This window comes from Rhinichthys klamathensis, unplaced genomic scaffold, assembly GCF_029890125.1.
Source record: "Rhinichthys klamathensis goyatoka isolate OS25496 unplaced genomic scaffold, OSU_Roscu_1.1 h1tg000184l_1, whole genome shotgun sequence".
Taxonomy (NCBI): Eukaryota; Metazoa; Chordata; class Actinopteri; order Cypriniformes; family Leuciscidae; genus Rhinichthys; species Rhinichthys klamathensis.
The window spans coordinates 1,052,350-1,196,528 of NW_026606712.1; the positions used below are offsets into that span (position 1 = coordinate 1,052,350).

Consider the following 144,179-nt stretch of genomic DNA (forward strand, 5'->3'; position numbering starts at 1 on the left):
GATAACTATAACACCCAAGTCCGCATCCTTCTTTTTTAATGACTCGAATTTGAGCGGCCTTGAAACTGCCCTCCAAAAATTCTTCGCTTGTTTTTGATCATCGAAGTCTTGAAGGAAGGGGAGCTTGAAACAGTTCAACCTCCTTGTTCCATAATTGGTTTTATAGAGCTGGCGAGGAGCCAACGTGTTTACATGGAGTTGATTGACACATCTGTAGACCAATCATATGCTTCGCCGTAGAACGTGTCGGGTGAGATTCGCGGAGGCGGAGCTTGTTAAACAATGCTTGTTTCATTGCAGAAGAGTTTACCGAGAGCTACAGTGGTTTGAACGCAGGGCCTTCCCCCCCGTATGTGCTTTCGCTCTGCGTATATACGGATGGTTTGTAAATGGAGTCAAAGAAATTTTCCAACACACGTCTCACGGATTTTGCGAAGAAACTGGATTTTATAAACTGAGTCGCCATTTCAAGTAAGATGTCGCCAGCCTTATCTCCGCACATGATCCGTCACACAGTAACATGATGTTTATGAAGCAAAATCGGAGACACTTTTAAAAAGAATGAGCTGCTTTCGCCATGAAAAGGCGGGGAGTTTGACTAACACGCTTTAGTAGTGCTTTATCTGCAACGCATTAAACCGTGTGTGTGTTCGAGTGATTAACGTTTGGGCGTAAAAGTTTCGTTGCTGGAAATGAAAACGGGAAAGTTTGAAACGTGGCTGTCGATCGGCTTGGTGTTGCCATCACGAAGCATGGCTGTAACGTTATAACATACGCGTATTTTAACTTTGATTCGTCGTGATTTTCATTCGTGTTTGTTTTCGTACCGATTACTTAACCTTGGCATTTGCAGCAACGTTCTAGCTACTAAAAGTTGCCGCGTGAAAAGGTCAGTCGAATACGGCGTTATTACAATTCCTGAAATAATAAACACTACAACTTCATAACGTAATGCGTTAAATCATATTAGGAAAGGAAGTGGAACCGCTCAAATTATATTTTAGTAGCTAACGTTACCATCTGTTTGAAGTTAATAACGCCTAAAATTACGATGAAGCTGCAGTGACAATGTTCTGCAGGGTATTACATGATTCAAACTGTTTGTATCTGCATTTAAATCTAGCTATTAGTTTTCTGGGATACTTGTTACCGTCATAATTTATATATATAACAGACTTATGTGCATTATGCCGTAGCAGCCCATTTGCAGTGGACGAACCTAGTTTGTTTTCATACAAACCTTTCGCAGAGGTAAAAAGAAAACAGTCCGTAAAAAGGTAGCCTACAACAAGCAAACAAGAAAATAAGTGTTTTATAATCATTAACATGTTTAGTTTACCTAAATGGACACCAACTAGACATTCGTAAATGGTGGTTGTAACATACGTCCCTTTTCTCGAAATATTTTGTTTTTGCTATTTCGTGAACGTCGCGCGTTGAAGCGCATACACGGACTGTTTTTGACCGTTAATAGCCAACGAAGACTATGTTTGTAATGCGTTTGAATGAGCCTCTATAGGTCACTTATTGCGCGTATAACCGGTCAAGTCCCCACCAAAAGGCTGGATTTTCGCCCAACATACTGCCTGCATGCAAATTACGCGAGGCATTGCCGTCTGTTGATCCTAAAACAGACTTTTCGAGAGTGATTTTGAACGTTTTTTGATGTCTGTTTGCAGCCTCACCACTCGCACTCGAGAAGATTACTCTCTTTTTCCAATGATCTAGTTGAGATTAAAACTGCGTCATTATGACAGCACTGCTTGTGTTCATCTCCATGTAATTTTGGATTCAGTTCGGTCGTGATCCGCAGCTATCAAGACTATTTTCTTCTGTTTTGTTTTTGTAGGTCGGCAGAATGCCGGATAAGGACACTGATTTCCCTGGGAATCTAGGGACATTATAGCCATTAAGACTGGCTCATTCGGATTACCCCGATCGGACTGTTTCTTTGATCAAGTTGGGTCATTGTGGATGATGGATGGCCGAGACTTCGGACCCCCCAGATCTGTTCACGTACCGCCGCCCCACATCTCGGGGCTGCCCATGGAGTCACACCGACTCGGCGCGGCCGCTGCGGCCGGCAGAATACCACCGTCTCCCGGTCATCTGGGCGCGGGCCACCCGGCGGCTCTACACACTGGGAAATATCTCTCATCGGCCATGAACCTACATTCTCACCACAGTAAGTTCAGTTTTAATTTTCCTCCTGTCAGTAAACAACATTCTATTTGTTTTTAAAGTGAAAACTATAACGTCGCTTTCTAACTTTTCTAGCGTCTTACAATTTGCTGTGCTGTTTATATCTTCGCATTTTTATATCGCTTGATAAGACTTTACGGAAATATGGGAATGAATAAATACTGTTTAATAGTGTTAATTATGTAATGCATCCTTTTACGTTTATGCGGAGGGTAGTGTATGTGCGCTAACACTTGTGTAATATACGTACAATAATGAATATATTCACAAAGCAATACTCGCGTTCGGCTACAGATAAGCACTCTCATTAGCGTTCAGCTGTCGTTATAAACATTTATGCGAACAGTTGTTTTTAAAAACAGTAGACTAGCAGCGTTTGAATCACCCGTGTAATAATTCTTCTCTGTTCGCTCGCAAACAACATAAAAAAATGCTAAAACCACGGAGAGTAATGCATTTGGTCATAACTTCAAATTCAGCTGTTTGAGTAAAGCACGAGCCGAGGTGTGTTTTGGGCAAAAGACCTAACGTTTTAACTAGCATCTATTGAAAATCGACAGTATAGATTTATGACTGAAATTGCCCCATTTGTTTTCCATCACTCCCCCTCCACTGGTTGGGGCAAACACTACAATTATTGCTCTTCTCGAGTGAACTATTGCCTTCCCTGTCACTCATTTAAGGCGCAGTGTCTGACCATTGTGTTTAAAAATGCTCTTTGAAGTCCACCCTGCATATTAAAAGAAAATTATGTTTGCTGAGATGGATTTTGTACTGCAAGTTATATAAAGATCTTACGCAGAATTGAAAGAATGCATAAAGCTGGATTTACTGTTGTAACATGTTGATAATGTTGTATAGTCATATGGGATTTAGTCATGATATTTGTTGTAGTTTTTTATTAGGGGAAACAGAGATCTTTATGTTGTGGACAATAGACATTATAAGATGCCTAAAGAGTAACACATTATTTTTTAAGTTAAAAATGTCATACCTAATGACCCTTTTCAGGCAAAATGCACTAATTTGTAGTGCATATAGACATAATTTACTGAGTTTAATTGGATGGTGAGGAGAACAGTGTGTTGTAATGTCCCTTCAAGGATGAAAAAAAGCTTTATTGTGAGGATTTTGAGTTCAGAGAAAGAACTCATACTATGTATTTCTGCATAGATTTGTGTTTCTGTTATTGTCTCTGAGTTGTTGTGAAATGGTGGCTTCTGTCATGTGCACTAATTGAAATGAATGTTACAGCTTATTGCCAAAATAATTCAGTAGCTATTGTTGTTTATTGTTATAGTTGTTAAATTCTAAATTATTTGTAGGTCTTCATTAAACAAAGAACAGCGTTAATGATGCTACATAGAATAGCTGCCTTGTGCCCTGGAGCTGGACCCAATGCAAATTACTTGTAACAAATATAGAAGAAACCTCAATCTACATCAAAGGCTGTCACAAATGACGACAATGCTGGGATTGTTTGGTGAAGAAGAAAAAAAAATCAGTGATGTTTCAGTTTTAAAATTAAAAAAGGTGTTCTGTGTTGTATCACTGTTTCAGACTTTCTTTTCCTTTTACCCCTTCCACTAGAAGATGTTACACTCTGCAGATGTCAAAGAACCTTTAGATCTCTTAAGAAAGGAGATTTCATTTTGTTTAGGATTGTGTAGTAGATGTCGACAGTTTACCCATCCATATTTCCCATCTACCTGAGAGAGCTTTGTATTAGTTTTAGTCACCCTCACCTTAACCTTCGACTATCATGACATTTTTGCATGTTATTGGATGCATTATACTGATAAGATTTAGGTAGTGAGTGTAATAAATTATATCACTGCATCTGACAGCACCTTACCATTGGATGATTAACTTTCAGAGATGATGGTTTTTATTATTATTGCCTTGAGCTTTGAATCATCTATTTTTTTTTTAAAAAGAATAAAAAAACAACAATTTTGTTGCATTGTACAAATCCGTATCTAACTTTATCCCGCAATCTCTTACAGTAATCATTAGAAACAAGACCTTTAAAGCGCATGTGGAGCTCTTTGCTCACTATATGCGCATGTTTATTTTTTTGATCTTGCCAATTAAGTTGTAATAAAAAATAAAAATAAAACTGTTTGTGGCACTAATCTACCACACAATGTCTGAAGTAATTCTTCTGTATAAAAAAAAGCATAATTCTGACAACATCATTATATAAGAGCATTTATTTTAAAACGTACCTCTTCCAAGTGGACATTACACTGACTTCTTACTCATTGAGATGTTTGTTTGTATTTAATGACCCGCCCGCTCGACCCCCCCCCCCCCCCCCCCCCCCCCCCCATAAATAGTCGTCTTGCGTAGTTGTAATAAGTGTCGGATACATCATGTGTTTATAGAATGACTCAGTTTCCTGGGAACTGTCTGAACATTCCATTCTTTCCAATAATAACTGTTCAATAGCCAAATTTCCTCTGTTTGAAAGAGAAAACAGATTTCAGTCTCTTGTTCTGCCGTTCACCAGATTCTATGGAATATGTTGTTTACGTGACTAGATGCATTAGTTACTGAACAGGATAGATGGAAGAGTTAAGAGCAGTATGTAAGCATGCTATAACTCAAATTTGTTCAATGTTCAGTATAGTGCGCAGCGTTGGGAAGTGAGGTTTTTAAATTATATTTTCAAGCACTTTATACACGGACATGTTGTGAAGTTGTAAAGGAAGGCTGCTTTTGAACCCCAGTCTCAGTGCCAGGTTACGAGGAGAGGGTGGCTTCTGGTTTGTTGGATTTAAACCAAGTCGCATAGTGGGACTTGAGGCGGCATGTGAGCAAAACTTCATGCCTGAAAATTCATGTGGAATATATGAAAATATGTAATTTGAGTTTTGAATGTACATGTGAGGTGGAAAGAAAGCAATCTCTTTTTGTGCCATATGTGTGCTTCCCAACAGATTCAGAAGTATACGGGTTTTAACCCAGCCGTTTGTAATGCTGCATTACTTACAACTGCTCTGCTGTTTGATTCTGTAAAACTAGAATTGCCCACTGTTCAGAAGAAAGAATAATGCAGTAGTTCTGGAGAGGATAGAACCGTGTAAATTGGTAATTTAGTTTGTTATATTGTTTGTCTCTTACACGAGGAAAGTAGCTAAAGCTAAATTAAATGTAAGTGTCGCTCTGTTTTTAGAAAGGGGTGGTTGAACCTTTTGGAGTTTTTGCACCAGCTTGTGAAGCAAACATGTACAACATTGAACACTCGTTCCAAAAATTTCACGCATGAATCCAAGTCACCAGATGGCTGTTATTCTTGGATTTCAAAGTGACAACATTCTGTCCCTTAACTTTAATGCTTTACATTGCTGTGATGGAAAGCTTTTTACTGAAATGTAGTTGCAGAGCATTTCTATTGGAAATGCTTTTTTTCCCTCCACAGATTTTATCTGTAATATGTCCTAATAGCAACCAATTCTTTGTCCCAATCTGAAGAGGCCTTATGCATTATGAAATGTAAATCATCATAATGTTAATAGAACTAGTTATTTTCTTTCCCTTTTTTAGATGTATTAAAATGGGAAAATGTTATTTAATGGACATTTATTTTCCTGAGCAGAAGCATGTTTTCCTTTTTGAGTACCGGTAATGTACACTTTAGATTCTAAGAACGTTGCACATTTATCTACTCGTTTGATTTGCTTCTAAAGATCAATTGATTCAAATATGTTTTGAACACCTCTTGATATTTACAGTGCTGCAATTTAAAAGCAATCCATAAACACTGCAGAAATGATATGAATCATCACCCAAAGGGCCGTGTTTTTGGTCGTCTAGTAGGAATGCCAGCAGATGTTGAGAGCTTAAAGTGATGGTTTGAGAAACATGAATCCTGGAGCATTTTATAGGTATGTAACCTGGCCATCTGCTGGTCTTCACATTTAACAAGGAACATCACACTGAAAGAGGAATGTAGCAAAGCATTATGCATAGCACTATATGAGTCCCCTTTATTTTATATATGATACAATTTATATGACAGTGTAATTAATGCAATTGAAGGTCATTTGCATGGGCACGTTGGAACTAGGTGGATTTACTCACCTTCATGATAACAGTAGTTTAGGATTCGATTTACCATTAACATGGTTTTTCTGGAAGGAGAGCAAGCTTAAATTGTGTAATAGTCAATTTCTGGGCAATGACTGACATGTTCAGAGATTGTTAAAGTATGTTATTCTACCTGAAGATTTTCTGGGTTTCTAAACTTCAGAGAATGATTCACTAAGTTCGTTTTGACTTGCATTTTCTGGTTGATGGTTTTTTTCCTTTCTCATTGTCTTGGGAGTCAGTAGTCGTCTATTATTCAGATTAAACGATCATCCATTAATTTTCCTTGTCTTATATTAGTAATGCTAGCTTTAGCAATTGTAATAGTCTTGCTAATAGGGGGATGTTAATGTTTGTTCGACGTGCTGAACATGAAATGTATTGCTTGAAACTTGCCTTTCTAATCCACAAAGCACTCGTTTAACAGGATTCCCATGAAACTTTGAATTACTAAAGCATCATGGGAAAATGCAAATCTTTGCTTGATATGCCTTTGAAGTGCGCTGCCTTTTGGAATGTACGATTGATCGATTTTCTAATGCCGCATCAGAGGATCCCGGAGTTGCAGCCCTACTGGTGGTTTATGGGCTGTTTTTAATAGAGGACCCTGGTGTTTGGCCTCAAGATAGGAATGACTGCCTCCACATGGTTCACTCCCCTCTAGATTTTGGGGTTGGTTTTATTGATTCCATTTGAGCACCCTCTTTTTGCAAAAACCCCAAATGGCAACTCGGTTTTCTGTGAAATGTTCTATTTTTGAAGAGCTATCTTGGCACTTTCCTGTCGTTACACTTGCTTGCGGGTATCCAGAGCTGAGAATGAATGTTCCTGTTGTGTTACTTTTATTATTTCAGCCTTTTCTGTTTAATAAGCTATACATTATACCGTCGTTTTGATGACTTCACCAGAAATGGCTGCGCTGCCTTAATCAGGAAGGGAACAAACCCTTATTTATACTCTGAGGGTGCTTTTAGGGGGGAAAACCACTTGTAAAAATGGCCTTTGCCATCCAGGTGTTATCCTTTCCTGCTCTGTATGCCGAGGTTTCAAGGTTACAGGAACCTTCCTATGAAGTGCTGAGAGGGGGAAGGAGCTGAACCAGTGATTTGTTGCTGTTTATTTAGCAATAGGATGCGGCGAGAGCCGAATTAATGTGTGACCGTCCTCGGTGCTGTCTGGTTCTATCACTGCAGTGGAACTTACTCTGTGGTTTGCCTGCAGCGTGGGCCGGGAGCGGGCCGTATGAGACCTGTCCTTCATTGTGATCTGCTGTGACAGGCGAGGAGCTCGGCTGAAAGACTGAATGGTAAAATGCAGGAGTCCAACCCCCTCTTGTCCTGAGTGGTGTGGAAGGAGAGAAGGGACTGATGGAAAGAGAGCAAGGGGGAAGGATGCGTGTAAACGTCCTGCAGCCTTGACTTTCCTCTGAATTAAACATAAAGTGTTTAGTGTCCTGCTGCGTAGACCCCATTTGCTCATCCTACATGGGTTATGCGCTGCGCACATTTAAAATGCCCCGGCTGTTAGACATGCTCACATGAACGTGTTTTATGAGGAGTGCTGAGGGTCTCACTGGAGGGTGTTTGCCGCTTTATTTTTCTGTTTTAAGTGTCTGGATGATTCTGAATTTTCTTTCTTTCTTTCTCATTATTTGAACTCTTCTCCCTGAGTGTTTGATCTTTAGTCTTTCTTCATAATGCTGCCCGAAAAACCCCCGGGAAGTGGCAGGAACTAATGCAGAATTTCCTTTAGTGGGAAATGGAACATCCTTGCCAGAAGTGGCAGTGGAAAACATGTTATTAAAATGTGATTTGACTGTGTGATTGGAAGGGTGATTTAGGGGGATTTCATACTTGGGGGCACGTTTGCAGGGTCCGAATCTGAGTGTGTTTGTTCCAGGCTCACCCCGCAGCGTTGGGCTGGTTTCACACTCACTCGATTCTATCGAACCCCGGAGCATTTGCATTCATCTTACGTCATCACAAACATGATTATAGGACGCGGGTTAATATATATATATATATATTTTTTATTTATTAATTTGGTGCTGTTATGCGCAGCAGAGGGAATGACACTTGCATCTAGTGTATGTGTGTTGCAAGAAGGAGGCTTTCTGCTGCTTGCAAACGGACTCTTTTGAGGAGACGGCAGATTGCGAGCCTTTCATTTGCCTCTCGGATTGCATTCATGCGATAACACTGCACACTCATTCTCGCTCGTATCCCAGGTAAATCATCAGCCATTGTCATTCCCTACATGTGTTTTGTTGAACTAATGAAGTTGTCATCGTCTAAATCGCATGTGCATGTTATTTTACTTCCTGAACAAGTGCGCACCCATGTCCGAGTTGCTTTCACATTCACGCGAATCGCACCACAGTTCCGGTGTATCCGAAATCCTAGAGGTAGTCTCGGGTTCAGTACCCCGATGCGCTCCCGGGTCCGTATGACAGCTTTCGCATTACCAAATTGTTCCCTAAATCAAGTATGTTGCAGAACCTCATGGCCTAGAAAAAGCACGTACCATGTCTGTTTAGTTTGGATTTCTTTGCTAAAGGACAAAGCAGAAATAGCTTGCGGATTTATTCCATATTTATGTTTTCTCACTCACATTAATAATTGGGATTTTATATTATAATATAATATTTCACATTTATTATTATTGTTAGGGTTATATTATATTTATAGTTTTTTATTTCTTAATTTTTTGCGCAGGTTTGATTTTCAAACCTTTGCCCCAATGAATGCTTTGCTGGAAGTTCTTTTGTAAATTGGTATCTAAAAATGATTTTATAGGCTGATAATGACATTTTACAGTACATTGAGTCACTAGCAGTAATAATTAGTGTTCTCATTTGAAGTTGCTGAGGCTGCATGTGCACACATGTCTGAAGGATGGGCCAAAGGGCAGTGAGGGTGGTGTCGAGACCGGTCTGCATGAGGATTTGGGCAGTGTGTGTCGGGGGAAGGGCCATACAGGGGTAGCAGTGACCTGACCTGGGATTAGGCCGTGCCTCTGAAAAGCTAACAAAGGATGTGAAATGAAAGCCAGCACTACAGCCCTGCTCTCATATCACTGACTCCAGTTACAGTGCCTGGAAATAAGTGCTGAAGACGCTTGTACTATTTTAGCTTGCCCTGCAGCTATGGCAAAAATTTACCAAATGCATACTGTTGTATTCATTTTAGTTTAATTTACATTCATTATTTGGTACTTTGTTCTTTAAATGTGCAGTTTCGGGTTATGTAACTACTTTTACATTGAGTAATCTTGATAAAGCAATCCATTTATTAGTGTTATTTATTAGTTACTAGGCTTCTGATCAGCTGTGAAGTTTAAGAAGGAAAAAAGAAAATTACATCTAAATTGGATTAGAACTTCTTGAATGTTTTCCTGTTACTTACTGTAAATGGTCATTTTTGTTTGTTCAAATAAATTTTTTTTTTTTTAATTCGTTTATTTGTTTTTTAAATGGTTTAAATTTTAAATGTGATCATCTCATGAAGAAACTTGCTATTTTGCCTTTTCTATTTATTTTTATTAACTATGATTAATAATAATGGTGAATAAAAATAATTCTTCACAGTACCCTTTGTTTACTTGGGGTTTTTTCTCCTCAGGCATGTGCCATCATGTGCTAATTTGTCTGAGGAAAGATGAAAGGGTCAGGTGAAATCACAGCTCCCTGTGTAATATCTGGAATGGTGGGATCTTGGATTGGATACAAAGCCTTAATTTCCATGTCATTGAAGATGTACCATGTTGTTCTTGTGTAATGAAAAGGTGATGAGCAGCTTTTCTTCAGTGCAGATATTAATGTTAGAAGGGCAGTGCGTCACATCGCACAGCTGTTTGAAGTAGATATGATGAGAAAGCTGTCGCATATAGGCCGACTACAGAGCTCCCTCTGTGTTTGTTTCATGCTGCGTTTTTTTTTTCATGTTTCATTGTGGGCAAGTAATTGCAAAGAATTTCATCGCATGCGCACATCGTTCATTGGCCACAAGGTCACGGCTCTGTTCGCTGACAGTACCTTAAAAAGACACGCTGTGAACAAATGCTACTTTTGTAACTTTAACAGCATTCTGTCTTGAAAGGAAGGATTGAATGCTGGTGGTCATAAATGTGCTTGACCTTTCTATTGCTGGCTCATGTTTCTTCCTCTCCTGGTAACCAATCAGGCGTTGGGTGGAGCTCAAAGGCAAATCCTCTGACAGCAATAGAACACTTCTTTTAAATTTATTTTTTTAGATTATTTACTTGGAGTCTTTGTATTTCAAGTCAGCTTAAATGTAGTAAAGAAAAGTACCTTTTGCCCTGAATCATATTTACTTCCCATGTGCTTTGACTAGGCCTGTCACGATTATGAAATTTGGCTGATGATTAATTGTCTAAAAAATAAATGCCGATTAATTGTCTGTTTTAGGGCTTTGTCATACATTTTTTTGTGTGCTTCATTCATTAAATAATTGTGATGAATTTAATGCTTTGTAAGTTATAATTTTTCTGTGTAAGATTAGTTAACACCTTTAAATATTAAATGTATTAAATAGCTATGACCAATTTTTTTTTATTAAACTTGAGTGTATAAATCAGAAGCCATAAATGGTTATAAAATTCAAACTAAAATGTTTTAACTTCACCCCACTCATGTGTACATTAAATAATGATGTACAGGCCTACTGGCCTGACGGAAGGTTTTAAAGCTTCTCTGCTTTATTTAATTAAATAAAAATGTTCAACTTTGGCGTCAGACGTGAATTTGTGTCAAACGCGTGAATGCACCAAATACAAATATTTGCGCATAACGCGCCAGACGCTTAAAGGGATAGTTCACTTTGAAATAAATTTTTGGAATGTTTTAGCTTACCTCAAGGGCATCCAAGATGTAGGTGTCTTTGTTTCCGCAGTAGTTTCAATTTTGATATTTTTAGGTCAAACCTTTCTTGTCTGTCAGTCATATAATGCAGGCCTATGGTCACCACCTCAAAGAGCATGCACAGAGAAGTCCAAATTAAACTTGATTTAATGACTCGTAAATGTAAGTACACATTGATGGCCTAAGACACGAAACGAGCGGTTTGTGTGAGAAAACGAACAGTATTTATATTGTTTGTACCTCTTGTAACCACAGGCACGTCCAACTGATCTGAGGGCGCGGGCGCTTAGGTCTGTGCGTTACAAGAGGTAAAAACGATATAAATACTGTTCGTTTTCTCACACAAACTGCTCGTTTCGTGTCTTAGGCCATCAATGTGTACTTACATTTACGAGTCATTACATCATGTTTAATTTGGACTTCTCTGTGCATGCTCTTTGAGGTGGTGACCATAGACCTGCATTATATGACTGACAGACAAGAACGGTATCAAAAATTAATTTCAAAGTGAACTATCCCTTTAATTCGCGTGAGGTGAAAACGCCTCATTTGTGCCGCAGAACCGGTAGACGCACGTAAACGCGTCTTTACGCTGACATCATTCGCGCCAGACGCTCTATTCACGTTTGGTGTGAACGCACCATCAGATATACTGAAATATGTCCACACCGCAGACATGTTGCTTCAGACAAGCATGTACAGGTCACGGTGTCTGTTTGCGTCATCACAACATTTTGGCCGTATTGTTTAGGTAAGTCTTTCTGCCGAAAATTTGTTGTTGACCTTGAGCACTGATAACTCACAAATATTAGCTTATTGAAATAACCAGTTTCCCTCATTTACATTTAAACCAGTAACCATGACAACGCCAGTAAACCGTGTTTACATAACTTTATTAATAAATCAGGCCATGACCCGGTGTGACGACAAAACAATTATTTGCGTATCTTGAGTATTTCATTTGTTATGTTGGTTGTGATGTTAAATAAAGCTTGCAAGATGTCAGCAGGAAACTTACAGCTCATATATTATCCTCTCATGCAGTTACAGATGCAGTGTTGTGAACCACTTCTACTTTTGCTGCACGAGATGACAGGACATTTTTATAATTTTCTGGGTCATGAAAGAGTCTGCGTTTGTGATATATTTCCTTCTTCCTTTCCTGCAAAACGCTTGCTCTGTGTGGATGTGTTTAAATCTGCACTAAGGATGCGTTCCTGTCACATTTCACACACATGCGCACTTCAATAAGCCGACAGAAAGCAGGTTAATGCGTTTACATTCCACGCGAAATCGGAGTAAGAGGCAAAAAAACTACCTGTGTCGACCAGTTTATGCTTAACCCGTTTATGACCCTACTCCGATAAAAGAAAACGGGTTTCTGCGTTTACATGACCACATTGGCTTATTACGCATAATCATATCTTTTTAAATGAACTGACAAAAAACTATCGGCTACAAGTTTTAGGGCTGGATGATATGATGATAGCCTATATATAATATTGATATGAGTGATCACCCGGATTTAGACCTAACTATATTGTATTTATATAAAGCGTTCACAGGCAAATTTGCTTCACATATTTCCCCGGCGTCAAAATCATATAAATTTCAGGAAACACGATGGCTGCATGTCAATATCCATGGATCACTGGATCTTTGGTAAGTTGAAAGGAACACTTATATTGAGTCCAACTATTGTTTGTTTTACTCTCGTTTCCGCAGTTTCCCCTATTAAATCCAGTCACGCAGCAGCTCTTCTGCCACTCAGTCCGGCTGAGGGGTCGTGTTCCCGCGGGAAAGTGACGTCAATGCATACCCTCTATACTTATAATACTACTATATACACTGATAGTGCGCAGAGCTGCACAAGTGCACATTTAAAAGTTCACGATACAAAGTGAAGAAATGTCGAGCGCATAAATCCAACAGATGTCCAACAGTTTATTGTTCATTTGTTTCTTCACAGTTTTAAATTCCAGTTATTGTGCGTTTGATGCCAATTCATAGTCCTTGTGCTGTGTGAGTCGTTAAGAAACGGCAATAAACTCCAACTAAAGTAATTTTATGCAAACCACAGATCTTTATCTACAGAACAAGCATTATAACGTGAATGTATCATATTGGAGAGAGTTTTACCGTGCATCCTGTCGTAACCGGACGAGTCGCGTGCTAAATGCTGAACAGAGAATGATTGACAACCGCAGAGGATGTAAATATAATATACTTCTGTCGCTCACATTAAGCAATGGAATGGCTTCAGATTACTTTGAATATATTGCTGGAAAACTTAATTAGTGCTTGTCTATTTCTTTTGGTCCATGGCGCAATAATCGTGGTTGTCTGAAACAATCGCGTTTACATCAAATAATCGCGATCAGACGGTTATTTAATTATCGCGACAGGCCAAGCTTTGACTACAGTACATATTTTTCTGCTCAAACTAAAGGTCAAACTCTGCATGCAAAACTAAACATTCACTATTGTATACAACAAAGGGCCATGTATAATCCTTGCCATTTTCTAGGATGAATTGCTGCCCAGACACATTGTTTAACACCGTTGTAGGCTCGGTTGTTGAATAGGCAGTGACGCCTAAACTTGACGCTTCGAAGCTAGTTTATTAGACAAAGATTACCTCAGTATGTTGGATTTACCACTATAGGCAGCAATTATATTGTCACTCTTATCTTGTCAAAACATCTGAACAAAAATTTCAGTTTGAGCCCTGCAGTGCAAGTGAGATGCGGGAATTCAGTGTATTATATAAGATGCAGGTTGACTTGTTAGAACTGGTACAGTTTGACATGTTTTTGTTTTTTTGCAGGTGATGCATTGAGCTGAGATAGAATCCCAAATTACTCGTTTTCCATTGGGCCATAAAAATACACCAAACTTAGTGGATAGGAATGCTTCCAAATATAACTCTTCAAAACATCTTAAATGTATACTTTTCCCAAGTGAATGTTGCATTGCTCAACAAGGATGGTGTTTAATTCTTAATAGTAGGCTAGTTGTAAAAGTTGAACAGCTGTTTTCCACCATAATTATTGGCTACCAGTAGGGTTAGTTAAAAGGAACAGGCATGTAAACTTTTTTTTTTTATATATATATAACAACAAAACTAATAGGGAACTTTTTTTGATTTCTGTTATATATTTGGGTATCAAATAAATAATTCCCTGACCATGTTTTAAAAAGCCACATGGAAGATGATATAAGACATTAGGGTGTAGTGTGTATAAAAAAAAAGTAATTTCAGGTCCCACTAGTGTCTGCTCTTGGTCAACAAAAAGATGTTTACATTTTTTTTGCACCTGAGGAAACGTCTTCATAGTTCCTAAAACTAATGGTGGAAGTACCCGCTTTTTGCCGTGTCCGCAGTGCAGGAACCGGGAACTAAATTAGCTCCAACTTCAGAGTAGTGTCTAACTCGGCAATAGGAGCTACCAGTGACTTGTAAGTGTAAGCTGATTGGCCGAATGCACGTGAAACACCACCACCTGCCATTTAAAAAAAGAAGCATGTACACACAGTTTATAGCCTATATATTTACTCTACGAACATGGAAAACTGTGTTTGATGGACCTCTCAACCTTTACACTAAGGAGAAAATCCAACGTGACTTCCAAGGTGACCATGATTATTTCTGCTCAGCTAGCAACATTGGGCATCAAACACATGGCAAACGCTAATACTTTTTCAAATACGGTTTACTTTCTTTGTATAACAGTTCTGTCTAATAACGTATTAGACAGGACTGGTAAACAGATCGTAAACTAATGAAGACGGAGAATGGGAGCGCTATGTGCTCAGGCTCTGGCATTCTCGGTGCCGTTAAAAATACATGTCAGCCGCGCCGTCAAAATAAGTCACAACAACGAACACAGTTTACGTCACTTCAGAGTTCCTACTGCTGGTGTGAATGCAACCAGGAAAATGGCTCTAGGGGAACCACTCTGGTGGCTAGTTCCTATAACTAAGTTCCTATAACTACCCGGTGCGAAAGTCCCTAATTGTTGCAATGTTGGACTAATCATTGCATGTTATTGTACTTTAAGTAATTTTTTTATATATATATATATATATATATATATATATATATATATATATATATATAAAGTTGTGTCTGCACATTTAAAGTTGGCATGACATGGAAATTGAGACCAACTTCAGTATTTTAATGAATTTGAGTGAAACTGCTTATCAAACTACAAAAGAAATCCACGTGTAAATGCGTTGGTTCAATTTAGATTTTATGACTATGAAAAAAGTTATTTAGGGAAGAAATTATTTTAACTTAAATGCACTTCACCATAAAACATTTTTATTGTGTATATTCACAACGTATATTCATTCATGAAACATTCGTAAATATACGAGTAAATATGAGAGTGATTTGCGCGTAAAGAGACCTTCCCGAAAACTCGTCTCCTGATTCACAAATACTTCGTAAACGTCAGATGTGATAGTGAAATGTGTGTATATGTTAATGAATTTTAATCAGTCGTAAATGGGATGCGCGTGCACGCTCATTCTCAATTACCATAAATCCCGCCCATTAAATCTGACTGACAACTATATATGGGCATCATATTATGACACCAAACGAAGGATTTTAACATATCTTCTCAAAAGCGAATGAAAGAAAAATTTCTCAGATGCAGAAATCGAAGTTTTATTATCAGAAGGTCATTCAAAACACCACATTTTATTTTCAAGCGTAGACATAGTGGCGTATCAGGTCCTAGAAAAAGGAAGCTTGCAGCATATTACAGATGCAGTTAATGGAGTTTCATCTGTTAATCAAACAGTCCCAGAAGTAAAAAGAAAAACCGTATGTAATTACTATATATAACACAATTACTATATATTTTTCAAAATGCTGTGTAAATATGTACCCGATTAAGGTTAATTAAAATGCAGCCTTAGTTATTAATGAGCAAAACGTTCGGATGTTAAACTCACTATTTACGCGTGGCTGGGAGCAGGTGTAGATTTTTTTCGTACCAACTAACATTTGTAAAATACGAACATTTTAATGAATCGGAAAATTTACGCCAGAACCACTTTACACTAGCCTGGGAAAACCCAGACAACTTCCGGCAAATTTAGATTTGCTCTGAAAGTTAGTCTGGCAAAGAGCTCATTCAAGCCCATTTCCAATCCGTCGAAATCGAGGAACCAATCAGAAACGGTGGGTCGGGCTTTACACGATGACGACAGCGCTGGGATTTTGAAGCAGATTTTAGCCTACATTACAAAGATGGATGCCGCCGTCGAACATCACTCGTTCGAATCAGCTATCGCGTCTGTTTTAAGCGATTTGAACGTTTCCTTTTTGTTAAAAACCGAGCAAAGAACAACACTCGGAGATGTTTCTGCCGCTCTGCATACGTCATCTCCATCGCTCTGATTGGTTTTAGGTCTATCCGCGACGTCCGTTGGTGACGCCCCTCTGGAAATGATTTGTCTCTGACGCTTTGCCAGACCATAACTCAGTTACAACTGAGAATGGTCTGGTTTTAACCAGGCTAACTTTACACACGATTTACACAAAAATTAGTTCTGCTCGTGTTTCATGAATGAGACCCAATGTGTTTTGCCTTCTTGTGTAATTCCGTCATGGTTTTTGCTTTAAATGACACTAAATCCAGTTTCCCCTTGATGTGTGAATTGGTTGACTGAGCATGCTTTGTCTACAGCCTTGCAATGTCTATCATAATGTCATCTTTTGTCGTGTGGGAGTGCTCTTTATGTTTTTCAGAGCAGGTGGTGGGCTTTGAAGGACCAGTTAAGAGTGGCTCTGAGTATTTTAACGGCCCCGTTTTCTTTGCGTCAGTTTAAGGCCTTATTCTAATTAGTGTCTCTCTTTTCTCTAATTTACAACACTTCTTTCTGAATTGTTTTTAAGGGTCTGGCTTTAATTATAAGGGGTGTTGGTTGGGGAATTGCGAAAGCTCACTGCAAGGCCTGTTGGGTTGCAGTTAAGTTGAGCAACATGAGCAATTAGGAAATTCCTGTGTCCTATTCAGCTGGTCTTCTGACAGTGGCCATTTCGTTTGGAGGAGGAAAATAGTTCTTCTAAAAAACTAAGGAACTGAACTTTTTTTGACCTACTGAACCCCTTGTGTTTTTCTTCATGCATCCTAAATGACGACTGAGCGCTATAAAGCTGAATGATTGGAAACAATTAACGTGCCCTGCAAACTCTGGGGTTCAGAGGGATTTTATGGCATTGGGAAATGTTTGCTGATGGGATATGAATATTTCAGAGATAATGTGAAACAACTGACTTTGTAAATTCCCATTGAGACCTTCTTGGACGTACTTCTAGGTAAACGATCTTGTGGCACTGATCAGGGCAACAGTTTTATGGTTGCTGTTGTGTTGTGGTTTTCCCACTGCGCCCGGAAACTACACACAGAAATGATGCTGGCTTTGAGGGTTTAGTTATATTTATTTGACAGGAGCTGCTGCTGCTTATGTTACAGGCTGTGGCACAGGCATAACTGTGATTCCTTTTGAATGGAGCTTTCACCCTACATAAACTTAAAGGATACTTGTACTCAGTCAAAACTCAATTTGGACGAATGTATACTTTCCATGATCAAAAATCTGGACAAACTTGTGGTTCAGTCAATCCAGCCTCACCCAGCAGTGAAGTACACAGCCATAGACAAACATTGACAGTAAAATGGACCATACTGAACTGCTTTAGGATGTGACTTGGATAGGGTGGACAGACAGACAGGGGATAGCAGATAGCAGACATGCATAGTTACAGGACAGTCATGTCAGCATACGAGGGTTAGATAGGTGAAGTGTTGATTTTTCTTCAGAAAAAAATTAGTTTCGGAAAAATGGTAAAATACTACACTGTAAATCCTAATAGGTTAGCAAAACTCAAAAAAAAATTGGGGTAAAAATTTTGCTCTTAACTTGAAATATTTGAGTAAGCTAGCTCATGCATTTCACTTTAAATTATCATGTTCTCAACTTAAATATTTTTAGTAGAGGAAACGTAACTAGCTAATTCAGCAAATGCTGACTTGCTAATGCAACACAATGCTTTGACTAGCATTAGCATATCATTGCAATTTCTGAATGAGTAAAGCAATATAAAACACTTAACATACCTGTTCTCAAACCATGCTCATGCTCCACTCGTCACCATGATGGTAAAACCCCTACTACACAAAACCCAACATTACAGAAACTCTTCTAAATTAGCATAGCAAAACATTAAACACTACTAAATATCCCACTTAACATTAATATTGCATACTAAATATCCCACTTAACATTAATATTGCACACAAAAAACGTATGACACTTTATTTGATCATTTTTACTCTCCCTTGCAAGTGCCTTGGCAAAGAATGCTGGGAACTAGAAATCCCAGGCCAGATATTTTAGACTTTTTGTACTTTTTGAAAGAGTTCAGGCAAGTCCGTTTTCTGTTTTGATGTCAGTACACACATTTACAAAACAAAGCCAATGCAGTTGGTTTGTTGAGGTGGGAATTGAATAACTTGATTTACCTGCTCAGAGCATTGAACTGAACACCTTAGGGATAAGGCTGAATGCCTCCATGACTGCCCCATATCAATGCCTGACATTAATGTTATTGAGCTGAATGGAGCCAAATCCCATTCCAACATCTAGTGCAAAATAGCCATAAATAAAATCACAATGCATTTTTGCATGCCTATATTCTTTTTATTATGCATATTTTGAGAATATACTTAGAAACTACTTTTTATGCATGTCTTATGATGGTTACTTTTTATTTTGTTACATTTCCTTTTTTTTAATTGTTATTTTTATGACCCTGCATGTTATTGGTCAGTATGTTTTGCCACATTATATGCAAATCTGTTATGCATATTTAATAGTCTACTAAGCATCTATTTGGAGACTTGTTGTTATCCTTTTTCTATTGGATCAATAATAAATGTGCCTGGAATTTCTTATATGAAATTCAGTCTTTGAGACATTGAATAGCCTGATGTATTTTGTTAACATTCTACTGTAGTGCAAACCGACTTACAGTTATTACAGTTATCCAGTTACAGTTATTAGTATTCAGCTTATTTTTGGAAATAAATATGAATCGTTCTAAAACAAATAAGTCAGACTGAATCATGACTTGATTTCAGATTTCCCTAACTTTAATATCAATGCTTATTATTTTATATAAGATGTTTGATGAACAAGTATCTTCATACTTTTGAAAATCCTCAAAGGAGTGTTGGCGTTGACCCTAAAGGTTCTTTATTCAAACCACATAAGGAGTGAATTGTAAACTGGACAGTTGCTGAGTTACCCAGTAACCATTGCACTCTCGATGAGAGTATGACCCTGTAGTAAAAATGTACCGCTCTTTGCTTTGGATTAGAAGTGTCTCCTAAATGACTCCTCTCTCATTCTTTGGATTATAGGACTGGACTGAAATGGGTAAAAAAAAAACAAAAAAAACATGACTTGTCACGTGACCAATGCCATAGTCCAGATCTTCTGTTTGAATAAATAAAGCAGTGCCCTTGCTGTGTGTTTGAAGAAAAGGCTTAAGAGCACCCCTGGCCCGGCCAATAGACCCAGAATCACAAGCCCAGTGGTGTGCAATCCTGCATTTAGAAAAACTTTTTGGAATAACTTTTTTCTTTCTTTCTTCTCAAAGCAATGTGGTTTTGCAAATGCATTAGGTTATAGTGTTTGTCTTGCATACTGCACTATATCCTTCCACATCTCCTCCTCCTCTACTATCTCCTCTCCTCCATTTGCACCCCATCCAGAGGTCTAATCTGTCCTGTGGTTAATGTTTAGATGCAGTCCAAAGGGTTCACATCTGCTGTTAGCGATGCGCAATACAATGGCCCAACGGTTCATCAGCAGAGCAAGACTGCTTCCCTCCTAGGTTAATCGCATGCTAACCTCTTCCACAAAAGGCTCATGTTGCCGTTGATGCCTTGTTGTTCCTCCTCCTCTTGTCATGCTAATGCACTATTTACACATGCAAAAAATGGACCCATTGTGCCAAGGTGTCTGCGGCACAGGAGGAAGTGCTGTGTGTATGTGTATCTGTGAAAGTGTGTCCGAGTCCATCTCTGGTTTGAGTAATAAGTGTGAAGTGCCCCTCCCACGCTGGATTGAGGAAAGGCATGTGGGAACGGAGAGTGGTTGAATTGAATTGGGGGAAGGGCTCATTAATTTCCACTGCCATCCGTTTATACATCATGCTTGAATAGTTTGGCATATGGGTTTAATTCATTGATTTAAAGGGATAGTTCACCCAAAAATGAAAATTGTCATCATTTGCTCTCCCTCATGCAAACCAATCTTCGAAACACAAATTAAAATATTTTAAATTTAACCTCCGTTGATAGTCCAGGTAACCAAAATTTAAAAGATTTAAAAAATAAAAAAAAGTAGCCTATTGCGAAGAGATATAATCGCTTTATATGATGAACAGATTTAATTTATGCTTTTATTTATTTACTGTTTTGAAAATATCTGTTTTGTGTTTTGAATATTAACCTCATGACATGAGGATGAGTAAATGATGGTAGTTTTCATTTTTGGGTGAACTATCCCTTTAAATTCAAGCAATATCCCTACTAGGGGGAAACTTTAACAATTCCTGTGGAATTTTAGTGACTCGTCCAGAGCCGTTATGGACTTGAACAGCATTTATAAACATTTCTGCAGATCTCAGTGGGGAAAACCGCATGTCCTATCGCTGTTGTTTTTATCTATTTGACTTTAAAAGCTCCAGGAAGGCAGCGGGCCGAATACCATATGCGTTTCTGAGTCGTCTCCCGGTCCAATGTCAAAGCTGGCAAAAAGAAAACACACTTTAGACATTCCCCCTTTTGAAGCTGCACATCTGGTGGCTATTGTAATGACAGTTAACATAACATTTAGGATGAGTAATAATTATTCATAACATTTGTTTACAAGCAAAAGCAATTCGTGTTTGTGTTTTTTCTCGGTAAACATTCTTCTTTTGAAGGGAATTAAAAGGCTGTCCGGCAGTCGGAACAGGTTTGTGACTGTGGTTCCTGAATTTCAAAAGAAAACCGCAGAGCTTCACAGACTAATCATTCCACTTTTGCCAAGGCTATTCTCCTGAGTGGAATGTCATCATATCAAATGACAGCGCTTGCTTTTTTTTTATGGCCTCATTTTATGCTGTCACTTCATAAGCAAACGTTTGATCCTCTCTTTTGCAGGTGATGCCTTCCCAGGTGCCTCGAGCCCATTCCTTAGCGGATACGTCAGCGCCTCAAGCGCTCACGGGTCGTCAGATCCGGCCTTCCGAGCTCCCAACCAAGCCAGCCTGCAAATGCCCAACTGTGGGCCTCTCACCCTCATGAAGGTAAGATCACTGCATGTTTTTGTGCCGCAAAAGGAAGGTAGAAACGTCAAGGCATGTCACTGCTTAAAGCGAAGCGGGACCTGCATTTGCGCACGGCAGCTTCAGCGTATTGGGTTTAAACGATTAGGTTTGTTGGCAGATTAGTGAACTCAGGACAAAGGCTGTAGTCAGAGGTCTGGGTGACAGGCAGGGCCGGGTGGATGGGCTAATGGAAAAAACACACCCTCTGTGATACAACCCACAGGGACTAGCCGGCTTTATATTTAAGTTAATGGAAATTTTCTTGGTATTGGGAGTATAAGCATGTGGTGTGGACTGTGCTTAAGCAGATAAAGGTCCAGTATTCTTTTTGATAAGTGAGTGTGTAGCTGATTAAGGCTGTCGGCTGGTGATGTGTAATATGCAGTCATGTCTGAGATGGATCTCTCTCTCTCTCTCTCTCTCTCTCTCTCTCTCTCTCTCTCTCTCTCTCTCTCTCTCTCTCTCTCTCTCTCTCTCTCTCTCTCTCTCTCTCTCTCTCTCTCTCTCTCTCTCTCTCTCTCTCTCTCTCTCTCTCGCGCGCGCGCGCTATCTCTCTCTCTCTCTCTCTCGCTCTGTGTCAATAAACTAGATTTGTGTGAATTGTGTGCAACGACTGTAGAAAAGACAATAAAAAATCAATTTCATCCCTGCAGTCCTAATGTAGAATAGTCCACATCTGACAGCCACTCTGCTGTAACCAATTCCTTTCTTGAAATAGCTGGTGTCAGTCAATAGTCAATATCCAAGAGCTTTGACAGAGCTTAAGACCGATATTAGTGCTGCTGTCCTTTGTATAACAGTACTATGTATATTATAGCATTATGTAACTAAGATTTCTAGCAGCTTATAAGGTCTCAAAAATAAGATTTAAAAATGTATTTATTTTCCTGTGATGCTGAATTTTTTGCAGCCATTACTCCAGTCTTCACTCACATGATCCATCAGAAATAATTCTAATATGCTTTTGCTGCTCAAGAAACATTTATTAGGTGTTCAAGCACGAAGTGCTGAAAACCTATTGTAATTGTAAGGATTTTTAGGTGTTCAAGCACGAAGTGCTGAAAACCTATTGTAATTGTAAGGATTTTTATTATTATTATTATTATTATTATTATTCTTCTGCCGTAAAACGCATCGTGCAGACCAAACCGTAAGTGCTAGAGACTTGAAACTTTGTCAGATGGTAGTACAAAAATCGAGGAGAGCTTATCAAATTATGAGCCCGATTGGCCCATAGGTGGCGCTATAGCAACCAATTGCGCAAAACTGCTCATAACTCCTAGACCGTAAATCGTAGACTCAAGTGTCTTATATCATTGGAAAGCTGGACTCCTGACTTAAAAAACGTATATCTCCGATTTCATTTCCGTCATGATAGATTTTCCGCCATTTTGAATTTTGTCAAAAAACGACTTTTGCGAACTAGTCCCTGATTTTTTGCCCGATCGGAACCAAACCAGTGCACAAATGTTCTGTGGAGTCTGAATATAAATTATAATCGTAAAAAAGTTGAAATTTCGATTTCCGGTCGCTAGGGGGCGCAAAAAGAACGTTGTGGGAGGAGCCTATTTTACTAAAACGACTATAACTCCAGAAGTAAATTAGGTAGGTTCACCAAACTTGGTACAGTTGTGCATGAGTTCAATGTGAGGTCACAGTAAAAAAATCGCGACGATCGAACACTAGGTGGCGCTATAACATGAAAAAAACATATAAAGGACTGACCGTTAGTCCGATTGACTTGAAAATTGGTATGCAGTGTCTTGGTCCAAGGCCCCATGTATGTCTATGAGGACATTGGCGTATCTCAAAAAACATGGCCGCCATTGACCAATGAAGTTTGAGCCCCTATGAGACGAGGTTAACGGAGGCCAATCGGAACGAAACTCGATGGGCATGTTCGACTCATGGCCCAAGAGGTCTGTAAGAGTTTTGAAAGAAATCGGCCACTAGTTGGCGCTAACGAGTTTTACGGCTCTGTAATCACGTGGTGTTGCACACATCCCCCCAAAATGCATATCATTTTATAGATATCCTCATGGTGAACAACTTTGCCTCTAGAACCATTGCTGTCAATCAAATCGTTCATTAAATATTCACGAATATGTTAAAAACCTACTTTTGCGAACTAGTCCCTGGTTTTTTGCCCGATCAAAACCAGACCAGTCTAGGACAATTCTCTGGACTCTCTAGATCAATAATTATCAAAAAAAAGTTGAACTTTGCCCTTTGGTTCACTGTAACAGGGTCATTTAGAAAAGGGGCGTGTCAAAATACACTCAAAAGCCTATAAATCATAAATGAAAACTCAGAACTTGACAAAAATTGATGAGCATATGTGTCATACCATGGTGAGGAAGCATGCAAAGTTTCATGGAGATCGGACCATAGGTGGCGCTATAACTGTTAAAAAGCTTTAAAACCATATATTTCCTATGGTAAATTGCCTGTATTGGCTGTAAATGGTCTTTTCCATCTATGATCGTAAAATTTTCATATCTTAATGTTTAAAACCAGTGCAGTACAATTATCTGGACTCTCTAGATCAATAATTATCAGAAAAGGTGTAATTTCTTCATTTGAATGGCTGTAATAGTGTAAATTGGATGGCTATAACATTTTGGATGGCTATAACAGCCAATAAGTGGTATTTTACTGCCCCCTGCTGTCATTTCATCATACTACTCCCTAAAATTGTTATATATAATTGAAATTTAGACTTTATTAAATCATTATTTTAACATTTACAATCACATTTTGTCCAAATTCATCTATTGCTCTGTACTCTCTAGAACAATAATTATCAGAAAATGTATAACTTGTAATGTATAACATTTGGATGACTATAATAGGGTCACTTCAATATGTAGCCTTGACCGAAAGCCAATATCTTTTCAATGAATGCTCATAGCTTCTTAAAAAAAGGTCAAGCATGGCTAACAGCCAATAAGTGATATTTTACTGCCCCCTGCTGTCATTTTCATCATACTACTCCCTAATATTGTTATAGTTCATATTTAGACTTTCTAAAATCATTATTTTAACATTTACTATCACATTTTGTAAAAATGCATCTATTGGAGTATTATGGACTGCATTTATTTATTTTATTTATTACTCTTTACAATTGTGTCACAGGAAGGCTGAAAACGAAAGTTTTTATTTATACAACTGTTTATAGTCTGTAATACCACTGTTGTCCAATAGATGGAGCAGCAGTATTATACAAATGCTGAAGGAGTATTGTTCATTCTTAGTTAATGCTAACTAATGTAGTTAACATTAACTAAGAATGAACAATACTCCTTCAGCATTTGTTAATCTTTGTTAATGTTAATTTCAACATTTACAAATACTTTATTTAAATCTTGTTAACATTAGTTAATGCACTGTGAACTAACATGAACTAACAATGAACAGCTGGATTTGTATTAACTAACGTTAACAAAGATGAACAAAAACAGTAACAAATGTATTGCTCATGGTTAGTTAATGTTAATTAATACATTAATGTTTAATAAATTAACCTTATTGTAAAGTGTTACCGACATTTTTAATCTTTTTTTTAATCAGCTTTCAGCATTGGCTAACAAACAAATGCTTAAAGCTATTTTTTTATTAAAAAAATACCAAAGTGGTATTTTACTGCCCCTTGCTGTCATTTCATCATACTACTCCCTAATATTGTTTTATAATTCATATTTAAAATTTCTAAAATCATTATTTCAACATTTACAATCACATTTTGTCCAAATTCATCTATTGGAGTATTATGGACTGCATTTATTTATTTTATTTATTACTATTTACAATTGTGTCACAGGAAGGCTGAAAACGAAAGTATAACGTTGGGCCACGCCCCCCAAGGACAAATTCACTCATAACTCGAAAACAGAAAGTCGCTGCACGCTCAAATTTTGATGGTAAGGTTCTCTCGGGGTTCTTTATCCAAATCTATCGTCGCGGGGCTCGGGAACGCCCCCAATCTTTAGATAATTTTTTCATTATCTCGTTCCCGAGATATAAGTGAAAACCAAATTTCCATTCATTTATTTCAACTGTATATAGTCTGTAATACCACTGTTATCCAATAGATGGAGCAGCAGCATTATACAAATGCTGAAGGAGTATTGTTCATTCTTAGTTAATGTTAACTAATGTAGTTAACATTAACTAAGAATGAACAATACTCCTTCAGCATTTGTTAATCTTTGTTAATGTTAATTTCAACATTTACAAATACTTTATTAAAATCTTGTTAACATTAGTTAATGCACTGTGAACTAACCTGAACCAAAGAGTATAGAAGAACAAGAGGCGAAACTCCGATGCTTTTCTGGTAACAGCCACTAGGTGGCGCGGCCGCCATTTTGGGGTGAAAATTCCAACTGGAGTTACTGGGCAACAGCACAGATAACAGTTTTTTAGGTAGTTTTTCTTGCATTTTTATGCAACTTTACACATTTACTACTATTATTAGTTACCAACTCCACTAGGCCTGAAATATATTTTGTACGTTTTAATCCCCTGGATCGTGCTACAAACATGATGATCTTAACATGATGCATTGGTGTGTCCGTTATCTGTGTTTTTTTGTTTACATAGGCTTGCTTTAACGGTCATTAATATAAAATAGTACTGCAAAAAAAACAGTTTACTGTAAAGCTATTCTATTGCTGTTATATATTTATTGTCCAACATTTACATTTTAGTACAATTACATTTATTTGCTGAATTCATTTATTTCATTGAACTTATTTTTGTATGTAAGGTTATGTGTACCTCCTGGGAAACGGTCTAACGTTATAACTTTATGAACTTACATCACTTTATTCTTCTTACCTGTCACACTTAATGTAGAGATTAATATAATTAATTAAATCCTTGAACTTCCCTGTCTCAAGTTATGTGGGGGGAAAGCCTAGTAGCAACTTCTTTTTAACGGATATAACGTTAACTGTTGTGAATTAAAATAATCACCTAATTATTTCAACCTAAAAATGACCTCTGCACTGGACTAAATATATTTATAATATATGACTGCCGAGTCGCTTTCACCCCAAAATGGCGGACGCGTAGGGCTGCTGCTGGGCACTGGTGTTGCAATGGAACGTTCTATTGGCTTTCACTTCTTGTCAATATACGTTCTTTGCCTGAACTAACAATGAACAGCTGGATTTGTATTAACTAACGTTAACACTAGAAGTGCCAGAATTCCATAACTACTAGAACTGCCACAAGCGGTCATTTTGACCGTTAGATTGCAAACTCTATATCTTTAATGATAAATACCCAATTGAGAGATTAATGCATTTGTTGTATTAGGATATCTTTTAAAAACAAAACAACACCAAACTGTACATTTTAAAAAGTTTAATTATACATTTATAAATAATAATATCAGTAGCCCGTAATTATCGCATAGGGCCTATTCACAACAGAGCTATATTTCCATATCCCTTCAACATAACTCAGAACAAGATAATAACAACTAAAAGTATCTTATTTAGATATTCTTTTGACAGTGAGAGAGACAATGTCACGGTTTATGAATTCGCTGTCTCCTTTCTCGTCTTGTTGTGTGTGTGTGTGCGTGGTCGCTGATCAATGCAGCTGATCAGCACGTGCGCTCTGATCAAGGCGCCAGCTGCAACTGATCAGCGATTCGACCCTTTTCAGTGTTACTGTTCTCGCCTAGTCTTTGGGTGTTTCTCAAAACCAAGAATGCAAAGAACGGACTTGTGTTCTTGGGGAGAACGCTCTTGCTAGTTGTTCTTGGAAGAATGAACTCACAAGCTAACGAGCACACAGAACGCTGCTGACAGTTTGAGACAATGTGTTCTTGCTGGTATTGCGCAATAATACCCCCGCACAGACACCGTCTGCAGTACCCAAACATAACGAGAATTATTGACGATAACAGGCTGCAATGGTCTCTTGGCTGTGGGGAAAAACGAGTCTGTGAGCAAACTGGCCGGTTGGCTCGATAGCTAACGTTACACCCGCAGGCGCTTATGGAGATTCTCACTTCCGAAAACGTTTGAGCACATTTTCGATTAGCCATACATTTTCGTAAAAATGCCAATATTTGAAATCTACACAGTTGATTTCTCGCATCAAATGTTCTCAGAAGTGAATTTAGTGATGAAATAGTGTACGTAATTGTAGAAAAACGAAATACTGTATTGACCTGCCTCTCCTTCCTCGAATGCCGAATTGAATGCTGGGATATTTCTGCCGACAAGTTCACACAAGTTACCAACCGATGCATCCTTGGTAAAATGGGCGTGTCAAGAACACATCCGGGATTTTTAACTGTTCTTGCCAAAATGCAAACTTGTGTATTGGGACAGTACTTGGGCCACAAAAGATGACGTTTCACAAGAACACAAGGACACAAGTACAGACAAGAACACAGATTGAGAAAGGCCCTTTGTCAGATCGTTGTGGATTTTTCCTGCGTGTTTGTTCCCTGCCTGTATACGTTTTCCGTGTGTCATCCCGTGTTCAGCACTCCTGGTTCAGCACTCACTCCAGCGTCCCTGTGCTGCCAAGGGCTTCATACCGGACATTTGCACACCTTAACTCTCCCAGCATCTGACCAGCTCTCAATAAACATATCTGTCATTTTGCAATTGAATCTTCTGATTTTTTCCTAATAGACAAAGGTCAACCGCGAGAAATGTAACAAAAGAATACCGCGAAATTCAGTGCGGTCAATATGACCGTCTATGGCCGAAATAGGTAAATATGTTCATTTGTTTGTTTGCCTTATGTGTAATTTATATTAAAAACATTTTAAATGAAAATACAGACACTTTTAGGAAAAGTCAGGTACCAGCAGGATTTTTTTTTTTTTCAACAAAGTTATTGCAGATATAAAATTCAAAACGGTCAAAATGACCGTCGTGGCCATTCTAGTGTTAACAAAGATGAACAAAAACAGTAACAAATGTATTGCTCATGGTTAGTTCATGTTAATTAATACATTAACTAATGTTTAATAAATTAACCTTATTGTAAAGTGTTACCGACATTTTTAATCTTTTTTATCAGCTTTCAGCATTGGCTAACAAACAAACGCTTAAAGCAATTTTTTTATTAGTTTTAATATAGTTTTATATTATTACATCACAAAGAAATATGTGAAATGCATGCTTATACACCATTAAAAGAGATTTTCACAATAACATATCCCATGTGTGTGTGTGTGTGTGTGTGTGTGTAAGCATATGTCTACATATGAATGCAAAAGCACTTGTGAAAACACTTTATTAATAAGTACAGTGGCCAGCAGAGGGCAGTAGAAGACCACTTATTGTCTCACTCTCATTTTGACACACTTGATTTTCAACAGTAAATCACAGCACTAAAGCAAACCAGTTTTTCCATGTTAACTATTATAACACAATCATTTTTTGTCAGAGTTTATCACTTCATTTTTATTGGCCCTTCACATCAATGCAGCAATGTGGTAAATCATGGTAAATCACGATAGAAACATGGTAAATCATAGTAAAAAATACTATTACATGGTGGATCATGGCAAATCATGCTAGCAATGTGATGAATCATGGTAAATCATGCTACAATCCTGGTAAATAATTCTAGAATGTGGTATATCATGGTAAATCCTCCTATAACATGGTAAATGATGGTAAACTGTGGTAAATCATGCTAGATTCATGGTAAATCATACTGGAACATGGTAGATCATGAAAAATCACACAAAATTTGGTATATCATGGTAAATCATGCTAAAACATGGTCTATTCCATCTATGATGTCAATGGTTAAATGTTTGCTACATAAAACTTAATGTCTTTTGATGCTTTTGTGCTTAACGGCCTTAAAGGCCTTAACTGCTTGAACACCGCTAAATGCTGCTAGCAGCTTTAATTAGGTGTTCAAGCACGAAGTGCTGAAAACCTATTGTATTTGTACTGATTTTTATTATTATTATTATTATTATTATTATTATTATTCTTCTGCCGTAAAACGCATCGTGCAGAACAAACCGTAAGTGCTGGAGCTCTGAAACTTTGTCAGATGGTAGTACAAAAATCGAGGAGAGCCTCAGAAAGTATGACCCCGATTGGCCTATAGGTGGCGCTACAGCAATCAATTGCGCGAAACTGCTCATAACTCCTAAACCGTATGTCGTAGACTCAAGTGTCTTATATCATTGGAAAGCTGGAGGCCTGAAGAACAAAACGTATATCTCCGATTTCATTTCCGGTATGCAAATTTTTCCGCCATTTTGAATTTTGTCAAAAACCTACTTTTGCGAACTAGTCCCTGGTTTTTTGCCCGATCAAAACCAGACAAATGCATACATGTTCTCTGGAGTCTGAATATCAATATTCATTGAAAAAAAGTTGAATTTTCGATTCACGGTCGCTAGGGGGAGTAAAATGATCGTTGTGGGAGGAGCCTATTTTACTAAAATGGCTATAACTCGAGAAAGAAATGAGATATCTTCACCAAACTTGGAACACATGTGTATGAGTTCAATCTGAGGTCACAGTAAAAAAATTGCGTCGACCTAACACTAGGTGGCGCTATAACACACAAAAAACCTAAATGGGGCTATGACAACCTGACCGTTAGTCCGATTGACTTGAAAATTGGTATGCAGTGTCTTGGTCCAAGGTGCCATGTATGTGTATGAGGAAATTGGCGTAACTAAAAAAACATGGCCGCCATCGGCCAATGAATTTGAGCACCTATTAGACGAGGTTAACGGAGGCCAATCGGAACGAAACTCGATGGGCATGTTCGACTCATGGCCAAAGAGGTCTGTAAGAGTTTTGAAAGAAATTGGCCACTAGTTGGCGCTAACGAGTTTTACGGCTCTGTAATCACGTGGTGTTGCACACATCCCCAAAATATGCATATCATTTGATACATCTCCTCAGGTTGAACAACTTTGCCTCTAGAACCATTGCTGTCAATCAAATCGTTCATTAAATATTCACGAATATGTTAAAAACCTACTTTTGCGAACTAGTCCCTGGATTTTCGCCCGATCGGAACCAGACCAGTCTAGGACAATTCTCTGGACTCTCTAGATCAATAATCATTGAAAAAAAGTTGAACTTTTGCATTTTTCGTATGGCTATAACAGGGTCATTTAGAAAAGGGGTGTGTCAAATACACACAAAAGCCTATAAATCATAAATAAAAACTCAGTACTAAACAAAAATTGGTGAGCATATGTGTCATAACATGGTGAAGAAGCATGCACAGTTTCATGGAGATCGGACCATAGTTGGCGCTAAAACTGTCAAAAAGCTTTAAAACCATACATTTCCTATGGTAAATTGCCTGTATTGGCTGTAAATGCTGATCTCTTAAATGAATGCTCAGATCTTCTTTAAAAACGGTCAAGAACATGTGTAATATCACTCTGTACGGCATTGAAAAATTTCAGACAAATCAGACAAAATTTGCCTCTATAATTAATTGTCACAGGAAGCCTCAAAACGAAAGTAAAACATTGGGCCACGCCCCCCAAGTACAAATTCACTCATAACTCGAAAACGGAAAGTCTCTGCGCGCTCAAATTTTGATGGTAAGGTCCTCTCGGGGATCTTGATCCAAATCTATCGTCGCGGGGCTCGGGAGCGCCCCCCCCCCCCCGCGGATCGCTAATCTGTGAGAACCCCAACTTGAAACGGCTGTAACTCTTGATCCACACCATCTAGATCCTTGTGGAAGAGCTTGTTGGAAAGGGCTCGTCCTCATCTAGCTTCGATTTGAGTTTGGTGCGATTTGGCCTGGGCATTCCCGAGATATAAGCCCACAAAGATATGCATTTAAACGGACATTACTCCCGCCCCCAATCACCCATCAACACCGGAATGGTCTTGTTCAAGAGGGCTCCTCTAACCCTATCTAAGTTCTGAGTTTCAGATTTTTTCACTTTCTCGTTCCCGAGATATAAGTAAAAAAAAAAAAACGAATTTCCTGTCATTCATTTCAACCGTTTATGTAGGCTGTAAAACCGCTGTTGTCCACTAGAGGGAGCAACAGCATTAGATATTTTTAATCTTTTTTAACCAGTTTTCAGCAATGGCTAACAAACAAATGCTTATAATATAATATTAAATAATGATTTATTAGAAAGTTTAATATTTTTACATCACAAATAAATATCTGAAATGCTTAAGGACCACAAAAAGAGATTTTCACAATATCATAACCCACAATTGTGTGTGTGTGTGTGTTTGTGTGTGTGTGTAAGCATGCATAATGGTATTCACATTGAAAGACTGGTTTGCTTTAGTGCACAATACTGATTAAACCAAGTAGTTCAAAATAAAAGTGGTACTATAGCAATAAGTGGTCTTCTACTACCCTCTGCTGGACATTATACTTATTAATAGTCTTTTCACATGTGCTTTTGCATTCATATATTCAGACACTAAAAAATAACCTTATGTGACAATTACTATAATAACACAATCATATTTTGTCTTTCAATTCACTTTACTGTTCTGAAACTTCACATAATTGCTAACAACGTGGTAAATCATAGTAAATCATGCTACAATCCTGCTGAATCATTCTAGAATGTGGTATATCATGATAAATTATTGTGTAACATTCGGTCACAACAAGGTAACATCAAGGTAAACTAAGACAAACCATGGTAAACTGAATATTGTAGTGCATTGAGAAATATGAATCCTGAAGGACAATTGCAGTAAACATTTCTTTTTTCCATCACATAGTTCAAATATCTGTATCTACAACAGAATGTGTGTGTGTAGTCCTAGGTTTCTGAATAAATGCTGAATAATCTGATTAATAGCTTGCAAAGACATTAAATGCTTATAGACCATTAAAATATATTTATATAATGACTTTGTGTGTGTGTGTGTGTGTGTGTGTGTGTGTGTGTGTGTGTGTGTGTGATCAAATGTCTACATATGAGTGCAAAAGCACCTGTGAAAACACTTTATTAATAAGTAGAATGGCCAGCAGAGGGCAGTAGAAGACCACTTATTGGCTCACTCTCATTTTGACACACTTGATTTTCAACAGTAAATCAAAGCACTAAAGCAAACCAGTTTTTCCATGTTAACTATTATAACACAATCATTTTTTGTCAGAGTGTATCACTTCATTTTTATTGGCCCTTCACATCAATGCAGCAATGTGGTAAATCATGGTAAATCACGATAGAAACATGGTAAATCATAGTAAAAACTACTATTACATGGTGGATCATGGCAAATCATGCTAGCAATGTGATGAATCATGGTAAATCATGCTACAATCCTGGTAAATCATTCTAGAATGTGGTATATCATGGTAAATCATCCTATAACATGGTAAATCATGGTAAACTGTGGTAAATCATGCTAGATTCATGGTAAATCATACTGGAACATTGTAGATCATGAAAAATCACACTAAATTTGGTATATCATGGTAAATCATGCTAAAACATGGTCTATTCCATCTATGATGTCAATGTTTAAATGCTTGCTACATAAAACTTAATGTCTTTTGATGTTTTTGTGCTTAACGGCCTTAAAGGCCTTAACTGCTTGAACACCGCTAAATGCTGCTAGCAGCTTTAATTATTATTATTTTTCTTCTGCCGTAAAACGCATCGTGCAGCCCAAACCGTAAGGGCTGGAGCCTTGAAACTTTGCCAGATGGTAGTACAAAAATCGAGGAGAGGTTATCAAAGTATGAGCCCGATTGGCCCATAGGTGGCGCTACAGCAATCAATTGCGCGTAACTGCTCATAACTCCTAAACCGTAAGGCGTAGACTCAAGTGTCTTATATCATTGGAAAGCTGGACTCTTGACTTAAAAAACGTATATCTCCGATTTCATTTCCGGTATGCAAATTTTTCCGCCATTTTGAATTTTGTCAAAAACCTACTTTTGCGAACTAGTCCCTGGTTTTTCGCCCGATCGGAACCAAACCAGTGCAGAAATGTTCTCTGGAGTCTGAATATCAATAATTATCAAAAAAAAGTTGAAATTTTGATTTGCGGTTGCTAGGGGGCGCAAAATGAACGTTGTGGGAGGAGCCTATTTTACTAAAATGGCTATAACTCCAGAAGTAAATTAGGTAGGTTCACCAAACTTGGTACACGTGTGCATGACTTCAATCTGAGGTCACACTAAAACAATCGCGACGATCGAACACTAGGTGGCGCTATAACATGAAAAAAACATATAAAGGACTGACCGTTAGTCCGATTGACTTGAAAATTGGTATGCAGTGTCTTGGTCCAAGGCCCCATGTATGTCTATGAGGACATTGGCGTATCTCAAAAAACATGGCCGCCATCGACCAATGAAGTTTGAGCCCCTATGAGACGAGGTTAACGGAGGCCAATCGGAACGAAACTCGATGGGCATGTTCGACTCATGGCCTAAGAGGTCTGTAAGAGTTTTGAAAGAAATCGGCCACTAGTTGGCGCTAACGAGTTTTACGGCTCTGTAATCACGTGGTGTTGCACACATCCCCCCAAAATGTATATCATTTGATAGATCTCCTCATGGTGAACAACTTTGCCTCTAGAACCATTGCTGTCAATCAAATCGTTCATTAAATATTCACGAATATGTTAAAAACCTACTTTTGCGAACTAGTCCCTGGTTTTTCGCCCGATCAAAACCAGACCAGTCTAGGACAATTCTCTGGACTCTCTAGATCAATAATTATCAAAAAAAAGTTGAACTTTGCCCTTTGGTTCACTGTAACAGGGTCATTTAGAAAACGGGCGTGTCAAAATACACTCAAAAGCCTATAAATCATAAATGAAAACTCAGAACTTGACAAAAATTGATGAGCATATGTGTCATACCATGTTGAGGAAGCATGCAAAGTTTCATGGAGATCGGACCATAGGTGGCGCTATAACTGTTAAAAAGCTTTAAAACCATATATTTCCTATGGTAAATTGCCTGTATTGGCTGTAAATTGTCTTTTCCATCTATGATCGTATACTTTTCATATCATAATGTTTAAAACCAGTGCAGTACAATTCTCTGGACTCTCTAGATCAATAATGATCAGAAAAGGTATAACTTCTTAATTTGGATGGCTATAATAGGGTCACTTCAATATGTAGCCTTGACCAAATGTCCCCAAAAACCTATATCTCTTCAATGAATGCTCAGATCTTCTTAAAAAAAGGTCAGGACATATCACTCTAAACAAGCTTGACCAATTTTAGACAGATCGGACAAAATTTGCCTCTATAACAGTTAAAAAGGTGAAAATGATATGAATATAGTGGCATATTAAGCCAATAAGTGGTGTTTTACTGCCCCCTGCTGTTTAAAATAGTAATTTTGTCATAATGCTGACTATCATTGTTCTATAATTCATTTTTAGAATTAACATAATCACTATTTTAACATTTACAATCACATTTAGTCCAAATTCATTGTCACATTGACAAATGTGAACCCTGAATGAGACAGTTTAATCTACAATAGAATGTGTGTGTGTGTGTAGTCCCATGTTTCTGAATAAATTCTGAATAATCTGATTAATAGCTTGCAAAGACATTAAATGCTTATAGACCATTAAAATATATTTTCATAATGACTTTGTGTGTGTGTGTGTGTGTGTGTGTGTGTGTGTGTGTGTGAGCAAATGTCTACATATGAGTGCAAAAGCACCTGTGAAAACACTTTATTAATAAGTAGAATGGCCAGCAGAGGGCAGTAGAAGACCACTTATTGGCTCACTCTCATTTTGACACTTGATTTTCAACAGTAAATCAAAGCACTAAAGCAAACCAGTTTTTCCATGTTAACTATTATAACACAATCCTTTTTTGTCAGAGTTTATCACTTCATTTTTATTGGCACTTCACATCAATGCAGCAATGTGGTAAATCATGGTAAATCACGATAGAAACATGGTAAATCATAGTAAAAAATACTATTACATGGTGTATCATGGCAAATCATGCTAGCAATGTGATGAATCATGGTAAATCATGCTACAATCCTGGTAAATCATTCTAGAATGTGGTATATCATGGTAAATCATCCTATAACATGGTAAATCATGGTAAACTGTGGTAAATCATGCTAGATTCATGGTAAATCATACTGGAACATGGTAGATCATGAAAAATCACACTAAATTTGGTATATCATGGTAAATCATGCTAAAACATGGTCTATTCCATCTATGATGTCAATGGTTAAATGCTTGCTAAATACAACTTAATGTCTTTTGATGCTTTTGTGCTTAACGGCCTTAAAGGCCTTAACTGCTTGAACACCGCTAAATGCTGCTTGCAGCTTTAATTATTATTAATATTATTATTATTATTATCAAACAGTTGTGCTGCTTAATATATTTGTTGAAACTGATGCATTGTTCTTTTTCAGGATTCTTTAAAGAATAGAAAGTTCAAAAGAACAGCATTATTTGGAAATTGAAATCTTTTATTATCCATAGAAGCTGGAATGGTGTTAAGAAAGGAAAGAAAAAAAAATCTTTTGTAACATTAAATGTCTTTACTATCACTTTTGATCAAGAATGCATCCTTGCCGAATAAAAGTATTCATTTCTTTAAAAAAAAAGTGGCAGTGTAAATTTTTAAAACCATTAAATTTAGGTTTATAAATGCCAATAAAATCTGGAACTATACAAGTATAATGCAACTCTGTGGCACCGATGGCGTATGATGATTAATGTTTTTTTCCCAATCCATTTTTCCCAATGCTTCTAAGGCTATCACAAATCATTTTTGCTGTTTTAATAAAACCTCATCTATACCTATTGTCTCCATCCAAGTTAAAAAAGTACACTAAAAACAATATCTTATCTTAAACAATATCTTAAAAACATAAATAATAAAGCAGCATGGTAGTTTGTGCATGCCTGACTGAATGAATAAATCAACTTTTATTTATTCATTCATCCACCACAAGTAAAGTTTTATGCACATTTGGGAATTTATTCATATCTAGCTTCTATCCAGCATTTTCTGAAATTCACACAAAAAGATGTGGATGAAAACCTGGCTTATATTAGCTAGCTAGATAGCTTTACCTCATATATAATATTATGAAATATTATTTCAGTTTGCACAAGACCTGAATGTGATCAACCACTGTAAGCTTTGGTGTCAATGGAGTAATAGGTCAACAGGGACAATGACTGTTACGTCAGCTGGCTTAAAAGTCAACCATACTGGTTGAGCCTTGAAGACTTTTGAGATTCTGTTATTTTTGCCCTGCTGTTGCATTACACATTTCCTTCATATTCTCTCTTCCTCATCTTGGTGTATAAAGTCAAGACCTTATCTGTGCTGTATCTTCAAACTTGCATGTTCAAACAAGATGATTCATTCGGCACTGAAGCCGTTCCAGCCCCTGCCATTTTGAGAAGATGGAGATTTCAGCTTTCAAAATGGTTCACGTGTATGCCAAACAATCGAAAGAAAAGCAACGCTAGCTCTGTAAAAGGGCGTGGGCGGATTATTAACAAGGTTTGTTGAAGGGCCTTGTACCCATAGGCCTTTGTTTCAAGTCCCCGCAGAGAAAGTACAGATGAATTGTCTAAAACCTCGGCACAGATCATAGCAAGCCTGCTTCGCTCTGCCTGTGTAGAAATGCGATGAATAGCTGACATTGAAGTGTACTCTGTCTCTACAGCCTGTGAAAATATTTGAACATGCCTGTTTATTCTGAAGGGTGCACCTGGCTCTTATTAACTGAAGGAAGTCGAAGTAGCAGCTGTGGAATTTGGCTATTTTTGCATGAAATGTGTGAAACAATCAAGCACGCCGCACTCGCCCCACTGTGGATTGCAGATACTCCATAATCAGAGGGAAAAACCACTGCCTTGCTGTCAGTTTATCTTTAAAGTTCAATTAATAAACATGAATTGCAGCGAACTGTGAAATGTTAGTTTGTTTGACGTGGGGCTTGTATATGCGCTGGGTCTTTGCGCGATAACCCCTTGAGCGGTGGTTAACTTTAAAATACACAATCTCTCTATACGCTGAGATTTGAGGATGAGGCGTTCCGCAACAAGGGGTGCCTTGTGTGGATCAGGCGAGCGCAGATGACGGTTTGAACCAGTTTATATTAGGCAAGAATCAGTATCCCTGGAATGTGTCCTCCCTGGTCTTAATTCACAGGCCGCTGTGGCTTCGCAGCTGTACTTTTTCTTTTTCTTTTTCTTTTTTTTGTGCGAGCATGTGTCTGTGGCTGTTATCTGCAGCGGTTTGTAATCAGATGCGTGGCCCTTGAGGTCTGCTCACCTTTGGACTGTGCAGGAGATGATGGTGGCTGCAGGGCGGCGCTCTGTGATTGATAGAGCGTCCATGCCTGCTGCTCCTGTCACACGTTGGGCTCGGCTCAGAAAGGAATGCCCCTTTTTGACTATGATGATGGATTTGCGGGCGCAGGTAGCGCTTTGATGTTCTGCTGTGCTTCCTGTGGCGTCCCTGGGGTCCAGATGACGGTTTTGAATGCTGATGTGTTTGTGAAATTGGAGATGTATAATAAATATAATAAAAAGAGGGAGAGTGTAGGCAGATGTATGTTGACAGAAATTCTGGTAGGTGCCTCTTTCTGGTGCACATAAATGGGTTTGTTGAAATTGGTGCTGCTTCTTCTGACCTTTTGCAGCCCCTCTGTGTCTAAATACAGGTCTTGAACCACATCTCTCCTTCAAAGCCTTTTCTATGACTTTTATATAGTCTGAACCTCAGGGAACAGTTTTTCTTTTTTATGTCAGGAAGGGTATGTCGTAGCATCTTTGCTTTTGAATGTTAATGACCTGCTTTTTTGACTCTTCCATTCTGAGCTAAATTCCCCTCTCCACAAGTAGCCCATTTACACGTAACCTTCCACTGTCCTTCGTCATAGATCCCTAAAGAATGAGCTAGGTTAAATGGTTCCTGTGCTCCAGATACACACACACACACACCTTTCCCCTTTACAGTCACACTAAACCAAATGTTATGGGAAAATGGCATTTTCTCTTTCTGGTTTTCATTTCATTTCATTTATTTATTTTAAGTATTTTTAGGATGTTCTCTTATCTACATTAAATAACTGTGGAAAATCTGGAAATATTATGAACTTTTAAAGTTGACTGGAAACGTCATGGAAATTAATAATCTTAAATTCAAAATTCATGCATGGAAAAAACAAACATTATTATTATAGTTTGCGCTACTTGCGTTTAAATTGGCTTGATATTGCGGTTTTGAACTGCTTGGGTAGATTGCTGTAAACATAGTCTTTGTCCAAATGTTTATTAGAGAGAGGAAAAAAAACTATATAAAAAAATAAAAATAAAAAATATGTTCCATTTATTAAAAAACTGCAGTCAGCAGACCTTGCATACAAATGGATATTCTGTCCAGCCACCCATATAAAATGATTCTGAATGATTCTTTCCAGTAATCATGAACACATGGAAATGGCACTGAGAACTCATTGGTCAACATGTGGGGAACCCTGTATCTAGCTTCCTGGCTTGTCAGGATGTTTCTCTGCATTAGGCACGTTGTGTTGCAGAACTGTAGGACATGGCAGTGGCAATCAAAACTATTTAATTAGTCTGCAGATATCATGTAGGTTGAGAGTTTCTCTCGATTTCACATGAGAGAAACTGAGATTAGATGTGCTGTACATTTGAGAGCGCTCCTGCCTCCACCACACCCCTCTCAAGGCATGCAGAAAAACACAGAAATAAATGTGGCACTGCAGTTCTAGCCCTGTTGCTAAGAGTAGGATGCCTTCAATCATCTCTCGGTATGGTGTGGGAATGCAATCAGTGGCATAGCACTACTCGGTTACCTGAGATGTACTAAATAAAGTGACAGCCTTTGAACCACCGCTCTTCTTACTTGTAGTGCCATAAAGAATCACAGTGTGTACTTTAAAACAAGGTTGTATTTTTAGACGTTTTGTTTTTGGACTGTCGATAACACTTAATGTTCTCATGTTACCGTTATCACTAATTACAAAGACTTTGCTTTGACTGCGAGGCTGTGATTGTAGATAAGTGTTGAGTAACCCTGGTGTTTTGTGCAATGTTTGTCTCCGACTCCCAATTAAAATAAAAAATGAATGCAGTTTTTCCATGTGAATGTAGTTTATTTAGACAGAAGAATGTCTTTGCCACTCATGTAATGCATAAATAAACATCTCAACCACTGGCATTTTGGCAAACATGTGACTAGATAATATTACCACACTAGCTTTGTGGGCTGACTCAGCCCTTTATTTAGGATGCTGTTGACACTACTTGTTTTAAGCAGCACTGTCTGGTCTATCTGAGGAATTTAATCAATGGTATATGAGATCCACAGTTAGACCACGTAGAGGCTGAAGACACTTCTTCCTTTTTTTGAGGTTTTGAGACCGGTTCCATGTGCACCCAATAAACCTTGCTTTAGAGCTCTGGTAACACTCAGTGAAATGGTGCCGACCTTTGACCCTGCCCCTCCAGGACCCTGTATCTGCTATCGCTCTCTAAACATTGCGTCGGAGAACTGACTTTTCCAGGCCATTGCAAGTCAATCCATAATGGTTGATGTGACATGATTTAAATGGCATTGACGGTAAGAACTAATCTATTACACCCAAGACACTCCTGCTGTTGTTCATAAACCGAACTTGTCAATATTGTAACACAGAGGAGACAATTCTTGGCATTCAAATTTGAATGAACAAACACTTTGCGATGCATGGACAGCTGTGTTGTAAATATTCTCCCTTAATCTGTTTATTTGGACATTATTCCTAACCCTCTGCTTTCTGGTCGTCTTCAGTTGCATTAATTTGTTGTGAAATCATAAAAAGTGTTTCAGCAGCCATGTGCCCCTTTAGCTTGGCCATTATAATGGCTGCTTAACCTTTCTCCAGCAAAGCCTCTCTGATTGTGTTGCAATTTTGCCAAAGAGATGGGAGAAGTGCACATTCTGGCTTCAATTTGCTCAATTCATTTGCAGCAGAAGCCGCTCGTCTCGTTTCAGCAGTTCGCATTTAGTGCAAACACATTGTTTACTTTGCGTGGTTACTCATTTGTTCTTATGAGTCATTCCAGCACCACCTGACCTCTTGCCAATGCGCCACGCCTACATGACGTAGCTGCTAGTGTTCTAAGTAATTGCGTACTTTAAGACACAGCCGTCTGAAAACAAACATTTCATTTGCCTGTCCTCATGCAGAGTCTCTCTCGGATCAGCATGCACCGCGGGCCAGGGTGGTACATGCCTGCCAAGCCACTCCGTAAAAGCAGCAACATGTCTCGAATGCACCTTGGGTCTAGGTGGTTTTAAATGCAAGCATACCCCACCCACAAAGTCTCACAATGGAGGTTCTAAATGAAGGATTTGATCCACCCCCATTTGAATGTGTCTTTTACAGCTAGGAATGATGAATGCACTTACATGATCCTTTACTTCAGAGGATAATGCTGTAAATATTTCGTCCTCCCCTTTCAATGTCAAGCATTTCTATCTTTAGAGGGCTGTTTGTTCTTAGCTCTGACAACCCTTTTGTCTTTCATTAAATCTTTTTTTTTTTTAAGGAGGGATAATGTTATGTGTCAGCACTATTTGTGTGTGCCTTTGTGCTTTTGTTTATGGCTGTTTGTAGTGTTTGTGGTTATAAATGTGCATTTGTGCCCTTGGTGAAATCTTAGATGGAATTCATGACTTTGCATGTGTGAATGGCCACTCCATGGTTACCAGATGTCAGATGTGAGAAATATTTCTCTCCCTTTGCTTTGGGTGGTGGTAATAAGTCAATTTTATGATTGGATTGAGGTGAGCTGTTGCTATGGCTATGAAGCAGATTCATGAACTGATAAGATAATAAATCGTCAAAACCATGTGTTTGTAACTGTGCATAATTTATTGACACAGGAAAAAATTTGTTCAGCTGGAGAAAGGTCTTGTGGACCGATGTACGGTCAATGACTCAAGTGCCACTGTCATAAACTATTTTCAAAGGTTATTGTACTATCGTTCCTTCTGCCTGATGATGGCCAAATAGAGATGCTACATTAAATACTAGAAGCAGAACTGACGGTGTGGGCCACTGTCTTATTCTCTTGAATAGTAAAACCCTGACATGGCCATACTTTCTTTTCTAGGTTTTTCACACTTGCCAAGCAGTTTGTACCCCAGCCCTTACATTCCCTTGGGCCACCTTGAGCATCCACAGCTCAGCCAACATGCACTCTTTGACTCCCAAAAAGGTCTGTATACGCCTGTAAAATCATGTTTAACCATTATCTCTGTGATTTATGGGTGTGTGTGACTATCATCTTAACATTTATGCCTAATGTGTGTGTGTGTGTGTGTATATATATATATATATATATATATATATATATATATATATATATATATATATATATATATATATATATATATATATATATATATATATATATATATATATATATATATGAATCTCTCTAAACTGTTTTTATCCAGACATCAATAGCTTCTTGATCATTATAGGTGTTATCTATCATTTAGTTGTTGTTGGTAGTTTGAGTTGAGAAATACACATTTCAGAATTATCACTAATCTGTGTGTGCATTTTGCTTTAGAACCAAGCAAGTTGACTCATTAAACCATTTGTTTATTATATCGCATATCGCAATCGCAATATTGACCTCATTAATCGCAATTTTGACATTTTCCCCAAATCGTGCAGCCCTAAATATTACCAAGTAAAACGTTAGACTTTATTCTGCCTCAGAGCTGAGGGAAAAGGGCAGCACTTTGTTTTTGTTAGCATTCACCAACTAGTGCATGAACTTTTCAAGTCCTTTTGATTTCTGTTCTGCTGTACTCGCAGATAGTGCCTTGTTTAGAGTCTTTTAAAAAGTTAGTTTATATTTATAGTTAGTTTATCTTTTTATATACCGGTACTTTCTGCAGTTTAGGGCCTTTGAGCAGTCTTATCTTTTACACCAGATGTCCTTAGCTTTGTCGGGCTCACTCTTTTTACTCGTTCTTATTCTTTCAGAGGGGTTTTACCTGCCAGGTTCAGTGCACTCCCAGTCTGCACTGGCCAGGAGCCCAGTGGCTCACATGCCCTGCTCCTTCTCCAGGGAAAAGGAGGCCCTACCTCCTCACAAAAGCTCTAAAGACTCGAGCAGAGATCTGGGAAAAGAGAAGCCCTGTAAGAGTGTCCTAGGCCACTCCCTCCCAAGGAAGGACCGAGAAAGGCCAAAAGAGGAGTCACGGCCCCACAGTGTGGTGGACCTCACCTTGGATGTCATGGCAGAAGATGAGCGCAGAGCAGGCAACTCAGAAAGGTCTACAAAGACTACGGAGCACGCTCGGCCTTTCTTTCACCAGCACTCTCCTGCTCTGAGCACCACGGACACTAAGCCTAAACAATCTCACCAGAGTTTACTTGGCAACTGCGGGACAAGTAGTGGCATGCCAGCCAGACACCTGAGTACGGAACAGGACAGGAGGGACAGAGACCGGGATGACGAAACCAGCCGGCCAGGGGGCCACCTTTCCACTGACAAGCAGAAAAGATGCGATTCAGTTGCTACATCATCTGGTACGCTGCATGTGTCGTATGCCAGTCCCTCTTCCCTGCAGCCGAACCCGTCCCATCTCCCGCCCAGGCTGGTGTCCTCTGGCACCTACCCTCCCCCTCACCACATGCCGCCCAACATGTACCCGCTCTACTCTACAGCGAAAGAGCCAGGAAAAGAACAGAGAGTGATAGCTCCTACTTATGTGCCTTCTGTCGAGGTTTACGATGAGCGAAAAGGGCCAATTCAAATTGCCTCCCAAGCTCGAGATAATAAAAATGACAAGAGCAGGGAGAGGGACTTGCACAGATCAGCCCTGCAGGTGGGGAATGAGAGAACACATATGGACCATGGTCGGTCCTCCATTAGGAGTGAGTCGCCCCCTCATGGGGATGTCAAGAGAGACATTTTACGAGAGGAAGGCTCGATAATTAGGTCAAACGGTTTGGCCATGAAAAAGCCCTTGCATTTAGAAATGTGCACAAATAAATCTGGAAACAGCCCAGATGCCAGAGACTTAACCAACACTACATCAAAACACATGATCAAAACAGGACTTGAAACTGAATCCCGCAGCCAAGAGCGGGATAGGGTTCAAAGGTCTGCCCATCCGTTCTCTGGAATGGAAAGTACACTTCACTCGGAGCAGCATCCGTTGAAGGGCTTGGGTTCTGCTGAGCCCAAATGGAAGCCTTTCGAGATGGGCAATTATGCTACCAGTCACATCGCCACATTGGCGGCCCAACACACACATGGCACCCGAGGTGAGGAAGAGGCCAAGCGAATGTACCTAGATACTACTGTCTTGCACAGACCGGTAGGCAGCGGCAGAAGTCCTGAGGGCCAAAGGGAGGTTTCAGCCATGCAGAGCCTCATAAAGTACAGTGGCAACTTTTCCAACGAGTCTGGCTCCAGGCACGGATCCGATAGCCATAGTCCATTTGGAGGACTGGGCAGCATGAAGCTGCAGGCTGGTTATCCCGGAGTGTCTAGAGTTCAGCACCTTCCACCCCAGCAGCCTGGAAAGCAGTTGAAGAAGGAGCCTGAGAGACCAGAGAGTGCTAAATCCTTTGGCAGAGACGGAAGCTCTTCTCAGGGTGAAGCAGAGGTTCGTCATCCCCCCGTGGGCATAGCGGTGGCTGTTGCCCGTCAGAGGGACAACAGCAGCAAGCACAGCTCTGTATCAGACAGGGACAGGCCAATTGGAGGAGCCATCAAAGGTGCGTTGCCTCATATCTTTGCATACACTGTTCTTAAAGGGTTAGTTCACCAAAGAATTAAAATTCATTTAAATTCACCCCCATGTTTTTCTAAATCTGTACAACTGGCTTTCTTCTGTGGAACACAAAAGGATATATTTAGCAAAATCCCATGTCATTTTCTGTCCATACAATGAAAGTCAGTGGTATACATTCACGCCTTTAATGGAATTGAAGAACAACAGTCTTATTTTCCGTTGTTATAGCCCATTTACATTGGCCTGCTCAGCTGCAAGGTTTCTCCCACTTTTGTTTTTGTTTCTTAAACAGCATGAGCTTTGCTATTGCTTTGGCCCACGGTGTTTCCTGTTAGTCTAGGGAGTGTGTTAAACCTTTCACTAAGACACCGCATGCCTGACTGCTTATAAACATAATTTACAGAGCTCTACTAAAGGTGGCAAACAAGCAGCACATTCTAATATGACTTTAGTTTTGTTGCTTAGCAATCGAATCAGCTTCAGAAAGGGGCAGAAAGAGAGGTGGGGAGAAAGGCATTAATTTATGTCCTCTTGTGTGCAAGGAAATTGCTGTAATAACATTAGTCTACACACTCTGAGTTTGAATTTACATTTAAAACAAGTGTTAGGGACAGAGCTTTGCTTGACTAATTTGCCCTCTTTTTGATGCAAACGGATAGCATGTCCGACAGGCTTTTGGTAGCCTTGGAAACAGACTGAAACCTTTTCCCTGGAGCATGACAGAGATCTGTGTGCACTTTCGTCCCCCTCCTCTGTTTAAAAGAACACAATCTCTTCTCAGCCACTGTCAGTACTGAAAGGTTCAATACACTCCTAACTAAATCCCGCTCGGATACGTTCTACGCGTTTATCTTTTACAGGGCTGTGTTGTTGAGGTATTTTGAACACAAACTTCAAAGGCTCTTTTAGTTTAGTACGGTATGTGAAATACTGCTTGTTTTGTCTGATGATTCTCCAAATGGCTGCTACTCTATGAAGAGCAATTTGAACCATGGATGACGCCACAGTGGTGTTGAAACATTGATAAGTGATTGATGGGCCTCAGTGGGTTCTTGTAAATGTGATATGTTACTCTGCATAGGTTCTCAGTGTTTTTTTTGTTGTTTTTTTCTCTACACAGTCTGTCTGTAATCTCATAGATGTGTAAGACACTGAATATGACTGGTGCTGAGTGTTAGGACTGATAAAAACCCTTAGAGTTTGGGCTATTTATGGAGAAGTGTACTTATAAAGAGAAAACGGTAACATTAAGTCTTGCCAGACTGGCAGACACTACTAATGTTTGACTTTGTTTTTAGGCTAAGAAAGGTCGTAAATGTGTAAATTGGGATTAAACTAATCTGAAATGGTGTAAAATTAGATATCATTGGCAAACACTATGAAGTTAGTTCATTTATTAAAAACTGTTATCAACATCTGCAATTAGTGTAATGTCCTAACCTTGCAGGCCCAATCCACACAGTGGAAGAACAAGGAGATGAAAGGACGCGCCACCGTGACGAGCGCCTACTGTCGGGACGTGTGGAGCGTGAGCAGGAGAAAGTATTAAGGTAAGGTGAGAGTTTATAACCGCTGATGTAAAGCACCCTGAGGTAGAAGTCTACACGGTGCACCCGAGGACCCGGGTCTGGGTCTATATTTTAAATATTCAGCCGGCTCGGGTCCCAATCTATTACTTTGGGTCCCGGGTCTGTTTAACATTGTGTGTAATACCAGAGTCGATCGGACTCTGAGAACACCCGGCCGTGATCCGAGTCAGTCAGCACTGCTTGTGTGTTTTTTGTAACTTCCAACTTGTAAAATTAGGATATAAAGAAAAGTGTGAGCTGGGAAATAAGGTTAAAAAACACACAAATTGCGCTAAAAAGCTCTTCAGGTTGCTCCAGGCAGCTAACACGCGTATGTGCAGACTCAAGCGTCATGTTTCTATGACAACCAGAGCTTCTGCAGTGACTCAATGACTTTACCAATTGACGATTGGCTCTTTTACTCAAAAGCCGGGACGTATTCCGCCAAGCCACGCTTTACACTTTCTCCCATTTTTATGATAATTTGAATGAACCGTCTTGTTTAATCTTAAAGTTTTGTTGGTCATACTCGGCGCAGAGAGCACAGAGATGATAGCAAATAAATAATGCTAAGCAATCGTTATTATAATTCAAAACAAGTTATTATGCGAGTTTAGAGACAACGGCTACTAATATTAGGTAAGACAAAAAGTTTTCTTTTTCGCAACTGGTTTATTGACTTGTTAATAGCAATTTAGTGTGGAATATGTGACAGTCGGGTCTGTGCCTTCCCACCGGGTTAGGGTCCAGCTTTCAAATAATAGACGGGTCCAGGTCGGTTCCGGGTAGTATATTTATGGCATTTCTTGGATCTGCACGGGTCCGGGTCCAGCTTTTGAAATAATAGACTGGTCCGGGTCGGTTCCGTGTAGCAATTCCGTAACGAATTTTTGGACCCGTGTAGACCACTACCCTGAGCACCTTGAGTGCATGTTGAAGCGAGCTCTCAGAAAAGGACGAAGCATCATTCTAGCTGCTAATTAAATCCTATTTTTCATAGGAGCATTGAAAAACCTGCCCTTAGATTATATTTATGAACTTTCGTCGTCTTTGTGAACTTATTTCTTAGATTAACTTTGCCAAACTCTTACATTTGTAATTTTATAATGGTTTTTCACATTGAGGTTTGTCATTTTTGTGGTAAGCCAGATATAAGAAAAATTATATAATTTTATAATTGGTCCATAAAAAGTGTGTATACTTTCATATATATTTATACACACACACACACACACACACACACACATTGATATATTGGTCGATTTCATATATACCATTATTTTTCCCGATATTTACGCATTTATCCATAATCGGGTATCGGTTTTGTAATATCGAATTTACCGATAAATGCCACCATCTTGTGGGCCATTGCAGCATGGCCTCTGAGGGGAGACGATACAACAACTGCGTGCACAGGTAAAGTGTACTTAATTGCTTTGCTGTAATTAATAAACTTTATCAAACACAACAGCCATTATTGGACAAATTAGGTGTGTTAGTTTATGCAGCTTGGCTCTAAGAAATAGAGAACTCGTGGAGTCACGAAATCCATCAAGTCCTGTCCCAATAAAGACGTAACTTTACATGAATTAAATAAAACGGCCATGAATGAGTGCATGTTGGAAGTAAAAGCACTGAATTTAATTCTCTTTCTCTCTCTATGCTCATCATTAGTCTCGTAAAATCGCATTTATATTGCTGTTCACTCGCTGGGTTGATGCTCAAGAATGCTCAAGCATGGCCACCACATGAAACTTTGAACAAGATTCACTTGTTTAAAATACCCTAAATTATATTAACATTTACTACTGTATATTACCATTAATTCGCTAATAAACATCTAAATAAATACAGCTCTGTTAAAATTATTTATTATCTCCACGAGTGATCGCAGTTTGAATATAGTTCTGTGTAAATGCATAGGAAAACACCGCTTTGTCAGCTGGCATTTTATAATCTAGACTGACAAAAACATTATTAATAATTAATTCTGATATAACATACCAGTTGAGAAATGCAATAATGTATACGCTGTTTTGTTTGTTACAATGTATTATTCCAGCGAATATTTAGTAAATTAATATTATCCCGCTAATTATTCTTCACTCTTTATTCTTTCTACAAAGTTGACGTGACTCCCATCTCATTTATGTTCTCCATTTGTAAACATTAGACTTTCTACATTTATTTTGCCTATTGTTAATATTAGTGTTGCTGATGATGATATTGTAAAATGAAGATAAAAATTTAACATGAAAGACTGTTTTTAAGATGACTGAGAAGAAGAAAAACGGATTTGCTTCACTCAGTCATTGACATGGGTGGCAGTTTGCAAAGAATACCGAATGAAAATAACACAAAATAATTTGTATGTGCTTTATTTATTTTACCTGTTTGTTTACCTCATCAAAGCTTTTATTTTTAAACAGACATTTTAGTAACTGCACTTTTTTTTTCTTTGCACACTTTTAGACCCCTCTATTTATTGGCGTTTAAATAAGAGTTGTTTTGTATGCAAGGAGGTAGTGATTGTTATGAATAAAATGGTTTAAGTTCAGTGGTGTTGTAATCATTGCGTCAAAAACAGAAGTATACCAGGAAATAAATATCGGTTCTGCATATTGGTTATCGGGTATATATATATATATATGTGTGTGTGTGTATATATGTGTATATATATATATATATATATATATATATATTAGGGCTGCACGATTTGGGAAAATGTCATATTGCGATTATTGAGGTCAATATTGCGAATGCGATTGCGATATAATAAACAAATGGTTTCATGAGTCAACTTGTTTGGTTCTAAAGCAAAATGCACACACAGATTAGTGATAAGTCAAAATGTGTATTTCTCAACTCAAACTAGCAACATATATATATATATACATATAAACTTTTGACCACAACTGATACATATACATTATATATACACATATTTTATATATATATATATATATAAAATATGTGTATATATAATGTATATGTATCAGTTGTGGTCAAAAGTTTAGATGCACCTTGCAGAATTTGAAAAATGTTAATAATGAAATATTTGAACATAAGTTTTTTTTTTTTACATAAAAGACGTTTACATATAGTCCACAAAACAAAATAATAGCGCAATTTTTATAAACGACCAAGTTCAAAAGTTTTCACACGCTTGATTCTTAATACTGTGTATCGTTACCTAAAGAATCCACAACTTGTTTTGTTTTCTGATTGTTGTTAATGAGTCCCTTGTTTTTCCTGGGCAGTGGTTGGTGGTTTGGGGCCAGATATTGTATAGTTTTCAGGCATAAGAGAGCCGCTATCAATATGCGGGGTATTTAAATAGTTTTGAATGCGTGCTCACTTTTCACTTTCATTTTCGAATTCGCAATCACACGTACTCTGTGTATAGGGAGCGGCGATACTGATTGCACATTTTACAAGATAAGATATTTTTCAGTGACGATCAGGATCTGTTGTGCACCAAATCCTCAGCCATCTTCCTGTCAGTCATCTCTCCTTACACTCGTCATGTGATAAGTGAAATCTTACTCCTGCTGCACTGTACTGCGCCTCCGTCTGCTCTGCTCCATACAGCCCGAGCTGCACTTTCAGTTTATAATTGTAGCGTTTGTTGTACAACTGAACTAAATGGGGTTTTTTTTCAGTGGCATTGGTAGCGTCCACATTGCTAGCTGTCATTATAAGCCTAAATCGACTGCCATATCATCCAGCACGAGATTAATAAAAATGACTGAGGGCACCTTTTAGAGTCCCAGCATTAAAATATGGGCATTTTCCACTACTTTCACACTCCAATGCAGGTATATTACCCTGTGTGCTTTTTTGTTACACGTAGGGTGTCAACTGTGTTGGTTCAGGGGTTGTTTTGACTGTCGAACTCTGATGGAAAATGGAACAGGACGTTTTTAGTTTTCTCCAAAAAAAGTACAGCATTAAGCTAAAAAAAATGCACCTTTTGCACCTTGATGTTGTGTGGAAGCTAGTGATAGGGGCAGCTAATGCATAAATGTCCTGTTAAGATAACTCCTTAAAGTCACTTAAGTACAAATCAGTGATCGTTCAGTGTGTGGATCTTTAAAGATACTCTTTCTGCTTCCTAGTTTAAAATCTCAGCAGACATTTAGCGACAATCCTGAAGTGTATGTGCCAAAAAAGATGTTATCTTTGTTCAGGTAACTCTAAAAAGATGTTACAAGCCTGGATGAAAGTCTGCTAATTAAGGCACCCTTTTATTAATATCATTCACCTTGTAGTAAGGACTAAGCATATACATCCAGTGTGAAAGGATTCTTGTTTCTTTGATTCCACACACTGGCTAAACGGAGCAACATTTTACTTTCATTGGTCACACTCTCAGCATGGTTTTCTTTAGAGCGGACAAATTTATGGCAACAGTTCTCGGCAAATATGAGCCTATTTTCAAAGTGTGGCTCTCATTTCGAGGACTAGAAAAAGTCAGTCTTCCCCACTGGGGAAATTGGTGCTTATAAAAGTGACTGGTTCTCTCAGCAGGATTCCGCCCTCAGTGCCTGTCCTTAAGTGTAAGGCAGAATAGAAGTCATAGACTGGGGAATTTGTGTCACAGTTGGGGCTAAATGGCCACCAGTCCTACTTTTGGCCTTAAATAAGCATGAATTTTGCAATGTGAAAGCATCTATTTCATACATTTTTCTGGTCGTCAAATGTGGGCACCTGGATATTGGGCACTTAGCAGACTTTTAAAGATATAGTTAAGCCAAAAGTTAAAATGATTTACCCACCCTCATATTGTTCCAAACCAGGTTTTTTTTTTTTTTTGGAAGATTTTTAAGTTGTTCTTTGTTGGGACCAACAACTAACCAAATTCTAAATATTTTGTAATTGTGTTTTTCGGTCAGGTAGCATTACTAACATAACATTAAGGTTCGAAGGTTTCCTTTTTTTCCTTTTTTTTTTTTTTCCTTTTTTTTTTTTAAATGTTGGAGAATATTTTTACAATATATTCAATTCAATTCAAATTTATTTGTATAGCGCTTTTCACAATACATATTGTTTCAAAGCAGCTTTACAGAAAGTGCATTTCAGAAATGTACATAGAAAAATACAGTTAATCATCATGTATTAATTTAGGGTATAACATATCGCCGGCGTTGAGTCGTCTCTTCACAGGCGTCGAGTCGTCTCATCGCAGGTGTTGGGGCATCTGAAGTCTCCGTGAGAGGCTGGAGACAAACTGGAGCTGACGAACGCTATTTACCTCGGGACTAGCGTCCCGAGATAACAGCAGAAAAGCAGATGGGAAATAATTAGCGTAGCTGCTGTTCATAATATTAATGCATTCGATCTGATTCAACAGTGGTATAAAAGGTAAGCATTATGTGAATGCTTGGCTGAAGAGGTGCGACTTTAATCTAGTTTTGAACTGGGAGAGCGAGTCTGAGCAACGAACAGTATCAGGAAGGCTATTCCAGAGTTTAGGAGCTAAATGTGAGAACGCCCTCCCTCCTTTAGTGGATTTAGATATCCTAGGAATGACCAGAAGCCTCGAATTTAGGGATCTTAAAGAACGCGATGGATTGTAGGGCGAAAGAAGATCCATTAAATACACAGGAGCTAAACCATTTAGGGCTTTATAGGTCAGTAGTAGGGGTGTAAGAAAAAATCGATACACTTGAGTATCGCGATATTTTATTTTGCAATACTGTATCGATTTTCAAAAACGCAATATCGATTTTTTTTTTAGTTTACGTGCAAAAATATTCATACTATTGCCGTGGTTCGCGTTTATGTTGTGTTTAAATCCCTACCACTAGATGGCTAGAATGAGACGCACCACTAGTGTCCTCGCCTACAGTGTCTATGATTTTGATTAATATGCGCGAGGGAGAGAGAGCAAGACAGCGCGCGTGTTGTTTGAAGACGTGAGAGTGCGCGCGCGCGGCCGGGGCGCTCTCTCTCTCTCTCTCTCTCTCTCTCTCTCTCTCTCTCTCTCTCTCTCTCTCTCTCTCTCTCTCTGCTCGTTTGCGTCCTGTCAAGTGCAGCAGTCTTTCTATTCTACATCACTCACCGATAAAAAAAGGCTTTGGCGGGACACAAATTTGTTTTGGCAGCCGCTAAAAAGCGGACGATTTGACGGGTTTTAAAAGATTAAATACAACCCGAAACTAAAAAACAGACCCCGCCTCTATTTGAGACTGGCCTTTATTTACCCAAACCTGTCGCCACTCGCCACATCAGGCGTGTAAAAGAGACCGGCGTCTAAATGGGACTCGCTATTATTTGAAGTTTTACGGTATGTGTTGGATGTACCCTGTATGAATAATAGTGCAAGCATTTTTTTAATGACAGATTGCCCCTCAGATTGCACCTTATGTGTTATGCATTAGCCTAGATGTCACAGTAAGGGGCTATGTATTTTCTTTAACTGACTATTTATATATTTGTTCCTCAATGTTTCCTTTAGGAATTGGGGATATTCAAATTAATTAACCAATCATTAATACCATTGATCAGCCCTACCTAACGTGGATGTTTTTTCCACTAAGAAACAAACATTGTTATGTTATTTTGATTTATACTGTGAAGCTTTGATACAATTGTGAAAAGCGCTATATAAATATACTTGACTTGACTTGAATTGTGTTTGTGTTTTTGCAACACAAAACGTGTTGGATGTACCCTGTGTACTAGGAATAGTGCAAGCATTTATTTATTTTTATTGACATAGACAGATGTCTTTTCTTTTTTCAGATTGCACACGTGTGTATGTTATGTATTGTGACAGGGGCTATGTATTTTCTTTTATTAAGGCCTACTTGAGCATATACAAATTTGCTCACTAAGAACCTGTGAACCACAATCCCAAACTGGCAGTTTGATTTTCTGTGTACTGAATTGTTTATCTAAAGTAAACTTGTTTGAATTTTATGCACATCATGTCTTTTTTTTTAAATAATACTTTCTAAAATTGTAGTCCTACTTTAAAAAAATCGCAATATATCGCCTTATGCACAGTATCGAAATATATCGCAATATATTGAATCGTGACCCATGTATCGCGATACGTATCGTATCGCCAGATTCTTGCCAATACACAGCCCTAGTCAGTAGTAATACTTTGTAATTGATACGGAACTTAATAGGTAACCAGTGTAGAGATGATAAAATTGGTGTTATATGATCATATTTTCTTGACCTAGTAAGAACTCTAGCAGCAGCATTTTGCACTAACTGTAGCTTGTTTATTGAGGATGCAGGACAACCAGCTAATAAAGCATTACAGTAATCTAGTCTCGAGGTCATGAATGCATGAACTAACTTTTCTGCATCAGAAACAGATAGCATGTTACGTAGCTTAGCTATGTTTCTAAGGTGGAAAAAGGCAGTTCTTGTAACATATGAAATATGATTTTCGAAAGACAAGTTGCGCTCTAGTATAACACCCAGGTCTTTTACTGTAGTGGATAAAGTAACAGGACTTCCTTCTAAAATAAAGTTGTATTGTAAGAGATTTTGTGGGTAGTTTTTTGGACCAATAAGTAATACCTCAGTTTTATCTGGATTTAATAGTAGGAAATTACACGTCATCCAGCATTTTATATCTTTAAGACACTCTGTCAATTTTGTTGAGTTAGTGTTTTCATCTGGTCGTGATGAAATATATAATTGAGTGTCATCAGCATAACAGTGGAAATTAATTCCATGTTTTCTTATAATATTACCAAGTGGCAGCATATATATTGAGAATAGCAGAGGGCCTAACACCGATCCTTGCGGCACTCCATAGTCTACTGACGTTATCTTCGATTTTTCCCCATTTAAACAGACAAAATGGTAACGGTCTGATAAGTACGATCTGAACCAGCTTAATGCCTGTCCCTGAACACCAGTGTAGTTTTGTAGTCGATCCAAGAGTATTTTATGATCGATAGTGTCAAACGCAGCGCTAAGATCGAGTAGAACTAGTATTGAGATACAGCCTTGGTCAGAAGCTAAAAGTAAATCATTTGAAATTTTAACTAGCGCAGTTTCTGTGCTATGATTGCGGTCTGAATCCTGACTGAAATTTTTCATATATCTCATTTTCTTGCAGGAAAGAGCACAATTGAGCGGACACAGTTTTTTCTAGTATTTTAGACATAAATGGAAGATTTGAAATGGGTCTGTAATTTGCTAAGTTATTTGGATCTAATTGCGGTTTCTTAATAAGAGGTTTTATTACTGCCAGCTTGAATATTTTTGGAACATGACCTAAAAATAAAGACGAGTTAATAATATTGAGAAGAGGCTCTTCCACTACAGGTAACACTTCTTTCAGTAGTTTAGTGGGTATTGGATCTAATAAACAGGTTGTTGGTTTAGATGCAATGATACATTTATTTAGCTCTTCCTGTCCTATAGTTGTAAAGCGGTGTAGTTGTTCTTGAGGGGCCATAATTGAGGCTGAATCATAAGACACCATAGAGGATTGTACATTTACAATTGTGTTTCGGATGCTTTCTATTTTCTCATTGAAGTAATTCATAAAATCATTACAGCTATACTGTAACGGAATATTTTGCTCTGGTGATGTCTGTTTATTTGTTAGTCTAGCCACGGTGTTAAATAAAAACCTTGGATTATTTTGGTTATTTTCTATTAGTTTGCGGAGATGCTCAGCCCTGGCTGCTTTTAGAGCTTTTTTATAACGTGACATACTGTCTTTCCACGTGATTCTAATGACCTCTAAATTAGTTTGTTTCCATTTACGCTCTAAGTTACGAGTTTCTCTCTTGATAGCATGCGTAGCACTGTTGTACCATGGTGCTTCAGTTTTCTCTCTAACCTTTTTTAATCTAATTGGTGCAACAATATCTAATGTACTAGAGAAAATGGTGCTCAAACTGCTAGTCATTTTCTCTAGTTCATCTGCTTGTTTGGGTTCACTTAGCAGCTGAGATAGATCAGGTAAGCTATTTGAGAATCTATCTATAGTGGTCGGAAGGATTGTTCTGCCTGGTCTATAACGTGGCGCAACATGACAAATTTCAGCAGTGCGTAGTATAAAAGTTACCATGTAATGATCAGTGAGATCGTCACTTTGCGGTATAATATCTATATCGGTTGGATTGGTTCCGTATGATATAATTAAATCTAGTGTATGATTTAGACGATGAGTGGGACCACTGACGTTTTGCTTGACCCCAAAGGAGTTTAATAAATCTGTAAACGCAGTCCCTAACGCATCGTTTGTGTTATCTACGTGTATGTTAAAATCTCCAACAATTATTGCTTTATCGGCATTGACCATTAGATCTGAGAGAAAGTCTGCAAACTCTTTTAGGAATTCAGCATAGTGCCCTGGAGGTCTATATACAGTAGCCAAGGCTAGAGATAATAGGGATTTCTTTCTTACTTCTAAGAGCGTAACATTTAGCACAAGTACTTCAAACGAATTAAACCTGTGACCTGTTTTCTGAGTAACATTAAGAATATCTCTATAGATTGTTGCAACTCCGCCGCCACGACCGATCAGACAGGGCTCATGTTTATAACAGTATCCTGGCGGGGTAGACTCATTTAGACCGAAATACTCATTTGGTTTAAGCCAGGTTTCAGTAAGGCAAAGTACATCGAAGCTATTATCTGTGACCATTTCATTTACAATAACCGCCTTAGGTGTGAGCGATCTAATGTTTAGAAGACCTAGTTTTAGAAATTGTTTTTGTTCACTGATATTTAGATTTTCTGGTTTAATTACAATAAGATTTTTCCTAGATCCTACACTAGATTTATTGTTTGGCCTCACTAGACGAGGAATAGACACAGTTTCTATATAATGTTCTACACTACTTATATCAATTAAGTTGGGACAGCAAAGACTGTGATTTGAACTTTGACTTACTAGTCAGATGGAGTGTAACGCCTTGGAGATGTTGTCCGACAGAACAGCGGCTCCGATTCTGCTGGGGTGCAGGCCATCAGCACGGTAGAGCCTAGGTCGCTCCCAGAACAGATTCCAATTATTTACAAAGAGCAGTTTCTGTTCATTACACAATGACATTAACCATTCATTTAGTGCAAATAATCTACTGAACCTTTCCTGTCCTTGTCGGTACGTGGGAAGTGGTCCAGACACGATGATCGTTGCCTCAGCCGCTGTGCTGCGTACCGTCTCGATCAGGCTCCTGTAGTCCTTCTTCAGAACCTCCGTCTGCCGCAGCCTGATGTCGTTCGTTCCCACGTGCAGCACCACAGCTCCGACGCGCTCTTCACCGTTCAGGATCTCGGGAACCTGTGCGGCGACATCAAGAACACGAGCACCAGGAAAGCAGTGAGTGCGCACCTTACCCTTACCTGAGGTAGCACGGACATGACGGACCATGGAAGTGCCGATGATCACGGCGTCGTCGCGTTCCGACTCGCGAAGAGGGGAGAAGCGGTTCCGGGTGGAGATCTCGAAGACCGGGAGGGGCGGAGAGGTTCTTGCTCTGGTCCTGGCTCGTGTCTTCCGCTGTGGGATCACCCAGGGTCCATGGTGTTGTGTAGGTGCCGGAGTGAATGAAGCCAGAGATGATCGCGTCCTCCTGGGCAGAGAAACGCACGGAGTAGACGAAGTCGGAGTCAAAAAGTTACTAACCACTGACTTGTGAGCATCAGCGCGTGACGTTTCAAGCGCTGATCGCCGATCCCGCAGCTCGGCTTGCCTCTCTAGCAGACCACGGATCTGTTTCTCCACCGATTCCAGCTCCAATCGTACCGAAATCAGCTCGAATGTGTCCTCACCTGCACTCAGAGGTAACGTTAGACACACATCCGATATGTTCGCCATTATAACAGATGAACAGTAAATTAGTAGTGAAACTACCAATATCACTACTAATTTAGGACTGGAATGCTGGATATAACCTGTATCCTTTCAGTTAAACGGGTGTAAAATCAGACGGTCAATAGGCGCGAGGCCACGCGTGAAATGCTAGCGGGCTGAAAGGCTAGTAGCCGAGATTCGCAAAGTTGGATCTAAGCAGCGATATCAAAGCAATCCGATTGTTTTTTATAGGGAATAGTATCGAGGATAAGTTCACACGATGTAAAAATAGAAAGTGCTTGTTTATAAATGAGTGGTAAAGAAGAAAATCAAGGATTAATGAATCAATTCGACGGAGCTACAAACAGAAACATAGACCGCATGTGCATGTCTAATATTAGAAAATGGACTTTTGGCTAATATAAGAATATTTTATTAAAAATATAAGCATATTTTTTGTCAAGTGTTTAAGGAATACACAGCAAAGCTTTGCCCAAAAAATGCATGTTTTCCTTTTTCTTTTTTTTTAAAGCAAAGGTAGCATTTTTTTAATTACAGAAATTTTTATGGAGATTAAGACTTTAACTGCAATTAGGAAATGCAAACTAACTGACATTGCCATAGATTGGTTAATCACTAATAAGTAAGTCTCTTCATTCACAGAGAGAATAAAGAGTTGGCAGACTACACTCAGATGCATCCACCTATGGTGTCTGCTAGTGGACTGAACCCCAACCTGATGGTGACTGGTGGACCGACTCTGGCTGGTGCGGGCCGCTGGCCTGCTGACCCCGCCTCCCACCTGGCCTCCCACCCGTGGCTGCCCCGACCAGGAGCCCCCTCCATGTGGTTGTCTGGCTCTCCTTATGGTACCCACATTTTTTTACTATGGCTGTAGTGTAAGAATTATGTCATGTTACAACAAGCAATTGTTGCAATTGATCAAGGGTCATGCAGTCTGGAATGCTGCAGAACTGGGTTGTGAATGGGATTTGGACACCAAATTATTTCCTCGAGGCAGTCTGTTGACCCTGCCAGACGGCCCAAGCATTTTGTCTAGGCTGAGTGTTTTAGTCATTCTTAGAAACAATCAGTCTCACTCCACAACTTCCATCCAAGAATAACAGCAAACAGCACTGTCAGTTCAGTTCTCTGACGTTCGAGTTTCTGTCTAGACTTTACTTTAAAAACAAAAATGTCCCATAAGAAAATAGCTGTACTTAAAGTTCTGTGCATCTTGGCAGGAATTCAACTAGGTCTGTGCTCCATGCACAGGGGTGAGATTATGCTGGGAATCTAGTTTCTCTTGGGGATTAACTCTTGAATGTTCACAAAGCTGCCAGAATGCAAGTGCAAATGGACCATCAACTACAAATATGGTGAACCCAACCATTTCTTGTCCCTCTGTTGTTGAACAGGACTGGGTCCCCCTTCCCTTCATCAGACGCTGCCTCCAGGATATCCTTCTGCCTTGACAGGTTCCATCCCCCCACCTTACCAGTTTGCCCGAGATCCACAGACCGGACAGGTGGTTGTTATTCAGACAGAGCATCTGCCACACTATGGTAGGCCCCGTATATTCACCACAATTTCTGTATTCATATTTGACCATTTTTCCATTCACGCATGAATGCGATGTGCATTTATAAAAGTGAGTGGTAGTGATATTCCTGACGTGTAGCAGAATAAATATACTTGATTCGTGATGCTCAAATATTCCTCTTGTTCTTTAAAAGCTGAGATGTTAGAGCGAGGCCCCCCGCTGTGGTCGGCCATGTACCCGCCGGCAGGAAGCTCTCTGCAGCATGCCCATCAGCTCCAGCTCCTCTCCCACCAGCAGCTCCTGCGGCAACAGGAGCTTTACATGATCCAGCATCAGACCGCACAGGTCATGGAACTGCAGAGGAACGCACAGTTAGTGGTATGAGATTCTTTCTGTCAATGTCATTATATTCGTGGGAAGACACTCCTGTATTTTCCATTTTGTAGTCCTTAAGGTCTATTTGCACCAACTCTGAATGTTCAGCATGGAAAACAGGCATAAAACCAAATGCATAAATTAAGCCTTCCAATCAAGTTCAAAATATTGTACTTTGGTCTTTATTATTTTTTTATGTGCAAAATCTAGGTTTCTGGGTTTTTATCTTATTTTTATGCATCTATTTTTATCATTTTTTATAACTGATGCCATACCAATTTTATCTATTTTGATTTGCAGTACTTTTTGAACAAACTTGTAATTTAGTATAGCTTTTCTTTAAAGGGGGAGGGGGAGGGGGTGGGGGGTTAAATTCAGATTTTTAAATTTTTTATTTATTTTTCTGGTGCAGGAGAGATTAAATGCAAGTCACTCTAGGACCGATTTGGATGATAAACCAGACAAGAGAGGAACTGAAGGGGCCAAATCCAGTCTCTCGGGCATCCCCACTCAAGCCCTGCACTCACGCAAGCCTCCCCCACGCTCTCCAACCCCCTCCACCTCGTATAGAAAAGCCCTGACGCCGCTGCCCGTCCCACCGTTGCCTTCACCTGTCACTGCACTGAAGTCTGAGGAGAGACCCAAAGTGGAGAAGTCCCTCTCTCAACAGCCCTACTCCCATCCATCATCTCCTGTCCCTCATTCAGTCAGCCCTGTTTCGGCATCGCCTCTTCCTACATCCCCCATCCAGACCAAAGAGGAATCTGTGGAAGTGCCTGAGAAAGAAACACTCAGTCTACTGAAGCAAACTTCTACTCCGTTCCCATCTATGTACCATGGTAAGTGGAAGGTCAGCTTTCCCAAGTGAAATGTCCAGGATTGAGCCTGCTTAATTTGTCAAAATTGCAACAACTATGAATTTGCATGATCATATGGAGTAATTATTGTTTATTTGCATATTGCACAATAAATGAGAAGGAAACTAATCAATTTGAAAGGAAACTGGTTAAATAATGCAAGGCCATTAATCTCCATATTGCTATTTTTAAGGAAATATGTTTGGGAGGGGACTGAGAATACTCTCAGGACAGCAATCAAATGCAGCGCGCTATTCTTCATGTCAGAATGTGCAGGGTAGTGCAGTCTTAATGAGTAGTCTGCAAATATCTCCACATATGGGATTACCAGCTGTCTCTTCACTGGAATAGAGACTTCTTATGACAGCAGCCCTTTTGTACCCGTATCCCCTGGCGGTTTCCCTTTAAAAATGTTCAATGCTCAGGATAAATAGATTTTCTGCTCATGGTGCATTCTGAATGTATGAGTATGCACGAGCGTGTTGGCCTATGTGTATATAAGGGCTTTTGGGATGCTTGTGCTGGGGCCATTTGGTTCATGAAAGTTTCATAAAGCCCCTGTGCCGAAGAACATGTGGGGTTATTAATCACTTTGTCACTCTGTCGCAGGGAACTAAAGCCTTTCTAGTGTTTGCATAAGCACTCCTAGCCCCTCAAATTGTTCTCTCTTCTGTTTCTTCAGCAGAAATTCCTCCTGGCTACCCATACCAATCGATAACAGCACCGTTCGGCAGCCATTACCCCTACCTCCTCCAGCCAGCCGCTGCCGCAGACGCTGACGGCCTGGCACCAGATGTGCCATTGCCGGCTGAGACATCCGAGCACTTGGCGACCACCGCAGATGTCAAACCCCAGCACTTGTGTTCTCCAGTGGTAGTGGAGTCACTTCAGGCATCCAGAGAGAAAGAGTCAATGGATGAGGGCAGCGCTGTGTTAAAAAAAGAGCCAAACCTGGAAGACAACAAAGACGTCCTGAGCCAGGACAGGCTGAGGCTTGCACCCATCACCACCCAAGACCCTAGAACCCCCCCAGAGGACGAGGCCCGCCCTAGAGCCACAGCCACACCATTGCCAGAGGATGAACAAGACCTGGGAGATGGGGAGGCTGTCAAAATCGAAGCTGCCACCTCAAGCCATCCAGGGCTGTATGAGGCAGATGCTGAAAGAAGAACCAGAGTAGAAACTGCCGAGGACTCGATTGGTCTGGTAGACCAAGTTTACAAATCTTCATCAAGTTACACTGACACACACCTTGTGGCTTGTGACATCCAGCCAGCAAAACCCTCCGATCTCTCTGATAGTTTGAACCCAGTAGACCTCAGAGATCCTGTCCCTGACACTCCACACCTGGAATCCAATCTTTTCCTGCCTAACAGCAGCCCTCCTCACCTTCAGCCCTCTTCCATACCGGTGGCCATCCTGCCTGGAGATCCCATGGCAGGCATGTTCGCCCTGGTCACGGCCAGCGAGCTTCTGCCGGCCGGAGCAGTGTCCATCCTGGCAGATGCGTGCTGCTCTAGGTCTGAGCTCTGCAAGGGCGTCAGTCCCCTAGAGTCCACTGCTCTGGAAGGCATGGCCCTGCTTAGCCAGATGGCAGAGCTGGAGATGCAGAAGCAACCCAGAGATGACACACAGGGTGAGTCTCATTTCAGAGAGAGGAACGGTAATCTGAAGGATGTGGGACCTGATGTAGCCTGCTCTAACAGTTCAAATGGAAGTGGTGCTTAGGGAGGAAGGTTTGCTGCTCACTGTAGTGTGCTGTAAAGTAAAATGTGCTGAAACAAGCTCAGGAATTGTTTCAGCTCTAGTAAATTCAGTTCAACTCTAGTAAATTCAGTTTAAATATTGTTTAATAGTGTGCCAGTGCTGCTTGTTCATCTATGAATCTTTTAGAGTAAATACGTTTGTTTAAAGTATAAATAAATGCATCTATCTGGTATTTTGGATGTATCTGTATGTCAAATGCGTTAATGCACTCTGACACAAGAAACACCCATATACTGATGTATTGGAGAATGCGGGGCTGTCCCATGCTCCCTAGAGGTAATTAATGTTGGTATCGATCGTGTGTTTGTGTGTGCAGCTGTAATACTCTGTGGACTGGAGAGTCTGCTGGAAGCTGGCAGGCAGGTTCTCCTGGAGGCCATCGAGTGTCAGCCTCAGATTATCATCCGCCTCCCCCGAGAGCTCAACCCTAATAAGAAATACAGCTGGAGACAGAAGAAAGATGAACCTGTATGCTTGCCTTTTTATGACTTCTTTTCATCTCCCTCTTTAAACCTGTGCTCAAGAAGTTAAGATTTCTGTTATCACTTTCATTTGCTTTTTCTGTTATCAGAATAGTAATTCTAGGATGTTTGTAGTTTTAATATAAGGAGTGCAAGCTTTTAGCTAATAATACTTAAAGGGTAACTAAACCCCTGGTCAGAGCCTGACTCCACCCACTGGCAATATTTGAAAAATGCTGGAAAAGTGGGCAGAGCCCAGCGGAGATAGAGGGGATGAACTGAGACCGCAGTGAGGGATTGATTGACAGCTGCTGTCAAACTCGCTAAAATGGAGACCGACTGGAGTGACGCAAGTAGCTTTGCAACAGAGCGGTCATTTGAAGTATTTTCTTCACCACCTTCATCTGATTTTTCTGCCTTTTAAGAGGGCCAAATCTGAGGTGTGTGGTCATATTTTGGCTTTTACAAAAGTCCTGAGGGAAACTTAATCGATGATGGTCACCCTGTCTGCAGAACATGCACAAAAAAGTCGCTGCAATACACTTCAAAATGTTGTTTTGAGTTGAAATATTTTATCTCACTCACTTGAAATAAACGTGAAGCTTCCACGAAGAAAAGTTCGCATTAATGTTTTAAATCTTACCTGTTTATAAATCCATTTTGTACAGCGTACAAAACAATCGTCCAGACAGGATGATCACAACAATATTATCAAACTCTGTAAACAATAAATTAACTCTGATTTTATTTTCAATACAATCAAAAACGGAGACGCAAGACGGCAAATTGTATTTAAATGAAACGAGAGAGCGCGTCCGTTGTGATGCATGGATTTGCACTGTGTTTATAATGCGTTGCTATTGACGACGGTCAGAAGGAAATGCCACAGAATAGAATCTTGCCTTAAAAAGTGCATAGAGCTGCTTATTTTATTTGTTGTTTGTTGATTTTCAAATATAAAACTATCCTGATCGTTTTCAATACTCGTAATTCCAACTCCTGACTCGCTACAGTAGTTTTGACGGAACCAGATGCTTTTATACCAGGGGCTGCCAAGGGCGTGGTGAGCTCGCACCAAGGGCGTGACAGAGGTCCGTCATAGAGTACCCTACGTCAGAGAGTACCCCTACTGCAGGAGCTTTCCGTTTAACCTGAAGAGGGCAGCACTCATACGTCTTTACACCATATATTTGAAAATTAAAACACTTTATACCCAAATGTCAAAAAATGTACTCGAATCAAAGAACAGCATTTATGAAGCTCCATTCTTACAGATCATTAACTAAAAAAAGTTGTTTCAGTGTTTAGTTACCCTTTAAGATTTCCAGCCTCTTTACACTCAGATGCATGTGCACTTGATTTCAGCCAGATGTCCATAGCCAGTGTTAACAGCTGCTGAGAGATCTGTAGAAGTTAAACCACAGATGCTAATCTTGCTCTGTCTCTTAGATGTTCTCCAAATCCTCTTTGGAGGGAATGGACACTGTAGAAGTGGACTACCGTGTGAGACTTGCTGAGCTGCAGCAGCGCTACAAAGACAAGCAACGAGATCTTGTCAAACTGCAGAGACGGAGAGACAAAGAGTGAGTCTCTCAATCAACATTAAATCCCTTAACATAACTTTATTAAGACCAGTAATGCCAATCTACCTCACTTAATCCTACTAACAATCAAACAACCTGCAATTTATGATCCCTGTGTGATTCACAGGGAGAAATGTCAGCAGCAACAACAACAACAGCAGCAGCAACAACAACAGATCCAGCAGCAAGAGAGGAACAGAAGTTTAGCCCGCAGGGGCCCGGGGCGTCCCCGAAAGAGAAAACATGCCCTGTGCGCATTGTCTCCACCCCTCAGCAAGCTGGATTCGAAGTGTGCAAAGTGAGTGTGTAGCTCAGGCACCGATAAGGCCCAGCTGTGCTCACCACAGCCTGCCCTGCAGCTGAACGCTCTGTTGTTTTGCAGGTTGGGCAGAAGCGTGCTGTACTCGGAGGACTCTGAGAGTGGGGAGGTGCTGAGGAAGCGCTTTCGGGCCTCTAACAGAGATGAGGAGGAGGAGGAAGATAGCAGTGCGCTGAGATTGAAGAAGAAAAAAAAGAGCTGGGGCGAGCAGGAGGCATCTTCAAGCTACTCTCATGAGGTCTGTCTATTATACTGCAGTTGAACAAAAGCCCCTAAATATCTGAAAATGTGAGTTTTTGTTAAACAAACATGTTCCAGTCAGAGTCATGGTGCAGTGGTAAGTGCACATGCTCCAAACACGTTGAACCCACATCACTCGTATGTGCAGCACAGATCAAGTCTTGCTTGCAGTGTGTCTGATCCCATTCCTGCTCTTTCATTTCAGTTCCCTGTCCTATTTGTTTAATAATATACATTCAGTGCTTTTATCTCTTTGAACAGGCACCTAAAATGGTCGTAAAGAAGAGCAGAGTGAGCGAGCAGGAGCAGTTGGCATCCAAACTCGACAAGGCCTTGTCTCTCACTAAGCTCAGCAAACTCAGCAAGTCCTCTTGTAAGTTCATAGAGGGTTCCTCAGGGAAGTCCAGGGCTAGCTCTGGAAGCAGAGTCCCCATGCTCACCGATTTAGACATGAGAGTCAAGATGGGAAAATCCAGCCTGTCAAAAGATCTCAGCATCTTTCACAAGTCTTCCAAAGGAGGTAAAAGCAAAATGGCTGCCAAAACGAAGCCTTCAGATCCATGCCTTAAGGGAAAAGGCCAGCGGAAAGCACCTTATTCTCCAATGAGGTCAGAAATTAGCAGCTATTCTAACAGTAAGTCACGTTTTTTTTTTTTTTAAGAAAAAAAAATTGTTGTTGTGACATTAGCCGCGTTTCCATTACCCTTCAAATTGCGCAAATTGAAACTGTGAATTGAAAATGCGCTCAATGGAAACACGTCAATTTCGCAAAAACTCCCATTTATCGCGCAAAAGTTTTTACACTCGCATGAGGTGTTTTTTCAGGCAATTAGAAAAATTTTTTTTAAAAAATAAATGAATGCTTTGATAACACACCTACGTCTTTCCATTAATAATAATAATGTCTAGTGCGGTGGCTGTGATTATATATAAACCTACCAACGTCCGTTGCCATGATTTTTGGAATGACTTATCGCGAGAGGAAAAAATTACGTTTTAGTCGCATAACATCGGTTAATGAAAACGCCGTCATTCCGCAATAGTTTTTTATCGCTATTTAGAAAAAAATTGCAAAGGTTGTGCAAATCTGTAATGGAAACGTGCCTAGTGACAGTATTTATCACAATATAGGAATTTTTGTTTTGTAAAAATAACAAAAAGCTGTCGTGATATCTATGTCTACTTTTTCTTAATGTTTTGAATGAAGTCTCATGCTTGACAGGGCTGCATTTATTTGATCAAAAATATGGTAAAAATATTTAATATTTTAATATATTTAAAACTTTCCTTTATTCCTGTAATAGTAAAGCTGAATTTGATCACATGATCCTTCAGAAATCAGTCTAATATGCTGATTTGCTGCTCAAGAGCTTATTGTTATTGATGTTAAAAACAGTTGCGTTGCTTAACATTTTTGTGGAAAAGGTCGTACATTTTTTTTCAGGATTTTCTGATGAATAGAAAGTTCAAAAGAACAACATTTATTTGAAATGGAATTTTTTTTGTAACATTTATGTCTTTTATTGTCACTTTTTTGCTTTTTATTGTTCTGTTTAATTAAAGGGTTAGTTCACATCGGAGTTATATTTAAAGCTCTTTAAAGCTTTATAATGGGAGTAAAAAGTAACTTTAAAGCTCTTTAATGTGTCCTTGCAGAATAAGTATTAATTAAAAATAAAATAAAAATCTTACTGACCCCAAACTTTGGATTTGTATTGCAGTGTAGTGCATCATGGATTGAAGTATAATTGTTTTTAGTTCATCATGCTTTTGGTCCTCCATCCTGAGTTAAGTGTTTTGTGATTTGTGCCAGACACGGATTCAGAAGAGGAAGATTCCCTGAAGGATGGCTGGCCTCCCAGCTCCTTGTTGGGGAGAACAGCGTCACGTCCACAGCTCCCCGGCCTGTGCAGCACTCCAACCAAGAAAAAGCGCTCATCGTCCAAGAGAGCCTCTTCATCTTTGTCTTCATCACTCAAGTCCAAGCAGGCGGCCAAAGAGAGGAAACATAAGCACTTTGCTTTATTGCTACAGGAGGCAGGAGTCAGCTCCTCTGAGGACTCATTTGACCAAGGTTAATAAAGCATACCTCACTATGCACAAAATCGAGATGGCAGCTGCTCGGTTTTAGCTTTTTTATTTTTGGTCTGTCTTGTATTTTTAGCCATGACTATCGGTCATGGTGACATTTTTCATTGCATCAGAATTTGCTACCTCACATCCTGTATATAATTTAATCGGCTCTTGTTAGAGTCCCTTTTAAATGGTTACTTTTATAGGAATGTCTTGCCATTGTGCATTAAATGTGTGTGGCTGTGTGGAAAGTGTTCTTTATTGTATTGCAGTTTGGTACCCAAGCTTTATTAAACATGCTGATTTCATTTTTACTGAAAGTAAAGAAACGCAGTGTTCTCTGTCTCTTTCGCTACATCTCCTGCTGTAGAGTGTTAGATTGCAACGCTCCACACTCCTGATTTCCTCTGTTGTTCAAATATCCCTTTCATCAGTGAAGAGCTGTCACAAGGAGATCCCTGCATAAATTCAGCACTCCTGAGCAGTGCTGATGAGATTCATTAGGCCAAATGACTTTGAGAAGCATAACTAACTTGTTAGGTTCTCCCAAGAGATCAGATTTTTAACAGATGAGAAAACGCTGAAATGATATTAGACGGATGTTGGATAATGTTTATCTGCATTTACAATATTGTATACATTATCATTTTGATTGGTGCCGTAAACCAATGTGAAACTAGTGGCAGTAGAGCGTACTGCCATTATAACCAAGTTTAGTCAATAAATCAACATGCACAAAACCAGAATTTGTAGAACTTTAAAGCATAAATCTTGTTCCAGTTCCAGCAATGTTTTTTCACTATGACGAGTGAACAGGCAATGCATTGTGGGATATTTGAAAAATAGGGAGATCCCTGATTTACTAAAAAAGAAAAATGAATAACCTAGATTCTCCAGACTGCTCGCTCTCTCCCTGCAGCTGCTTGGCCACCCCTCCACCTCTGACCCCTTCTCCTACCCATGATGCTTTTGAATGTCTATCGGTCTGTGCATTTGCTTGTCCTGCCGCAACAAAATAAGAAGCAAAGGGCTTGGCTGGGAGTAGGGCAGCCAGCTGTTCAGCGTGAGGTCACTATCCATGTCACCTGAGCCTTGAGCATTGTTCTGTAAGTAGGCCACCATCCTCTTTTGCTGTGACTTCTCCATCATTTTTACTAATTTGTGCTTACACTGTTACAGAACCAAAACGCAAACAAAAAAGACCGGATAACATATTAAGGTGTTGAAAATGCCTTTTTAACATGCTCACCTCCTGTTACATGACCTCAAGCCATGGTTATGTTTGTATTTGGTGGGGAACGTTTTATTTTTTTATATAAAGTTCAGGATGATCTTCTCCCTCTCCTAATTTTCCTTCTTGGCCATATTAATATTATTTTGAGGTATGAGGTATAACTGAGTTATGTTTCTCGTTGATGTTGAAACCAGTTATTTTGTTAGTTTCAATATATAAGATTTAATTATTAATTTGATTTATTTTTTCTTAATGAAGACAGTCTATTCGTTTTTTTATTATTTACTGCTAAGGAAGTAAGAGGATTGAATTGAAAGAGAAGAACATAACCATGGCTGAAGTGGTTGATGGTCTGAGTTGCGTCCAGGCCAGACTGAGTCTCAGGAGCCATGGAGGACTGTCCTCACAGAGCCTGCTTTGTTGTTCTTCAGCTTCTTCCTGTACACATCCTTTGCTTGCTGTCAGTCCATGTAATACATGCTTCAGGTCTTAACGCTGTGGCATCTATAAAGTTATGTTCACAACATAACCAATCAAAGTCCTTGTCTGCTACACAGTCCTTGTCTTTAACAAACTCACCTCTGGCTTCGGCTACTCACAACTGCACTCAAACATCTGTTTCCATGTCTGTTTCCATCACCAAACTTGTTCCTCACCCTCCAGAGAATGGGAGAAAATGGGGTGTCGCTTAAAGTGGGTACCTACTGTCTTATAACTAGTCCTTGAGAGGTTTTTTTCTTTTTCTTTTTTTCTTTATCAGTTTAGACAAGCTCCGAGCTGAAGAGACTTTTAATAATTGATGACTTTCTTAGTCAGGGATTCTGCCAGCAACCTTAACTTTCTGCAGTGCTTGTGGCTTATTCTATTCCCTTTTTTCCTTCAGTGATTCAGCTCATTCAGCACATTGGGCAAGGCCACTTTACTGGCTTCTCTTATTTGGTTTGGGCTTTTGCATTCCCTGCCCCTCTCAATTTGGAGCGAGCCAGCAGCCATGCTGATTTTAAATCCTGCCCTAAAGCTCTGAAGGTTTGAAAGCTACGCTTGCGAGATCCTGCCTACCCAGCTTAGTATTTGCTGCCCGCATGAAACCAGGCTTTGTCCCCCACCAGTAATCTTATGTAGCAGTGGGTGGGCTGCAGTATTTGAGCAGGAACACATTAATCTAGAGAAAGTCTGCTTCTGCAGTGCTAGATTACAGTGGATACGTAAAAGTGAGAAAACACTACAGCTGGTAGAATGATTCATTAGGGCTAATCTAGAATTCATCGCTATGCAGATTGAATTCTATGGGTTTATTGTTCTACAGAGATAACTAGTAGGGAAATGGTCTTTAGATGTTGGGTATTTTTTTATTTAATTGCATGGGATTGAGGCTTTAATTTTAACAGGATATGGTTGAAAGTGGTAGTTCACCCAAAAATGAAATGATGTAATCATTTACTCACCCTCATGTCGTTCCAAACCTGTATGACTTTTTCTTCTGCAGAACTTCTGCAGATGATTTGACGTTTTGTCTATGCATTGAAATTCAGTGGGGTCTTAACATCAAATGGACCCCGTTGACTTTCATTGAAGAAAGTAAGGCAGAAGTCAGTCAGTCATGCAGGTTCGGAATGACATGAGGGTGAGTAGATGACAGAATTTTCATTTTTGGGCGAACTATTGCTAATTCTGGGCTCTTCAACTCCAGTTCTGGAAGGCCAGTGCCCTGCAGACATAAGAAACAATCCCAATTTAACCCTCCTGTCTGTACACTCTTTAAAATAAAGGCTCTTTATTGGCATCTGTGGTTCCATGTAGAAACCTTAACATCCATGGAACCTCCACTGCACAAAAGGTTCTTTATATTATTCAAATGTTCTTCGCACTAAGAAAAACAAATGGTTCTTTAAAAAACTGTTCACTGAAAGGTTCTTTGGTGATCTCAAAAGGGTTCCTCTGTGGCAACACTACGAAAATACCTTTATTTTAAGAGTGTCATTTAGTTGTCAAGTAGTTCTGTACGCCTTTATTAGTTTGTTTGGGTATGTTTGGTTGGGGTTAAACCTTAACTCAATAGGACACTGGTCCTCCAAGATTGGAGTTGAAGAGCCCTGCTTTAAGTAATGGGTCGTGTCACAGGCTTCATTTTCATTCATTTCTGAACCTTATATATTTTTTGTCAAACATTCTAAATGATTTGTCTTCCCATTGTTAACAGAGTATTTCACCGAGCGGGATGATTATGAGGATGATGATGACGAGGATGAAGATGGGTATGATTATGAGCTTGATGAAAGCGACGGCCTGTGTTCGTCATCTGTAGAAGAGAGTGGGCTGGGTCTTCTGGCCCGCTTTGCCGCCAGCGCTATCCCGAGCCCCATTGTCACCAATCCGCTCTCCATCGTCCAACTGGAGGCTAAACAGAAAGCCAAGAAGAAAGAGGAACGGCAGAGTCTACTGGGTAAGGAAGTGCTCTTCCTGAATGGATTGCATCTTTTTTTACACTATTAGACTCCTCTGTTATCTCTCTGTGACATCAGCTGCTTTTCCAAGTCCGCTGGGACTTAAATTCCCAGGTGACAAGGTGATGCATTGTTATTGGCTGTCTTTTGTTGAGCTGTGTCGTGCATGTGCATCGGCGAGTGAGGGAATTGAAAGGTGCTGGTAGATGAAAACACATTGTGCTTGGAGCATTCACTCAGTAGGGGTGTTATTCAATATAGACACCCATCAGTTGAGCCCCACCTTGAGAATGGAGTGTCATTATCCCCTAGCCGCATTTGTGTGTGTGTTTGCTGCGCCGCTTGCACTCACTGAGAATGTGATGCTGACAGGCCTTGCTTTGATGAGGTTGGGCTGTGATCCTGAGCGGGTACCCAGCAGCGCACACGACAGGCCTGCCAGCGGAGACCAACATCCCCCTTCATTAACTATTAAGGCCCTGCAACAATGTTCGGACTTAATTCTGCTCCCACATCTGGCCCTGTTTATTTCTTACATGTGCACATTATATTGTCATTCTTTGTTGGGAAATGAGTTGACCACATGTAGATGGTTTAAATTATAGCAGATGGCCTAGTATTTACATTACTGTTGTAATGTATTTCATGTTTTTGAAATGTTTTTCATAAAAGACACTTTGCGTTTGTGCAAGTGCATTCCGTTTGCATGCCTTATTAATAACCGAAGGTTGTATCTTCTGAATTGTAGGTACAGAGTTTGAGTTTACAGATTCGGAGAGCGATGTTAAAATGAGAAAGAAGTTTCCGTCACTGTTGCACGGCAAGCGGTCGGCTCCTGAGCTCCCTCTCTTGCCGCCCGCGAGCGTCAGGCATGACGACTCCAGCCCCAGCAAGCGTGGACGCAAACCGAAGAAACCCAAGTCTCCGCGGGAGTTCAGTTTCGAACTTACCGCCGACGGGAGCGAAGACGAACAGTGGACACGGCGGAGGAGTGAACGCATCTTCCTCCATGATGCTGCCCAAGCCACCCCCATCTCCCCATCTGGCAAAACTCCTCTTCCACTCACTCCCAAACCTGCCCGTGGCCCCAAAGCGTCTCCGCAAAGCCCCAAAGAGCTGACCAAAGCCAAGGAGGTGAAAGACCCCAACAAGGTAAGCCCTTGTTTTATTGATGTAGATTGAGTCCTCTGTGCCAGCCCCAATGAAACAGTGAGGGCGCTTGATACCAGCTGGTGTCCTGCTACATTTGTCGGACAAGAAAGCCTCCCGCTGTGAGTGTCATGTTGTTGGACACAAAAGGATGGCTGCCGCTTGCCAGGCTACAATTACCAGCCATCACCGTTCCTCCCTTCGAATCCTCTATTGTTTTTTTTATAGTGTTCAATACATGACTGCCTATTAATGTTTACTTGTCTATCCAATGTTGTTGAATGGCTGTAATGTCTGGGAGAACTGAGCCTGATTGTGTCATGCATTTGTATGAGGCTTTTCACTCTTGTCCATGCTGAGGGTTTGGCTTTGTATCTGGTGTGAATGTTTCAGAAGAAGAGGATTAAGGAGACCCCCTTGTGTCTGCCCCCACCCCAGCTCTCCAGCACACCCTCGGAAAGTGCCGGAGCTCTGCCTGTCAGCCCAGGCCGCAAGAGCAAGGTGAAGGCCAAATCCAGAGAGGTAACTATTGCCTAACTCAGCTGACATTGCAGTGCTAATTAGTGATAAATTGGCCAATATTTTACAATATTATGGCTGATGAACAGAAATGATATTTACCCTTTGAGCAAATTCCAAGATCTATCAACATCCATCAACTGGGATAGTACATTTTTTTTAAATTATTTATTAAATATCATTAATAAAAAGCAAGTGTTCAATTAATTTTATTTAAGCTCATAAAATAATATTTTGTAGCAAGTATAGTATTATAGAAATACTGTGCCTAAATTGATACAAAAATATTATATTAACCCTCAAAAGTTTGGGGCCAGTAAGAGTTTTTTTTTTTTTTTTTTTTTCTATTCAGCAAAGATGCATTAAATGGATCAAAAGTGACTGTAAAGGTATTAATGTTATAATTTATTTAAAATAGAAATATTTTGATGGATGCTTTTATTTTAAACTTTCTATTCAAAGAATCCTGGGAAAAAAATGATTGGTTTCCACAAAATGATAATATGATGATAGAATGATAATAATAATAATAAAATGTTTCTTGAGCAGCAAATCAGCATATAAGAATGATTTCTGAAGGATTCTGAATGACACTGAAGACCGGAGTAATGATGCTGAAAATTCAGCTTCACGAAATGCAACATCACAGCAATAGAACACAAGACAAAAGAATACAATTTATTATTAAAATATAAGTATTTTAAATTGTAAAAATATTTCACAATATTATTGTTTTCCTGTATTTTTGATCCAATTAAAGTGCCTTGGTGCGCATTAGAGACTTTCCAACAAAAAAATAAAATAATTCTGAGTCTGACCAACCCCAAACTTTTAAATATTAAATTTACTTACATTTTTAGCATGCCACGTAATAAATATTTGAAACAGACCTAGTGTTGAGCAGCCATTTTGTGCTACACTGTGACTCTAAGGAGAAACACCGAAACGGATTAGAATAATTTTACCTGGCAGGCTCAAGGCCTGTTGGGAGAAGCCTTGCATTTAAATGAGCTGTCCCTTCCTGCTCCCCTGTCCCATTCTGTATGGGCCTGCTCTCAGTACCCACCATGATGACCAAAGGGAGGGATGTGAGGGGGGGAAGGAGAGGGAGAGAGAAAAGGGGAGAGCGCAATAGAGCAGCAAGCGTAATTAGACTGCACACTCAGCGGGAAAGCATTGAAATTAACCAAACGACATCTCGCTCCATCCATTTCTCCGCCCCTTCTGCACAATTTATTTTTTCTTCTCAAGATAAATCTCCACTGCATTTTAAAACTCTCCACCGCTGCTGTTTTGTCATTGTATGTATAAATCATGTGTTATAATGCACAGTGCAGAAGCTCGGGAACTCCTCTGGGTATTTGCCCCATTTGAAATCAAGAAATCCTACATCTCGCGAGCCGAGCTTGTCAGTCATCTAAATAGGTTTTACTGAATCAATTCTCTAGTAAGCACATGGGTCTCATCTTTAGAACTGAACCAACAATGGCTCAGTGTTCAATATTTCATATTGTCACTGGAATTGGGGCAAAATGTGCTTGAATTTCCCCCAGCAGGCTCGAGGGAAGGGCGGTGCTGTCAGTAAACTGATGGAAAGTATGGCTGCTGATGAGGACTTTGAGCCCAACCAGGACAGCAGCTTCTCAGAGGATGAGAATCCCCCTGTGAGTGCTCAGCCCGAAAGACCCTGCACCCCCGGTGAGACTCTTTTCTCATTCCCTCTTGTCATCAAGGCCGTGGAGCTCTTTTCCTTCATTACCTCCCCATTTATAATTGCTGTTTAATGACTAAACCAGACTTCATTTTCTTGTCCATGCATGCAATTAAAAGTGAATGTCTTTTGAATGACGTGAGGGAGCGATCATTTCACAGCATATTTTATCTTAATCCAGCATTAAAAATCAGAAAATTGATTCGGCCTGATTGCATTCATACGGTAATGGGACGAGCTGAGAGGTATTGCACGCATTAGCTCTGTTTCAAAACCTTGTGAGCTGCTTGTTACCTACATTGACAGCATCGTAACCGTCATGAAACCTCATAAGTGACAGATTTTGAAGGTTCTGCGCAGAATTAGAATTTTTTTTAATGGGGGGGGGTGGACAGGGCATCTCTGCTTCCTTCCACTGTAGAAAGATGAAGCCAAAATATCCGGTCGTTGGCGATTTATGTAATTCGTAACCCAAGTCTTCACACTAGTGGAGCCACAGCATCAAGGTCCAGCCCACACTCGACTCAACGCAAGCACAGCTGTCAATCTTGACGTTGGACCCCTTTTTTATAGCATCAAATAACTAACTAAAACCATACTTTTTTGGAAAAACATACATCTGCGTGATAAGAACTACCTAAAATTACAGAAACGATCTTTGGACAAAAAAGTGTAATTGGATTTTTTTTGTTTGGCTTGCGTCCCATTCGATTACATGGAGAGGGCTGGGTTTATGACCTATACTGCAACCGTGTGTTCTGGTATTGCCTCCTTCGAGATTTCCTTTTTTACAAGTACATTTATAATTGACATTAATTTCATTCGCCATATTGGGATTTTTTTTTTTCACTGATCTGGTCGGATTAACTTCTCCACGATTAACACATGAAGTTGTCTTAGAATTTGGCTATAATTGGGTATCTTGGAAAGCAGCATAATTAAGCTAACCTGTGGGAACAGTTTTCACATTAAAATGCTGAATGCATAAGCAGCTCTGCTTTTTTCTCTAACATTTGCAGCTTTAAGGTGGCGATGAGAATTTTCATGTTATTTAGGAGCACAAGTTTCGACATGTCTCTTTCTAACACTGCTTATCTCCCTCTGTTCTGTTTTTCTTCAAGCCCCTCGGAACTGTGTCATTAACAAAGATGAACTGCAGGATGGATTACGGGTCCTCATCCCTATGGATGACAAACTCCTGTATGCCGGCCACGTCAGCACGGTTCACTCTCCTGACATGTAAGAGACCGCCAGCCGGAACTGTTTTCCTTCTCTTTATACCCTCTGCTGTGTCTTCAATAGGGCTGGGTATTGACACACATTTCACAATACGATTTTGATTCACAAGCTTTCGATTTGATATTTATTATTTTGGATGTATATCAGGTACAGTACATGGCAAATTGTCTCAAGGGAAAAAAAATCCCAACTAATGCTGTAAACTATACATGGGAGTCAGTTGGTACTACATTACTATAATATTAAAGGTTAAAATTAACTGATTTGTATCAAACACTTAATACACTCAAGGAAGTCTTTATAATAATAAAGTTATAATCCTAACTTTACAATTACATAATTGTATTTCTACTCCAATTCATGTTTGGAATATAAATATTAAATGGACTGTCAACTTGACGGATTTATTCAAACATGCATTAAATATTGAATAACATTAAAAAATGTAATGAATATATAAAGAATCAAAAAAATTATAATGAATATGTAATATAGTGCATATATTTAGCAAAATGCTCCTCTCAAATATTTTTTTTTCTAGCTGACTAACGGGTAATGGTCACTGAATATGGTTTTTCTGAGGCAAATGTGACTTGTTTACAAGCTGTTTTATTGACGTCTTTCCGCGGTTGAAACACTGATTGATACATGATGCATACCTTCAGATGTTCATTCATGTTTATTTGTTGCTGTAACTGGTATTTAAACGGAGGAGATGATCAGTTTGCGTGCGCTCCGCGCTGCCGCTTCTTTTAAACTAAGGCGCTACAGTGATCTGTCACACCACATTCAAGTCAAGTCACATTTATTTATATAGCGTTTTTTTTACAATACAGATTGTTTCAAAGCAGCTTTACAGAGATAACAGGAAAATAATGCAAAAAAGTTTGTTTCCAGAAGAAACTAGCGTCACAGTCCAGCTCAAGTAAGTTCAGTGATGTTTCATTTTTGTTTTAAAAAACATTATTAATTTAGTTCATTTATATATATATATATATTTATATAGCCGCTCTGGAGTAAACCGTGATGTCATCGTCCAGCTCAGTTCAGTTCTTGTATAATAGTGTCAATGCAGGCAGATCAATATTATTGTTGAATATTAAATTAAATGTTAAATTTAATGTCCCAACTAAGCAAGCCAAGCCAATGGCAACCAAGGTGGAAAAAGACTATAGTGGCAAGGAACCAACTCCATCAGGTGGCAGAATGGAGAAGAAAAAAAAACCTTTGGAGCCGTTCTCCTCTTGCCAATAAACGAACAGTGCATGATTATGATTCAGGCAGCATTACAGGTCAGAAGTCAGATTGGTTTGGAACAATCAGAATATTATCCAGTTCCATCTGGTTTAAGATCAGAGTCATCACACCGGGTTGGAGACGGGTTTGTTAAGGATCAGTGCTGATGGCTGTCGTGTCGATGAGGCCTTCACAGGGAGAGTCTAGTTGACACAATCTCTGCTGACACTTCAGGGATGCGTTGTGGTCGTGTCTAGGTGCAGGTCCTCCATCTGGTCTGGATACGGCCCGGATCCGGCTGACTACAATCATGCGTTATGGTCGTGTCTAGGCGCAGGTCCTCCATCTGGTCTGGATACGGCCTGGATCCAGCTGATTACAGTAAACCTCGGAATAAGCAGAAAGACTAACATTAGCGTAGATGCCATTCTTCTTATGATGTAACGAGTACATCGGGTGTTATAGGAAGTGTTCCCGGTTTCGGCTGACTAATGCAGCCTAGTAATAATCATTTAACTGATTGGAATCAGGGTGTCCGTGGGGTTTTAAAAAATATTAAAAGTTGATCAATCAATTTAGAGAAATTTAAGGCCCTTAAAAAGTATTCAGTCTTAAATGCCATTTTCCAAGGTATTCAATTTAGAGAAATTTAAGGCCCTTAAAAAGTATTCAGTCTTAAATGCCATTTTCCAAGGTATTCAATTTTCTATCATCTTTTCGTTATGAATATTTGTCCAAAGAGGTTGTATGCCAAAGTTTGCCTGAATTTAATTATTGCGAATAGTTGGATTCTGTGTAGTTTGTTTACGTAATCCCGCTAGATGTGACGTCATCTGTTACCGCGCTCACTGACTGCTTTGCTGCGTGATAGCGCAAATGTCCCTTTACACACGGTTGTTAAACAACATCATTGACTAACGGGGAAATGCAATATACACAACAAGCTTACGTTACATCTTAAGATTTTCTTTTAGTTGAAAACATTAAACAATATGTGTAATCAAAAAATGTAAAGAACAAAAGCATTTAAGCTCAAGCAGTGCAAACGGAAAAAACGCTAATAAAACAGACCGCGCCACTTATCGTACAGAACATGGGTATACACTCGAGTCATCATAATATTTATCTTGTTTATATTGCTTCACTTTCATGTTGAGAAAAACAATAATATCCACATGCTCGAGTAGAAAACGCGCTGCCGCTGACAGACGTTGCAGGGACACAGTGACAGATAACGAAGTTTCTAACAGCACTTTGCGTTTTCTGTTATTAAACCTGTCTGTCTTAATGAAACTTAAAAGAAGCATATGTTTCGAAATCATTTTGCTATCAGTTAAGTTATCATCTCGCTCACTCGGGTACAGCTGAGTTTACCTGCAGTCGTGAATGCAGTGATGAACAGCTGTCTTTCCTCATTCGACTGCTGTTTGGATTTCATGGGATTTCTCATTGTGGTGATGATATAACTCAGCATCATTAATTAATTTGATTAAAATTAATTCCATTTTGTAAGATCATTAAGTAAGATCATTTTCATCCAAGTAATTCCAAACTTTGCGAGGTGAGGCTGACAACGACATTATGTAATCAAATACAGTCAACACGCGACAAAGCGCCACCCAGTGCATTTAATTATAACTGTGAGTTAGTGCTTGGGATTTAGCATGGATTCACAGCATTTAAAGCAACACCAAGTAACTTTTCCTCTGTGGTCGCCCTACAGGTTGGAAGCGGAATTGTCCATTACCGCTGTCGTAAATAATTTAGCCTAATTTTCCCTCTTCAATAAGTTTTGTCAATTGTTTTGTTTATTGGTCTAATTCTGGTTTCTGGTTTCGCTTTCTAATAAACCTTGCATTGGGGTAGTCACTCAATTAATTATCTTGTGCTTCATTCCCACCCTTCTGAATTATGTTGCATTCATGAGTTATCGCAAACTAAGACTGTTTAGTTGTGCTATCTTACAATCAATATATATATGTAAGGTGTCGCCGATGTAACGGTTAAAACTTGAAGTGGCGATGAGGTCTTAAAATGTATGGAAGGGGTCTTAAAAAAGGTATTCAATTTAATTACATGATTCCTGTATATACCCTGTGAATAATAGGAATGTATAATTTTCTGTGTGTATGCCAGTTTAACGAGATGTGTTTTTAGTCTAGATTTAAACTGACAGAGTGTGTCTGCTTCCCGGACAATGTTAGGAAGACTGTTCCAGAGTTTAGGCGCTAAATAGGAAAAGGATCTACCGCCTGCAGTCGGTATAGATGTGAAGGACTATGCGTTAAGAGCTCGCTCAAGTACTGGGGATCTTAACCATTTAGTACTCTGCATATTTTAAAGTGTATACGATGTTTGATGGGGAGCCAATGCAGTGTTGACAGAACCGGGCTAATATGGTCATACTACCTGGTTCTAGTAAGAACTCGAGCTGCTGCGTTTTGGACCAACTGTAGTTTATTTTGCGTGCAAGGGAAACCACCCATAAGAGCATTACAATAATCTAGCCTTGAGGTCATGAACTAACTGTTCTGCATTTTTCATTGAAAGCATATATCGTAATTTAGATATATTTTTAAGATGGAAGAATGCGGTTTTACAGATGCTAGAAACTTGGCTTTCAAATGAAAGATGGGTATCAAAGAGCACACCCAGGTTCCTAACTGACAACGAAGACTTGACAGAGCAGCCATCACTTGTTAGAAAGTATTCTTGGTTAGTACGTGCGGAGGTTTTTGGTCCAATCATTAGAAACTTTTTTATAAACTAGAAAAAAAATTATATCAGCTATGCATTCTGTTAATTTCTTTAATTGGCAAGTTTCATCGGGGTGCGAAGAGATATAGAGCTGAGTATCATTGGCATAACAGTGAAAACCAATCCCATACTTCCAAACGATATCTCCCAAGGGTAGCATGTACAGAGTGAACAACAGCAGCGGTCCTAGTACTGAGCCTTGTGGTACCATACTGAACTTGTGATCGATAAGACATCTCTTCATTTACAGCTACAAACTGATAATGGTCAGATAAGTATGATTTAAACCATGATAATGCAATTCCACTAATGCCAACATAATTTTCGAGTCTATTTAAAAGAATGTTGTGATCAATAGTATCAAATGCAGCACTAAGATCAAGAAACACTAATAGAGAGATACAACCACGATCGGATGATAAGAGCAAATCATTTGTGACTCTAATGAGAGCTGTCTCAGTACTATGGTGAGGTCTAAATCCTGACTGGAAATCCTCGCAGATATCATTTCTTTCTAAAAAGGAACATAGTTGTGAGGATACTGCTTTTTCTAGTATCTTTGACAAAAAGGGTAGATTTGAGATCGGCCTGTAATTGACTAGTTATCTAGGATAACGTTGTGTTTTCTTAAGAGGTTTAATAATAGCCAGGTACATATCCTAGGGACAAAGATGAATTAATGATATCAAGAAGATGATCTATGACCTCTGGAAGCATTTCTTTCAGTTGCTTAGTAATAGGGGTCTAACATGCATGTTGTTGATTTAGATGATTTAACGAGTTTAGACAATTCATCCTCTCCTATAGCAACAAATGAATGGAATTTCTCCTCAGGGAGACTTCAATGCACTGCCTGATGCGATACTGTAGTAGATGGTTGCATAGTTATAATCTTCTCTCTAATATTTTCAATCTTGTAAGTAAACAAGTTCATAAAGTCATTACTGCTATGTTCTTTGAAAACTTCAGAAGTAGAAGCTTTATTTCTTGTTAATTTAGCCACTGTGTCAAATAAATACCTAGGGTTGTGTTTGTTTTCTTCTAAGAGAGTCGAATAAATAAACAGATCTAGCAGTTTTTAAGGCTTTTCTGTATGCAATCGTGCTCTCTATCGTGCTAGTTTTGTTTTCTTCCAGTTGCGCTCCATTTTTCTAGCTGATCTCTTAAGGGCCCGGGTGTGCTCGTTGTACCACAGCGTTGGACTATTTTCTTTAATCCTCTTTAAGTGCAAAGGAGCAACTGTCTAAAGTGCTGAAAAAGAGAGAGTCAAAAGTTTGTGTCGCAATATTGAGTTCTTCTCAATATTGAGTTCTTCTCAGCTATCTGGGAGGCTGAAGAGATGAAACTGATCAGGAATATTATTAAATAAAGCAATCTTTAGTGGCAGAAGTGATAATTCTTATACATATTTGTAACACCGAGTCGGCTTTGCAGCCTTGGCTAAATGGAGTATACACGAGACTAGATAATGATCTGAGATGTCATCACTCTGCTGCAGAATTTCAACGGCATTAACATTGATTCCATGTGACAATATTAGATCTAAAGTATGATTATGACAATGAGTGGGTCCTGACACGTGTTGTCTATCTCCAATAGAGTTCAGAAGACTAAACAGCACCAACACTGTTTATAATTTGAAAATGGACAGAATTTTAAATATGAGACTTTGTTTCATATCAAAAGTAACAATGCACAAAGCTTATTGCGATTTATTGGATGGGGGGGAGCACTACAATGTTCCGGTCATTCATCAACTGAAAACAGGATAGACTAATCGATATTTCGGATTTAAGAATCGGTATCAGTTCATAAAAACGAGAATCGAATCTAGAATTTTTTTTTTTTTAACCGAGCACTAGTCTTCCATATTGTTTGCCTAATTAAGAATCACTATAGGATGCAATAGCTTGGTTTTTGTAAAAATAATCAAATAAACAAAATTGGACAAACTCTGTCCATTAATGTTGTTTCTTGTGTTCAAATCATTTAAAAAGCGTGCATTTCATATTGGTAAAGCCAATGCTCATGTGCAGTCATAAGTGAACGTTTTAGGACATTGACTATTTCTATGAAAACCGGTGCTTCGTACGGCAGCTGCAGTGATTTAGTAATTTTACCAATTGGCGATTGGCTTTTATTTGGAAAGCCGGACTTATTCTGCCTTATTGCGTGTTGTGATTTCTCCCGTTTATAGTAACGAGTGAACCACCTTGGTTTATGAATAAGGTACTCTTCCGTAGACCCAATAAGTTAGTGTGAGGTGTTCATTTATATATAAAAAAAAAAAAAAACATGTTTAATTGACAAATCCATTGCAACATTCTCAATTCTGAACTCACAGTAAAGGTGTCCAGGTAAAATTTTCTAGCTTCCTAGCTGCCTAAATCTGTTTTGATGCAAAAGTAGCTGTTTTTTATTGTATGAAAATGCATTACAAAGACAAAAAACCTGTTTTCATTTAATTGCATCATTCTCAGTGCTTTATGGTTGTAGAGTTGTCTAGTTTTGCTCTGAATCAAATGTAATGTTTTGATTAATCTCCGAGCCGGTTGGTTTAGTTCAAGGCTTAGAACCAAGGTCGCTAAAAAAGTTGGCTGTCTTTAGTGCGCTCTATTTAACTGTAGCTCCCTGGCCATTTACAGATTATTTTTACCGAACAGTTTACTTGAGCCACTTATTGTTACAGCGAGTGAAATATTGCCAAGATTTTCCCAATGTAAGGTCCTGTTCAGAGTTCTCCATGGAAAAATTTGGAAGTGAAACATTTTGTTTTCGGTCAGGAAACAGAAGGGGTGTGAAGTGTCTTGAGGGAGGCGATGACAGAAATGGGCAGTTTTGTTTGGACTTTGTATGCTTTCTGTAGTCTCCCATGGCCTATTATCCACTTGGAAGAACAAGTTTTAGTCTATTGAAGGGTGAGAGAGTTCCTCTCAAAGTCATCCCTATAAAGGATAATCTAATTTAGTGAAAAATGTCAAACTGGTGCAGCATCTGGTAGGGGGATCTTTAATGAGAGGGGCTCTGTTGCATTTCTGCCCTCTGTGAAATTTTGTCCTCCATTTTAGTTTCATTAGAGCGGCGGCCCACGGTTGCTCAATGACTGTTTAGCATTCAGCACAGAATCACATCTTCCTCTTATCAGTCCGAGAGCGAGGAGCAGTCATCCTTCAAACTCCCATCACAGTCCTTCTCCCAAATTCCAGCGGTCTGAGAGCCAGAGGTCAGGCAGCATGCTCAAAATCTGGATGCTAGTTCCGGTTTAATGCTTAACGTGTATTCCTAAATTAAGGGAGCAGAAAGGTGGTGCTTTATCTGTTAATTTGCAGCACATTTGCGTGGCATAATGAGATATGTTTGTCATATTTTGGCAGTGGAATATCTCTCCCCTCAGTTGCTCGCTCTGCATGTGCCTCTTCTTGTACTAAAAATAGCCCGTTCCAGCCAAGGAAAGGAAGGTGCCTTTGTGCAGGACTGTGTTACCGCAGCTCTTCAAAGCGGGTAGTTCAGTGTGACGGTGAGAACTGGTTGCGAGAGGATTTAATATGACGAGAGCAGGCGTTAGTGCGGAGGGCTTGACTGCAACAGATCGCTTGTTGTCCACCCTGCCCTCTGGAAATGTAATTCTGTGACGGCTTGTGCTACAACAACACCTTTAACGCATCCAGAGATTGAAAATCCATGCTTGGGCACTCAAATGTTTACATGCCGCCACCGACGCCGCTGCTGTTTATATGCCTCGCCTGTCTTCATTAATTGAGCCTGTTGTGGAGAGCCTGGGCTTCTGCAGGCATGAACATACTTGCAGTCCATGAGAGCAGGCTGGTTAATTGTGCAGTCAATAACTCACACAGCCGGTGTCGAATTGGAACTGAAATCTAGGGTAAGGAAAAGTGTCTGTTCTCAGCCTGAGCCTCGGCTTTCATGAAGCCTGTGTGTTCTGCTCAGAAAAGTCCTTTGGCAAAGCCATTGTCACACTTTCCGACGTGAAGACCATGCTAATGGCACTGGCCCATTATTTATGGGTAATGGAAAACTAATTGAAGCTTTCACTCCATCCTTCGCTGGCTCGCCATTTTTTTTTTCTCTGTTGTGCCTTTAATTATGCTTTAGAGATGTGGTTCTATGTAAAGAGGGGAAAATGTTGGGGGGGGTTTCGCAACTAAACTTCCCTGTCTTACTGCTCCAATACTGATTTCTGAATGCCATCATGTCGTCTCAAAGCGAAATATAATATTGGAGAATTGCATTTTGTGCATCTAAACAACTACACTGCAAAAAAATATATATTTTTTACAAATTTAATTTTCCATTAAAAAAAAAAAATCTAAAAATCCTTTACTTGAGGTGCTAAATAACTTAGATATAAAATGTTGCTTTCTGAAAAAATATATATATTAAGTGAGTTAGTGCTTAAAACAAGAAAAATATCTGTCGCTGAGGTAAGAAAAATACACTTAATTTAAAAGGAAAACAGCTTTTGTGTTCTTTACCCCATACAATATATTTTTTTTTTTTTAAGCATAAAGTCTCTTCATTTGGATCAATTGTTCAGTAAACAAGACTTAATATCTTAAGTCAATTTGCATCTCAAGTAAATGTATCTCTTGATTTAAGAATGTTTATATATTTGTGCTGGAAATATATAATGTTGTACTCCTTTCTTTTGAGTGGTTTTCCCAATGATTTTTCATTTTAAACCTCCTCCAGCATTTCAACAGAACAGCATAAAAGGAAGTATTTATTTATAGGAAGTGATGTTTTGCAGAGTATATTTTAATGCAGAGTGTGTGAATCAATTACAGTTTCAAGATATTCAACAGCAAAATAAACCCACACGGGGGCGACTTGGAAAAGGCTACTTCCAAAATAAATCAATAGATGTGAAAAATGTACCAGAGCTGAAATTATTTTTATTATGTGAGAAGAAAGAGACTGTGGAGTAATAAAAGACACATGATACTAGCTATTTAGGAAATCAGTTGCTTTTTTGGATTTTTGTGGTCTTTATACCAAAATATGCAGAATGCAGAGTAACCAAGTATTTCCCAAAGGACATTTTTATTACAATGAAAAACTGTTACTCCATACTGACCTTTACTACCAAATACCTTCCCTTCCACTTAACAAACAAAAACAAATTTTAGGGTGACCCTTCCCATGTCCCAAGCCCACATCAGGCGAGCAATCCACAAACATGACAGATATTTAACCCTGCTCGGCCGGTCAATCTTTCTCCCCCCTGAGGCAGCTGGTGTGAATTTATCCCAGGCTTTGCAGACAGAACCAATCAGGTTTGGCCAGCAAAGTCCTCCCCCTCAGGCCAGATCCAGGAGGAAGTGATCTGGGGGAGGCTGTCCCACATCACCTCCCAGGTCCATGTCACAGTAATAAGGCTGCCACTCTGTGATGGACACCTCTGAAGCCTGGCTCTGGGTCCATGCTTGAACTGCTGGCACCCTCATGAATCCAAATGAAAAAAGGCCAAACATCCAACTGTTTTTTTTTTTTTTTGCGCAGAAGCCCTGTCTTGGACGTCACACATGTATGCACCCATGCTGATTTATAAGGCCCATGTACTCACATCCAATAAAAGAATGACCTGCACTATAAAGAGCCGGTCATTGTTGTTGCTCTCCTTCTCCTACAACCAATAAAACTTTGATAGCTTTTTTTTGTCTTTTTTTTTTTTTACAATATTGATACGTTTGCATGTTGGTTCACTTTGGCAGTAGAAACAATTTTTTTTCTTGAGCTCGAAGAGGGCGTTGCAAATTTTTTAAAGGTGAAACCTGCCAACTTCCAGAAATAATATTCCAGATCTGGAAGAGAGAAACCTATGTTTGGATTGTGCTCCACCTACACACTGGCTTAGCCTGGTCTGCCTCCTTTTATTCCTTTTTTCCATTTGCATCAGAGCCCATTTTGGCTCTCACATGTGATGTCAAGAAATAGTTTGACTTATCTTGCATATCCCCAGGGCTCTGACTTCTTGACAGTAAAGACAATAAAAACGCTGCAAAAGGATACATTTATCGGGCAAGGATTTTTATTTTATTTTTTAAAGGGTAAGCCCCTCCAAATTTTGTCCCTGAGGGTTGCGCTTGAATAAGGAGGGGAGAGTGATGGGGAGATGGAGAGAAAGCCAAGCTCAGTTCAAAGCTCAGTGTGTTTCTCAAGAGAGCTGTCTTCATGCTCTTGGGCTACTGTCTTTTGGTTTAGACCCCCTGCATCTCCCCTCTAATAGCCTACTACTATGTAATTTTAGACAAAACCATTATACTCTGGGTATAGACAGCTCCTTTCCACAGTTGACAAATTGACCCCATTTACTTTATTACACCTTTCATTATTGAATGATTAATACCAATATGTATTGTATGTTATACCAAAGAATGAAAACAATGGTATTCTTAATCTTTCATCACATTGTAATAACTTGCTCGACTTCCACTTCTTGCAGATATCAGCTAGGGATGTGCAGCCTATTAGTTCATGTTAACTGATAGCCGTATTGTCTGTTGTTGTTAATGCCGCCTTTCTAAAATATAATGTCGATATTTATGCCTTCGTATCATCCAGGTGGATGCTGCACATTGGTGGTGGTTGAAGAGATTCCCCCTTCTATGTAAAAGCGCTTTGAGTGCCGAGAAAAGCGCTATATAAATGTAATGAAGAATTATTATTATTATTTAATGTCAGCATTACATTTCATGTAATTTTTTTTTAAATTTGCCTGGTAAAATAACAGATTTCTCTCTGGTGACTTATGCTGGACCGATTATTTAGTCCTCTTAAACTAAATGACTATGGCCTGGTTTCACAGACAGGGCTTAGATTAAGCCAGGATTAGACCTTAGATCAATTAGGACATTTAAGTATCTTTTATAAACGTGCCTTAGAAAAAACATTACTGGTGTGCATCCTGAGACAAACCAATGGCATTGACATATTTTAAGAAATGTCAGTGCAAGTTGCTTTCAGTTAAAACGGCTCAAACGTGCATTTTAGTCTGAGACTATAGGCTTTACCCTTGTCTGTAAAACTAGCGGTACAAATTCACATTTAGATCTGCCTAAATCCAATCAACAACCAATGGATAGAACCAAGTCCCCGCCCCACATTTTTTCCCCTTTTTTAATTATTGCTCTCAGATGTACGTCACAATGTGGAAGAAAAGATCTTTCGCTACTTGCATTTAATGCCTGATAACATTCAATATAAAAATAATGGTGGCTGTGTTTCAGGAGGGGGGTATTGTGGGTTGCAAATTTCATTTTTATGTTAATATTATCCTGACATCAGGATGTGCAGTCCCTAGATTTTGGTTTTGGGCTCATGACTGTGTCCTGTCTTACAGATACAGCGTGGTGGTGGAGGGCGAGAGGGGGAACAGGCCACATATCTACTGCCTGGAGCAACTGCTACAGGAGGCGGTCAGTACGCCACACTGCCCTACACCGTTCGTTGACCCATATACACGTTACGGCTCACCACAACAGGCCTGTGTGTTTTATTTCGGGCACACTCCTCAGTTTCCTCTCTCTGCTAACAGGCCTGGGGCACGCTGTAATATAGAAGCTGTTTAGCACCTTCCCCTGCTATTAAGCTAAGGGCATGTTTTGCTCCAGTACCTCTGTCTGTTGGTTTAGGCACATGCTACCGCCTTTCCTTCCTAATGTACCGTTGGAAGCGGACCTCTGCCAAGAGCAACCTTAGCCATTACTGCCTCTAAGATGGATTATATACACAATATATATGTTTCCTCGCCAGAAAAGGATTCATTAGTTATTCATTCTAAAAGATAGATGACCGCGAATGCACACAGGTGTTGATTTAATAATCCTCTCTGATCCACACTTCCTTTGTTTTACAGATTATTGATGTGAAACCCCCCTCTGTCAGATACCTTCCCCAGGGGACCCGGATCGCAGCCTACTGGAGCCAGCAGTACCGTTGCCTCTACCCTGGCACGGTCGTCAGAGGTATAGCTTTCCTTTTCCGCTTAATTGAGCTCCTTTCACTGGCTATTACAGACTATTAACTAATGCGTTTTACTGCATCTATGTCTCTTGAATGGAAAAATATGCACAAATGTCCAATGTCCTCCGCACAGAGGTGCAGTAAGAGAACCTTTCAGGGTTGTTTCATTTCCTTTAATCTAAATCTTTTAGCCAAACCCATAAGCATTGCCAGATAAACCGAGCAGGGGAATGAAGGATGGTGTGGTTAGCTACATGCAGAGCTCTGCTCTATTATTATTTATTTTCCCTCCTGCTGAGGAAGGAGCGAGCTGGAGGCTTGTCAAGAAACTCTTAAAGGGAGGTCGCTGCTACTGCTTCTGTCAACCAATGAGAATGAAAAGGCCCTGTATGAATCCCCGCAGCCGAGGCTGCACCACTGAGAAATATGCGGTCACTCTTTTCGCGCAGCAGTATTTGCTGTTTCACTCAGTGGAAATAAAAATTGAGGTGATGCATGTTCTTTTGCATCAGTCGTCAACTCTGTTACGTGTCCACAGGGAGTCCAGACATGGAAGACGTGGACGATTTGATTACAGTGGAGTTTGACGATGGAGACACCGGCCGAATCCCTCTCTCTCATATTAGACTGCTGCCGGCGGACTACAAGATTCAGTGTGAGTATTCAGATAAGCAGGGAGTAAAAGCCAAGGCATGAAAGAGCACATGAAACGTTACCTGAATTTCCAAGTTATGTAAACAGCCCATATGTGCTCTGTTTGATTTGGAGTCCATGCAGCCTCTGATTTTTGTTTGGTTTTGCTCTTGAAGCTTGATGATGGATTCAGTAAAATGTTTTTCCACTAGTTGCCAGGGGGTTGCATATGATTGAGGATGAGACTGAGATTTTTGAAGGTTTGTGTATAGCATTTAAGAGTACTGGGTAAATATTAATGTGTGTATGTGTGTTTGACTGTGAAAATGTTTATGTATGATCATTATCAAAATATATGAGGCCGAAAAGCACATGGGAATGTTCCAAAAAAAAAAAAAATTTTGCTATTATTTTATCAATTGTCAAACAGAAATGTTCCAAAGTCTGTTATTAATATTTTCAACACGGTATTTATCTGAACAGGTGCGGAACCGTCCCCTGCCCTCCTCGTGGCCAGCACCAAACGGCGAGGAAGGAAGTGCAGTAAGGATGTACCTGATGGAAAAGAAATGCCACCCAAAAACACAGAGGAGTCTGCTCCAAAAAGTAGAGGCAGAGGAAGAAAACCCAAACCTAAGCCTGGTAATTTCCACTTCTTTTGAACCAAACATTTACCATCATTTACATTTTGGCTGGCATAGAAGAGACATATTTTTGTAAAAGTGGTTATTGCTTTGGTTCAGATTAAACATCAAGCAGTCATAAGTGGTGTTACTGAAATGAGAAATGCAGTAATCTTACAAAAGTGTACTGGATTGGTGGTTTCATAGATAATAAATCACATTATTTTTCTTGGAAAGAACTTACTGTCAGAACAGGAACAGCTTTTAGCCTCCCAGCATTTTTATAGAGGTAAGTGTGTTTTTGGTCTGGCATATTAAAACCTTCCCTCCTGTGCTGCTTTCCAGAGCCCGAAGTCGCTCCAAAGGAGCATGAAAAGCCTGACACACCAGCCCTGACGCAGGTCCCTGAGAGGCCCCTGTCCAGCCAGAAAAGCGGCCCACGGCCAGGTAGAAAAATGAAGCAAGTCGGCACAGCCAGCCCCTCCATTCCCGTATCTAATGAAAGCCAGAAGAAAACCGCAGGAATCAAGCCCCCAGCCAAAGTGCGTTCCCAGCCCTACTCGCAGCCACTCTATGGAAAAGTTCTGTCTGTGGATCTCTATAATGAGCCCTCCACTTCTCTGGTCTCCTTTATATCCAACAATGAGACTCTGAGTCCCGCAGGGAAAGGAAAGCCGGTCAAACGCTTGCGAAAGCCTGAAGAGGAGGCATCTGGGTTTGGTGTGAAAATGCAGCGCAAGCAACCTCAGACTGAGGTCCTTATCAAGCTGGACCATGAGGGAGTCATGTCACCCAAAACCAAAAAGACCAAAGCCCTGATGATGATGGAGGGCCAGAACCTCTCCAAAAGAGAGAATAAGTCTGTGTTGGGTGTCAGCTACACTACGATATCCACTGCTGACAAAGCACTGAAGGCTAAAAACAAGGCGGTTGAGGCAGAGCCGACTACTGCTGAGAGCGTGTCCACCTACAGCGTTCGTAAGCTGGGGAGCGGCAGCGAAGGTCTGATGAAGGTAAGCAACTCAGGGGAGAAGGACAAGAAGGAACTGGAGTGTCCCAACTGCAGTAGCAGTAGCAGCAGCAGTTCGGAGTCAGACGGAGAGGAGGAGCGAGGGACCTCACAGGACAAGAAGCCCAAACAAGACTCAACCAGCTCCAATAGCTCGCGGGCATCAAGTCCCACCTCTTCCAGCTCATCCACAAGCAGTTCCTCATCCTCGGCTGGATCCCACTCCTCCTCCTCATCGTCATCCTCCTCCACCACCAGCGATGAAGAATCCTCCTGTAGCTCAGATGAAGAACCGGCCGCTGGTTCTCAACCATCCCCTGCCACAGAACATGCACCACCTCAAGAGGAGGAAGACGAGAAGGCCAAGGTGAAAACAGGGCCTTCTGCCAGCGTCCAGAAGCTCCAGAAGCAGCAGGCATCTGCTACTCAGCAGCAGAAGCCCCAGAAAGAGCAGAAGGTCAAGCAGGGTGTCGGTCGCCCCAAAAGACGAGAGGGAGTCCACCTCCCAACAACTAAGGAGCTGGCAAAAAGACAGAGGCTACCCTCCGTCGAGAACAGACCCAAGATCTCCGCTTTTCTTCCTGCCAGACAGCTGTGGAAGTGGTTTGGAAAGCCTACTCAGGTGAGCCCATGGATTTTAGGTTTGAGTCTTTTTGAATATCCCACCAGTGTCATTTCTACCACATCTCAAATCATGTGTTGTGTTTAATAGCATTGTGTAAAGTCTAAAGTATACTTTAATTTTAACACAAATGTTAGCGTATGTGTACAGCCAAAAACATGCACTTTTAAAGTATACTTAGTTTGTTAGCGTGCACGTACACAGTACAGACACTGGACAAGGATGAAACTTTCTAGAGTCGAGTGCCCATTTCTCTTCAGAAATTATGACCAAGTTTGTTGTTGTTCTGTCTCCGCTGTTTCTTTTAAATTGGGAAACGACGAGTCAGGCCACCTAACCAATTAGTGAATTACCATAAAACTTCAAATAATAGCCCGGGCTTTTATTTTCCCAAATCGTCGAACTGCACCGGCTTGTATTTGAGACAGGCGTTTATATGAGACAGGCCTTTGTAATTTAGTGTTGAGATTTTGTTCATTGAGTCTAAGTAAGCCTAGAGTCTCTAATCTCTAAAAATCTCCAAATGTTCCACGCGAAACTGCGGTCTTCCGACCTTTTACTATCGTGTCAATTGATTTTGATTAATATGCGCGAGGGAGATAGAGCAAGACAGCGCTCGTGTTGTTTGACGACGTGAGAGTGCGCGCGCGCGGCCGGGGCGCTCTCTCTCTCTGCTCGTAATGCGTCATTCTGTTCTACATCACTCAGCGATCAAAATAGGCTTTGGTGGAACTAAAAACAACCCAAAACTAAAAAAACAGACCCGGCCTCTATTTGAGACCGGCCTTTATTTACCCAAACCTGTTGCCACACCAGGCGTGTAAAAGAGACAGCCGTTTTTTTGGGACTCGGCTATTATTTGTTAGTTTTACGGTAATAAAAACATTTCAAGGGACATATGAGAGCTGAACATACAGAGTATCTGTGGTTAGAAAAATGTAGATGTGCGTGTACTATGCTGGTGAAATTTATGGCATGCACACTGTACGCATATCCTAGCATATGCATAAAAAACAAATATAATTAGGGCTTAATGGAAATGACAATGATGGAAATTACATTTTGTATTTTTGGCATAAAATAGTCAACTCGTTTGTCTTGCCAAGGCTAATTTTAAAGCTAGCATTTTATGTATACTAAATACACATAATTAAATATTTCCACACTTTTTGCGTATTTTGACAATTTCAGCTTGGAAATGGAAATGATACATATTGAAAATATTATGTTCTAAATGTTATGTTCACCTTGATTTCTTATTTTCACATATCACATAGGTCATATTTTATCTCAAACATACTCCTCATTGAAGCCTTTCTCTCATTGGTAAACATGTAGGCTAATTTTTGGCAAATATTTTAGTTGTGTGTATGTTTGGTGTTGTGGAAAAAAAGAAATTAATTTTCTCCCAAAATATTAAAATGGTTACTGGTAATTTCACTATTTGTTTAGATTTGTCAAATTTTAATAATTAGATTTAGAAAATTGCCAATATAAATGATGGCCTGGTAAAAAGTTTCTTAGACGATTTTAATGTGACCTTCATATCATAAAAGGAAAATGTTGAAATCTGTTAGTTTTAATAAAAATCAACCCCTGAGGCATAAAAGTGCCCAAAGAAACATCTTTTTGCTTTTCCTTCAACTTCTGACAGAGGCGGGGAATGAAAGGGAAGGCAAAGAAGCTTTTTTACAAAGCCATAATGCGTGGGAAGGAAATGATCCGTATTGGAGACTGTGCTGTGTTCCTGTCTGCTGGACGACCCAACCTCCCATTTATTGGACACATCCAGAGCATGTGGGAGTCCTGGGGAAACAACATGGTGGTCCGTGTCAAATGGTTCTATCATCCAGAGGAAACCAACCCTGGGAAGAAACTTCATGACAAAAAGGTTACTTTTTGTCTCCCTTTCCTAAACATTGATAATGGTTTGCGGGCATAGTAATATGACCTATGTACTGTACTTGGACTTGTCCCAGTCTTGCCTTTTTATCTGGGTTTTTAACGAATCCATTTTTTTTTTTTGGCAGAACTGGGATCAAATGTCCGGCCAAAGTCTTCCTGCTGTCCTGCATGCTTCCAACCAGAGGAAAGACTTCATGGAGGTAAGAAAACCAATCAAGGAAATGGTTTGATCATCTTCGTCTGGTTGAAAACAGTCTGATAGATCGCTCTGCTTTCTCTTTTCAGCGGGCACTGTACCAGTCCTCTCACATTGATGAGAATGACGTCCAAACCATTTCTCATAAATGTCTGGTGGTCAGCCTTGAGCAATATGAGCAGATGATTAAAACTAAGAAGTACCAGGACAGCGAAGACCTCTACTACCTGGCCGGGACTTATGAACCCACCACTGGAATGATATTCAACACGGATGGGGTCCCAGTAATCTGCTGAGAATCGACAAGTGAGACGTGTGGAACAAAACCAATGAGACATAAGGGCTAGACAGATGTGTTGGCTTTACCCAAAGCCTGACTAATCAATCAAGTATGGAAAACGTCCTGACAAAGACACAAGCATCAGTTGAGATCAGAGATGTCTTGTTTGCACATCATTTCATACACATCAAGTCAATGGTGTTGGTATTGTGAAATTGCGCTAGTAGAGATTCAATTGTTTGGCCTCTTATTGGAGCAACCCTAAACTTGTTTTGACCCAGTGAAGTGATTGCAGTGGACAAATGATGTTCAGCAATCTCCAGTTGAATTAAACGTGTCAAAGAAAGTGAAGGCACGTCAAAAATGTCTTGAAGGTCAACTGCATCTGATCTGCTGAGCCCAGCCATCACCGATGTGGCTGGAATGGAGGTGACACCACTTGTGCAGGACTTGTTCTCCGGGTGAGAAGGCCTGCTAGGAACCCGCTTCCTTGGCCGTGGGACCAACAACAGAAAGAGTAATTGAAGCTGACAGGATGTATCACACTTCTGTCCAGTTACTACTGGTAGAACCCTGCCGGATCTTCAAGGGCTGGCTAATGAACTTGAACAGGGAAAAACTAAACCAGACGTAAAGCTGCGGCCCATGTGAGAAGCACTTAAAGGAATGGACAGAACTGTGGTCTGTGAGCCTGCAAGGACTGTTTATTAATAGGAAAGTGTGAGTTACTTTTCCACTGAGCGGCCCAGAAGATCTATCAGAATATTTATATGCGATCCTCATCCCTCAGCTGCGGCGACAGAAAGGTTTCTTTTTACGAGTGAAGGGCTCTACTGGGATGGAAGCAGATGCAGATGATACCCGTTTGTAAATACATGCATACGAGCTATATATGATATGGACAAAAATATTTTATTTTCGTGTACCATAGATTTATGTGACAGTAATTTTTTTAAAGCAGCAAAAGATGAAAAAAAAAAAGCTTTAATAAACTGTGAATAAAGTTTAAAACGTTAACAAATATCAGGAACTAGTTTTAAGAGTACAGATCTTGTAAGTCTTTACTGGAATCTTAGACGCCCACTACATTGACAACGTAATGTAATCTTGATATCAAAACTACTATTACAGGACAAATGGTTTGTAGGATTTGACAGTGTTCAAAGCCAGTTGTCCCATAATGCAGTTTTACAACAAAAAGCACTTAAATTCTGCCCTTGGTCTTACACAGGACAGACTTCCCTTGACAATCCCCTGTTCAGGTGGACGTGAAGCGTTTTGTGGGAAAACCATTTTAGTTCTCTCATTGCTTCTCAGGGTTAGTGAGAGGTGGAGAGTTTAAAAGCTACGCTTGCTCATCATGTCTGTTATACTCGACCGTCCCTTTTTTCTAGAATTACCCCCCACGGAAAGCAATTACATCTCATGCATGAAAGCACTTTCTTCGAATAAACAAATAGCAGCGGTGCAGGTGATGTTATCTGTTAGCGCTGAAAGTTGAAAGCTGAGTTGTTTTTTGCCTTTCTCACGTCTGCGTTTTTCTCCATGTCGACTTTTTACTCTCCGTTATTCCAAGCCGTTCTTTGGTTCGTTCTTAATAGCCTTAACCTTGGTCCCTAAAAGCTGCCGTATACCGGCAGAATCAAAGTCTGAATGTTGTCTTTGAAAATGGGTCCTATTGATTGATATTGTGCTCCGGAGAAAGTGCCATCAGTCATCAGAGGCTGTTAGGACCAGGCTATGTATTCGCTGCTTCTCTAATCAAGACCAGTGAAATGTATTTGATTTATGGCGTCCTCACATTGGATGAAGAGACTAGCGAACACCTTATTTGCTTAATTGTAATTGTGGTTCTTATTTGTGCCTCGTTTTTATGGTTCAAAGGGGGTATGAATGTTTTCTCTTTTCTTTTTAAGGTTAGACACGTGTTAGTTAAAGTACACGTTGTTTTATTCTGTAAGGAAATCGTTTTCCTTTTAAAAAAATGTCTTTGTATATCTTTTTTAAGTAATGAAAGAAAAACGATTAGATGATCTGTACTGACTCTTTTTTTTTTTTTTTTTTTTTTTTTTTTTACAATTATGGTTACCAAGATATATATAAAAAACATGAGGTTAGTGGCTACATTTTGATTTTTTTTTCTTTTCTTTTTTCTGTAGTTGCCCAGCCAAATTTTTTAAACTGTTATTCTTTCTACCTCCCACGTTGGTTCAACGTTTCATGTTTTTGTTTGATATTTTCTCTTGGTGGTATTATTATACTTAGTGCACATGGGCTTTTAAACCATTGCCTGTTTTTAATTATTTTGCCATGATGAATACCCTCTGTGAATGATGTTGATTTGATACTTATTGATTCTTTCTGTCGTTTTGTTTTGTTTTGTTTTTTCCCCCGTTCTTTGAGGGAGGATAGTGAGATCAAGAAGGGTGTGGACACTAGAGCCTTCCAGTCTGTGTGATTGGAAAATATTTGGCCTACTCAGTATTTCGGAAATTTCTTTATATTATAGAAATGTTGACACTATTACGTATAGTAGAGCGGTCTGAAATGTCTGAAATATATATTTTTTTTCATGTACGTTTCATATTACATTGCCCAGTCTCTCTTAAAGAGATATTATCTTGTTGATATTCAATAGGTTGTATTTCTTAACATGTTTTATCATTGTGTGTGTAGTTTTGAGGCTTAAAACGATATTCAGCCTATTCCGGTTTAGACTGTTTTTCTAAGTCACCTAATTTGGTTGAGGATTTTACACATACCCAAAGCTAATTCAAATGCCAAATGATCTTCAAATGCACAGTGAATCTGAAGCAACATTAAGCAAGCTCTTTTTGATTTGACGCAGTCTTTTGTGTCAAAGATTTTTGCCTGTTTAGCGAGTTGTACAATTTAAGTGCCCCTCAAAACAAAAGTTTACTCTGAGCTTGAGTCAAGCTGTAAAGCACTTTTTAGAGTATTTTTGTCTGCATGTTTTAGAAACCGCATATATGCTTCTAGGAATAATATTAGAGCAATCTACAAAAGTATATTTTGCTTATTGTGACGTAATGTAACGTGAATGGAGGTCTGAGTCCATTCCTTCCCCTCGGGTCACTGTATGAGACAGTGGCCTCTGTTGGTAGCAGTCATGTGGGATGAATCGCTCATGTCCTCTGCTACTCGTCCAGGGTCTGTTTGAGTGTATCTTATGACGTATAAGGTTTAACTGGCTTGTTATAAAACCGCGTATAGCCGAGTAGAAGCGTAATAGAGTTCACCGTTTGCATGATTCTGTTCAACATTTTCCTTTTTTCTTTCTTTATGACATTCCCCCTCTCTGAACAATCGTCCTCCATGCTTAATGTGCAATACTGCTGAATTTGGATTCTGTGAGGTAGCTGCTAGTGAGGGAAGGAACGTGTTCATGAATGTGGGAGATGAGAGAGAAAGTTAGTGTGGACTGGAGGCTGGTCCTTCACTGGTCTTCATCTGCTGTTCCTTCAGCATTGGTATGGTCCTGTTACAAAATAAAATAATAATAAAAATTTAAAAAGCTATAGTTTTGAAATTATTATTTGAAATTTTAAAGCATCAAGGTTTTGTAAATGATCCTTTATGAGAGGGGGAGATAAATACGGATATACTTTGTACACATTTAATCTTGTAAAAAAACAAAATTACTAAATTTTTTTTTTTAAACTGAAACCGATGTTAAAGATTGCTGTTGACTTGTGTGTGTAAACCTAATGGGATTGGATTTTTTTTTTTACAGATGCAACCAGCATTATCAGTGTTTTTCAATTCTTTTAGTATCTCAGTATTTTCTAGTTCATCAATAAATGTCATGAAATGGAATTGAGTTTGTCTCTTTATTCATGTATTTTTTCTTTGTGTGTCGAACCATGTGGCTCTGAATTGCAACTATAATCCAGCTATTTGAATCTGTATTACTTCAGATGAACAAATCACCGGATCCCGAACCTTTTAGGAGAACTGTTATTACGACCTAATGAGCTTTTTACAGCGCCTGTCATTTGCTGTATAAGTGCTTCTTTAAGATGCCTGTGAGAGCCGAGCAATATGACTTAGCATATGACCACCATCATACTGAAGTTTTAGTCATGTGACCACCACAGGAATGCTGTAAATGGGATTCATCTCACAACATGGCTGAATTGCATATTGATGTCCACATTGAGGAAAATTAATGTTGTCCTCAGTAAAAAAATATTGTGGCGCTCTATTGAAAGTCTTATTTGTGTTAGGGTAGTCCTTGAGCCATTTAACTGCCAATGGAATGTCATCCCCCCACCCCCTTTAAAAATCCCATTTCTGAAAGAGCGTTTTTCAGCATGCGTGATTCATTGCTCACTCGGTGCTGTTCACAGTGGTGCAATAGATTCAAAAGGTCACCGGGGTGTTTTGTTAGGCAAGAGGCGGTTTCTGAGTCTCCCTCGTGGGCAATCACATTCATCAGGATACCATTTTTGAGCTTCCTGGAACAATTTACAATTTATAGCAGCTGTTAGCATTGAACTGAAGCTGAGCTCAATTTGCTAATGCTAGTGCAACATCTTTAGTGAATTCTCCACTCGCTGACAGAACGACTCTTGCTTTACGGGGGGGAGGGGGGGATTGTATCCTGAGCAATTAAAGGGAATCGTTTTTGCTTTGTTGACCATTCACAAATTAGCTCTTTAACTGGAAATGAGCCGCCAAAAGGCAAAACATGTTTGCGACTATGCATATACGCTAATCCGTGGTCTGAAATGGAGCTAAAGTGAAATACAGGGAACTCCTATTATAAGTGGGCTGGTAGACCGTGACCTCACTGTTTGAAACCATCTGAGTTGCTGTTCCACCATCTTAGTCTAAATAAGGAAGGGATTGCATTTTAAGTGCTCGTGAAATAGGAAAGAATGGTTGCATTGTGTTGTCACAAATCATGCTGAATTTAAACCCCTTGGCTTATTTCTTATCCATCAAAGGCACAACTTCTCAATTTCCATTAACACTGCAGATGAGATTTGAAAAAGCATGTCTTTGATTTTGCTTGTAGTGGCATAAAATTAGCATAATGCAATCTAATGGAAGTGCTCCTTAAATTTTACTACTGACAAAATGCATCTTGCTTATTGAGGCACACATCATGAATTCTCACACTTTTTTAATGTTCTAAATAAGCAAAAAGAATGTTTATGGTTAAACACGACTGCAAAAGTGGTTTAACTGAAATATTTTACCTTTAAAGGGATAGTTCAGACATAAATTACAATTGGCAATTCGTTTAGCATTATACTCACCCTTGTCATTCCAAACTTTTGCAGAACACTATTTTTTCTTTTAAGTAGCCTACATATTTTTGGCCATGCATTGAAAGTCAGCTGGGTTTATTGGCTTTCATTGTATTGACAAAAACAGTTAAAAATGTCTTTAACTTATCATTTGTTACACATAGGTTTGGAACGACATGAAGCGGAGTAAATGATGACTGAATTTTCATTTGGACCTGAACTATCAATCCCTTTAATTCCCAGATTTGGGTTAGCTCTATTTCAGGAGGGTTTCGCAATCCTTTCATGGATCACTTTCATAAAGACAAAAGGGAAACAAATCCCTCCATATCTCCAGTGTAAAATCATTCACAACCGAAGCGTCTGATGTGCTGTGATCCATTCAAGCTAAAGATATGTTTGAACCTGTTGCTTTGATGTCAAGTCAACTCAACAGAGTTAGGGGAGTTTTTATGTCAATCACTTAAGAAGAGGCATCACATGAGAAAAAAAAATTGTTTAGTGACCTCTGCTTCTCTTTGAGCACACAAAAACCCAGTTTAGAATTACAGACTAATGACTTTCCTTACACTGCTTGTGCTTTTAGCAGGAGAGAAGTTGAATCAAAGGTGAATCACCTCTGAATTATCATGGAATTTCATTTAAATAAATAAGAGAACAGGAGCTCTGGGGCAAATGCAGCTACGGCTCAATAATGTGCCCCGAGTAATCTGCGACTCACGCCATGTGTGAAAATGAGAACTGTCAAACAGAGCACACATTTATACTCTATGGCTAGCTACATGCATTATCATGACGCAAAAATAAAATAAAAATATTTAAATTATTTTTAAGAGCAGCACTGCGGCCTTGCGGGAGTCAACTGCCGCTGTCAAAGCTCATAAAAGCAATTAAACCCTCCAATAAACCCACCAAAGACCACCTTCCTCTCTCTCGACAAGCTATGATTCTCTGTCAGAAGGGGCCACAGCGCAACGCAAAGAATCATTATGCTAATAAGACCAAAAAAGCAGAAAGCAGCCATGCAATATTCATACCCTCCATCATGATAAACTATTCAGGAGTCATTTAGCTGGAATGCTCATTTAACGAACTGAGGCGTGGAACAATTAAAGCGCGCCGAACGATGGAAGCGTACTGTGATGGAGAGGACGGCGGCAGCTCAATCTCTCACCAGGGATGCCATTTGAAGTTCTACACACTAATGGTTGACTTTTCCTCAACACTTCCCCTCAATATCCAGGGTCCATTTTGTGTCTTACATCACCAAGGCCACCATAAAATGGCCTCCGAATGGAAGTGTGGCTGATTTTCGCTGGTTACCCTTCACTGCTCAACGCAGGCTTTGACTGGAGATATGATTGAGTATTCGTTTTAGGACTGCATTAAACATTAAGGTCCTCAGAGCGTAAGGGTCGTCCATATTGCGGGAGCATTTTACCATTTATGACCCATTAAAATGATTGCAGCATAAAAACAAACATTTACCGGCAGTCTCAGTCCATCAGTTTAAATGGGAAAGTGGAATAATTCAGAAGTGATTGCTGGTTAGAAAATGGCTTCATTTCAGCGAAACAGTGCTTTGAACCTCTGGGTCTGTGGAGGGGAAGGAGTCTCAGTTCAGAGCCTCTGCCTTCCTTCATTACAGCGTGTGCTGACAGCAAACAAGTCGACCAGCATTGCTCGGGGCCACGAGGCCCAGGACCCGGTCCTGTCATGGCCCATATCGCTCTCCCCACCAAATTGCTTCCCCCTCAACAGGAGCAGGATTTATGGCAGTATGAAGCGCGGAGATGCATGTCTGACCGCGCTCTCGGCTGTACAAACTGCTTCAGGGAGGGAAACATTCATATTATAATCTCGGGGGCATAGCAATCACTGCCTCAGCATTAAGACAAAATGAGAGAACAACACTCAGCGCCGATGCATGTGCATGCACCTGTTAGAAATAAACCAAGAAAATGTGTGCAATGGACCTCGGCTACTCACAGGAGAGCCATTCGCCTTGTTGTTCCAATATCCTGCTGTGTGGGTACATTAGTAGCCAACTCCCCATTCAGACTGTCACCGAATCTCCGGGCTCCCATTGTGGAGAGAGAGAGACACCCAGAGTCTTGGTAATATCACACTGTCATTTTGCTTGAAATGGTTATGTTTTACAGGAAAAAGATGGCATTTCTTAGTAACAGAAAGCAATAATTGACCAGTTGTATTGTGTTTTTGTACGTTATAAGCTTGCATGTGTGTTTTTAAAGGAAAATTACACCGGGAAATTGCATGATGGAAGTGAATAGTAACTGTGGGTTATTCAGCCCTCAGAGTACTGAACTTATTACCAGGCTTCATAATGAAATCTGCAGTCAAGCGCTTCCAATTTGTTTCGCAGTACTTCATCGGAGAGGGGTGTTTGTTTAGTTGCGCTGACGTGCGAAGATGTATTTACTCTGATGGCGCCTTTGAGCGTGCGTTGGCTATCTAGTGGCGGCATATGCTCCATGGCAATTCAAAGGCGAATGTAAAATGTAGTTCACAAGCATTCCCACTTGGTTTTCTATTGGCCAATCTGTTGCTGAGTTAGTTGTACGATGAACTTTGCATGCGACTCACGTCAATGAATTCACAGCGTTCAACCTAGTCGCACATGCTTTGCTATTGATTGCAACAACATCATCAACAACTACAGCTATGCTGGTAATGAACTGCAGGGCAGATGTGCCAAAGTTGACTTATGGAGGTGAAAAGCCACGCTCCAGCTCAGCATTTTCTTTCAGGTTGACTGTGCGTGAATGAGAACCAGACAACCGGAAATCAATGTGAGCAAATGGCGGTTTGGAGGGGGAGGGATGATTGCAGTGGTTGGATCAAGAGCCATTATATTCAACAAAATGGGACCTTCAAACCCCGCAGAGCACTTTTCCCAAAGATTGCCAAAGTACACGGTCTGAGGGGAGGGTGCATGGGGAAAAAAACAGATCTATCACTGGGAGGATTGCTTTTCCTGCTGCCTTCCTATCAAGTCACCGTTAACAAATTACTGCCGATCTATTCGGGAATTAGCTGTTGGATCCCTAGAAGTGAGGGGCTGATAGACAGAGGTGTTAATAAAGGCTGCTCACCTCCTCTAGGTGTGACGATTGTGAAGGAGGAAGGCGAACAATAATCAGCGATATGCCACCTACACGTTCCTCTGCCAGCAGTCTCTGTGCAGTGTCTGCACACACCTGGGAAGAATGACTTTTGAAGAGGGCCATTTAACAGTAATTCTGACTCTGTGTTGCAGAGAATGGTTTGACATTGGTGGGGCTGATGTCTGTGACGCCCCTTCGGTTTGCTGTCGGGGAGGAGGAGGAAATCAGCTGGAGGAGAATTATCACCCTCAATAAACTCCACAAACCATGCAATCAAGGACTGGTTTCTCAAGGCGTCCATCAAAGCTTGGCCTGGAATTAAGTGTTTTTACACAGGAAATCACTTCAAATTAAGTTATTTCCAATCAGTCCAGTGAACATTTTGACTGTCACTGTTTTAAACGGTGGGACAAATGAAGCTCGGCTCAAATGCCGGTATTGGCTGTTGTCCTTCAGAATAACTCACAAAAGCTGCTATTACATTCTGTCTTACAGCAGTGCCAGGTTTCATTTAGGACCCATTAGATTGTGGGTTCAATCTGGTGATGATTAGTTTGTAAACCTTATTCTGCAAAACTCACAATTAAAATGTAATTAATATTTAGATTTACTGCAAACAAAATTAGGATTAATGTGACCCACTCCATCATTTAAGTCATTTTGACCCAGGAACTCATTTAGATTTTTTAAAGTTATTTTAATTAGTGTGTCAATATAAACATATATATTTATATAATTAAACCATCAATAAAAGGTGAAGTAAAAAAATAGAATGCATTTATAATATAGAACATAATATATCCAACATTATATTTACCATTTTATTTATTAATTTTATTAATAAACGACATCATTTGAAGGCAAGGCAAGTTTTTGATTCAACCTCCCTCCGTCCTCTCATGATTCTCCCCAAGCTCTGAATCAACAATGTCCCCATTTTGAAGAGCGATATTGTGGAGCATATACACAATAATAATTCAAAGTGCTTTACATAGAAAAGGAATTAAAATAATCATAAAATAATAACAACAGGTGCATAAGAAATAAAGATTGACAATAAAGGCAGATAATTTTTTTTATTAAAATTATTCCTGAATTGCCCCTGTAGAGTGGTGTGAAAACTGAGGCTTTGTTTCATAGAAACAATATAAAACACAAAAGAATCAAAATTCAATGTTTTTGCTTTGTTTTCCCAAAAACGGCATATTGTGATAAATATTATTTTCCCCTCTGTGTTGTCATGATTAATTGATTGACTGGGACTTTTTTGTGTTTAGTTTTAACATATACGTTTAGCTTAGAACAAGATGCAATCCTCCTCACCCCACAGCCTGAATTGGGAATAATGAAAACAGTTTCCATCTTTTTCCATCGTCTTTTTTTCTTACTCTCATTTCCATTATGTCCCTTTTCAAATGTTTTGATTGTGTGAGACATTTTCTTTTTACTACTTCATAATAAAGAAGCAGATAGAAGACTGCTGTGTTCTCAAATGGCTCACTATCTGGTTATTAATCTGACAAAAGCATCTCCAGCAAGATCAACTGAAAGTACTTGCAGTGCAGCTCCTTTGCCAGTAATAACAAAGCACGCTTTTTTAATATGCAGACCGAGAGTGCGAGTGCATAAGCAGTTTGCACTCAGCAAAGTGCTAAGACGGTTTTGAATTTTAATCCAATCTTGACTAATGTTTTTTTTGTTTTTTTTTGTAAAAGAGCGCATGTGACGCGAATGCTCTGAAACTACACACACTGAGGTTCTGAGCGCTCTCGCTGCATGCCAACATACGATGCATTCATTTGCTCGAAGAGAGGCAGAGGAGGCCATTGATCCGTGTTGCCTGGAGGGGTGAGGGTCTCCATTCCTGCGGGATCCACATTGGGTCTGCCTCAAATATTCTAACAGGAGTCCCACATGGAGCTCTCCCATCCCACTGCTGCTGCGCCCCTAAAGAGAACAAACAGTGAAGAAGGAGCTGTCAACACCCAAACTGCCTGGAGGTTCTTCACCTTCTTGCATTAGATGGTCCAGACCGTTGTAAACACACCTGAAGCGCTGAGCTTTATCCTGTAAACTGTGTGTTGAAAGCAGAGTTCACTCAGCGACGACTGACGCCAGGATGTGAAAAAGTAAACCTCGCTCCTCTGTTCCTTTCAGCTGCCCTGCGGTGCCAGGCCTGCCGAGAGAGTTGGGCGGAAACTGTCTCTCTGCTCCCTGCAGGCCACTGTGATGTTCAATCAAGCCTCGCACAGCTCTGCACTTTATAACTTGAAAAGAATCTAATCCATCATAGTCACCATAGCCTTTGTAGTTTTGCATAGCATTCACAGGCACTGCACTGAATGTATAACACCTCTACCTGTGGTAGTTACATGCAGCGAACAATCCACAATAACTGATTCAACTGACTCAACCCTGAGTAAATGAACAGAGACAGGCAGAGAGGCCAAAAGGTTCAGTGTTCCCTCTGAGCTCATTAGTTTCATTCTATACCCAATGTCCTTACGGATTGATTGATGACCTTCATCTGTAGATCACGGCATCTGGAGAGCAGCAGGATAGCTGAGATTGTGCTGCAGCACAGGGTCCATTTAGTGTGGAGTCCAGCTGCTCTCTGTCACGGAGTTTGGAGTGAGTGACCATGAGCGATGTGGATTTCTCCTAGTGTCTGGAACATTTCTGACAGCTTTCAAAAGCTTGACGGGGTGAGTCCCATAAACAAAGTGGCAGTCTATGACAAGAATCCATTAGCTTCAAAACACTTGTTCGTTTAAAAGATGACAGAACTTATCCAAAAATGAAAGTTCTGTCATCATTTACTCGCCCTCATGTCGCTCCAAACATGACTTTCTTTATTCTTATGTAGAATTTTTGAAGACTGCGTTGTTCCCACGCTGCTGAATCTAGGCTATGCCGCTGCTGCTGAATGTTTTAGCATAAAATCCTATTTTAACTTCGTTGTATTGTGAATATGCAGTTTAAATTGACAGTAATTCAATAAAACATTATTTAGGGATAAATAATGGCGAGAAACGTCTTTAAATGTAAGCAATAAGGTACGAGAGGCTGTGCTGCCTCTGCCTGTGTATCGTTAATAAGTAGCCTAACGGCTGAAGGGCGTTGTTTCACGACGCGAAGCGGAGTGCCTGCAACCCCTTCAGCCGTTACTTATTCACGATACAGCACTTGCCTCGAGTACCTTATTGCTTTTATAAAACGGTTACCACACAATATTAAAGTAAAAAAAATTTATTAGTGCAACTTTCATGAAGTTAAATCAATAAACTCCTTCCGCTAGAAAAAAATAGTCCCTGACCGTGAACAACAACGTTCCAATGTGTAATATGCATGAAAGTTCAAATAAAAACAACAAACCGTTCTCAAACTTTGTCTCATTCTTTTTATTTTTTACAACACAATATTTGTGAAATTTCCTCACACAAATAGGCATAGCTTATCTCTAAGCATGAGAAAATGTTTATTTTTTTGTTTGTTCCGTTATTTTCTCTCTGCACTAAAATAAATATTTACATAGCCTATAAATAAAAACACAAGGGCACATATTTTGATAACAGTTAGGCCTAGGTCTTTAATCTAAGCCTATTGTATTAATGTTATTAATTTAGTTGCTAAAATGCTGCCTAACAAGAGATAATAATAAATAAATATTTGATAAATAGATCACTTTGAAAGATAAAAAATCATATTTGTAGAAGTCTCTCCAAATTGTTCCTCAAACCACTTATCCATCTTGCCTTGGAAATCGAAATTTATTTTAAACATTTTTAGCCTTTTTTTAATTCTTACGTTTTTTTTCTATGTTTATGTTGATACGTGTGTTAACTAAAATAAGTTTTTATCAAATATATATTTCATTTCATTTATTTCAGGTTTATTTTAATTAACAAAAAAAGTTTTTAATAGTTTTAGTTAACGATAATAACCAGTTTTCTCACACAAAGCCATTGTATCGTATGGCTTCAAAAGAATATATACACTGTAAAAAATTATCGTGATTTTAACGGTAAAAGACTGTAAAAATGCTACAGTGAAAAACTGTTAATTGGTTAACAGAAAGTTTCCGTACTATATACGGTAAATAACTGTGATAGATCTAACGGTACATTTAATGTAATTTTACTGTAAAATACCGTTAAATTTACAGTTTTTGAAAGTGAAAAAGAACAACTCATTCATTTACAGTGAAAAACAGTAAATTGACATTCCCACACTTCCCTGCGTGACACTTCACATTTGATGTATTTTTGTTGAAATAACTATGTTTCTTCTTAGTTTTCTTAGTTCTTTTCTTATCAGTTATGTACATTAGAGTTTTATGTTACATTTAATGTTGTTAAATTAATGTTTATTGCATTTTTAAAATTTCATGTATACCATGATGCTGTTTAGTGTTTGTGCGAATGAGACTGTACTAACTTTCTCGTGGGAGAACTGCTTGTGATGAGCTTTGATTTTTCATGTGACTTTCATCACTGCTGTGATTATTGTTGGTTGTCATTGTATTACAACGGTACAAAATAGATATTAATACATAAAAAGGTTGGAAAATTAACATTAAATCAGATAATGAAATACGGTTTATTACTGTAAATTTTAAGTTTAGTCTGTAAAACCGATAACGTCTGTACCATATTTTTGACGGTAAAGTTCTGGCAACCACAGCTGCCGGTATTTTACCGTAAAAATGGCATTTTATTTTTTACAGTGTAGTGCAAAGTATCACTTTTAAGAGTGCATTTACTTTAATGGTGCTGTTGTGTCCTTTTAGAAGCTTGAAAGCTTCAGTCCAGTGGAGTGCTACGTTGTGACGTACTTGCCGAGGCCCATTGTGTCCGGCTGTGATGCTGCCAGCCTCAACAAACACACCATTATTTGTCTGATAGCTTCTGTTCTGTCATTTTGTCTGTAAATGTCACGCAGCAAGGGAGTGACAAAAAGGCTGACCGCTAAGCAAAAAATAATTCAGCTTTTTTTGTGGGGCTGTCTGCCATTTCCTGAGAGTTCAACCTTCCCATCTTGTGCCTGCACTGTAAATGTCTTGGATGCTGCAGGGATGTCTCCTCCAGCTGTGTGAGTGAAAACACAGGGGGGAGATGTATAGATTCAGGGTTGGAGTGTGTTTTTGACAGGTATATTCTTACCATACACCCAGAACGGGACTCTGCACCTGCTGTGCCATCTGGGCACCGTCTCACGAACCCCTATACAAACATTCAGTAGCATTTCTATGATTGACATACTATTCATATACCGTGCTATTAAAATGGTATATGTCTAAAAAAAAATATGGCACATGGTGCTTTTTGGTAAATCTCTCTTGACAACACATGCAAACTGAGCACACGGAGCTGGTGTTACTCACTTATGTGCACATTACAACTAACACAACACTGTGTTTAAATGAAGACAGCAGGTCAATGGGCTGTGAAGAGATGAGTCAGAGAGGATTAGGGCCTGTAGAGAATCTTCCCATAAGAATATTCAGGTGTCATTATAACACAAATGTTATAATAAGATAGTCATTAGTGCGGAAGTACTCATTTTGTCTCAGGACATGATTACATGTCTTTGTGTACCACATCAAGGTCTCAATGAAGCAATAAGCCACTTAAAGGGACAGTTGCCCCTAAAATGAAAATTGAACATTCTGTCATCATTTACTCACCCTCATGTCTTTCCAGACCTGTTAAGAAGCTGCTGTATTCCCTACAAATGAAACTGAATGTTGATCGATTTTTGTCAAGCCCAAAAAAAATTGGTTCATGACTTTTGAAGTCATAACGGTGTGAGGTTTAGAATAACACGAGTAAATAATGCCAGAATTTTTATTTAGGTTAATATCCTTTCACATGCGTACATTATGAGGGTTTTATGTTATGATGTTTGATGCGATATATATTTAGCTAATTGTTTTTATAACGTCAGCAACAACTTATTGAAAAGATTGAATATAACAATAATAATCAAAATAAACAATTATTCTGCAAGGTAATATAGTTTATAGATTTATTGAGCACATAAATACAGAAGTCAGCTGTTATTACAGATGTGCACTTTAAAATATTACTACTTTTAAAAGCATTTTGAAATGATGTTGTTAAGAGCTGTCAATTTTTTTAACTGAAAATCATATACTGTACCCCTTACTGTACACACAATACAAATAATATTAGATTTAACAAGGATGATGCATGTAACGTCACTGTAAATACTATGTTAATATTAAATAATTGTATTATCTTAGTATTATTGTTAAATGTTTTTTTTTATCAGTTAAGCACATTTTGGTTATGTTTCATTGTATGTAGTTCAGTCAATGATTATAGTCGTGTTTTACACGGATGGCGTTTTGCAAGAAAGCATTAGCATGAGCCATTGTTCATGGAAAGGGATATAATGATGAATTCATCACGTGGTGTTTTGTTTTATCAGTATTTTTTTATGGTACAAACCAGATTTTAGTATTTTAAGAAGGCTGTTGTATTATTATTATATTGGTTAATGAAATATGGGCCTACGGAGATGTAAAATAGGCACCAAAATTCCTCCTGTATGCCTGAAACATTGTCACCGTATTTTATACAGTGCATATTTTTATTCTTTAACACATGGACATGGTTTGATTCTTTCTAAAGTGGCATGACAGTGTTTGTAGCAAAAGTCAAAGCAAATCAAGGATGATCACAACACCTTGACTTTGTGGAGTGACAGTGTAAAGCAACTTCCTGCACATCATTCAGTGCGAGCCTGTGCGGAGCTGTAATGAAAGCCATGATGAATGTGACATCCAGTGAATAGGGACATTGTATAGAATCCCTCTGACGGCTCAGAAAGCCTCTAATCCGCTAGCAAATTGAACTTGGAATTAAAGAATCTATTTATTTCTATGATTTGATTTATTATTCCAAGACTAGAAGATGAAAGATGAGATATTGTTTATTAGAATAGCTGAAGATTTGACATCCAGATGGCCAGAATTAAACTGCTCAAAGGACAGACTGGCTTGCGTTTGGTTCTCCTCGTGGATTATCCATTACTTCAGCCAACATCTTTCTCAATTTCCTTCACTGCGGCACATTCCTGATGCTTTTAATGAAATATTTTAGTTTATATTGGGGTTAGGTGACACAGCAGATTTGATCTATAAAAACATTTTACATATAATTCTAGAAGGAAAGATGCAAATAGTGGTTCATTTGAATAAAATGCATAATTGAACTTTTTTTCTGTTCTTTTGTGCTTTCATAATACTAATTAATTTTGTGTCCTGCAGTCATTTAAAAACTATATTTCACATGGATTGAAAAATATATATATAGAGAGAGCAAAATGGAAACAGAAGCATCTGCGTCTCATAAGTATTGTAACATGAAGTGAAGTGTCTCCTAATGATGAGTTACCTGCCATTATAACTGTCCCCTGGGCTCTGCAGGAAATGGGACTCTGTACTAAAAGTGGAAAACGCTCTTTTCAAATGAAACTTTACAAGGACACTGTAAGCGATCAATTATACTTCACTGGATGATGAAAAGATTTATTTCTTGAAGTTAGATGGCTAGATCATCACAGATACTGAGCATATGGCGGCCCAGATTTATATATATATATATATTTTTTTTCTTCCCCCAGATTTATATCTGGTCAAAGTTAGCAGATAATTTCTCCTCTTCCAAGGTTTCAGATGGAGAATTAGGGTAGATACAGTGAAATAAAATGATATCTTAATATTTATTTGATAAATCAAATAAAAATGATTTATTTGTGCACATCATCATCATCATTATTTTTTTTGAATTCATTTGTCCTCATAATCTATAATCAAAATAACTTCCCCTCCCTCTCTTCTCTTCTCTGATGATCTGTTTACAGCCGTGAGGGCGGGGCAACCTGTCATTCACATGACATCACAGCAGTAGCAAACCACAACCATCCAATCAATTCCTGGTGGGAAAAAAAATCCCCCACCTTTTTTTCTTGTTCAAGAAGCCATTTCACTCAGTATTGGAAGAAAAGATTATCACAACTTCCATTTCATGTTGACTTTTTATTTCAGCAAATTTCAGCAAAGTTGTGTCCCAAATGACACTCACCATGTAGCCTAGTTATGCACTATGTACTCAGCCGTGTGGTGTATGAATGTTTTAAGGTTATTTTGTCATTCAATATTAAAGTCTGATATTGCCCTCCCCCTCCGCTATGTAATTAAAGCTGCAATCTACTCTTTGGCAGTGTCCGAAATCACCCCCTATACCCTTAAATAGGGTAATATTTCAGTAGCACCTCATTGCAGTACACGAGATCCAGGGGGCGGAGTTGGATCCAGATCTAAGGGGTGGAGATGGGTAGGATTAGGGGTGGGGTTAGGGATCAGGGGGTGGAGATGGTGGGGTTAGGGATCAGGGGGTGGAGATGGGTAGGATTAGGGGTGGGGTTAGGGATCGGGGGCGGAGATGGGTAGGTTTAGGCATAGACATAATAAATACATAGACGCCCTATTGGCCGTCAGCGTACGTCAACGGCACCCCCATATTGGGGATGGCAACTTTCCCATACCTCTCACACCGGGAATTGAGAAAAATGCCTGTTTTGTGCGCTGTTTGGGGCTGTAGCCTACACATCGCCACACAATTGAAAACAGCTTTCGAGGAATTACCTTTCACAAGCCAGACTGAACGTTTGTTTTTGGTTGTATTTGGTCATGATTTAATTGGTAATAGTAACGTTCAGGGGATACATTTAAAAATACTACTGTTATTGTTTCACGGAATGTAGTTTTAATAGTTTTTCAGTCGACAATGTATTTGTTTAAAGCTCAAATATGTGGTTTGTTTATGAAGATATCGCCTATTTAAAAATTTGATCTGACGCTTTCGGAGTTGAAGATGCTATCACCGGGGCTCAGCGCTCGTCTACCCCGCCTGGAACAGCCGTACCTCGGCCAGTGCTTCTGAAGTTTTCCCGCTGACTCGGATGTCTCTAGTCTAGTGGTTAAACATGAGATATAATTCGTCTTGTGTATATCTAACGGGCGGTCTTTGGTCTCATTAATCTATAAATGGTTCCCTGGTAAATCGTTTTGGCTGAGGGCAAAGTGAAGTTTCATAACTTTATATTTAGGCTATTTTAACGTTGTATCCTGCTGTATGTTTGACTGAAGCTACTTCTGTTATAATGGCTATTACTGATCAATAAAACTGAAATTTAACAAAAAGAGTTAAATATTAAATATAAGTCAACATTTAACTTATTTTTTATTGTGTATATTCTGTAATTGATATTTCTTATTCTATTGCTATTATTATAGTATTATTAATAAACTATATGCTATTATCAATATTTTTATGATTGTATTATTGTACTTATGATATTATATAATTATACTATTCATTACTTTTTTATTTGCTGTATAGCCTACTATTTGTTTATTTTATTGACTAAACTATTTACTATTACTTCTCACTTTATGTTATATTTACTATTTGCATTGCACTGTAGTTGTACCATAACATGTATTATCATAAAGGATCCATCAGTTATCTTAGTTTTTGCTAAAATCTGGTCAATCACAAAAAAATGCTTTTTTCCACAATAAGAAAACTTAAATTATATCTCAGTATGGGGGTCTTCACTCTTCACCATTCTTATCCAAGAATAAAAAGCCAGATACATGACACGAATCTGGATCCAACTCCTCCCCCTGGATTTTGTGTTCTGCAGTGAGGACCATCTCATGAAATGCACTGCGAGAGTCACACGACGAATGAATTCCCGCGTCTCGCCAGAAGACGGCGCCTGCAGCTGAATCATCCATCCACACATTTTCCAAACCGCTGATCCAATGTGGCTACAGTGAGTGTATCATACAGGTATAAATTCCTTTTTTATTAATAATTAAATTGTTTAAATCGGTTTATACATAGTTTCCATGATATATAGTTCAAGATAAATCTTTTCATTTTACTTCTAGAGCTGTCAGTTTGCTATTAAGTGTCTAATGATTATTAAGAAGCTTCTGTACTCCGTGTCCAAATTCCACCTCTTTTACTGTCTATGGAATCCACTCACTCGTTTTTATTCACTCCCTCAAGTGAACTATATTATTAGTGGACTAACGTAATAGTGAATAAGTTTCGATTTCGGACACAGCATTCGTTTTTTCCCCTTGGTTAATTAAGTACATCATCCGGGTATTTAAAAGTGTACTTTTTCTTTTGCCAATTTTCAGTATGTGCAATGCCCGTGCAAAATCTGTTTTTGTGTGTTTTTAGTAATTGTTGGTTTGGTGTGTTTGAGTGCTCATTGTTACAATTACACAGCAAAAGTTCAGTGAGATTTTTATTTGTAGCTGACTTAATGTTTAGCTGACAGAGTGTTTATGTCAGAATGTTTATTTTTTAAACCCCAACCTTCTAAACATCATCTAAACATTTTCAATGTGTGCTTCTTTTACCTAGATATTTAACAATATCTTTTGCATTTCTAATTCAAACAACGTCAAACTTGGCACTGCACTTGTGCCTGTAGCAAGACACCTGTCAAGTTTGAAATCCATCGGACTAACGGTTCGAGAGATATGCGATTAACAGACACACACACTAATTGTAATTGTAGGCCTACTACAAAACGTCATAGAATAGTGCATAAGTATGCAAATTAAATTGGAACACACCTCTCCTCTAGTTGCCAAGGCAACATTTCTCATTTTCATTTAGGTTGATGTAGCCTACTAAAATAAATAAAACTGAAACAATTAATAAAATAACTCAAAACTAATAACAAAAGCACAAAACAAACTCTAAAACCAACTAAAATATATATATATATATATATAAATAAAACTAATAAATTTTTTTATTGAAAACTAGGCTATATAGTATCTCAATGAAACTAAAATAACACTGGGTAGACAGAGGGTCTGTCCTGAAGGTTACATCTCCTACACGCTCAGTTGGACACTGTGAGGCACCACAAAATTGCTCTGAGACCTCCTGTGCTCTAGAGGGGCCCCGAACACAATGGATCTAATGGCACTGGAGTTCGTCCATATCACAGACACCGACACAATACCTCCAGCAGCACCCCTCGATTCTGTTCATTTTAAAAACACAACAAAAATAAAACATAGTATACTCAAGTGTATTTTGCATTAAGCAATCAATCATAAATCATGTCTGTGGGATAAGACGACATGAGTCTCTCTAATAATTGTGCAATCACTGAGAAACAGCACTGTGAATGCTGATGTCTCTGTCGCCCACTACTCACTTGTTAGTGGCTTGTTTCTCAGTGTAATTATTTCATCATGAATGGAGGGGAACATTTGTGCATGGCCTGCGTCCCTGCGTGAACGTATACCCCACCACAATCAAGAGACACACGTCCCTGTGGGATGTATGAATGTACGTAGGAAGCTAAATTAAAGGGTTGAATGACATTTGGTGCTTGTGTTGGGGGGTAGGGAGCGAATTCAGAGTAACTCGGCTGATTATGAGATTCACAAGATTCATGCGTTTCATTTGTAAATCGTTTGTGTTAGCTGCTTAATGAATAAAAGATTAAAGGCAGGCTAGTTTTTGACAGCTTTACAAAAATAACAATTAAATGGTAGGCTAAGTGGTAATAAAAGATACGGCTAAAGTAAATCTAAAGAGAGCTGTAGGTTTGATAAATAATGAATATTGCTTAGTTTGATGTTATTCAACAAAAGGCTACCTCGGCTATTAAGTACAATCTGTATTATAGGCTTCTGTACACATGCAGATGTACACAGCAGGAAAATCTCTTGATCATTTTTCATCAAGTGCTGTCAGACGAGAAGCTTGCAGTAAATCATATGCAACTAGGGCACCCATATTTATCATCAATGACCAAAGTTCAAGCACACCAGGATCAACCTAAAAACAGAAGCCACTTATTAGTGTATATTGTTAGCACAAATTGGATATGTGCCACGTTTTGTTATTCTGTCATGTCACTTACTGAAAAAAAAACGAAAAACATTTTTCCCCAAGAGAAAACAGTCTCTTGCACCTTGATTGAGGTACCATGAGTCTCAGTGTTCAGTGGCTGTTTTCTCAAATTTAAACAAGAGTTTCGTTTCCTGTGCGTGTAGCGTCATCTGCTGTACAGTTATGTGAAGTACACATTAAAATGGAGTACCATCTGACCATGAGGCTGCATAAGGCTCTCATAATGTTCAGACTTCAAACTAAAGGCACAAATATAAATGTGTAAGCATCACAACAGCTCCCTAATACGAAATGCAAGACGGAATGAACGGTTTAGATAAAAATTAAGCTAGATGTAATTTATCCTTTTAATCAGCTCTCTAAAATGATCATCTTATGTTAGTTAGAACTGGATCACTTTCCCACGTGCTTCAGATGTCCCATAATCATGCTGACATTTAATTTGGTGATATTGAGTTATGCATAAGCAGTTATAAGGCTGCCATGGTGGCAGACCTATATCTGACATGTTTTACTTTTAAATGTGGTCCTCATATACAAAGTGTTTGTGTAGTTTAATCCCATGTAAACTATACTAATTAAAAGTTACATTTATAAGGGAAACCTTTAGATAATTCAACAATTTCTTATTTCTGCTAGTTTAGTCTGACCATTTGAAAGCATCTTAGAGCAAGTTATTTTGCATGTACACCATTTTGAAATACAAAACAGTATTAAGTTTGTTAAAGTCCCTACAACACCCAGGTCATGACAACCTTAACGTTCACTTAAGTTCTCTAGAACTGAATGTTAGAGAATAGTCCAATTTATAAAATGGATATAACACCAAGAAAAGCGAGACTAGTATTATTAGAGTCTACCAAGATACTAGAGAAAGTTCTTTCAGCACCAACACAGGAAGTCACACAGGAATAGGATGTCTTACACATGTGCACTTTTATTGGAATTGAATTAGTCAGTGTACAGGTTGGCCCCACCAAATGTCTGGCACCGCCACGTTCCACACAGCTTTTACAATATGCCCAGGGGGAATGGAAACCTTTACATCTTGAATGGTAAAGCTTAGTTTTTTTGGAACAAAGAAAAAAAAAAAATAACCCAAGATTTTAAGGCTGAAAGTACAAAAACCCAGACATTGTTTTGTTACATAATTTACATACAATACTACAATGTTACGTATGCTCCCAATTACTGGGCAGCCTTCATAGAGGCAAATAAGTTTCGGAACAATGCATTTAACAAACATTTGGAATGACTAAAGAAACAAAACAAAACCATTGAGTCCTCAGATGCATTGTAGAACTTCGGGGATGCTTATTTGCCAAAAAAACTTGCCGTCACCTTCACCGTTCCAGTTTTTAGATCCTGAGTCAAGCGCCAAAAATAACAAAAGCCATGCCAATGTTGTCGTTTGAAGTTTTTCTCTGCGCAGTTTGAGTCGGCGTGAAGTGGTAACAGTCCGTTTAGAAGCATTTGCGGTGGACAATGGATGGTCCAGACTCGTCATACTCCTGCTTGCTAATCCACATCTGCTGGAAGGTGGACAGGGAGGCCAGGATGGACCCTCCGATCCAGACAGAGTATTTACGCTCAGGTGGGGCAATGATCTGAGGAGAAACAGACAATTAGCACGATGCAGAGTTGCCATATGTGTTCAGTTACAGACTGATAGAGGCAAGGGTCAAAGCTCACCTTGATTTTCATTGTGCTAGGGGCCAGGGATGTGATCTCCTTCTGCATCCTGTCAGCAATGCCAGGGTACATGGTGGTACCACCAGACAATACAGTGTTGGCATACAGGTCCTTACGGATGTCGACGTCACACTTCATGATGGAGTTGAAGGTGGTCTCATGGATACCGCAAGACTCCATACCTGCAGAGCAAGACAAATGATTAAACAGCGTTCCTGTACTCTCCTTCAAATGAAATCTAGTTTACATACACACACCAGGTAATGTTTGTCAGGAAACCTACCCAAGAAGGATGGCTGGAACAGGGCCTCTGGGCACCTGAACCTCTCATTGCCAATGGTGATGACCTGTCCGTCAGGCAGCTCATAGCTCTTCTCCAGGGAGGAGGAGGAAGCAGCGGTGCCCATCTCCTGCTCAAAGTCAAGAGCCACATAGCAGAGCTTCTCCTTGATGTCACGGACAATTTCCCTCTCAGCTGTGGTGGTGAAGCTGTAACCTCTCTCGGTCAGGATCTTCATGAGGTAGTCAGTCAGGTCACGGCCAGCCAAGTCCAGACGGAGGATGGCATGGGGCAGGGCGTAACCCTCGTAGATGGGCACAGTGTGGGTGACACCATCACCAGAGTCCATCACGATACCAGTGGTACGACCAGAGGCATACAGGGACAAAACAGCCTGGATGGCAACGTACATGGCAGGGGTGTTGAAGGTCTCGAACATGATCTGGAAAGAGAGAGTGGATAAGTTAATTGATGCTCAAATATTTACAGCACAATTCTCACACATCCATGCAGGGGTTAGTTGGAAATCCAGAGCAAAGAAACAAGTGCACAAAGAATAAGTGCAGGAGACTGCAAAACAGGCAGGCAAAAGTATAGATAACCTGCTGCTTCCAGCAAAAGATGAGAAACTCAGGAGCTCAGAGGAAACAAAGCCTGGAGGAAGTGAACGAATGAAAAGGAGAACTTAAATAACAGGACAGACAAGAGACTTCAATGCACCATTTGCTAGCCAAAAACCAACCTGTGTCATCTTTTCCCTGTTAGCCTTGGGGTTCAGGGGGGCCTCTGTGAGCAGGACGGGGTGCTCCTCTGGGGCAACACGCAGCTCATTGTAGAAGGTGTGATGCCAGATCTTCTCCATATCGTCCCAGTTGGTGACAATACCGTGCTCAATGGGGTACTTCAGAGTCAGGATACCTCTCTTGCTCTGAGCCTCGTCACCAACATAGCTGTCCTTCTGTCCCATACCAACCATGACACCCTGTAACAAAGAAAGCAATGTTAATTTTTGTAAAATGTTTAGGAACAAGTTAGTCACTTTTAAAATGAAAATAATTCTGATTACAGGTCAGCCCAAATCTATTCATCCTCTGCTTCTCACCTGATGTCTGGGGCGACCCACGATGGATGGGAAGACAGCACGGGGAGCATCATCTCCAGCGAATCCGGCTTTGCACATACCGGATCCGTTGTCAACAACCAGTGCGGCAATTTCATCATCCATGGCTAAACTGTAAGAGAGAGAGAAAACATTTTAGAAGTGCACTGCTGCCATGAAAGAAAGTGTCAGTGAGCATGTGACCATGTGGAGTCAACTTCCTGTTTCGTGCTGCATTCTACAGTGTGACCGCTAGCGGGTGCTAGAGTGACAACACGCGCCTCAGATATGCCAGACAAAGGAAGTCCCTCTGCATTCTCTCGTTATTACCATAAAAGGCAATGGATTGAGCCGCTTTGCGGCTGCCGGCGGTGTGGCGCTCAGCCAGAGTCAGAGTTCAGTAAAAAAGGAACAGATTTCGAAATTCATCACGCCAGGGCCACTCCCTAAATTCTACAGGAATTAAGTTTTACATCCTCTTCCATTCTCGCCTGGTATCAATTACACAACCGAATTTCGACGAGTGTCTGCCCAACATTACTGCGTCACAGATCTGCAGTCAGTTCAATGACTCCATAAGAGCAGACTTCACACCAAAGCACCAACATCAGCCGATTCAGTTTATATTCTAGTCTTATCAATGAGATTTAAGTGAAGTTAAGAGTTCGACACAATTATAAAACTTTAATTGCAACCAGAACAAATTTATACCAACTGTTAAAATTGACCACACCTTATATTTCGAAACGTGAATGAAGTGCTTCACCAATCTTCAGGCTTAATGAAAGACTGAAGGTCTGCATACAACGATTTAAAGCGCCACTATTTCACTAAAACGGTTGGATGTGATGAAAGCGAACTAATAATTAGTCTTGATTATTTAGAGATCGAATAAATTTAAGTAAATGTCAGATTCACACGAGGTGAATGCTGGTTAGCCGGCTAGCTAAAGTAGGTCACACCCTGCTGCAGCACAGCCTGCCGCACAAAGAACTTCCCATGCCGGCTATCCATCAAGTGTGCAACATGCCTCACGAATACCCTTAAAACTGTAAAGCCATGTTAATGCTGTTAAAGCACGGTTAACCAGAGCACATCTTAATGTTGAGAGACGTAAGTTAAGTTAAACGCTTATTTCACACCGGCCCATTCAATGTCGTGTCTACAACGGTTAACGTTACCGTCACTTCCTACTGACATGTCGAGCACATTAAGTTATAATAATACAGCAATCATTTACATAAAAATAACCACATACTAAAGAATAACTAGCGTTTTAAGCAGGTGTTAGTATTTAACAGCAAAAAGACCGGTAACTTTGTCTAACGACTTTATCCAGTTTTATTTATTCATTCTAGTTAAACATTTAAATTAATATTAATGGACTAAAAATACAATAAAAGGCTTTAAAAGCTGAAAAATTAACTCACCTTAGGTTTGGGGGGGTTTGTCGACTTAAGAGAATTGGTTACAAGCTGATGATATTCCGCACTAGCTGCGTGTGGAGGAGCTCAAAGTGAGGATGAAAAGCTGGGCGCGCTCTTTTATACGACAGCATATGCCCGGCTCTAGCCATAAAAGGTAAACTTTCGGAACTCTGCTCTCTGATTGGTCCAGCGTCACACACCCGGCTGTCGCGTGCACATTGCTACACTTGCTTTCTTGCAACTTGAGAGTGAAAGAAAGGGAAGCTAGACTAGTTGAAGTATAAGGCCTAGGCGATTTTGATCAAAAGTGATCCTTTTATTTGCGATTTGTAATATATAGTCATATGTAATTGCGTATTGTGTTGTGATAACGACGATAAGACTATTCAAACCTTTCAAAAAGTCTGTGCAAGGTTACAAGTGCTAGTATTGGTCAACACAGTGGTGGACAGTGACACCTTCATGGTCCTGTGCTGTATTTTCAATCTAACAACAGCAGCTCTGTGGGTCATTTACTTCTTATTGTATTCACAATAATACCATAGTACTTCTGTGTGGGAATCTACCAAGTACTTCTCTATTCAAAATAGGGGTATTTTTCACTGAAATGATGATAACCAAGTGACAAGACTGTTGTTTCCTGTAGGAGCAACTAACTGGTCTGAGCTCATTAGGTAATGTTGTCAAAGAAATTGTAATGAAACTTGGAATGAATGGGGCTTTGCATTCCTGTAATTATGAGTTGCCTACGCAAAACTCCCTGTTTTACAGGAGTAATATTTTTACATGCATAGGTGTGTGCATGTTACATGGTGATGATGAGAAAGGTATTAGTTGTTGATGGCTGTAAGTGGGCCTAGCCCAGGTTTATATTAGACATGATGACGTCAAATTGTCAGCATTTAAGACTTGGTCTTGACCAATTAAATGTTGTCTTGTAGATGTTTCATATCAAGTCTGGTTTCTCATTCAAAAAAATATTACACATTTTTTTATGTATCATCATACAGACATATGAACTTTGACTTTTTGTTTGGATAGATTTATAATAATGATAATTCTTCAGAACATTGTTTCCGTTGTTTAAAAAACGGTTAAGATATTCATGATCAACAAAATATTTCTTGCTTATTTCAGATGTTGCCACAGTTTGAATAATAGATAAGGCTGTGCTTGAGCAGAAGTGATGTTGGCAAGCTACATGTGTCTTTTTAATGTGTAACTTGGGAGTAATGCACATGGCCTTCAATGGCAGTTATAAACAAAAACAGCTGATGTCAAAATCTCTTGCTGATACCAAGGCCGGTGTGGTTTTGTGACTTATATATATATATTTTTTTATTTTGTCTTCAAAACATTTACAGCACATTTGACAAAACTGTTTTTACATTTCAAGTGCTTTTTTTGTTAAAAAACTCAACAAAAAACAATGAGTTTCTTTGATTTAAGTTCTTAGATGTGATAAGTTGAGTATAGATCATGGCTTATCAATGTACAACAAATATAACTATTTTTTTATTATTATTCTAGCATCAGCAAATAAACAGACATGCATGGCATTAAGAGATGTAATGAAAAAATGGTTATAAGCATAAAAGTAAGAAAGATTTATCTACAAACAGGACATCAATAAGGACTCATCAGGTCTCTTCCTCCCATCCCCCAACATTTCTTTTAAAGAATGCCAAACATCCATACCCCCTTATAAACACACCATTTGCAAATAGAAACTAGGCATCAAACTATGGTTAATGTGATGTGATATAAATCTTACAATGCAGACAGGTTTTTTTACTTTGAACAACCATGCTTCTCTTTGTAACTTTTGTAGGTTGGACTGGGGTCTTGTTACAGCAGATGTGCTTTTGTGAGTCCATAGTCCCCCTGAGGACCACCACCCTTCCCCGATAGCAGCCTGCCTTCCCCCCATTTCAGCGCTCCCATTCATCTCTAAATAAGGTACTGTCCTAATGATCTTCAGCTTTGCCCCATGACATAAGATATCCAAAGCAATAAAAAATATGCTGTGGGCTGTCACCATGATAATTGCATTGTTCTTTAGAGTTCATACGTTCTTATCTAACCTCTGATACCAAAGCTCTCCTAACACACTATGCAACATGATGATAAGAAATATATTCATGAAGTTCTTCTCAAAGGACCACTTTCTGGGCGTGTTGTTTTTGTGAAATCTGTTGCATTTAGTAGTTTGCTGTCTGGCATGAAACTCAGTTTAACAATTCAAATCACCAAACTAGCCTGTTTTTTTCCATTTCTTTTAAGTGTTGAACAGAAACACTATCATCTTGAAACAAGCATTTAAGCTGAGCAGAAGGCCACCGATTGATTTTAGATTCACTTATATTTGGTTTCTTGATGGTGTGTAAGTAAAGTCAAATACTCAAGCTAGAAAGGAAGTCACATTTATACTGCCAGCTGGCCTCTTAGATTGGATTATCCCCCATTTTATGGCCCAAATGGATTCATATGCACTCATCTGTTTCCTTATTTGCTCTGACTCAAGTATTATGTGGGAAAGCTTGATTTGAGATACATTTATGGTGGTTTTACATTCAACCAAATGATTTCCCAAAGTGACTAAAGCAGACAGTGAATGTTTTATATCTTTGTTTATGCTGTCAAACCACTTGCAACAGGATTTGATACTGACCAAGAAAATAAAATACTGTTCTTCTTTTTTGTGTTCCTCAGCATAACAGTTGTGACTGTTCTCTCTCACCATACCAAATTTTCATTTCCTCTTTGCTGTAATAACTAGTAGAGAGTTTCCTTTTATGGCTGTCTGCACACATTTGTCAACATGTAGTTTTCATTTTCATAATTTAAAGCTGGAATAGTTCAGCAAAAATGAAAACTTTGTCATTATTCACTGACCCTAATGCTGTTCCAATCCTGCATGGCTTTATTTCTTGGAACATTCAAAAATAATGTTTCAACTGTTGAATGATTTGGTCCATAAATTCCAAAACAGTCATTCTATGGTCAAAAACAGTTCTTTAAAAACATTTAGACAAAAACATCTTCTTCAAAATATCTTCTTTTGTGTTCCACAGGGGAAAGAAAAAGTCATACAAGTTTGGGACGACATTAGAATTAAACTTTTTGGGTGAACTCTCCCATTAATGCTGCAAATGTTTTGGCACATTCTTGTACTAGAATGTGTACTAAGAAAATTCTGCTCACTCCAGTGCTGACTGATCAATGGAGATCAGTGGCTTATTAGCACCCCACTGTGAATACTGCAGGGGCTCATTCCCTGTGACTGAGATATAAATAACTTATATAGAATATATGCATGCTGCTTCAGATATTGCATTAAACCATATTTACCATTTTAAGTCCAGGCATTCTCAATGCATGCTTATGATCATTTAACATACTGGAATGCAGGATTCATTCATGGCTATAGTGGCTATACTTTGGTATACTGTGTGGCCTGCAATTTTCTTCTCCAAATGCACTGGGATTTCCCCAGAGCTAGAGGGGGACGTGAGATGGGCCTACAGTATGGGTCAGTTTATAGCAATATCTGCTTTTCTACTTGGACCCCAGGCCTGCTAATCTACCCTCCACCATCTGTCTGCTCGCAAGAGGAGGGCTGAGCAGGGATTGGCCCTGGAATGAGTCAGACGTGCCCGTCCACACTCCAGACTTAGTCAGCCTTTAAACCAGCATGGGAGAGATTACTGTGCCAAGCAGCATAGCTTAAGCCTGCCACAGGAAGTTGAGTAATGCCAGCAGGAAAGAGATCCTGCACTCTAATAGAATTTTATATATCTGAGAGCAGTTTCGACATTCATGACCTTTGGTCAAACATACACTTAATGCAAAATGGAAATGATCCTTTCAGAACATTTGCTTTCGTCAGTTGCAAATCATCATTTCATACCCTGAATAGCACATACAAAATGTACTCAGTGGGGCTAAAGCATGTGCCCCTACTACTATTGCTCATAGCGCTCATTTTCAAACCCCCTTAACCCTAATTCTTAAACTTTAGCTGATAATTGGTCCTGCACAGTTTATTCTATGGAAATTGCATGCAATTTCATATAAACATTATGGTGGGCTCTGTTGAATTGGGCAAGTTAAGAACCACTTAGCAACTACAACAGAAATTAATCAATCAAAAACTCACTTAAGCTGGACAATGAATTTCTTATAGAGCTGCATACAGCCAAAACAATATTTGTTGCATTAATTTCCTATTATCACTGTAAAGCTGCTTTAAAACAACCTGTATTGTAAAAAGCGCTATATAAATGAAGGTGACTTGACTTGACTAGATTACTTAGAACAGCGTAACAGCGCCCTAGCAGCAAAGCAGAATAATGTAGCATAACTTCAGCAAGTTTAGCACAAGAAAGCTCCACTTTGTCTTCAGAAAATGTTTTTAAAAATTGCCAGACTAGCCTTTGCTAATCGTGCCAGTCACGCTGGCTCCACCAGAACCTATATCTAAATATTGTAATGAAAACTTGCTGTTATTTTGTAATTACCCTTATTCATCAGACCTTTTATTCTCAAGAGTTTCAATGAATGTCACTTGTGCATGAAAGATCTGCCATTCCTGAGTGATGCCTGTGTGAAACTGATGAGGTGTGGCACTCACAACATCTCTGGCAAGACTAACAGTTTTGTCTCAAGTCCAACATTAATATTGGCAGTGACCTATATTGGCTCATCTGTGCATAAAACATAAACCAACTCTCCACTGAGATTTAATACCTCTGTCAGTCTAACCAACAGCTGAGCATTGACCTAATAATTAACTACTAAACAATCGTCATTCTCCCTAACACAGATTTTTCTAAATGTTGACTTTAAAAAGATCCAGATTTGACCCAGTCAAGAAAATATGTTCATTAAAGCATAGCTCCTTCCTTAAAAAGACTCAAATTCCACAGCCTGAAAACTAAAGGCCATTGTTAGTTGCCAAATAAGGAAATGATCTACGCATGTCTTACAGGAAGTGAATTTTTTAAGGGATGTCATTTCTTTTGCAAGTTTGCACAGGAAATCACATTCAACTATGTTGGTGTGGAGAGAACTTTACTCAGGAATGTACATCTGAGTAGTATGTGCTTACTGTTTCTCATCATGCCATGCAATGCAAGCCTCACTCTCATACGGATGTGTAAAAAACAGCATCACAGCACACAAACTGTTTTTTGATGACGTTGTAAACAGCTGCGCACCTAATCACTTTTAGCTGAATCTGGTCTAAGTTTAAAAAGGCCATTTTAATTGTCTAATTGTATGTTTATTTTATCAATATAACTCATTCCACCAGAAGGCTTTTTATTTATTTGTTCAGTTGTTTTGTATGTACAACTAATTTGATCAGTAATTAATGTAATGCTAAAACAACAACAAAAAAAACAATCACTTTATTTTGTGACTTAGCTGAACATAACATTAACATAACCTTATACTGAGGGGTTTGTTATGACTGTTCTGTTGGTAAACCTTTGCCACAATCCTTACAAGTCTTTTGCTCTAGTGACTTCAGAGGCACTGATTGTGAATGAGAAGCAATAGACAAGTCCTGTCTTGTAGAACAATTTGGGAGCTTTTTCGGCGCAGGTGTGGCGCAGAGCTCTGAATAATGCCCAGCGGAAAGAGTAGCTTTTGTAAATGTATGAGATACGTACATGTAATGTACATGTAACTAGTGTAATATAACGTCATTTAATAAGTATGAAAAGCATGTTTTGTAAAAGTAAAATATTTTTATACACATTCAGGCCTGTGAAACTATGTATGTCATTTAAATAGGACAGAAACCCATGACATCACCAGATATGTTAAGAATTTAGATGCTGAGAGATAAGATACAATATAGCAAGAAATCCTGCTTGGCATGTGCTGCATTTTTCCCTCTAACTTTGTCCGCAAAAGGATTCTTCATATTTATTTCCTCAAGGGCTTTTGCTGTAGAGCGTTTGTGCACTTTGGCTGTGATAGGCCTCGCCCTCTGGTCGATGTAACAGCAACCGCCATAAAAGGAAATCTTTAAGTGTGTCACATGGTAACAATGTCAAGAATTCAAGGCCCTTGTCACATGGGGCTTTCTCATGGAAATCAGATTGAAACTTCTGGGCCTAATGAATGAAGCAGCGCTTGGTCAAAGATACTGGGGAGTTTTGATTAAAGAAAGAAGATTTTTTTACTTCTGGATTAAACCAATAAAACAATCTCTTTCATTCACACATGCCTGCATATTTTAATATCTTATGTAAATCCAACCGTCACAATATACAGAAAAGTTCCTGATATCCGTTTATAGTATTTACTTTAGGTTACAGTTGGATTTCTTTTTTGTTTTTTTGAGTGTTCCTCATTCATTCTTTTAGTGAAAAAAAGAAATGAAGGTTTGCCTACAATCTGCCTCACTATGAGTAAGTAGGAAGTGGTTTAAAATAATGACAGCGAGGTCATATCCATATATAGTCAGCCTTGGCAGGGCAATGATGACTGATGATGTCTCAACTTCAGCTGATTTCATCTCTCTGTTTTTTGCTGTGTCCTATATCAACAGCACATTGCACTTTCACACACTTACGCTTGACACAATACATTAAGCTCAGATATACTATCAACAGTCTCTTATTCCCTTTCAGAATATCTCTTACTCTTAATCTGCCTCTCCCAAACATGCACCCATTCTCATTCTTTCACCCTCCTTCTCATGCTTGTCCCCTCCTTAAACTGTAAGACAGCAAACAATTGCTAGTAGAGGGCCGGTGGGCGGAGCTTAGCTTTAACTCCAACTTCTCAGGCTCCATATATGGAGAGGACTAGCAGGTAGTGATTGCCAAACTTAGTCATCAAAGCATGCGTCTCATTCATTGCACACTCAGCTTGTGTTTTGCTGGGGCTCCGAATGTGTGCGACTCTTGCCTTGTAAGCTCGGACAGCTCTCCATTTTGCCTTTTTCTTCACAAAATTCCATGACATAATATGCTAATGGTTTCTTCAACGGCTGAGGTTTTTTAAAGGAGTTTGGGGTCGCTTCTGTCACTTCCTTCAGCTGGACTTGCGAGAGGAAATGGCATTGTGTTGCAACAGAAGTCATATATCTTCAGAATTGACTTGTGGATGTGGCCACAACAGCATTTCCTTTGCGTTATGAGGCGGTAAATTCCTCTCAGCAGATTGTTTAATGGCTGTTGATTATTGACTGAACCAGTGTCATGTTTAAGATTGAGAGACACAAAAGATTTCCCTTCGGCCACGTTAGCCAATAAAGGTCCAGTTTGAGTTGTAAAGAATTGGTCTCAGCGTGTTCATTGCACAATGCCACAACTGTTCTGTAGAGAGGAAAATGATATGCTGTGCACATGATTCTTGACTCAAAAGATTTGCTAGGGTGAATATGGTTGATATTCATGGTAATCATCAACTTGACATAGTGGGATAAAAATGTGGTTTTGTGTGAATGCTTGCCCATGTCAAAGTCTACTTTTATGGAGGCACAGTACGTTCCCTGAGCACCCACTAGAATTACCTGTAGCTCTTATGTAACTAAATCTTATAGGCTCATGGAAAGCTGACCCTGACGACCCTGTAATTAAGAGTTAAGCACTTGTATCAGTCAACAACATGTCAGCGGACAGAAGGATACAACACAGGTAATGTAGTAGACAAGATCGTTTGAATTAACTTAGCTCAATCGTAACAGTCCCTGTTTCTTTGTAGATGCTGATGAGTGGAAGACGGATGATCAGAACTGAAGGATCATATGTGTAGCAAACAGGTCGGGAGTCAGGTAAGTTGAACGGTATAGGTATCAACGAGACCAGACAATGGTGAAGGGAAGTATGACTGCTTATATCCGGTGTACTGATGAACTGGTGCAGGTTTGTGCAATTAGTATTCAGGTGAGGTTGAACGAGTGGGTGCTGAAGGGTCTGGTGTGGACGATGGTGTAGCCTCCATGACACAACCACTCAAATGTGCATTAACCATTTGATGTATGTGAGCAAAGTGTACAGAATTAAGAAACATTGGGAAATATATTTATTTATTTATTTATTTAAATATATGGAAGCCTGTTTCTGTCATGGAATAAAAAAAAAGTAAATGCAGCTTTTTATCTCACAGTTCTGACTTTTTTGCAATTCAGAGTACATAACACATTTTTATTTTTACTCACAATTGTGAGATATAAACTCAGAAGTGTGAGTAATAAAGTCAGAATTGTGAGATAAAAAGTCACAATTACCTTTTCTGTGGAGGAGACAAGCTTCCATATAAACCTGATTAGTGTTTAATAAAAAAAAAACACATACAGCTCATAGCCAGTCAAAAAAAAAAAGAGAAAAAAACACGCACACACAAATAATACTTTAATGGATCCAAAAATAAGATTTTTTTTCTTTAAGAACTTTTTTTTAAGGTCTCCAAATGATGTGACTAAACAGTGTTTAAAAACAGTCTGAGAGTGAGCACTATAGTTCAAGACATCCCTCAGTGCAGGCATACATACAGAATGTAGGTCAGGAATAACATCCCCCTTTCCTCATGTTACATAACGTTCGTTTTACACAGCTGGAAGACCCGGGCCCGTTAACCATGTAATGAGGCTGCAAAGTGCACATAAAGGCTCCTGATATTTAGAAAGCTTTAAACCTCACTGACTTGCAGGTCAGGAATCATGCATTCAAGTGGGGGCTTAGCATTTAAGTCTAATTATTTGATTTACGCTATCCAGGATTTAAGGCTATTAATTTTTCACATTCAGACTTTGTTAAAGCTCAAACTGAATCTTCCATATCATGACCTACTTTTTGACTGTAATGCAACCAGCTTTTCACGCGCCTTCTCTGGTAAGCACTCTTTCCAGTGCATGAACAATTCGAAAAAGGGGAGGCACGCCTGTTTTTAGGGGCTCTGCTGTTTTCTAGGGTATTACAATTGAGACATTTAGTATTCTGGCTGGCCCTTTGCCTACCCTCTCTCTCTATTAGCTCTGCCTCTGCACTGGGACGCCTCTCCACCCTTATCCCCTCTCTTTCAGCAGCATTTCATTCTCTTCCTCCCTCCCTAAAAACACAGTCAAGCCAACTGCCGCAGGCAATAGAGGGTCAGTCAGAGGCCTTTAAGGGTACCTTGACTGCAGCGATAATCTTGCTAAGCCATAGAAAAGCATTTATTTTCCTGGACCAAGTCTGGGAGGGTCTGTGTTCATACTGTGTGCCCATCCCCACCACAGCTCTTTATGTGTGACTGACTGGCTGATACTCTGTTTACTGGATGAGGGCTGACGTCACTTCACCTGTTTTTGACTCTGTAAATATTGCTTCCTGTAAGAAAGGAAAAAGAGCACTCTGGGAAACCCGTCATGTAAAGTGTGGATGGTGGTCATGAATGTTTAAATGAAATATTAATTTGCAGAGAGAGTTTTCTTATTGAATATTGATGAAACATCACCATTTGTGTCAAGGAAAGAGCTGAATAAGTTTGTTTTGATTACAAATCATGTGAATGCAAAGGCAACCTGGGGCTAAAGGCCCTGGAACAGGAGTGTGACTGTGATAGTGATATAGTATAGGGACAATAGTCATAGGCTAAATATGCACTTAAAATATGAAAAGGATTTGGAAGAAATTTGCCCTAAGTGAACACTTCAACAAATAGTGTACTATATTATGTTATATTATTCATTTATTTTGTTTATCTCATGAAGTTCTGTACATTTAGAAAAAGTTCTGTATATTTCACTTACATTTTGATATACTTTGAGGATTTTACAGATTGATGGCAGTTACAGACGAACTGTTGATTAAATCACTTTCAAAAATCATTTTTTCTCTGAATATCTGTGATCAGGTGCGTTCAAGTCATCCTGGAAAGTTTGTATTTACGAGCTGGGAATTCGTAATTATGATGTCAGGTGTGTTCAAATCAGTTTGTTCTGAGCAAGATGGCCATGTCCATTTTCTACAAAAAAGGTGTTTTAACTCTACTTTTACTAAATGACGAATAAAGAATGTGCATCAAGTGTGTTCAATTTATAAAGATATATTCACATATATACTATCAAATTAATCAAATATATCATATTTTGTACTACACACAACTAGTTTTATTGTAAATTTTTTTTTTTTTTTTATACATTTAAACAAATGTACTATCAATTACAGCTGCTGCATCAATCACTTTTCTGAGTGGTTTACCATACCAATAAAACTTGAAATTAGCATCAAATATCTTAAATTGTATGTTTCTGAAACTTTGACAGATTCTGACAGAAAGAGAGAGAGATGACAAAGGATACTTGAATATAAAGGAAGCAAGGAGCCTGCTGAAGGTCTGTGACAGCTATGCCCTAAAAAGGAAATCCAGTCTGTGGGCATGATGGGAGGGGCGGAGAGAGCCAGGAGCTCAGGCCAGGTAACCACAGACAGGTTTCCCTCTTGGAGCCAGTCCCAGCTAATTAGCTGCCACATTGCTTTACTTTATGACTGTTTGAATGGAGCTGGGGGAAGCCACAATCCCCTAATCTTATTAGCCATCCCGTTGACTTGTGTTTACTACAGGTAAGCTAGCACTACCCTCATCCCACCTATGCCTTAAACACACGCACACTGCCTAAAAAGGTAATTGAAGGTTGACAGCAGGTAATTGGCAAAATATATGGAAATCTTTATCCTGTTTTTTTCCATCTCTCTCTTTCTACTTTATCTGTCTCTCCTTTTCCTCTCTTCTCTCTCATCCTGTTCCAAAGAGAAATCAGTCATATGATTAAAAATGGAGTTTGACCAGCTAGAACCATGAACATGAAGACTTCCAATGGGTCTAATATGCATATTAGATGATATTTCCGTATAGCGGATGGAATATTTGGGCCAGTTCAAGGGAAGAGGAGGTTGAAATAACACATTTAAATATTTGTTTGTGTTTCCTGCGATTAATATCAGTGAGGAACGCTGCGCTATCTAGAGAAAAAAACTTTGAAAGGGGAGCATTTCTTGTTTCCACTCTTCTTTACATATAGATACAGATCGAATAGAGATATACAAACTCAGACCCACACTTATCACATGTAAAACCTACTGTCTTTGTTGGTTTCATTCTGTTTACAGGATGTTGTCTTTTTATATATTGTCCTACTATGTCTCGTCCTATAATAATAATAAATGAAATAACCGGATGTATAATTTTTTTCAAAGTACAAAGTACACATTTTATGTTGAGTATGTTTTTAGTCAAATACTTTGATTTGACACAGGATTTAAATAAGTATTATTTCTCAGCACTTTGTATTCCCGACAAGGTAGCATTTTGTCCTTGTCACTAGAATTTAAACCTGAATCGGTGAGAGGGTTTTAAGCAAAGGCCTAAATAGTAAAGCACATCTCTATCTCATTGTAGAAGAAAGCTGCAGTCAACTCTGCCAGTAGCACTTCTCCACAGATAGATGGCAGAATTCTTCCTTCAGAGCATTTATTCTATGATTCATCCCAAAATTAAAATACACTCAAATTTGACGTATATTTCATAAACCATCAGTTTTGTATGCAAGGAGACTGGCTGTGCTCTTCTTTTTTTTCAAGTAGCCTACTCGGATCTTCCCTTTGACCAAATGTTGTTTCTCTGATGGGATATGATGATAACACATATGGACTGGAGCCAGGTAGATGTGTGCCACGGAAAGCAGATTGCGGTTTGACTAATGAATGAGCGAATGTGTGTTTTTGGGAGCTGGACAGATGGGCAGTGGTAAGCCGGGATCTCAGATCACAAAGACTTGGCTCAGCATGAGATGAGAGGGTGGTGTCTGCAGGCCACTTTCCTTCACCAGCTTCAACCTACAGGCCTACAGCTGGCCGCTGGTCACCCTCACTGCTCTCTGATACATGTGGAAAGCATGGGTGGGCTACATGGTGGGCTGGTTAATAGCTTTAGGACATCTTATAGGCTTCTATTTTAACGTTTTGTTCATATTTTCATGCATATTTGTTGTAGTTGTTGTTGTTGTTTTATTTCAGAGAACTGTTCGAAGACAACCCTAATATAGAGAAAGGGATTTTGGCACAGTTTCACAGTAAACAATCAGCATCCAAAAGAGTGTCTGCCAAAATGAGACAATGGACATGAACCTTGCAGATTGTTCTCTGATATCAGTATGTGTTTGGCCATCTGTGCCAGATGTTAATGAAACATCACTCTGAACAGATGGTTTGTGTCCCCACATATAAAGGATATGACACTTGATAAGAGACTCTGACTGGCATCAGTGTCAATGATAATATCATTTTTATTCATGATAGAGAATTAAAACATTACAATGTTGAGAAGACAGCTTCAATAATTGAGACAGTTTTAAATAAAATCTCCTTGGCATCTTCTTTAGTGCTGCTATAATCTGGTTCTTAAATATTTAGTTTAATTTCATTTCTAACAACTGGCCCAATATGTGTGGAGAAAGAGAGCAAACAGCTGGTTGTGAATGGCCTAAAGAATCAGTCCCCACATGAGAGCAGAAGCTCTTTGTTGGACAAGAGCATATCATTAGCATATAAAATACCTTATTTACCCCGTGGAGACAGAGAGCTGAGTGAGGACAGAGGGGGAGGGAAGCCAGCGGGAATCTTCAGACAAGCACATGATGTGAAGGCTTTGGTTACACCTCAAAAAGTAGATTTGTCATTCATAGTCCTCATTCACAGCATGAATGGCAGTTGATGTTATAGGGCTCGCTTGATATTATCAAATGAACATGCAGCGAAACTGACTGAATGCATGCATATATATTTAGACATGTTATGCACAATATTTTATTAAAATTATATACCAATTTAGTTTTAAAACATTTTACATACAACTACCCCAATATGCACCACACTTTAAACGTATAAATGGTGTTGCATTAGATAATAATGCATCAAATAAAATGGTATCTGCCACAAATGACTTTAGAGCTTTCCTTTGTACTATTTCAACTTTTCTTACAAAGTAACGTAATCAACTGGTCTCAATGGGATTTTAGTACATGTATGAAGTTATTTCCCATCAAGTTTACACAGATGTCCTATAGCAGAGTAATAACATTGTTGCATTTTTGTGTGTGTGTGTGTGTGTGTGTGACTTAAGTGTCCAAATACTTCTTGGGTCCTTGGTATTCAGGCATGTGGCCTGGCAGTAATTATAAGTGATGCAGTTGCACTAAAGGGTCGGTAGAGGGCCCCGCAGAGCCCCAGTCAGCCACAAAATCCACATGACGCTGCACCCAAATGGAAACCATGTCAGTGTGACTGGTTCAGTCAGACATTGTGATTGCATTGTATTTTATTGTCAATAATGGAGCTTAGCCTAATGGTTATTTGTAATTTCTTCTTAATAATGACACATCATGCATCAACTAACTGTTAAAGGTTATTGTCTGTGTTTTACTGCCACCCTGACCTTGAGCTGATGATAGCTCTATCATCTCTATATCAGCAGCTTCGAGGACATGCATTCCAGCTCCTCAGATCCTGTTCTTCATCCCTCTGACACACTCTGCACATGAAGATCAATGGAGCCAAGGACAGCGTGTAAGGGGATCCAGGGCCAAGGAGGAGAGCAGAGTTGTGTTTTATTTGTTCACATGTGGCGCAGCCCCGTTTGATTTGACCCTCTCTGGTTTCATTCATCCGGAAAATCTGCTGTGCGTGAGTAAAACCTGAGGGAGTGGGTCTCACTTGATACTCGGATGTAATTAGGAACTGCCAGTCATGTTAAAGGGATAATCTACCCAGAAATTAAAATTCTGCCATCACTCACCCTCATGTTGTTCCAGACTTTCTTTCTTCTGTGGAACGTAAAAGAAGATATTTTGAGAAAAGTTTTAGTATTTTGCCCATACAATGGAAGTCAGTGATCACTAAACTTGATAGGTTACCAGCATTCTTCAACATATCTTTATTTTATTCTCTGCAGAAGAAATAAATTCTTAAATGATATGAAGGTGAGTAAATGATGAACCAATTTCATTTTGGGTTGAACTATCCATTTAAAAAAACCAGCAGTTTTAGAAATGTATAGTTGAATGTTTTAAAATAGGCAAAGATAAAAAAAAAATGATATCCTGTCAGTGATAGAAACGTGTCATTTTACAGTTCTAAATTTTGAATATTGGTATCTTTTTAAAGGTGATGTGTATTGTTCTGATCTCAATGCATACACTTGAACATAGTTTTGCAGAAATTGCGCAGAAATATCAAACTATGGACAACAGAAAACATAGGATGCAACAAGAAAAATAGTTTGGGGTCGCTGAGTGCATTGTAGTGCATTGCTTGTTTAGGCATGACAGAGATATGACTTTAATCCAGTCTTTTGTAATTAACCTCCGGGCTTTCCTGTGTGCTCCTAATTACTCCGCATAAACAATGTGGGATCAGTGCTAATCTGAAAGAGCCCATTCAGAGGCTTTCATGTGGGGCATCTAATGGGCTCTGCAGGCGGGGGAGTGCAGGCTGATCTGGAGGAGGAGGTGGTTGTGGTGGTGGGGGGGATTCACAGGAGGGAACCATTGACAGATCATCCACACTGGATACCAGGGCTGAGGACATAAACTCAACCTGGTTTCCACATAAACTCAACCTGGTTTCCTGGTTTCCACTCTCTGTACTGACGGCCAGATGTTCTTCATCCATTGAAGCTCAAGATGCTCTTTCCAATTTATCCCAAATCATGCTGGAGAACATCATCTTCAGATTTTACACAAACTCATGCAGATCAAGTACTGCTGTCATTGAGAGGGAAGACAAAGAGGGACAATCCAAATAATAACACATACATTTGTTTGTATGTTTTGTAATGGAAAAGAAAAATGAATTAAATGATAACGATGCAAAATGGAAGCATGGAATGGAATGTAAATGGAAGTGGTCCCAGACGTTTAGATCCCACCATATGCATCTTTGAATTGTGTGATTAAATAAAATACTGTAGACATGTCATTGTTTTCCTATTCTCTTTTGGCAATGATTTCACTGGCAACAGTTTTCTCAGTTTATTTGGACACAGAATGATCACCTTATCTCTCACACCATGGGATCTACTTTATCTTTCTATTAGGAGTATGCAATCAGCAAGTCTCAAAAACAGCTGTGCTGATAAGAAAACCATTCATTAAATCGTAAGTGGATTTATTTGTTTATATAGTCCTAACAACCTGGATTAGGAATGTAACGGCAAACGATATCCTTCCTGAATGAACTTAAGAATGGTTAGGCTAGTATAATATGTGAGAATGTACTAAACATTAGTTTAAACAAACTTCTTTTTAAGAAAATGTCATATAAAACCGCAGAAAAACAACAAATGTACTTCAGTTTAATAATGTCTGCTATATGTACAATATTATCCATCTGCCGAATCAGACATCACAGTCTCAGGCTCCTTGTATAGCTTTGTTTGATGATGTCAGCACTGTAATCCATGCAACGGCCCTTTTTGTGTGTCATGAAATTTAATTTACTGAAGTGGAGCAGGGTCGGGAAAGGCGATTATGCTCGACGTCCTCATAAAATGCCTGTGTGCTGAGTCTTGATATTGAGGAAGATTTGCATCTGCAGGCACATGAAGCCACCTTCCGACGGGCTCGCGCATTTACTAGTTCATGCGGTCAGTGTCGCACACTGCAGTCACCCCTCCCCTCACTCTCTCCTCATCTCTGCAGCACGACCGCCTTTCCTCCTCCCTTGCTGCCCTGTCTCAGGGTCTGACTGACCTATATCTGCCTGCTCGGAGCGTAATCTCTAGCGCTGTCTCAGACTCGCTCACGCCGCACTCAGGAGCCCCTGCTGCAGATGTAGGGCAGCCCCGTCAGTTATTCAGCACTTCAGTCGGAGTACTGCAGTCTGGGTGGAGGGGCTAACCCACCGCTGCTGGAGTGATGAATTAAACAGGACACTCACTCAGTCCCGCCGCCTCTCCCTTTGGAGAAGCTTTGCTTTTTTTTTTCTGCCGGCTTTGCTGCTTTTGGCTCAGGCAGAGCAACCGTTTTCCTGCCGGCATGACAATGGCAGGAGGGAAAGAGGAGGCAAGTGCTCTAGCAGACTTGGGGCCTCCACAAAAACAAGCCTGTGACCTTTAACCCCAGCCTCTGGAGGGGTGGAGAGCTCCCCAGTGGTTTCGGGCATGCCTCTTTGTTGAGCAGTGGAGGCCGTGATGAAGGAGCTGCATTTGGAAAGCAGTACATCCAGTGCTGCTGCTCAGAACTAAACAAATCAGTACCATTCTTCACTTTTGAATACCATTCTGATTAGGTGGCATTGTTTTTGACTGGTATAACATTGTGGATTGTTTGCGACTTGGTGCATTTAATTAGATAAAGCTGATACATATAATTAGGGGTGTCATGCAGCTGGTTTTGTGGGTGCTCCAGTTGTAGCCGGCTCACTTGATTCCCTAGGCAAGATAAAACATAATCTAAGCAATCATGTGTGTCAGATGTGTTATGTAGTCATACTGCTGATAGTGTGCAAGGAGATCCAGACAGGAATTCAAATCCCAACCTAACATACACTACTGTTCAATAGATTAAAGCCAGTAACATTTTTAATGGTTTTGAAAAAGTCTCTTATGCTCACCAAGGCTGCATGGGTTTGATCAGAAAAACTATAGAAACACTAATATTGTTAAATATTGTTACAGTATAAAACAATTTTTTCTATTTATATATTTTAAAGTGTAATTTATTCCTGTGATGTAAAAGCTGAATTTTCAGCATCATTTCTCCATTCTTCAGTGTCACATGATCCTTTAAAAATCATTCTAATATGATGATTTGATGCTCAAACATTTCTTATAATCAATGTTTATAATCAATGCAATCCTGCTCCCCTCACCCCATCCCTGGACTCCCTCTGCTTCTTCCGGTGCCCAAAACAACGTCATTCCACAGTCTCCAGCATGTGGATTAGTCATCAGAAAATCTGCCTCGTTGCCTCGTTATTATTAATATTATTTTGTGCATAGTATAAATCTGGGGCTCTTATAAAACTTAATGATGAATACAAACATGAAAACATCTAGGTTTAGTACAAATTGTAAAACCATAACTAGCTCTAGCTTAATGTAATCAAGTTGCCTGTGCCAGATCATCATGTTGTATAGGTGTGAGCCAACTGCTTTCAATTCCTAACCCACAAAGAGCATCTCGCTGGCTGTACTGTATGTAGGTCAGTGAGTCAGTGCAAACTTTCCACAGCTCAGATCTGTGGGAAACAGGGCAGTCAGTGTTCAGTCAGCTGAGAGGAGGAGACAGGAGTTGTGAGAGCCGAGAGGAAAAAGACTGCTCTTAAGCACTGCATTTGGGTCAGTGACCTTCTGATGTGTTTCTGTCTGATTTGCCTTGCTAAGTCACCTAACCTGAGTTAAGAGGAAGTGTGGCAGAAACACACGCCCATGCAGGAAACATCCCTTAACATCCTCTTAGATTCTTCCACTGTGGTTTGGTCCAAAAATAAGGGCTATTGAGCCAGAGGCTGACGTGCAACAAAGATCCACAGTACACGTGATGTTTCAGGATGCCTTTCAGTCTATGTGCTCTAGTCTGATAAGTGACTGGCTATACAGTGAGCCCAGCCATATTTGGACAGATTTAGGAACAATTTAAAAATGTATGAATGGGATTGCATTACAAAATATCAAAACCAAGTGGTATTTAAACCCTTGTGAAAAAGAAATACACTTCAGCATACTTTAAAAAACGATGGAAATAATAAAGGAATATACGCAAATGCAAACTTAATGTAATGTTTTTGGACACTTCATTTCATGTTAATTGCAATTAAATGAAAATGTATTATAATATACATTTATATTAAATACAAATAGGTGAACTTTGAGTGATGAGAGTGATTCTCCCCCCAAATTAAGTAGGACTTAAGTATTTTTATATGTACTTTCTTAATTACTTACAAGCATTTATGGTAAACTAAAATATACTTTGATGTTAATTTTTTCCGTCGAAACTTGTGTCTTATTTAAATATATTTGTAATTACACGGTTTTAGTACAGTTTTTAAAATATATTAACTGTAAATGTAATATCAAATAACACTACAGTTAAAGTTAATCTAATATTTTACATGTGCGTTAGTATGTTAGTCAACACTTCAAAATAAATGTACTTCTTAAATCATGACAAGAGTATTATAATGATTTAAAATGTACAAGATTTAACTTTTAAAAAGTGTGTTAAGAAACAGTCATGAAAACTCTCTTGTTAAGTACACTCAAGTGACCTTTATTTCATTAATAATACACTTTCTGCAAGTACAGTTTTGTAAAAATATTCTTTTAAGATTTAAACTACACTGCAAGTGCACATTCAATACAATTAAGTGCACTTCTTTTTCATAGGGAAAGAGAACGCAAACACACTTTCCAAGCAAGTTTTTAGATGATAAAATATTTGCTATATTCAAAATTAGGACAAAAATGTATGTAAACATTTTTGGTGCTCAAACTTTGTGGAATATGTCCTTCACGCGTTGAACCACACCTTAATCCACGTGTCCAAAAAATTTTTGCGCCCACTGTAAATCATCTTAGCAAGTTTGACTATTGTTTCATGTTTTGTTGTAAAGGAACATTTAAACAACATATGAGCTAATGTGCATATGCTGTGTTTATTGTAACACAATCACTATTATTAGAGCACATGCAAAGACAGAAGTGCACAGTAACAACTGTTTTGCTTACTTTGTCAACTCGTGAAGGCTCTAGTGCCCAGAAGCTAAATGTACTGCTGAAATTTGAAATTACTCATCATGGTGAACACAAAGAAGCTCTGTAATGCAGACTCTGATGGTTTCACTTAGAGGGAGGGGCTACATGAGGCTGCGTCTGATTGGCTGGGCTCCAGAGGGGTGTGAGTGTCAAGGATGTGAGTCTGCATCTGCTCAGAGAGCTGCCAGGTCGCATACTGACGCAGTACTGCAGCGTGGCATCAAAACGCCGGGCACTGCACCTCTTCCTCGTCTTCTTCAAGTGAGACAGAGGCAATAGAAAATGTTTCAAAAGATTTCCATGTGCACATCTGCTGTTTGGAGAGAGAGAGAGAGAGAGAGAGTGGGTTGAATGTGAGTTTGTGTGCTGTTGCCATGCCGCGTGGCTTCAGGCATCTGCAAAGTCAGCCTCACATCAGCAGTCATGCCCACCCCGCTCTGCCGCTCTCAGCACACAAAAGACTCTGTCTGGATCAGACAGAACATTATGCACAGCTGGGCCACAGTCAGTGCTTAGTTGCTCCGCTTACTTAATATAGGCCTGTTTGTTTTTCTCAGTGTGCTTATTGAGGCTTTTATTAAGGTTTAAAACTTCCTCCTTAAATGTTAATTGCAGGATGATATGAGGATGAAGGGGATTATGATACGAACTCCCATTTAAAACACATTGGCCTGGTTTCACAGACAGGGTTTAGATTAAGCCAGGATTGAGCCTTAGAAACATTAACATTACAAAAAAAAACATTACTGCTGTGCATCCTGAGACAAAACAATGGCATTGACTTATTTTAAGATATGTCAGTGCAAGTTGCTTTCAGTTGAAACAGCTCAAACATGCATTTTAGTCTGGGACTAGCTTAAGCCTAACTTAAGGGTAAATGTTATTGATACAAGAACCACTGGTAAGATGCTTTGACCAATATGCCGTTGCTTTCTACAGATTCAGTGTCTGAGAGTCCTGTTGTGTCTGCTTTGCTGTGATCAGCTTTCAGTGTGCTAACGCTGCAGACCTTGGTTTATTTTAGCACAGCAGATTGGAGCATTGTCTCCATGGCAACTGCTCTGTGGCTTCACACTGTTAACAAAGATAGCCTTCACTTAGAAATGCAGAGAGATTCCCATTCGTTCTGAATCCAACAGCTTTTGGAAGGATTAAGGTGAAATTCTGTGTGGTAGACGAAGTGATTTGCACAATCTCTTTAGGTAAACATCACCCTAGACAAATGCCATAACTGTCCGCCATTATGCATGAGGATCTAAAAGGAGATGGCTTTGCTAAATGGGCACTTCCTTTTACATTTGTGTGAAGTAGACGGCCATTCTCAGCTCGTTAATCACCCCAAGTAATGGAAGCTAAATTACAGTTGACTGGAAGTTGTAGATTTCATCTCTCTTTCTTGCTCCTTCTGTCTTTATGGAAATGATTGCTTTTACACACAATATAACAATATTACCAAAGCACTACAGAAAAGGTGAAAAAAATAAAATGGCACTAATATGAATACAAATAAAAAAAATAAAATAAAAACAGTATGGAATAAAACATGATTTTAAGAATATTCTATGGATGTGTACAACAGTGAATATGGTGATGAAGCGGTCATTGGTTTTCTAAAGGGTGCGCAATTTGATGTTTTGCAGCAACACACTGGGCAGGATCATTTTTATTTCCCATCTGAAAATGTGTTATCTTTCACTCACACATTCACCCGTTTTTTTTTTCTTATCTACCTCGTAATTATACACCAGAATCCACTATACTTTTCAGAGATATTTGAACTGCTCCAAAGCTGAATAAATATAAATAACCATACAAAATGAATACTGTTATGGGAAGCCAACACCATAATTCCCATTTTTTCCCATGTCTGATAAATATCTAATCTGACATGCAAATAAAGCAGGTGACTCATTGTCTGATCCAGTTACATGTTCTCCTTTGCATGTATTTCATTAAATAATCTTATAAAAGAATTTAGCTTTTTATGTTAAAATAGTGTTATTGAAATAGGGTGAGTTCAGTTTGATTGGAACATTTTTTCCAAGTCATCTCAAAGGCAAAAAGTGTCCCAATCACCCTGAATTCACCCCTACATGTAGGATTTTTCAAACAAGCTATAATGTGCTTGTGTATTTACAGTACTGCATTTTGCATAGTTCCTGTAGTAAATGCCAGTAAAGCATTTCTTTAGGATTATGCGATTGATGATGAATCATATGAAAGAATCATATAAACGACAAAGACACTGTGGAATGTTTGTCCTGCATCATTTTCTCATGCCTGTGTGCTGCTGTTGAAACTGTGCCAGTGGTATTTGGATGAAGTTGCTGTTTATTTGACTAGACCTTCCTGAACCCAATGACCAACATGTGCAGCCTAATATATCTTTGTACAGAATAAACACTGCATTGTTTTTCCTCATCCTCTCACTGGCCAGTGAAGTGGCATTCCTCCTGCAGTAAAACAAATGCTGAGAGATATCACTGGAGCATGAACATTATGTAAATGCATGGTTTATGTAAATCCAACTCCAAGATCTGTTATGTGATTTGTCGTTTTAAAAATAAAATGTGTACATGCTTACTGCTCTGCATTATTTACTCAGCAGCATATCTGTCTTCTGCCTGTATAACACAAAAGGAGATATATTTTTTCGTCCATCCAGTTAAGATAAATGTGGTTTGAACAGGTTGGTTAAGACGTGAGGGTGAGCACTTTTTGAGAATGTTCATTGTTAAGTGCACGCGAGAGTTCGATGTCTCGGAGGATGCTCGCGTCTGTTTTACGCATTAGAACCGCTCCTGTATTTCGAAAAGTAGTAGTATGTTAAACGCGTCCACAAGAGATCATTTTATCAAAATCTGTTGTTCCTAACTTAATTTGGGATGTGTGAGTGTGCTGAATGGAGGCGGGACGGCGCGCGTGACATCACTCGTGTGTATAAAAGCCACAGCTGTGTCTGTGCGCTCGCGCTGTGAGGCTGCAAAGACAGAGGCGCGCGCACGCTCGCTCCTTTAAAACAAAGAGACCCATCAACATCATCCACAGTGCACCAGCAGAACCCATACCAGGAAGGCCAACAGGAAACATGACTGAAAACGGAACCAGCGACATGCTTAAAATCCAGTTCGGATTGATCAATTGTGGGAACAAGTACCTCACGGCTGAAACGTTCGGCTTCAAGATCAATGCATCAGCCACCAGCATGAAGAAGAAACAGATCTGGACCTTGGAGCAGGACGGTGATGACTCAAACATGTTCTACCTGAAGAGCCATCTGGGGAGGTACATCGCAGCTGACAAAGACGGCAACGTCACGGGTGACAGCGAGACCCCGAGCGAGGATTGTCGGTTCGTAATCACTGCACATGATGATGGGCGCTGGTCACTGCAGTCTGAGCCTCACAAGCGCTACCTGGGCGGCACCGAGGACAGAATTACCTGCTTCGCTCAGACCATCTCCATCGCAGAGAAATGGAGCGTGCACATTGCCATGCACCCGCAGGTCAACATCTTCAGCCTCACCAGGAAAAGATACGCGCACTTGAGCTCTGAGCAGAACGAGATCGCCATTGACCGAGATGTTCCCTGGGGCGTTGATTCCCTCATCACCTTGGTCTTCCAGGACCAGAGGTACCACCTACAGACCTCCGACAACCGCTTCCTGAAGAACGACGGAAGCCTGTCCCAGAAGCCCGACAAGACCACGGGATACACTCTGGAGTTCAGGTCCGGGAAGGTTGTCTTCAGAGATTGCACTGGGAAGTACCTGGCTCCCTCTGGTCCCAGTGGAACCATGAAGTCCGGCAAGAGTTTGAAGGTTGGCAAAGACGAGCTTTTTGTTCTGGAGCAGAGCCACCCTCAAGTGGTCCTCACCGCTGGCAACGACAGGAATGTGTCCACCAGGCAAGGTACATGATGCTAATTTATTCATACTTAATGATGAGTTAATCTATGCAAGAGATATGCTATTCCATTTTATGTGAGCATCATCAGTCAGGGTTGGGTTCCTGTAAATCCTCCATAATTATCTAGAGCTCATTCTTAATTATAGGTATTCAACTCTTTTCCCTCTCTTGTGGTTCCTGTGTGGATATAGGCAGAGCCCAGGGGTGGATCAGTGCAAATGCTGGAAAAAGTCATATGGAAAAAAAACCCATATGCTTCACTTTGCTGCAGTTTAGTCCACTCTCAAATGTTTCCTTAAACCATATTTTAATGGTTAATCTGGTTGTGCCTTCAAGTGAGGTTCCATTTTGCTTCCATTTTTCTGTCTGATGGCTCCCAGTGGGTTACAGTACACTGGTTATTGCCACAATAGAAACGTTAGCTGAGAATGAAATCCATACTCAAACCGTTGTCTGCAGTTTTGCACAATCATTCTTCTGTTAATTCTATAACGCTGTATTTTGGAGAGTCCAGCATACTGTAATTAAGTTGAGAGTGAAGGCAATCATTACTGTAAACACCCAGAGGAATTGACCTGAGACTGCCAGACTGAAATAATGGATCAAATTATATAGAGCTGGACTGGTGAAATATTGCGATTTCCAGTGTCACCATAACAGCTCCACTACCCTATTACTGATGAAAATGAAATGAGATGTTCTGCTATGTTTTAATAACTGCTAAATTGAAACAAAAAGGCATCGTTAAGAGAGGATGTCTGGGATTTATTTGGCAATCCCAGCTCTGGTTTATCAGTATTGCTGGATGAGGCAGGACAGTGCCAGTGTGTTGGGCCTGTGCCAGGAAGCACTTGGTCTCTGCAGGTCATGATATGCTCTTCTATATGTCCTTACTTTCATAAATGTAGCCTTTGTTAGTTTTGTGATTTTGATTAGCCTTGTGGTAGTGCAAGATTTCTATCTTCAATAGTGGTTTATGCCAATTGCTCACAGCAATCTGGACTTAATTTTGATCTACAACATCCAAATCACATCTTTCTACACTGAGACCCCCATCTCTATTCATGCTGTCCTAAATCAAATATTTGCCTTCAGGGATACAATCCCAAGGTTCAATGTTTGTGGCATGTTCCTTTGAGCCCTTCCTCAGAAAATGTGCGAGGGGGTCGAGATTTCAGGCGTGTGCTGAGGGTAGAAGGAGAACAAAGACAGCATGCTCTGGGCCCCAGCTCACCATGCAGCCCAGCTGCTGAGAGTCTTTTAGGCAGCCCAGCACGCAGAACAATAGAGCCTCGCTATGCACAAGTTTAGCCATTTCAGCATGCACAAAAAAACACTCTCGCTTAAATGCATCTGTCTTAAAAGATTAGGAGTCTCCCTGCTCGCTTGCCTGATTTTCCTTCCTTTGTGGCAAGGACATCGGATGTCTGTCATTCCATAAATGCTAAAATGATTTCCCAACCGTGTCTTGCGTTATATTTTGTTCATTTGAGAATTGTTTGTCCTCGCTGCTTTATGATGGCAGCTGCTTGACCGATGAGTTTGGCAATTCACTGTAATTGTGAAATCAACCTAAAACATCCTAAATATCTTTACAATATTTTGCTGCCAAGGTTAAAGACTCCCTCCAGTTGTCGTGTGGATGAATCGAGCGATGGGGGTTGGGGGTGTGTCTGCTGGTGGCTTAAGATCCTCCCAAACCATTTAAATGCTGGTTGAGGATACGTACCTCCCTTAGAATGATTGAAGGAATTTCCCACCCCCTTGTCCTGCCCAAGACTGATTTAGAGCAAGTCTCCGGGTGTCTTAGTCACTCTCCTGTGCAGATCTTCCATTTGCTGCCATGTGTTTCTCATCTTGGTCATTTATTTTCCTTGCTCATTCAGGCACGCATATTTCTGTGGAAACTCAATCCGCCTTCCTGAGGCCAGGCCACGGTGGTGGTAATACGCAATTTCATGTAGATGTATTAGGAGCTTGGTGAAATGGGAACATGAACGCAATCATGGTGAATTGCATGCATGTATATTTGAAGAATAAACCACAGTGTTTTTAAAAGTTTTCTCCAACCAACCTTTTTTGGAGGATCTCAGAGTAGAGATGAATAAAATTATGGCTCTTACATGTCATTTCATAGATGTTTACCTTAATGTATCCAATATTTCCTTCCAAAATCCTGACATTAAATTATGTTTTCCTCTTTAAAGAGGTTAAGACCGTAAATACAAGCTTTATCTGATGAATGTCTGTCTAAATGCATACAATGAAGTTTAATTACATTTCCTGCAGTAGAGGACTGGTGGTCTGGTCTTTCAACAAGCTTCATGAATCTAAAATACAAACCGGATGCATTGACCTATTGTTATCCTGAAGCCTCCCACTAAGCATCCTGGCATATATGACAGTCCAAAATTCCTAAGGAGATTAACTCTGTGTATGTGTGTGTGTGTGTGTGTGAGAGAGAGAGAGAGTGTGTGTGAGGAGGCCAAAGCAATTGCCAGAGTGATAGTCCCTGTCATTCAACACTCGTTAGTCAAGTAATCGCAAAGATCATCATCCCTAAACTGCGTTAACTCTGTCTCTGCTCACTCAGCGTGCCTGATCCAGATCAAAGATGCATTGTGAGAGTCCGGGGTTTGGTGGTTTTTATAATGGGTTTCACAGTATGCTTTTGTGTTTCTCAGGCATGGACCTCTCTGCCAACCAGGATGAAGAAGGTGACCAGGAGACCTTCCAGATGGAAATCAGTAAGGACACGAAGAAGTGTGCCTTCAGGACCTGCACTGGCAAATACTGGACCCTCACAGCTAACGGTGGCCTCCAGTGCACCGCCTCGACCAAGTGAGTGTGAATCACAGAAACATACATCTTGCATCTCGCATCAGTGTGTTGTGGGTCAATCACTAACAAATATTAGACAGAAAATCAGCTGACATCTATAAGCAGTATTCTTATCTGCTCTCCAATTTTCTTCAACATCAGAAATAACCATAAATTAAAATAATAAATGAGTATTTATAGACCCTTTTAAAAACATTACCGTGATACCACATTTAGTTTAAGAGTTTGTGATTAGACATATGTACACCGTTGAAAATTATGGGATTGGCAAAATATTTTTTAGTGTTTTTGAGAGTGTCTTCTCTTCTGAGGCTGCATCATTCAATCAAAAATACAGTATGTCTATATTGTGAAATATTATTGCAATTAAAATTAGCTTTCTGCTTTCCATTTTAATAATTACTTAAATGTAATTTATTCCTGTGATGTCAAAGTTGAATTTTCAGCATCATTACTCCAGTCAGTGTCACATGATCCTTCAGAAATCAGTCTAAGAAGCTGATTTACTGCTCAAGAAACATTTCTAAATTATTATCAATGTTGAAAACAGCTGCTTAAGATTTTTGTGGAAAACGTGATGCTTTTTTTCAGGATTGTTTGAATAGGAAGTTCAAAAGAACAGCATTTATTTGAAATATTAAAGACATTAATAATGTCACAAATTTGTCACTTTTATACATTTAGTCCCTGTGAAAGAAAGCTTGCTCTTTCTTTCTTTCTTTCTTAAACACTGAACCCAAACTTTTTAGCAGTATTTAATTTTTAATTTAATTAAAGTATATTTTTACCTAGCAATTTTTTTACCTGGCTCCCAGTTTGGAAGCTGATATGCCATTTAAAATTATTTAATTGTTAATGTAATATAATAAGAGCACTATTCCTTCACAAACACATTCTGTGTTGCAGTAAAACTATCTACATGCAGCAATTTTTAAACATTGTGTTTTTCTGTTTTAAGGTTTTGATAATTACGATGACGATGTATGAATGCGGAGTATCGTTTCCAGATTTATATTTCATAGTTTCATGCATAATCTCTTCACCCAGGTCTGCTAACTGCTATTTTGACATTGAGTGGCGTGGGAAGAAGATAACCCTGCGTGCCGCCAATGAAAAATATGTGGCTGCCAAAAAGAATGGACAGCTTGCTGCCACTATTGACTCAGCAGGTGGGGTGGAGTGCTGTACACTATTTTCAATCTTTTGTTTGGCAACGCTGCAGCGATTTAGTAGACCGTATGCTGATGGATTGCCACTCAATCTGTGGCCATGTTAAATGAAGCACATCAATAGCACAAACATTTGCTGCTTGACTATTGTGAGCCTTGATTTTGAGAAATGGCTTTTACAGGTGAGAGCGAGGAGTTCCTGATGAAGCTCATCAATAGGCCCCTCATCGTGCTGAGAGGGGAGCATGGCTTCATTGGCTGCAGGAAGGTGACGGGCACCCTGGACTCCAACCGCTCCTCGTATGATGTCTTTGGGTTGGAGTTTAGAGATGGAGCCTACAGCTTACAAGGTTTGTTTGCACTTTAATAATGTTTCAATTTTGACTTTACCTTGTTGAAGGTTTTAAGACTTTCCTTGAACCCTTGAATCTCTTCTCAGACTCCACAGGGAAGTACTGGATGGTGGCCAGTGAATCGAGCGTGATCAGCAGTAGCGACACCCCGGTGGACTTCTTCCTCGAGTTTTGCGACTACAACAAAGTGGCCATCAAGTCAGCCGAGGGGAAATATCTCAAGGGCGATCACGCAGGTGTTCTGAAGGCCAACGCCGATGATCTGGACGCCTCCACTATGTGGGAGTACTAAAAGCACTTAAGTAACCACTGTGGCTTTTTCTTTCCAGTTTTTTGTTTCTTTTTTCCCCTTTCTGTTATGCATTTTGAATATGGTTTTTGAATATGAGTGAGCACAGGGGCCAATAGCAGAGAAAAACCTAAAGGTGAAGGGGCTTACTTTAGTCACGTATACTCTATTATGTCTAAATACTCCAGTGTTTGTGTGCCACAACATTACCGCAATGTTGCGCGGTTTTTATTGACGACGAGTGGCCACAACTGGGACTTCTGGGACTTAACTGGCATCCAAATTTGTGTTGTGTGGTTCAAGCACACCTTGTGTCATCTCTTAATCTGTCCTAATATTTGACTGGCATTCAAATCGGTCCACTCTCTGGAAGGTCGGGTCCCACACGTCGACCCACAGGATTTTGATGTACCAGATTGTAGTGTGATCCCTCTCCCTCGTCTTTGCACAGTCCTGTATGAGCCTCACACTCTTAATATTAACACACAGCGAAATATGTTAAAGAACCTTGTGACTGT

At 39.4% G+C, this 144,179-nt stretch overlaps 3 protein-coding genes and 1 long non-coding RNA gene across 4 annotated transcripts; 3 read left to right on the forward strand and 1 right to left on the reverse strand.

The window, feature by feature from the left end:
- The first annotated feature begins 285 nt into the window (after nt 1-285).
- Nucleotides 286-91,611, forward strand: tnrc18 (trinucleotide repeat containing 18). The gene is given in 31 exon segments (XM_056261638.1): nt 286-471; nt 1,850-2,185; nt 21,409-21,522; nt 21,525-21,554; nt 41,695-41,799; nt 42,582-44,327; nt 45,792-45,894; nt 57,359-57,564; nt 58,114-58,260; nt 58,432-58,616; nt 59,026-59,452; nt 60,153-61,106; nt 61,554-61,705; nt 63,148-63,281; nt 63,409-63,579; nt 63,664-63,838; nt 64,102-64,474; nt 65,654-65,914; nt 69,348-69,590; nt 70,340-70,743; nt 71,134-71,262; nt 72,816-72,957; nt 74,092-74,209; nt 85,563-85,638; nt 86,079-86,187; nt 86,724-86,840; nt 87,302-87,460; nt 87,787-89,072; nt 90,727-90,963; nt 91,103-91,177; nt 91,263-91,611. Coding segments are annotated over 30 exon segments (8,796 nt in total). The 5' UTR covers nt 286-471; nt 1,850-1,974; the 3' UTR covers nt 91,470-91,611.
- A 21,148-nt stretch (nt 91,612-112,759) lies between these two features.
- actb2 (actin, beta 2) lies at nt 112,760-116,485 on the reverse strand. The gene is made up of 6 exons (XM_056261639.1): nt 116,349-116,485; nt 114,922-115,051; nt 114,562-114,801; nt 113,823-114,261; nt 113,540-113,721; nt 112,760-113,454 (listed from the first exon to the last, which is right to left on the reverse strand). Exons 2-6 carry the CDS (start codon nt 115,042-115,044, stop codon nt 113,311-113,313), a joined length of 1,128 nt encoding a protein of 375 aa, XP_056117614.1. The 5' UTR covers nt 115,045-115,051; nt 116,349-116,485; the 3' UTR covers nt 112,760-113,310.
- Nucleotides 116,486-129,455: 12,970 nt separating this feature from the next.
- LOC130095055 (uncharacterized) lies at nt 129,456-130,139 on the forward strand. Its single transcript, XR_008808036.1, has 2 exons — nt 129,456-129,618; nt 129,816-130,139. It is a non-coding gene; the product is annotated as an uncharacterized LOC130095055 (long non-coding RNA).
- A 7,918-nt stretch (nt 130,140-138,057) lies between these two features.
- fscn1a (fascin actin-bundling protein 1a) lies at nt 138,058-144,035 on the forward strand. The gene is made up of 5 exons (XM_056261640.1): nt 138,058-139,012; nt 141,694-141,850; nt 142,898-143,019; nt 143,202-143,369; nt 143,459-144,035. The coding sequence occupies exons 1-5, from the start codon at nt 138,190-138,192 to the stop codon at nt 143,662-143,664; spliced, it is 1,476 nt and encodes a 491-aa protein (XP_056117615.1). The 5' UTR covers nt 138,058-138,189; the 3' UTR covers nt 143,665-144,035.
- Nucleotides 144,036-144,179: the final 144 nt, after the last annotated feature.

What these genes read in the sequence shown, in the direction of transcription:
- actb2 (XM_056261639.1), bottom strand. Translation starts at nt 115,044, where the DNA reads ATGGATGATGAAATTGCCGCACTGGTTGTTGACAACGGATCCGGTATG. An exon ending in TGGGTCGCCCCAGACATCAG is followed by an intron (nt 114,802 to 114,921) that starts GTGAGAAGCAGA and finishes TCTTTGTTACAG; the next exon opens with GGTGTCATGGTTGGTATGGG. An exon ending in GTTCCAGCCATCCTTCTTGG is followed by an intron (nt 113,722 to 113,822) that starts GTAGGTTTCCTG and finishes CTTGCTCTGCAG; the next exon opens with GTATGGAGTCTTGCGGTATC.
- fscn1a (XM_056261640.1), top strand. Translation starts at nt 138,190, where the DNA reads ATGACTGAAAACGGAACCAGCGACATGCTTAAAATCCAGTTCGGATTG. An exon ending in CAGTGCACCGCCTCGACCAA is followed by an intron (nt 141,851 to 142,897) that starts GTGAGTGTGAAT and finishes CTCTTCACCCAG; the next exon opens with GTCTGCTAACTGCTATTTTG. An exon ending in TGCCACTATTGACTCAGCAG is followed by an intron (nt 143,020 to 143,201) that starts GTGGGGTGGAGT and finishes TGGCTTTTACAG; the next exon opens with GTGAGAGCGAGGAGTTCCTG.